A 138,935-nucleotide genomic window follows, 5' to 3' on the forward strand; every position below is an offset into this window, starting at 1 on the left:
ACCTGACTGCCCATGGAGACAGTGAATGAATTTCTTTACTTTGCTTGTGTGTGTGGCTTTTGCTTCACCTATTAAACTGTTTTTATCTCAACCCACAAGTTTTCTCACTTTTGCTCTTCTGATTCTATCACCAGTCTCATTGGTGGGTAGTGAGGGAGTGGCTGTGTGAGGCTTGGGTGCTGACTGGGGTTAAACCACGATGATGTGGGACCTTTTGTTCCAAAAGTCTCAACAGCAGACTAAATTTAGCCCTGGAGAAATCAATAAATGGTTGCCAACTTTAACACAAGAGTACAGCAAGGTCAATGTTAAATATTTCTGAACAATTTTACCCATGGTTTCAGGTTCTTCTCCTTTCCAGTTGGGAATGACATGATGAGAAACTTTCCACTGCTTTAAATATTAAGGAATCTCTGAGAATACTTAGAAACAATTAACTCAAAATGTTCTCTGTTTTGGGGTTTGGTATTTTCTTTTTAAGTACAGCATGTTCTTCTGCTGATTTTCCAGCCAATCTACATGCTGGTGTCCGGACGCTTGTTTCTGTGGTGCATTTGTACATCTATAGTGAAGAATGTCCAGTGACACACAGACACATGAGGCAGACCTCAGTGGAGTGTTAGGTTTTAGTTTCAAGATCCATGTACTACAGGCAGCTGAGGATGAGCTGTTTTTTTGTTGGGGCCTGGAGGAAGAAATAGGCCTTTCTGCACGAGGCCCTGAGCACCACGGGGGAACAAATGCTCTTTACATTATTAACTTGTGCACAACAGATGGGAATTATATGAAACCCCACTTAAATATTTCATCTCAACAACACAAGTGAAAATCAGTAGATTTTGGAGACTTGCTTTGTGTCAGGCTGCTCCACCTCCTGCTAAGCTTTTCCATACATTTCTCTGCTAACAGAACAGGGCAACAAGTGTATGAAAATGCAATTGGGACCTGCTGGTATTTTAATTGAAATGAGTATTTCAGGGGCTCAGAAGGAGGAGATGTGTTCTGTGTATAATAACAAGTTGTAGCTTGGTCGTTCAGCAAGATAAAGCCGTTCATTCCTGCTCCACAGAAGCCCAGAGTGGCACTGAAACAGCCGAGCAGGGAGGGGTTGCTGCCCCCAGGCAGGGCTGAAGGAGCCTCGGTGGCTCTGCCCTGGGGGGCAGCCCCAGCACCGCATCCCAACGGGAAATACACAAATGCTCACACAGCCCGGGCTAAAGGGAGCATCCTGCCATGCACCCGAGCAGGTGATGCTCCCCAGCTTCTGCAGCGTGCAGGATTCAGCTGAGAGCACAGATTTTCCAGGGTTCTTTTATATGGTGCTATTACCGTGGAAATAGTTTAAATTGTGTTTTATTCAGCAGCAGTCTGTATGGATGGTGCTTGGCTGTGAATTCACTGCCCTTTGTTCTTCGTCAGTCCACTTAAACAAAAAATAAACATGTTGCTGCAGAAATGAGCCCATGAACTCTCTGTGCCCATTCCTGGGTGAGTTCGTTCCCATCCAATAAACTCCTGTCAGAATGTGTGAACCAAGATCTGCCCTGTGCATGAGGGAATGAAGAGAACAGAAAATTGTAGGAGTTTCATTAATTAGGTCACAGCTCACAGAGAAAGCAGAAATGGATTCCTTAAGGTGAAAAGAACAGGCACTTAAGTGGCAATGACTATTCTGTAAAATCTAGTACTTTCGGCAAGGGACAGGCAGTAATCAGATCCACTCAAATATATAAATTCAGAGACTCACAGTGCCCAAGGCCAGCAGAGAGCATTGTGATGGTTTATTCTGACCTCCTCCATCATGGGGGTCATGGAGTATCCTTTATACAGATATATATGAGTGTTGCTGAGTGCCAATTGAGGGAGCTGGGCTTGATTCAAAAATCAGACTAGCTCAGATCAGGAGCAAGAACATAGAAATTGCACTGCTACAAAAAAACTCATAGGAAAAATCAGGCACAGGTGCACAGAGTTTTCAGGGAAGAGCACGTTTGAGTCAGCAGCAGCTGCAAAAAGCGAAGGGCTTAAAACACACCTGTGACATGAAGTAAGCAGAGGGAGGTAGTGCTGTTCCGTGGAGTATTATAAAAAACGGCTACATGTGCTTCATGTGTGTGCGTAAAAACCTCTACCACAGCAAGTGTAGCCAACAGCAATATCGTTAACAGTGTGAAGCGTGCCGGGCAGCGGGGCGGTCGGGCCGGGTCCGCCGGCACAGCTGCACCGACCCTGCCCTTGCAGCTGGATCCCACCCCCGGGGCCTTCATTTCCCCGAGCTCGGCAAGGCCGAACCTGCCCAGAGCCCGGGGGGAACGCTCAGCCCTCACCGCTCACTGCCCGACGCTTGGGCGCCTTTCAGCCATTCCGCTTCACTGCCGTGCCCGTGGTTCCATCCCCGCTCCCATCCTCGTTCCCGATCCCCATTCCCGGCGGTTCCATCCCCGCTCCCGTTCCCCGTAGTTCCCGTTCCCGTTGGTTCCCATTCCCGTTGGTTCCCATTGCCGTTCCCCATCCCCGTTACCCGTAGTTCCCGTTGGTTGCCCGTTCCCATCCCCGTTCCCGGCAGTTCCCGTTGGTCCCCGCTCCCATCCCCGTTCCTGTTCCCCGTAGTTCCCGTCCCCGTTCCCGGCAGTTCCCGGCGGTTCCTGTTCCCGTTGGTTCCCGCTCCCATCCCCGTTCCCGGCGGTTCCCGGCGGTTCCCGCTCCCATCCCCGTTCCCGGCGGTTCCCATTGGTTCCCCGTTCCCCATCCCCATCCCCGTTCCCGGCGGTTCCCGGCGGTTCCTGTTCCCGTTGGTTCCCGCTCCCATCCCCGTTCCCGGCGGTTCCCATTGGTTCCCCGTTCCCCATCCCCGTTCCCGGCGGTTCCCCATCCCCGTTCCCGGCAGTTCCCGGCGGTTCCTGTTCCCGTTGGTTCCCGCTCCCATCCCCGTTCCCGGCGGTTCCCATTGGTTCCCCGTTCCCCATCCCCGGCAGTTCCCGGCGGTTCCCGGCGCTGCCGGAAGCGCGGCCGGAAGCGCGCGGGGCCCGCCGGCGGCGGAGCGGGGCCGTGGGGCGGCACGGATGGCGCTGGCCATGCCCCTGCTGGAGCCGCCCTGGCCGCCCGGCCTGGCTCCGCTCAAGGTGCGTGCGGGGCCGGGCGGGGGTCCCGGGGCCGGGCCCCGGGCGGTGCCGCTCGGCCCGCGCTGCCGGGCCTGCCGCGGCCAGCCCCGCTCAGCCCGCTCTCCTTGCAGGCCGTGGATGACTTGCTGCGCTGCGGGATTTGCTTCGACTACTTCAGCATCGCCGTGATCATCCCGCAGTGCTCGCACAGCTGTGAGTGCCGGGCGGGGGCTGTGTGTCTGTCTGTGTGTCCGGGGTGTCTGCCGGGAGAGGCCGGGAGCTGGGATTGTTCCGCCCGGCAGAGAGAAGGCGCTGGAGCCTGCAGCAAACGTGGACAGAAACTGCAAGGGCCCGGAGTACCAGCACGAGGGGCAATGGCTTCCCACGGGCAGAGCACAGGGTTCGATTAGAGATCCAGAGGAAGCTTCCCTGGCAGGGTGGGAGGCCCTGGCACAGGTGCCCAGAGCAGCTGGGGCTGCCCCTGGATCCCCGGCAGTGCCCAAGGCCAGGATGGACATTGGAGCTTGGAGCAGCCTGGGACAGCGAGAGGGGTCCCTGCCATGGCAGGGGACGGCACTGGCTGGGCTTTGGGGTCCGTCCCTTCCCCCCCAAACCATTCTAGGGTTCTGTGGTTCTCTTTGCCATGGAAGCTGGGAGGAGCTTTGCAAGATGGAAGCAGCCAGAACCTTCCCTTGTGTAGTTCCTGCTGTAATACAAACATGTGGCATCTGGCATTCTGCATTTAAATATCTTTCTTATAATCTTGGGGGTGGTACAAATGCAAAGCTCTATGTGCAGAGTATTAAAAGCTCAAATTTTCCATGCTGCTCTGTCTGCCCTGGGAGATATCTGCTGGAACTTGGCCCCAAGTGCTTTGCTGAAGCCAGATTAGGAGGGAGGTACCTTGCCTTTTCTCACGTTAAAATAAATGTTTGTGATTGTTTGGTTCAGAAACTGTAGCACTTCCTTCCGTGAAGGGGGACATTGTAGTTCGGCAGTGAAGTTTCGCTTGGCAAAGCTGTCACCATTGAAGCCAGTGTGGGGAGCCACAAAACTGGAAATTCTCTTCACTTGCTGGTGGTGCAGCCTGCCTGGGGCACAGTGGCTCCAAGCAGCAATCATTGCACACGTGGGTGTCAGATGCTGCCAGCCTGGATCTGCCACTTCATTCTTTTCATACAGTTAAAGTTTGTTTCTTTATGGGTTTCTCACCCTATTTCACTTCTTACTATGTATGTAGTAATTTTTGAGCATTTAGATGGATTTGTGGTTTTAGGTGTTAATTGGTGCATTGGACCAGGTTGGATTTGGCTTGGAGCAACCTGGTCTAGTGGAAAGTGTCCCTGCCCGTGGCAGGGGGTGGGATGAAATGAGCTTTAAGGTCCCTCCCAACCCAAACCATTCTGGGATTAATTAATGCTTCTGCTGCTTTTCTGATGCAGTCCCAGAGGGTGTATGAAATACAGATCTCTTTCAGGAGCTGGTGCTGAGACTCTCATCCATGATGATCTGGGAATGTTTTCCTGGAGAATGATGAGACTTTTAAAATCCTGAAGTGGCCGTGAAAGCTCATGGAGAAGTTGACAAAGTGTAACAAACGCAGAAATTTACTCTGACAGTGTGGCATGTTTTACCACCCCATCTGCTGAGGCATCCTGCCATGCTGAGGTGGCATTAAGCTGTCTCTCAGCATTTCAGTGCTGTCTCCCCTCCTTTTTAGCCTCCTCTTTCAACAACAAATTGGTATTGTTTTGGGAAGGGGCAGAAGAGCCTGGGGAAAAGAGGGGATTGTGAGTTTGTGTGGAGGGATAGGATGTAAGAAAATAAAGATAGTGCAGAAAGCAATCTCACCCCTGAGGAGTTGCAGCTGTACTGGTCACCAAAGATTAGGAACAGGCCTGCCCTTAATAGGCCACAGCTGTGTCCAGTAAGGAGCTGAGGGCTACAAAAGAGGGGGTTAGGTGGTTGAGAAAGAGTTGGAGTTTATTGGTTGTGCTGTGAAGAGAGATGGAGTTTGTTGGTTGTACTGTGAAAAGATGCCCATGAGAAATCATGAGAAGGTATGGGGACTTTTGCAATAAGATGGCAACAAGTTTGTCTGGGGCTATGCAGGAAAATGGAAGTGATCAGCATTAGTCATGTCAAAAACCCAGCGTGGTGAGGGAGTGAGCAGTGCAACCACTGCTGGAGTGGTGGGGGCTGATGAAGGGTTTCTTGCACTGGGGAACAAAAGGAAACAAACATCAGCTTTAGGTGGAGGAGCTGATATTTGATGTTGAAACACGTTTGCATAAAATATGGATTGTTTTGTAACAATGATAATCTCAATTCCATGTAAAAATGGTGTGTTTTCAATATTTGTGTATTGTGGAGTAGCTTGCATGTATTGTACAAGGAAATACACGAGCAAGGATGTGGAACTGCATTTGGAATAATGTTCAAAATGATGTGTTTCCTTTTTCCAGATTGTTCCCTCTGTATCCGCAAGTCTTTGTCCTACAAAACCCAGTGTCCAACGTGCTGTGTGGTAAGCGTGGTTTTGGTTTGGTTTTTGCCCCTCGGTTTATTTTTTTTCTTTTGGCAAATCTCAGGAGCTTTTCCCTTTGGGCCACACCAAATAATCAATTCTGATTGCATGGGCAAAGCGTGGTGCTCTTGCACCTGGAATTCCCCTGTTCCAGAAGCACTCCTCTGTCAGTGCAGGCAGAAGTGGATGGAGCATCAGGCCTGGGCTTGGCTCAGGGCTGTGTGTACAATCTGCCACAAAACATTTAATGTTAATTTGTTAACACATGCCATCATTTAAACAAGCAGTGCTGAAACATAATCGCTTTATTTTCTGTGTGTGAGTGGCTCCATTTCATCTCAAATTAAAAAAAATAATAAAAGCTTTGTTTAAAAGAAGAGCAGAGAGAGTTGCAATGAGGTAAAAATCAGAAATTGTTTAAAAAGAATGAATTGAATGCACAAAGGCATCTCATAATTAATATTTTCATTCCATAATCAGAAGATTAACATTTCCCTTCATCAATTTTCATGCTTTGTTGCTTAAGGTTCTTACCACCTTCAGAAGATGGTTTGGTTTGGTTTTCAAAATCATTAGACCTGTGCTGCAGTAAACCATTGTTGGAGCCTGGGCAGACTGGGCTTTGTTTCTTTAGCTTTATGCTTTGTTTTTACCTGTTACCTTAATGTCCCAGACTTAAGTTCTCAGGCAGTTATTTTAATATGAGATATTTTTGAGGAAGAGGTGTTTACCCTTTAAGCACCTTAATCCCTGTAGCACTTTGGTGGGGGTAGTTGAGGCATGGAGCCAAGAAGCAAGTTATTGATCACTTGAACGTTTTGTGGGCACTTGGCTGCTTTCACTGCATTTGAATGTTTGTTTGTTTTGGTTTTTTTGTTTTTTTTTTCTTTTCTCTTTCTTTCTTTTATAGGCAGTCTCAGAATCTGACCTGAAAAACAACCGGATTTTAGATGATCTAGTGAAGAGCTTTAATTCTGCAAGGTATTGATGTAGTTTTATAGCTGCTCTCTCTGGTTTGGCAGCTGGCAAGGTGTGACTGTGTGTGACCAAGCTCAGAGCCCTGGAGGGGAGTGTGTGAGAACTGAGCAAAACAATTGTGGTGTCACAGAAGCATTGCCCAGGATGAATGTTCACACTTTGGGAAAATCCTGCAGTGTTCTGGCTGAAGGGTGCTGCACACTCAAGTGATGTGGAGGTTTTACAAGCTTGTTTTGGTTCTGCTTCTGGTTAGCTGCTCTGGAAGTTGCAGTCCCTGCCAATGTGTAGGAAGTCATCAGATATGTCAGGATTCTCTGGGGGAAATAATGATAGTAAAGATTTTCTTCAGGATCCTTCCTATGTGTGCAGAGGAGATTCTGAATAGAAGGATTTTGTCCAGTGGTTATGGTCACCTTGCAAGAGCATCTTTGGGTGAAGTCACTGGCTAGGAAAAATACAGCTGTTGAAAGACTGAAAATGTGAGTTTTCTTGGGTAAGGAAAGTAATGGAGTGCCGTGCTTTCAGCTTGATTTCTTAGCTACTTTTCTTGTTTTTAAGTCATTTTTAAGCTTCACATCCCTTTAAGAGACAGGAACAACAGAATAAATATGACTTGGTAAAATATCACAACATGTATCACAGATGATGATACATCAGTAGATACATGAAGCTCCTGTGTCTCTTTGCTTTTGATGAGAAGCTACTCAGTGATTTGCTGGGAATTCTGTGGGTGTTCCTGTCTCTGTACCAGACAAATGCCCTTTCATCTTTTTCTCTGAGATTAACTTGGAGCTGGAAGTCAATGAGACTCTTGGCTTCGTAAGTGACAAGAAGCATAGTTCAGTTGATGGCTTTGTTTCATGAGAGAATTTTTCTCTGATGAAGATCATAGAATGTAGATAGATCTAATCTTCTATATGACCACTCCTGGATTTAATTGATTTATTTGAGTAATTTAAATCTTACAGTTCCCCTGTTTCAGCTTGAATTCTGGTGCTTCCTAGTGATAAATGGATTACTATTTTTTTTGCTAACGTCTAATTTTGTGGGGAACAAGTAGTGCTGACTTGGATCCATTATGATATTGAATCTTAAATGTTAATTTTTTTTTGACTTGTTTAATGGATCAGTATAAATCTTACCAGTGAGAGTAGCTCAATAACCTTTCCTTTTGTGACTTGGAGTTCCAGTCCATTTCTCACATGAAGCTGGATCAGTGGGGCTGTGGAGCCCAGTCTGGGCTGGGTGGGGAAGGCTCCCTGCTGGCTGCTCTGATGGGACAGACCCCTGGGGCAGCAGGCAGTGGGCAGTGTGGTGTCCAGGGCTCGGTACCTGGCCTGGGGCTGTGGATGCCCTGAGCTGGGGGGACACTGCTTATCTGGAGAGTGTCCCAGGGCACGAGCCTCATGCAGTCAGAGCAGCACTGCTCTCTGTCCTGCTGCTGCTGGAACAGGACAGGTCTTCTGTCTCCCCCTCCTTCTCCATCTGCTTTGTCTCCCCTTGGCTGTCCCCAGAACCAAATCCACAGTCCAGGGGTTGAAGGAATCAGCATGTTTGAAAGATCAAGTATGTTCTAACTTGACTTTGAGCCTTGGGTAGTTTGATGTTTATGAAAATTAGGCCTTAAATCTTCTCAGCATTTCACAAAGTGCAAACCCATTTCTTAAGTCAGGCCTGGAGGGGAAGAAAATGGTAATGTTGGTGGCACTTAGCAGAGTGAAAGCTGTGCTCCAAGGTCAGTGTGAGCAGGGAATGGGAATCATTCCAGGCAGACTGAGCCTGATCCCGTTTGTGCTCTGCTCAGGATTAGGTGTGTGCCCCCTAGGTGGGGTGTTTGCAGGGAATGGGGATCATTCCAGGCAGACCAAGTGCTGATCCTGTTTTGCTCTGCTCAGCATTGGGTGTGTGCCCCCTAGATGGGGTCTTTGCAGGGAGTGGGGCTCATTCCAGGCAGACTGAGCCTGATCCCATTTGTGCTCTGCTCAGGATTGGGTGTGTGCATGCTGTGGGGGGTGTTTGCAGGGAATGGGGATCATTCCAGGCAGACCAAGTGCTGATCCTGTTTTGCTCTGCTCAGCATTGGGTGTGTGCATGCTGTGGGGGGTGTTTGCAGGGAATGGGGATCATTCCAGGCAGACTGAGCCTGATCCCGTTTTGCTCTGCTCAGCATTGGGTGTGTGCCCCCTAGATGGGGTCTTTGCAGGGAGTGGGGCTCATTCCAGGCAGACTGAGCCTGATCCCGTTTTGCTCTGCTCAGCATTGGGTGTGTGCGTGCTGTGGGGGGTGTTTGCAGGGAATGGGAATCATTCCAGGCAGACTGAGCCTGATCCCGTTTTGCTCTGCTCAGCATTGGGTGTGTGCGTGCTGTGGGGGGTGTGTGGGAATGCAGCTCCCTCCCTGTGCAGGGGTGGGCTCTCAGTGGCACTGGGGCTGTCCGTGGGTGTTCCTGTGAGTGCAGGGAGAGGAGCAGGCTGAGCAGGCTCCAGTGGCTGTGCAGTGCCCTGGTGAGGGCACACCCTGACCCCAGTGGGGCAGGAGCTTGGGGGCATTGCTGTGAGCACTGTTCTGTTCCCTCACCTGTCTGTGCTCTGGGGCAGAACTCATGGCTCTGGCCAGGCCAGGAGAGAAAGATGAGGAGCAGTATTTGCATGAGCTGACCTTAATGAAGACTTCTCTTATCAGTTGCAGTGAGGCCAGTACCTTTAAAAATAACAGGCGAAGTTTTGTGTGAAGTGTAAAGAATTGATATCATTGCCCTCTACTAAAGAGATTATTTTGAGAAAATTTGTCAGTTTCTGCATCACTTTGTTAAATAGAAAGTCCTTGCTGAAAAGAATCTCTGTTTTTCTTCATACGTAGGGAAGAAAAATGTCTTTACTGTCAAGTTTATCTTGTTTCCTAGTCAGGGGGACAGGTAGTGAGTCAGAGGAATAAACACATCGACTCTGGGTGCTGGAGAGAGCAGGTGCTGTCATTGCTGATACAGTGATTGAGCAGGAATGCAGGAGGAATTTCAAGGAGATACATTGCTTTTAGTGCAGTTGGGACTGTTCTGTGTGAGTTCTTGCTAGGAAAATTCACAGCTCCATCTCTTCCTTGGAATTTATTTATGAGGAAGCCTTAGATTCCCAACAGCTCTGCTTCATTGCTGCTTCAGCAAGAGAGAAGTAAACAGACTGTAAAATGGGAACCAGGAGCCTGATGAAGGACACTTAGTTTTTGTGGGTGTTACAGATCTGAAGGAAAAAAGTGGGAAGCTGTTTATGCTGTTGTTGAAGCAGGGGGAGGATGTTTAGAAACCATCCATCTTAGTTAAAGAGGTGATTTTTACCTCCCTGCCCTGACCCGTCTCAGCGACTGAGGGAGGATGGGGCTGGCAGGAGGGTTTGGGTAGTGGCTGTTCTGACACCTGCTTGATTCATCTCTCAGCCTTCAAAGGGAAGGACACTGCTCTGCTCATAAACTGAGCATTGTCAGCTGTGCTGCAGTTACTGCTTTGTGCCAGGAAGGTAAAATTCTGTCAGCTCAGAGCTCGTAGCAGTCTGTTAAGTTCTTAGAGTATCACAGATAATGCTGAGACTGTACACAATATGCAGAGGTTTTTGACCACGAGGTTTGCCATAGGATCAGCTCCCAGGTTTGCCATAGGATCAGCCAGGCTGGGGCTGGCAGAGGCTGGACCCTTCCATCACTGTGTGCTTTCTCTGGGCTTGCTGGATGATGGATGAGCTTCTAGTTGAGTCATGCTTGTCTGAATCTCTCCAATCGCCCCTGTCAGAGTTTCTGTGATTACTGAGAAGTTTGAGTGCTTCACTCTGGTGCTGAGGGAGGGAGGCAGGTGACAATGTTCTGTCCTAGAGCCCAGGGCTGTGCCAGGAGCGTCTGCTGTGCCCTGGCCCTTCTGTCCCTGGGGTGTGGGACTGTGAGATGTTGTCACCCAGCTGCTCATGAGCCCAAAAACCTCATTCTGGGAGAAGCCAGTGTGTTCCTCCTCTTTTGCCCTCAGTCCTGGGATTTTCACAGCCCCAAGAGAGCGTGTGTTGGCACACAGGTTTTCAGGTTCCTCCCACATGCAGTGTGCTAGCCGTGTGCTTTCTCCTGCGTGCTCCTAGGCAGCAGCTGCTGCAGTTGGTGTTGGAGGCTCCCCCGGCTCCATCCCCCCCGGCCCACAGCCACCTGAGTCCTGGTTCTCAGCCGGAGTCTGAGCAGGTGCCAGGCATTGACAGCTCCCTGAGCAAGGACAAAGTCTGCACCTCCACGAAGGCAGGCGGCCTGGCATGGACTGGTGAGAAGAGTCTCAAAACTGAGGAGCACCATGGCCTACACAGCACTTCTGCAGAGCTTGGTGGTAAAGACAGCAAAGTGATTGCACAAGAGATTCCTGGGTGCACCCAAAGTCATGAAAAGCCTTCTACATCTGTGCTCAAAGGAGACAAGAAAGGTGAGGTGCTTGATTTCTGGTTGTGTCCTGCTCTCTCCCCCACGTGGGGCTGGCTGCATGTGTTAGAGCACTCGTCCCATTTCTCCTGTGGTTCTGCTCTGTGCTGGCACATCCAGCTCCTTCCCCCTTAACTGGCCCGTGTGCCTTCACAGCCCTGCTCCAAGTGTGTTCTTCACAAAAAGCTTCAGCTGCTGCCAAGGAGTTAAATGGAATTCAGCGCTTATGGATTCCTTTGCTTTGAGTAACAACACGGAAAAACAATAGTTGTGCAACAGTCTTAGTAAAAATGAAGTAATTTCTCTTCTCCTTCCCCCTAATGACTAGACAGACACTGGCATTTATTCTGCTCTTGTATCCTTGAGCAGGTTATTTTATAATGTGTTTGTTATTTGAGGGGTGAACCTGAACTCAAAATGAGCATGGCAGCAGTTCTGTTAATATTTTTTTTGTTTCCACACTCTCTAAAAGAGTCATCTGCTTTTTTCTTTGTAATTCTAGAGAGTTAAGGTGAATTTACTTTGAAGCACAAAAAAGCTCATTTATACCAATCAACCACAATAAAGTGGCAGAATCCTCTTAGTTCTGATGTGCTGGCAGCCATCCTATTGACCTAGCTAAAAGCCTAAATTAAAACAAAACACTATGTAGGAGTACACCCCTGGTTCTTATTAGTTCAAATTTAGCTGCTGTTTTGTGTAATGATTTATTCATCTGGAACTCTGAAGTTCATATGTATTCATTAGCTGGATGGATCCTGCTGAAAGAGGTGCCACAGCCAGGAAGGGAGCCAGGGGAAACCAGTCATGGTTTTACATCAGACCTGCTTGTGTTGATAAGTTAAACTCACGTGAAGTTTTACTGTGTGTTTATTTTTGAGCAATTAAAACTTTCACTTGCTTCCCATTCTATGATCTTTTTGAATCTTTGAGTGTGCAGCACATGGAAATTATTTCCACAGATGCAAAGTAGTTGGTCAGACAGTATTTGTGAAACACCTGCAGTGAGAGGGTTTAGTGTTATTTGTCCCTGTTCTGAGAACTCAGGTGTAACTTCCAGCACCGTAACAGACAGCTCAGGGCTAGTGTGCTTTGTTACTGCCCCAACTGTTAGTTTTGTTTTAGAGGAAAACATTGGCTCTTTGCTGTTACATCCACATAGTAAATTCCTTCTCCCTTGCTTTCAGTGGAATGTCCTGTTTGTGAGGTTGCTATTCTGGAGCAATACATAAACAAACATCTGGACAGCTGCTTGACCAGAGGGGAGAAGAAGGACAGCCTGCGAAGGTAAGGAGCAGCTCTGAGAGCTCCAAACGTGTGTGGCTGCTTTGAGCATGGCTGGACTGAGAGCTGTGTGCTGCTGGGGTGTATTACTGGTGGTTTGTGTTTGGTTCTGGCTTCCCTGCTGTGTGGAGCACTCTGAAATCACTGTGGGCATTGTCCCCCCTTGGGAAAGAGTGTGCATTGCCAGCTCAGTCACTCTTTGGCTTTTAGTGGCAGGAAAACAGTGGCCAATGCTTTAAAAAGTTCATCACAGGGAGAGCTTGGTCTGTGTGTTGTTCTTGTCACCTTTCTGCTCCCTGGCATTAAAATTCCCCTCAGATAACACTGGTTCCCATTTTTCATTTGCTGAAGGAATTGCTTCCTTCCGTTCAGGTGTGCCAAGAGACATTTTCTTCAATAGCTGTCAAGTTAAAGAATAAAAATTGCACCTTTCTCTCCTCTCTGTGGGGCTGTTGAGGTTTCCTGAAGATCTTGATTTCCATAAGATTAATTCATTCCTTTGGCTTTGTGCCCCTGCCCCAGCATTGGTCATGGTCACCACATTCACATCAGAAGTGGAGTTTCAATTTGTTTTACTTACAGCAGAAATTTAGGCTGCTTTTATTTCTGACTGATCAGACTGAAGTTTAGGCTGTTGTTATTTCTGACTGATCAGACTGAAGGACTGGGAGGATTTGTACTTCAATGCTTGTTTTCCCAATTCCCCTGAAACTTGAATTAGAAAGTAATTTTATGTTAAAGCTCTTGTTTTGCCCAGTCATGCCTAGGGCACAATCTGTAAGCTAAAGGACTTTCAAGATAAAAAAATGGTAAATGAATATTGAAATCTGATGTTACATTTAATTTCCATTTGGAATGGTTGAGTGCTTTCTCTGTTCTTAATAAATGGACAAATAAGCCAGATCTGTCCTTGGTGTCACGCCCATGTCCCTAACAGGATTTAAAGTTCTGCTTATTTAATCTCTAGGCTGCTTGGGCCTTCAGCTGGTGTCAGAGCAGACCCTGCCCTGGGGCTGGCCCTGCTGGGCAGAGCCTGCTGGGTGCTGTTTGGTGCTGGAAGCAGCACATCCCCAGTGCTTCCCTGAGGAGTGTGAGCTCTGTTTGTTCTCAACCCAGGCTGTGTTGACAGCTGAGCAGTTCCAGAATGAGCTGCTCAGTCAGCCCCCAGAGCTCCACAGGGGTAATTCCAACATGTGAATGCGTTTCCAGGGAACACTGTGTTTCTCAAGCATGGGGAAACCCAACCAACATTAGGATTTAAACCTGTTGTGAGGTGTTTTCCTGTGGCTGGCTGCTGGAAAGCTGTCAGCACACTTTAGGTCATGCTGCTGGTGAGCTGGAATACACAACAAGCTTCTGTAGGACTTTCAAAAGATTTACTTTAATTATTCAGTGAAATTTTTTATATTTCCCAAAAGAATCTGAAAAAAGCTTCCCTGAAGAGTGTATTGTGGTAATCCATCTTCTGTTTACCAGCCATGCTACAGGGCTGGATGAGAGTAAATGAATTATTGACAGTTTCTGTGTAAAACTTTTTTTTTTAACCTTGAAATTTTCAATGTGCTAAGTTGAAAGTGCTGAATAGTTTTCAAATAAATCTATCATTTTCACAGTGGAAAGCTGTTAGCTGCTCTCTAATCCAGAGTAATGCAGCTGAGCTTTATTTTGCTGCAGAAAGAAAAATGTCTAATTAAATGCTGTTCCTCTGTGAATTACTGCAGTTGCAGAAGATGAGTAAGGCTGCAGATGGGTTTTGGCCCCTTTGTTTTTCCTGGTTTGAGAGTATCTCACCAGGAGGTGTAGGGCAGCCTGAGCTAATTTGACAGGAGGAAATGTTCTGCTAATTTTAGGTGACAAAAGTTGTGCTAGGACTTGAATTTTCTCTGGCAGTTTCCTGTAATTAAGATGTTTTCCCCAGCTGTGCCAGGAATGTTGGGTCCTGACAGAAAGCAGTGGAAAGCAGTAAGTTTTGGATTTAGATGTTATTCCTCTGGGAGCACTGTTACTTATCTTTAATGTCTCTGTATCACCAAACCACCCTTCTGTTAGCTGAGAGCTGCTGCCTTCGGGTACATGACTATTTTTCTCAAAGACATTTTTCCAGAAAGCTGAAAAATCTCCTAATTTGAGTTTTGGCTTGGTGTTTTAATACTTTTAATATTTCTCCAGCTGATTCAAGTAAGCCATGGCCAGCACTGGGGTGGAAAACCCAATGTGTATGTTCTTTCATGTGTATGTTATCCTGAGTGGATGAGGTACCCTTAAGTAATTGTAAGTAGTTTGATTTTCATAGGAGTATTAATTAAATAAAGTCTCTTGTTTTCCTTTGGCAGTTCTGACCACAAAAGGAAGCTGATGTCCAAAGTTGTTTATAACCTGCTGTCGGATCGGGATCTGAGGAAGAAGCTCAAGGAGCACGGTCTGTCCACCTCTGGGACCCGCCAGCAGCTCATCAAGAGGCACCAGGAGTTTGTGCACATGTACAATGCTCAGTGTGATTCCCTGAACCCCAAATCTGGTGAGTGAGAGGCTGCAGGGAGGCTGCTGCCATCCCAAACCAGCAGTCTGCATTTCCCCTTCTGCTGGCTCTCAGGGTAGGCATAACACTGGGAGAACTGGAGCTGGAAGGATTTGTGTTGGTAAGTCCAGATCAGTGCAGAATGCTGCTTTAACCTGCTGGGGGTGCTTGGGCTGAGCCCACACTCAGTGCTGCTGGTGGATGGAGTGGCACCCAGCCTGTGCCTCGCTCACCCAGAGGGCAGCAAGAGTGCTGGGGTGTGTGGTGTGCACTCCAGCTGCTCTCCCCAGTAATGCCAAACCCCTCCTGTGTCCAGAGCCTGTGGCCAGTAGTGCCAAACCCCTCCTGTGTTCAGAGCCTGTGGCCAGTAGTGCCAAACCCCTCCTGTGTCCAGAGCCTGTGCCCAGTAATGCCAAACCCCTCCTGTGTTCAGAGCCTGTGCCCAGTAATGCCAAACCCCTCCTGTGTTCAGAGCCTGTGCCCAGTAATGCCAAACCCCTCCTGTGTTCAGAGCCTGTGCCCAGTAATGCCAAACCCCTCCTGTGTTCAGAGCCTGTGCACAAAGGGTGAATTATTAAAGCCACACTTAAGATGCAGACGTGCATTTTGGGTGGTAGCAGAGAGCCTGAGGTCGCTGTGGAACACCAATAGCTGAGCTTCTGAGGAAGCACAGGTGCCAAATTCCTGGAGTGTGCTTAAACCAGTTTGGAACAGGTTTTATTCTTTCACAGCTTAATGAGCTTTTGTTCTGCCTGCTTCGCTGTCTGGTGAAGTGTTTGTTTTAATAACTGCCCACAGCTGCTTGGCAGTTCTGTGGAGATGATGAAATGCAGAAAGAGATTTGTAGAAGTAAATGTCAAAGTAAACTGTGCAGGATTCTGCATAGCTGTGGCTCTAGTTAAATGTTACAGTTATGTTGTTTATAGGCTTTGGATGTGTCTGACACTTGGTGAAGTTGGTTGTAATTCCTCTGTGCGCTGTCCCCTTGAGTCTGCACATGGTTCTGTTGCCCTGGAGGGTGGTTTGGGGGACAAAGTAAGATAAACAGTAGATGCAATTATTGTGTCTTCCATTGAAACATCCAATGTGAAATGGAAAATCTGAATGGCAGCCTGTGTGCCACAAGCACTGTTGTGTGCAGGAGGGAAGGTTGGTAGGATGTGGAAAGTCAGCACGTTTGCCTGGGATTGGAGCCTGAGCTTTCCCTCTTGGAGGGCTAATGCTGTTTGTGTTTTAAATGCAGGGTAGTTTCAGTCTGTGCTGTTACAGCTTTTTATTACCCAGCTCCTGTTTCAGTGATCCCTTTCTTGTATTTCCAAACAGTTGCAGAGGTTGTTAAAGAGCTGGAAAAGAATGAGAAGATTCGGGTTCAGCTAGAGTGTAATAAACCTGGTGAAAATGTAAGTGACTGCTCTTAGTTCTCACAGAGGGGTGGCCAGCAGAAACTGCAGAGAGGGCACTGGGAATGTCTGCCTATTGCTTTATTGTGGGAATTCCCAGCTTGCATATTGGAATTCACATTCAGCATCCTGTAGTGAACCTGATTTTCTCACACCACACATTTGTCGTGGGCAGTCCTGGGTGCACTGCTGAGCTTTATGCCCAAACCCTTTAAGTAGGAGCAATTTTTGACTGCAGTAAACATTCTTGAGTTAAGTTCTCCTTGGCCATGCTGGAAGATTTTGACCCTTCATGGCAGTGTGGGGAATATTTTGCTTCCTAGAATTCTCTAGGATTTAGCTAGCAAATTCCATGCTTCCGTATCTGCAAGGACGCCTGTTCTCTTCCCATGACATCTGATACTGTGGTGACTTTTGAAGCCTGTTTGCTGCACAGTGGTAGGAATATGTATAATTATATAATATGCTGAGTGTTACATGGGCTGGCTTGGTCCTGGTGACTCGGTGGAAGCAGGGCAGGACACTGTGGACATGTTCTGGAAATGTGGATTAATGTGATGAGGTACTGAAAGCTGGGGGGGAAAACAAACAGTTGCTTCTTGCAGTTAAGTCTGTAATTTCAAAGTCTGCAGCTTTAACATCTTCTTATTTATGTTAAAAACATTTGTGTGATTTCTGTAGAGCTTGACCTTCACAAAGGACCAGACAGAGGAAGAAATAGATGAGATCCACACTGAATATCGTAAGTAACATGCAAATTTCACCTCATTTTGCTTTTAAATCTACCGTTTTTTTCCTTTGAGCTGAAATGCACACACTGATTGCCTCCAAAGGCTTCTCTATTTATGCACTTTGTTCTTTCTTAGCGTGCTGCCGTGTTTGCCTGCCATGGAAGCAGCAGAGCAGGGTGTGGGATGTGCAGTTGTGTGGTCACTGCTCTGGAAGCCTTCCTGAGCCCACCAGGGCACTGGCCTTCCTGCTCCTGGTTTCATTTTCTTGGCCTGTTGTACACATTTAGAACAAAATATATTAAATACTGTCTTAATTTTTCAAAGACAGGTATTTGATTGAGTTTGGATTGCTAAGAGGGCATGACTACAAGACTAATCACTTGAAGATCTTGATAGTCTCGAGCAGGTTAACTGAAAATTGAGAAGTTAAAAAAAATAGGAAAAAGGGGAAGATAGAAAAGTATTTTAATGGGAAGATATGGTTTTAAAATTAATAAAAAATACTGACCAAAGAGGCAAATGGTAAGTGGTGTCAGGTAATTATTTCTCATAATAAGGAAGAAATCATAAGCATGAAAAAAGAACTGTATGTTAAAATTCAAAAACAGTTTGAGATTAAAGAATTCTTATCAAATGCCATTATTTCACCATAAAACAGATGGACTTTAAACTTTAAAAAGCTTTGTTGCACAATGCTTTTTTTTTCTTTTATTTTACAGCATTTGCACCCTAGACCCTAATTCCCAGCTGAATGAATGAATGAACTCTGGTGTAAATTCTGAATAAAAACCCTCAGATATATTTTTGTTCTGCTTTTCCATATGAAAAAACACACTGGGGCTGTGAACAGCCTTGGGGAAAGGCAGGACAAACTGTTTGGGAGAAAACACTTTTTTTCTGCTTCTTTGCATTTCCCCAGGCTCTAGGCAATTTGCACATTGCACTGTTGGCTTTTTTTTTTGCTGTTTATGAAATAGCAATTAATACTTTGGCTTGAGGAACCTGAGGATGGGAGCTCTGCCTGGCACTTAGAGCCACTGTCATTTCCTTCTGCCCCACAGGACTCAGGGACACCCTCAGCCCACTCTGCTTTTTTTGTGGTCTCTATTTAAAGAGTTAAAAGTCTACAGGAAAGGAAATACATCTGTGAAAAAAAAAATATTTGGTTGCCTTTTCTGCTATAAATCTTTTCATTTGCCATGTTCTTTGGAGGTCTGCTGCTTTGTCTCGTGTTTTAAATATTTGTTGTTCTGTCTGGGGCTGGTTTACGTTGCTGCAGTTTGGTGGGATGTGCTTGGGGTGTTGTTTCAGCACCACAGTGATTTACAGCGTAGCTGAGCAGTGCTTGTGTGCCAGGACATTTCTTTTCAGAAAGCTTTGTAGTTCTGCCATGAGCCAGCACAACAAAAGATAGTAATGCTGGAAAAACTGAAGTGCCAGAGGAATTCCGTAATGAGAGCGCAGCGACTCAGACACGACATCTGGGACAGAACTTGCTTTTTATTAACAGAATTTTTGGCCTTATGTGGTGTTTTCAGCTACTCAGGGAAAGGGAGTGTCTGTCAAATCTGTTTCCTTGTGTGGGGCAGAACTTGGTGTTTTATAGTGGAATACATCAAAGAATTTCTTCACTGGAAGGGTGGTCAGCCATTGGAATGGGCTCCTTGGGGAGGTGACGCAGTGCTTGGCAGTCCTTTCTGAGGAGAAATCCCTGCTGATGTCCAGCCTGGCCCTCCCCAGCCCAGCCTGAGGCTGTTCCCTCATCTCCTGGGGGCAGAGCCTGAGCCACACCTGGCTGTCCCTCCCTGCCTGGCCAGGCTGAGGTGACCCACAGCATCCTACTGAGGACACCGGGCGTTTTCCCAGCCTCTCAGTAAAGCATTTGCACTACCAAGCTTAAACAATTCCATTGCTTTGGCTGAGCACCAGAGGAGCGCTTAAAACGTGATTGAAAGTGCAGAGAGTATTTGGAGTGTTAACTTACTTAAAGGATCTGAATCCCAGCAGTGTAATGGGCATGACACAGAGCCTGAATCGTTCATCTGTGCTGTGCTCTGGGCTGTGGGCAGCTCTGTAACAGCACAGACACGGATTTGGATCCTTAATAGAATGTGGAATGTATCACAGTGCTGGGTTGGTTTTCCTCTGCTGTAACAAAAATGCTTTTAATTCAGTTTTTGGTGTCCATTTCTGTTCACATCCTTGCAGTGTTTGTGCCATACCTTAGCCCTGTGGGGGTGGTCACTGATGCTCTGTACCTTTCAGGAAACAAACACAGAAGTGAATTCAAGTTCTTGGTGGATCAAGTAAATAAACGGTGGAAGAAAATGGGTGAGAGGAAAGCAGAAAGTGCTCAAAACAAAGAGGAAGTTGCTGTCAAAGAGCTGCCAGCAGCTGCAGGTCAGTCACATTTCATATTGTCCCCTCTTGGACCACACTAAGAAGTGATGGATTCCCAAAGAAATGGTCTTTCATCTGTTGTTGTTCTCCTAGACCCTTTAAGGGGTAAAAAGCCCAACCAGCATAAAGATCAAACAGACCCTAGAGTGATTTACTGCTATTGATTTTAGTGTGGAACATAGGCGTGACCCATAATAGATACATTTGGTTTCTGTGTGTTGGGTGTGGGTGTGCTTTATCTGGGGCACATCCAGTGGGCTGAAAGGGGCTCTCAGGTTCTGGCTCAGGTTTGCTGCAGGTGCTGAGGGTGGCCCCATGACCGCTCTGGAATGAAGGTGAGGATGGGTGCTGCTTGCTGCCTTTCAGCCTTCCAGGATCATTACTGTGAGAGGGGGTTGGTAACTGGGAGCTGCAGAAGCATTTGTGGGAATTGGGTTGAGGATTTTTTTGTCCTGAGACTGAAGCAATAAAATCCTTGGGCTTGTTTTCGGCTGTTCATGCAGGGTGCTGCCCCTCTCTGACTTGCTGTGTTTTGTGTTTGTACCCTGGAGCACAGTGGGAGCTGGGAGGGATGGCTGCAGCTCCTCCCTGGCTGGGAGGAAGGGGCACCTGGTTCTGCATCCTCCCCAGCCCCAGGCATCACCGGGCTGTGCCCTGGCAGCGCTGCCTGCAGGAGCCTTTGGTCTCCTCTGCCTTGTGCTTCCTGGCTGCTTGGGCAGGGAGCATCTGGCTTTGAATGTGGGGTTTGGAGAGCATTCCTCAGCCTGATAGAACTTGCGGATTTCTAATGTGAGAGGCTGAGTTCTGGAGAGCCCCCTGGCCAGAGTGGGGTGTGCTGCTGTCGGAACTCTCAGGAAAACATGGCAGTGTTGCTTGCCCCAGCCCTCACAAATCCCTGTGCTCTTGAGCTGACTTCATCTGGGCCTCTCTCCAGTGCTATCTCTTCCAGCAGAGCTCTGCAGAATGAAATTAAGAGAACAGTATAATAGTATGAATTTTATCCTTATTGTCTCCTGCAGACCTTGGACCAGTGCATGATCCATTCTGTGTGAAGGGTAAAATCTCAAGGATTCCTTATAAATAAATAAAAGATTTTAAACTGTTCCTCTTCTATAGCAGAAGAAGAGTCAATGGGTTATTGGATAGTGGGGTCACAGCCTTGATTTCCAGCTCTGGAAGGGAGGATTGGGCTGCTGTGGATTCTGGGGTTTCTGTCTCCTGTGTGAGCTGTTCTGTGTGTGCTGCCCTGCAGGCTCTGAGAAGAACTGATGTAAAACCATGGAGTTTTTCCAAAAGAGTGATCAGGTAGAAAATAACTTGAATCAGATGTATCATTCTGCATCATGTTCAGAATGTGACAGGACCGCATTTGGTTCTGGCAAACCTGCACAATTTCCATTACACTTTGTTCTCGGAGCTTCCAATAATCCTTGGAATTTCAGTTTTATGCAAAACATCTGCACTTGGATGACTGTTTATAAACAACTGAAAAAGCAAAAAGGTGATTTTCAGGGGAGGGAAGAGATGCCTAAAGCCTGTTTGCTCTTGGTTCCTTGTAACAGCAATTGCCTTTGTATTAAACTGGGAATTACAGCATGGGAAAGGAAGAAGGCAGTAATGGCCTGATGGTAAGCTGGTAAAGCCAAGGCTGTGTCTGCATTCCTTACCCACTTGCTTTGTGTTCTCATGGAAGTGGTGGAATTGTACAGAATTGAGAGATCTTTGGTTTGATTGGGGTTTTGTTGGTTTGTTCATTTATACTCATTTCCTCCTCCATCTCTCCCATTGCCTCTCCTGTATTGGTTGATGTAATTTAACCTCACTCTGTTTGTGGTGACATTTTAATCATCTGTTCCTGATTTACGTCATCCTGCTTTTCATCTTTAAGTTTAAAATATGTTTCCCAGTCTTTATAACTTTTAAACATGGGGCTGTGCTTTGTCTAAGGGGAAGGTGCCATAAGGATTTGATATATATTGGTGCTAAATAATTTGATTCAATAAATATTAACTGTGCTGAGCTGCATTATTGCACAGGCCTTTGCTATTTTTACCCTGCTAATTTCAGAGAGTTGTGTTTCATTAGTTGGACAACCGACTCACTGGGATCTGCTGGTTGTTTTCAGCAGACAAAAATATGCCCCTGGTATTTAATTATGCCTGTTAGCAGGAGAGAAAGGGCAAGCTGAGCTGAATCCAAAGACTGTGAAGCCCCTCCACACTCTAATTAAAGTTCTTTTTGGCCATTTCTGTCCTAACCATTGCTGGAGGGGCAGAGAGGTCAGGGTGGCTTGAGCAGGAGCAGGGCTTGGGCCCTGGGGTGGAGCCAGAGATGTCTGTGACTGCCAGAATCAGTTATCACTGAGATGGGGCTGCAGAGGCTTCGTGTCCTGAGTGGTTTTTTAGTTCAGTAACTCACTTGCAAATGTTTGTGGGTATGGCATGAGGGCAGTCTGCCTTTTCATACCAGAATCTTTAACCTGTATCTGTTTTCTCTTTGGAGGTCTCTTTTCAGAGAACTGTTCATCTTTTCATTGAACAAAACACTTGACACAAAAACCAGAAGAAGTGTTTTCAATTTTTGTCTGTTGTGTTGTAGAAATTATTTTTCCTGTTGAAATGGAAATGTCAGTGCACTGGCCTTGTCTGAGCTGCATAAGGAAGTAAATCACAACTGAAAATAAGCCTGTGAACTTGGTCTGTAAAACTTAAAGCTCAAGCTGTCTGATGTAGGGGCTGAAAGGAATTGGTAGCACAAGCAGCCAACAGCACTCATGAAGTGCTTGCTAATTTCTGAAATAAATTCCATCTTCTGAAATGTGTAACACATCCTCACCCTTTATTTCTCTCCTTGTGTTTGAAACTCAGCAGTGAAACATTTCTGGTTCTCAGAGAGTTGTCGGTTGGTTTCTTTTTTTAAATATACACGAAAAGAAATTCAACCTTTGAAACTGTCAAAGTTTTGGAAAATCAGTACGTGGGAATGAGATGTTGGTATTTAAATGTTTATAGCTTAATTTTTTCTTGAAAATCTTATCTCTAGGCTGCAGAATCCTAAACAATAGTATTTTGCATTATCATTCATTCTCATCTCTGTCTTTCCACTTGGTAGAACCTGGAGAAGAGGATCCCACAGTTGGAAAAGCCCAAGCACTCCAGTCAGAAATTCCTGATGGCCAAAGAAGTGAATCTCCTGGCTTGAAGCAGTGGCAGAGATCAGCCTCTCCCGAGTTCTCCCTGTCATCTGGCTCAACATGCAGGTCAGTGAGGCAGCCCTGCTGCTGCTGTGTGCTGGGGAGAGCTGTGGCACTGCCAGGGAGCAGGGCAGGCACCCAGCTCACATGAGTGCTGCCTGGGCTCACAATTCCTGCTGCCCCTGTTCTGGGCTTCCCTAGCTTCAGCAATGGAGCTAAAGTACACGTGGAATCCACTTAATGCTTTGGAATGCCTTCATAAGGGACTGCTAGTGTAAATGTTCCTTTTGCTACAGAAGCAGGGAGTGGAATGTCTGGGGAACCAGGAGTGTGTTTGGTGAGTCCCTTCCACTGCTTTACCCTCCCATCTGCTGGAAGTTTTATTAGAAAGGTCCTAAAATTGATATGGCCTCAGTCTTTTAAATAGTATAGCTGTAAGGACCTGTGACCCCAGTTTCTGGAGGAAAGGTGAAAAAGTCATTGAAAACAAATACAGAATGATTGGGTTTTGCTATGTGTCTGAAAGCAAGAGAGCTAATCTTACCATCTTGTTGGTAACAGAATTGAGAGGAGAATGCAGGTCTGCATTGCCAGGAATAAAAGGGTTTCCTGGGTTTTTAGAAGTGGGAGATAATCAGAGAAAGTAGCTGAAGGTCACCAGCTGAGCTAGGAGTGACATTTCTTGATTTCCCACCCCTTAGACCCCTAGTACCTGCCTCTTCCTCCTTGTTCTGCAAATATTAAGAGTAAGGTAGTAATTGGCATCATTGTTGGTTATTAACTGAGCAATCTAATTGAAATACTTTAACAGAAACCGATTTTCCTAAAGTCAATTGGTTCACAAAGAGCTTTTAGAAGTCATCATGAGGGTTCCCTTCCACAGAGGGAAATGTTGAGCTCTGAGTGAAAGCCTAGGGAGACTTTGGAAGGGGAAGATCAGCTCGGGGGATGAGAGAGCATCAAACAGTAAATGTCTTTGTTTTACAGGATCAGACTTTGCTGCCTGTTTCCATTTACTTGCATGAGTGGGAGCATACAGTAAATATTTGGCAGTAAACAGCAATCTGCTGGTGGGCAAGCACCTGGGGAGGCAGGAAGGGTCCTGCCTTTGTTGTTGCCCTTTCAGAATATCTCTGCATTTGTTTGACTTCAGACCTGCCTTATAGCCCAGTAAAGCCCTTCCCTTCCTGTGGCCTTTCCCCTCTGTGCTCTCTGTGTCTTTCTGCCTGAGCTGGTACTATAACATTGATAAAGGTAACAAATCAGTTTATTTGCTGTTCAGTGTGTAAGAAGCCTTTAAGGTGAGCACTGGACCAGATTTCTCAGTTTCTCAGGATGTAAGTGATGATGGCAGTTTTCCCTTCCCTGTGACCAGGGAGCTGTTCTCCTGCCCGTGTCTGGGTCAGTCCCAGAGCTCACCTTGCCACAGCCCCTGGTGGAGTGCCTTGTTTCCAGGTGTGCTGCCTGGGGCAGGTGCCCCAGCTCCCAGTGGGGCTGCAGAGGGTGGGTGACCCCTGGTCTGACTCTGCCCAGGGCAGGGGCAGCTGGAGAGGCCCAGGGAGCCTTGGGGCATCACACCCTGCAGCCTCTCCTCCTTTGCATCCAGCTCCAGCACGAGGAGGTGAGAGCAGCAGCAGCAGTAATGCAGGGAAGGCTCAGCTGAGGTGACAGGTGCTGCCTGCTGGGGATGGAAGGTCCCTCCTGTCTGACCACAGTGTTCCTCATGTGCCTTCCTAAGGAGCTCTTTAGAGTGTTTTCCTGGGTTTTCTGGGAAATAAAGAGAGGCTGCAGGGAGTCTCCCCCTTTGCAAATGCTGAGGTAGAGGAGCACGTACTGAAAAGAGTCAAATGTGCTCTTTGTCTGGACCCTCTGTGCTCCTGGTGGCTGCTGTGAAGGGGCAGGAGGGCTGCTGGCAGTGCCCAGGTCCTGGTAAGGCCTGTGGGGTCCTGCTGTGCCCACGGAGCAGCTTTGGACTGTGCAGTTCCATCCAGGACTGCAGCTCTTCCTCCCAGCCTGCTGCTCCCCAGGGCTCCGTGTCCAAAGGGCCCTGCATTGTGGCAGCACTGCCAGGGGCTGGAAAACCATTGTAGTCATTCCAACTGCATGAAAGAAAGACATTTTATCACTGTCTTACCACGAGGCTGGGATTTTGTTAATTGTGGTGAAATAAATCCAGCAGCAATCAAACAAGAATGATTTAGATGTTGATGGTTTTAGTAGTATTGTGGTATTGTATCAAGTAATGGGTTTCTGAGGCTTGTGTTTTTCTGATAACGAGAGGGTATCCTTTGCCAAGAGTAAATGTTTTTCACATTGAAATGTCAGAACTGGAAATATATTTGGAATTCCAATCTGCATGCTATGCTCCTGTGAGGAGGGCACTTCTAAATGGAGGGCTGTTGTATTGATGAATTAAAACAAAATGAGGGTGTTGAGTAGCATATAGAATGTAACAGAATAATCAACAAGTTAGAGTTGAAATGTTTGTTCTGCAAAAAGATACTGCAAAGAAATCAGTGATTCTTCTGTTTTCTCCTTCATAAGGTTTGTCCCTTTTCAGTTTCATGTCAATACTTGGTAAGGGAATAGTTGGTCAAGATTAGAAATTCATCCATTGTACACTAATCACTGATGAACTGATATTATTCAAAGGTCTGTGCTAAAACTGAAGAAATGAGAATTTTACTCCTGCTGGAGAAAAGATCCAGGCCAGGTGTGGAGGTTGTAGCAGTGCCCCAGACGTGCTTGTGCTCTAGGGAGATTGATGATCCCACCAAGAGAGCAAACTGTGTGTTACAGATAAGCACCAAAACACAGCCGTGCCTTTGAAAGCGTAATTTTTCCAAGCTCTGAAGTCATGGTTGCACTGGGCTTCCACAGGACTGCAGTGCTCCATGTGAATAGTCCTGTGGAGCTCTTTGACTTCCTGGGACTGAAGCCAGATTTTACGCAACTGCTTAAACAATAGGAAAATTAGAAAATAAATTAGGAGGAACAATGATAAGCCAGTTAATGAGCTATTTAAAGGAAATATTCCATTAGAAGTGTTTTATATAATGGGGATAATATGCAGTTCTTTAAGCAAATTATTTTTTCTTAAAACTGTGTTCTACACAAGTGTCGGTTCTTGGTGACTGGAGTGAGACCTGAACAGCAGACAAAACCCAGCCCTGGCCGTGTCTGAGATGCTGAAACACAGTCAGAATTTTGAAATCTGGTGGGAAAATGCTGTGTCCACAGCCTGTATAAATCCCTGTGCTGTTGGAATACCCAGAGTGACTGCAGTGTCTGCCAGGAGGGGTTCATGCCCAAGGAAGGGGCCCATTTGCAATCAATAAATGGGGCTTTTTGGCAGTTAGTTTAGGAGCCATTGATCAGGATCCAAGCTCTGGGTTTAGCAGGTCACTTATCCTTGGATTTATGTGCTTTACATAGTATGGGCTTTAGTTCAGCAGAAGAGGTAGAAACAGAGTGCCCTGGATGGCAGCAACCCTCTGAAATGGGTGATAGGGGTTGGCAAAGCTGGCAGGATGGAGCGCTTGGAAATGCTGTGTGAGCTCTCCTGGGCAGCTGCCTCAGCCTGAGCCTGGAGGCAGCGCAGTCCTGCGCCCTGGCCATCGCTGTCAGATGAGAGAAGTGTATGAAAATGTGTTGATCAGTGCAATAATTGCCTTTTATAGATCTTCAGGACTTTTTAACTTAATAAATCTTGCACCGCTTTGGCTCAGCGATGATTTGTATCGCAGTGTTTGATCTGTGAGTTTTGGCCTCAAATACGGGTTCATTGTGAAAGGATGATGATACTTTTCTGCTATGCTGTTGATTCATACTTTTCTTCCCAAAACTTTGAGCTGTAACAAATGGCAGGAGCTGTGAGGCCTGGTGGCAAGTCCTGGGGTGGTTGTCAGATAGGGCCGGCTGGTGGCCTCGGATGTGTGTGGAGCAGGAGTTGTGGTAGGGAGTGCTCCTGGTGCTTCAGCCACCACATCCCACTGCTGCCAGACTCCTGGGGGAAGCAGTTCAGGAAGATGCAGCAGATCTTTCCCTTTGCTCAAGGAACAGCCTCAGAGGTATCTTCTCAGGCTGCAGAGTGGGCTGTGAAAAACTAAGGAAGCCTGGAAAGAGTCAAGGAAAACAGCAAGATGGTGGAACCTGTGCAGGGTTTGGTGCAGACAAGAGCCCTCTGTGGGGGCCTGGGCAAAGCCGAGGCTGGCAGAACTCTCCAGGCACAGGAGCATGGATCCATGGGCATGTGCTCTGAAGAGGAGGTTCTAGAAAGCCAGAGACAGGAGCACCAAGCCACAGGCACATGGTCTGAAGAGGAGGTTCTGGAAAGCCATGGAGGATGCTGTGTTGCACAGCTCATCTTGGACATGGCACGGTGCCTGGCTGCTCCAGCAGCGAGCTCATCCCGTTCCTTGCAGGGGGATGTGGTGCAGGCAGGATTGCAAGAGGGGAAAGCTGCTTGCCCTCACTCCTGGGCATTCACCTCCAAATAACTTTGGTAAAACGAGATGGGCTGGAGCTCATCTCTTGTGCCAGCATTGAGGGAAAATATGCCTGGAGCCTGGGCCAGAGCACATGGATGGATGGATGGGAGGATGCTGGCTGCTCACACGAGGCCGAGGAGGAACCTAATCTGCCTTAAAATAAACCAATTCAAAGGGCTGTTTGCTCCTCTCAGTTTTAGAGCAAGACATGTCATTCACACTTAGATCAGCTTTTTTCTCTCTATTTTTGGGTGGTGTGTTTATCTTAAATGAAAAAGGGGGGATGGTGAAAGTCAAACCCTACTGATGGTCAAGAAAGGAAGAGTTGACTCTTGGTTGGCTGGCTGTAGGGGATCAGGGGAACCAATCCTGCAGGAATATGGAGTGGGAGAATTGCCTGAGTCACTGGAGATGCATTTTTCCCAAAGTGGAGGCATGAATAAGTGCAGGATCACCCTGCCACAGGATGCTGGCTGTATCTTGAGCAGTTCAGGTGAAGAACTTAAATCGCTTTGGCTGTAAAAATTGACTCATCTGGAAATGATCTCTAAAATTGTGGCAGAGATTAGTGACCTTCACTTAAGAAAAGGACAGAAAACCTGTTGTGGGAGTTTGTCTTGAATTTGGAGTCTGAATGAAGTCTGAAGGGGTGTTTTGCTGTGCCTGGATGCAATGTAGATAGATACCTCTGAAGCATTCAAAAGGCAGAAAACATTGGAGAAATGAACAAAACAAAAATTCTAAATTCTGTGATCTCTTTAGCCTCTGTGGGCTAAAATTTATAGAAAAAAACCCTTCAGAATGAGGTGACTGTTTCTCTTATTTAATTCATAGTCTTCAGTTTAAGGGCTAAGAAGAGGGAGGAGTTTTCTTCAGGGAAAGAAAAAGTTAATTTAAAATACAAATTCAGTTGGTGGTCAAAGTGGCTTTTGTTTAGTTGACAGTGGTTTTTGATAATTGTTTTTCAGCTACGGCATATTTGAGGATTTTTTTTTAAATTTTCAAACACTTTTGTCCCCTGGCAGAAAGGGGGTGTAATTACCAGCAAGGTGTGTAATTACCTCAGCTCCAAAGCCAGCCTTGCTTGGGCTCAGTAACTGAGACTGATGTCTGGCAGAGTGGGATGCAGAGCGCTGAGTGGCTGCCATGGAGCAGGGGGATGCTGGAAGAGATCCTGAAGCAAAGGGCTGTTAGCTCCAGCTGGAAGTCCAGAGCCCTGCTTTGCACAGCTACTGCAGCCCCTCAGTCTCTCACTGCAATTAGGGCGTAGGAGTTAATTGGCTTCTCTGGGGAGCGATGGCTGTGGCGTCAAGGGCCCCTCATGGCTCCATGTGTAGGCCAAAGGTGGAACTCGCTCCAGGACGTTTTGTACTTGGGCTTAAAAAAGTTTGGTAGGCCTAGACCATGGATTCCACATGTGAATTCTGAACGCACATTACTGGTTTGAACGTTGGCCAGACTTCTTCAGTTTTATTGTTTTGCGGTGACAAACGCGGCGGGTGATAAATGCTGCAGTTTTCAAGGCAGGGAAGTACATCATGTTCAGGCCTCAAACCTGTTCTTTTTCTATTTTGGGGGACTAAAAGCACACAAATAGCCCTGTGTCCTCCCCAATTCTTTTTTAAAATGCAACTGGAACATCAGAGTGGGGTTTGGAAATATGATGATAACTCATTCCCTGGGCATCCACTTTGTGCACTGAAAATGAGCTTTTGATGGGCTTCTAATTCTGAGAGTAAAAACAAGGTTGACTTTCAAAATGTTTCCCATCCATTTTTGGTATCTTTTTCCTTTTTATCTGTATGACTGAATGTGCATGTGTTGGAGTTTACTCTAACTTGGTGTTGTTTGTCCAGCCAAATTCCTGATGGTTCTGTAGTTATCGCCACAGTAACAGCTGAGGACTCTCACTTCACAGGGGAGACAAAATTGCAAAGGGTGAAAAAATCCTGCTGTCTTACAGAAATTTTATGTCACACTGATTTATTTAGGAGAGACTTTAAAAAAAGCAGGTACACTTTCTCCCCCAAGACACCTTGCAGATCCTCTCCAGAGAAACTTTCTGGTGCCTGGCAATACAGAGGTGGTGTAGTTACCACCTAACAGAAATAAACATAGAACTGTCTCATGTGTTAAATAATGGTAATGAGACCCCAGGGATAACTAAAAATGAAGTGAGACAGAAGTTTCTGGACTGTGCTGTAGGTTGGTGTTACTTCCCATTGCTGTTGGTACTGGAGGGTTGGTCTCAGCCAGGGGTTCTGCTGCCGTTGCTGAGTGGAGCCCTGCATTGCTGTAGGTGTGGCTGAAATAATTTCCATCCATTTTGTTTTCCCCTTCAGCACCAATTCGGACATTCTGGCAGATGTGGAAGGGTCTGAGACGTGTTCAGCGTCCTCTGACAGGTGAGTAGAATATCCAAGAGCTGAAGTCCTTGGGATGGGTTTAGGTCTGTAGCTTGCAGTAGGTGGAATCCTGGAGAAGCAAATGCCTCAGGAAAGTCAGATTCTTGAAGAATCCCCACAGTTCTGGGAAGCACAGTTTGGTCAGTGTATGTGGATCCTTGAAAAATGATCCCTGAGTCCTCCAAGAATCCACAGATGCCCAACTGAATATCTTTATTCCAAGGGATATATAACTATATATTGTAATTAAAAAAAAGAAGATGAAACTATTTTGTTATGGAAAATTAAATTTGATCTTCTATTGCATTTGAAAATTCCATTGTTGACAGAGCCGTAGGTGAGGCTGACAAGTTGAACATGCTGGAATTGAGCATCTGTTTTGATTTACTTCTGTTTGAGATTAGAAGAGCACTTCTTCGTTGTTAAAATCTCAGTGTCTGCAAGTCTGAATCATGTTTCTGTTTCCCATATGAAAATCCACGTGAAGGGGCTGGGGAGAGCTGGGGAGGGCCCTGGGTCCGTGATGCCCCTCGGTGCTCTGGGAATGTGTGTTCAGTGCCAGCACCAAAGCCCAGCTGGATCTGGTGCTGGGGTTCACACAGATCTCCCTGGGCATGGCTGGGGCTCCCAGGGATGCAGGAGAGCCATTTCCATCGTGGTGCAGCTCTGAAACACAACTTGTTCCTGCTGTATCTTAGTGTGTATCTGGTGGCAGTCAGCAGATGGGGATTGAGCATCTCAGAGTTGTCCATTGTTATTTTCAGTTGTGAATTCCCAGTTTAAGACAAATGAATAGTCCCTGCAGGATGGATTCAGCCTAGCAGATGGTACAAAACAGAGTGCACTTAAAAGGAATGTTTAATTAGTAAAAGCTGTTGACAGATTAGTGGCATCTTTCATGTCAACACTATGTGGAATTTTAAGCTCCAAGGCTGAATGACGGAAATCAGCTGCTTCATTTACATACAGCTTGTTTAAGAATTTTTTCTTTAAAATTAACTGTGACTAAAAATAAAGCAGTTGTTGAGTTTTCTGTGGGAAATACTTTGTCCATAAATGAGGAGAGTGCCTGGCAAGGCTGCAGGCCCCAAGCCCTCCTTTGGGGGTAATGCTGACCAACCTCTCATCCTGCTTCCAGGTGGCTGTGCCCCAAACTGCCTTTTCTGATAGAGCATCCTTATGGTTTTGTCAGCGCCAGGGGCTGTCCTCAGTTATGGACACAGAATCTAGGGGGTTGCTGCTGTTCCTTGGGTTCCAAACTGGTCTCTGGGGACAGAAGGAGGGGCACTGTGATGACCCTGTTCCTGCGGGCTCTGGGGCTGTGGGGGGTGATTTGTGGTGCTGTCACCTTCCTCAAATGAGAAGGCAGAGAAATATTTCTCTCCCCATCCCTGGAAGTGTTCAAGGCCAGACTGGACAGGGCTTTGGAGCACCCTGGGATAGTGGAAGGTGTCCCTGCCCAGGGCAGGGTGGAATGAGCTGCTCTTTAAGGTCTCTTCCAACCCAAACCATGCCCTGATTCCCCATCACCTGGAGCACGTACGTGTGCAGCATCTGTGTACTGCTCCCAGTGCTTGTGCACAGCAGCAGCAGCGTGTGCTGTGTTGGGGCCCTGGCAGACCCTGTTTCCCTTGTGTTCTCTCCCCAGCAGCAGCTCCGTGGCCCTGACAGGGAACAAGAGGAAGCTGCGGCGGCCGCGCGTCCCCGAGCACAGTGGGGCCGTGCCCCAGGGCAAGAGGAAGAGGAGTTAGTGCTGCAGGCATGCCCAGCTCAGCCTGGGAAACACCTCCTGGCTTCTGCCATTCTCTGCGTGTCGGGTGCTGAGTAAAATGCTGCATTTCCACATCACTGCCATTCCAGCTGCCTTCATCACGGGGCTGCTGGGTTTGCCCGCAGCCCTGGGGGCCCTTGGTGGCTGAGGTTGGGCACGGAGTCCAGAGCCCTGCAGGAGCCTGGCCTGGCTCCTGTGCCCGAGTTCCCTCCCTCGCTGCTGCAGCACCTGGGCTTGTGCTGCCCCTGTTGTGCTTGCACCTGGGCCAGCCCCATGTGCCCTCCTGGGAGCACCTGCAGCAGGATGGTGCTTGCATGGGGGTGGGCAGGTCCTGGTGCCCCAGTACAGGCACAGCCAGGGGAGGGAGGGACCAAGGGAGGCAGGGAGATTCTGCCCTACACTCACAGGCTTTTTTATATATGTCTTTGTAAAATTACTCAGTATTATGTGTCATTATTTCAGTTTGAGGTCCTGAGACTGGGAAGAAGTCGGAAGGTTGTTGGACATGAAATATTTTAGCTTTCAAGCAAATAGTTACATTGAAAAGTGTGATCTTCCTTAGGAGGTGGTGGGATTTTGTAGTGCAAGAAAATGAAGGAAATACAAGAAACCTGAACACCAGGAAAGGCTTTGAAAAATAAAGCTTGTAAGCAAAATATGAAAATACTTCAGGTGCTTTTGCTGAGCCCTGAAGATTTGGTCAGTGGGAACTTGGCAAAGAAGGCACAAAGTCTGGGTAAGATTGAGGGTTATTGTGTCTTGACTTCAGAGTGAAGCTGGGATTCAGGAATAGTCCTCCTCAAGCCATGGTTCCCAGGAGTATTTGTGTTTGGAACAGGCTAAATCATGGCACATACAAATATCATAAGTGCATGAAGTGGAGTGATGCAGAGGCAAAACAGAAATCTGGTTGTGTTGATTTGGTTCATTTTTTACTAAGCCAAGCCTTTTGAAAGACAATTATTGATGTCTGCTTTAGGGCTGCCTTTTTCTCACAGCAGCTCACCTCAGGCATTGGAATTGGTTGCAGTTGGCCAGTGAATGGTAATAGTACTGTAAATGAGTATCATAAAGGGCTTTCTGCAGGCGTTTGCAGAGCAGCTGCTGCTGTGCTGGGGAGGGCCTAGTGTGGGGACACCGAGCCTGCTGTGGCTGCAGTACTGACATTCCCACTGCCACGGGAGCTGTGGCAATTCCAGGGGGCAGAGAAGGCAGAGAGCAGCTGACACATTAAATAGGGCACAAATCAGACTGGTTTGCTGACAGCCTGTGAGGATTAGGGTTTTTATATCACTTATTGTTGTCATCACCATTTAACGTCCAAACTGGTGACCTTTGCCTGAGCTGGAGCTTTTTCCCCTCCTTTTGATGGGGCTGATGTCAGAGGAGGGTGGTGCCACTCTGGAGTTGGCAAACGTGAGTGGGGTGTGTGGCTGTGAGAGATGGTGGTGGCTGAGGTGCAGGGAGAGGCTGCACCCTGGGCAGTGTGGATGCAGGTTTAGGAGAACACAAGGATTTGAGGGGCTGCCTCATTCCCCCCCCGATGGAGTGGGTGCCTGGGCAGGACCCAGTCTCTGTGCCACAGCCAGGGCCAGCTCCAGCCCCAGGCAGTGCCACGGTGCTGCCAGGCCCAGCCTTTGCCCGGAGTGGCTGCTGGTCCCCCGGGTGCCATAAATGATGCTTGCTGCACATCTCACCAACCCAAGAGTCACAGGAACTGCAGAACATAAGGGAAAAAACAGCAGGGAAGGAAACACAGTGTCCTCCCCACGCTGTGCTGTCCCCTGCTCCCCTGGGCAGCTCTGCTCCTCCGTCACTGAGTCAAGGGGCACCGGGAGCAGCTGGGGACAGCCGGGCTGGGGGCACAGGTCACAGCCGGAGGAGCCGAGCTGGCGCTGATGGGGGTGATGCTCAGGGTGATGGGGACAGGGTCCTGCTGGGGCTGAGCATGGCCCCATCGGGGGAAAACCCCACCCACCATTGTGTTCTTTGGGTGAGTAATCAGAGTTACTGCGGCCTCCTGATACCTTTCACTGAGGGTGAGTGGTGTTTGTCACATCCCTGCAGCCTTGGGCTGGGCAGGGGTGGGAGTCCAGGGCCCCCTGTCTCACCCTGTCCTGGGGCCCCTCCATCCCACCCTGCTGTGGGCCCATTCCTGGATCCAAGGCAGGTTCCCCATGACTGCGGCTCCCTGGAGAACTGGGAGTGGGGCAGGAGCTCCCAGGGGACTGATCCTGGCAGCCGGGGTGGGGCTGGGCTGGGCTGCCCCTGGAAGGCTTTGGGCAGGGAGTCCATGCAGCAGGAAATGAATTCAGTCACGGAGCAGTCCCTCAGGCCGGGGCAGAAGGGCGAAAGTGGAAACAAAATAATCAGAAAGCAAAGATGTCCTGTTCCTCCTGTCCCCCAGGCCGGCAGGAGCCGTGAGAAAGGCAGCGGTGCTGGGAGCGGGGCAGAAGCAGGAGCAGTCACCGTGCAGGACAGGCGCCTCCCTGCTGCCTCCCACCGCAGGCACCCTCTGGAACGAGCAGCTGGGGCTGACCCTGCAGCGTGGGGCAGGGGCAGCACCTGGCTTTGGTCGGCTCTGCAGATGCCAGGGGGGTTCTGTGGCATTGCTTTTGGCAGGCGGGGATGCCTCGTTCCCAGGCTGGGTGCCAGGCTCTGCCTGCTCAGAACAGGTCCTGCTCTGTTCCCAGACCTTCCTCAAGCACACTGAGTGAGCTGGGCACACAGCGAGAGCTGGGGTCACTGGCACAGCTGGCACACAGCTGGCACACAGGGAGCTGGCACACAGCTGGCACACAGCTGGCACACTCCTGGGCACACGGGGAGAGCTGGCACACATCTGGCACACAGCTGGCACCTGGGGAGCTGTCCCAGTGCCCGGGGCTGGAGAAGTTCCCTGCCAGCCAGGACCAGGCACTGCGAGCTCAGGACACGGGGGTGGCTGAGCACCCCAGGAGGGCCCTGTGGCCACTGGGGACAGGCAGGGTCAGGGGCTCTCGAGGCCACTTCTCCCAGGGTGCTGTGTTTGCTGGCAGGAGTTAAAAATAAAAAGCCTTTTGGTTGAAGGAGGGTCTGTTTTGATAGAAGAGCAGATATTCTGGAGTTGGAACACCTCACACAAGCAGAGGAATTGAAGATGAATCACAGCTACCTGCTGGGCAAACCCAACACCAGGGTCTGCTGCCCAGAGGAGAGAGTAATCATGGTTCTGTCCTACCTGGCACTGGAGGAGCCAGAGGGCCTGAATTCAAAATGATTTGGACAAATTGGTGAGTTGGCTCCAAAACAACCACCTGGAACTAAATAAAGAAGAGCATGAGTTACCAGCTTCAGGAAGAAGGTAAACATATTACTGCCAATGGGAAGTAATTAGTGAGGCTGAAAAGTTTATATAAATGTAGCTGGGCTTCAGTTTTGCAGTGAAAGCTCACTGCTCTGGTTAATTATTTGGCCCTACAGAGGCATTCCTGGAGCCTGGACTGGGGATTTCATTGCAGGTATTTGGTGGAATAGAGATGGGGCTGTGTGGAAGAATCCTCACCTATGTGGGCATTCCCAGACACATCTGCTTAGACACTCACACATATCCTGGGGATTGCAGTCTCCTTCCTATCACTTGGCTAAGATTGTTGTAGTGATGAGCAACAAACGTGAATCACTTTCTTTTATATACATATGCAAATAAATGTAGAATTTGCATATGAATATATTAAACCAGACTATATTCTGGTTTTGCTGATTCTTCTATTTTTACCTAACAAAATCTCAGATAGATCTTGCTATTTATATTTTGTTCAAAGTGCCTCACTTCAGTGGGCAGAAGCATCAGGGTGTGTGCAGGGGCTGCAGGCAGTGCTGTGATCCACACCTCTGGCTCTGGGAAGGTTTAGTTAACATCCCAGAGCCAGGAGTGGCACTGAGTGTGACACTGGGTGTGCAGGCCCTGTCTGTCAGTGCTGCAGGTGTGCATCCCAGTGCCACGGGTACAGCCCCACGGCTCTGGGTCCCCCTTTGCTTTTCATTCCTTCATGGTGAGTGGGAGTTCAGGGCACTGCAATGAGCACCTTGAAGTTACACACAAATGTAATAATCCCCCCAAAAGTAGTAAAATGATTGTGTTATCTCCCAACAGCTTGAACCTGAAGCCTCTTTGTTAAAAACCACATGGATACATATTTCAACTTTATTATCCCAACTTGTTACTGCCAGGGTCTGGGCAGGCTCCATTGGTTTTATGGGCTTTGAGGCCATAATGCGATGAAGCAAGGAACATTTTAGCACAAACAGCGTCCGTGGGAGCCCTGTGCAGGCCTGGCTGCTCAGGGAGGTGCCTGGGGAGAGCCTCTGTCCCCCTTTGCTGGGCTCGGGGTGCGATGGGCGGGTGGGAGTGGGGGAGTTCCACAGAAACCATCCTGCATCCACCCTGCGAGGCTGTGCCCAGCCTGGCTGGGACTGTCAGGATGGCAGGATCCATAGCCTGCTCTCCTCTAAATGGGTTTAGGCTGGTTGATTTGATCAGAGCCCTGCTGCTGTGTCCCAGGGCCCGCCTGGGGTGGAGGTGGCCCCTCAGTGTGCTCTGGGATGTGTCTGCAGAGCTCTGCGGGTTTCTCCTGGAGTGCCAGCAATCCTGGCCATGGAGATGTGTGCTGGCTCCATGCCGGGAGGCTCAGGCTCCTTTTCCAGGATGTGGCTCCCAAAGCTGGATGAGCCTGACTCGGGCTCCAGTGCTGCTGTGGGCTGCAGGCCATGGGAGCAGAGGCTGGTGGATTTCAGTGAGCTGGGGACCCAGAGGAAATGGTTTGAATCCCACAAACCTTTTAGGGACATGATGTGAAAGGTTCTCTAGCACTGAGTAAGTTCAGTGTAGTGCCACACTTCTTTTCTTTTCACACTGGGGAAGAGAAAAGAAGAAATTTTCTTGATATGCACATGAATTCGTGTAAATTCTCTTTCTGCTGTGAATGCTTTATAGAACTCGAGACTGCAGCATCCAAGTAGATCCTCCCTTCTCCATTTGTCTGCATACACAAGTCAGCTTCTCTGGCTCCTTCTCCCTTCCCAGTAATGTTCTGATGACTCAGTTTCCACAGCCCTCCCCAGCCACGGCACGAGTCTGACAGCCAGGTAGTGTGACAGGCCAGCAATTCTGGCACTGACCATGGCTGCAGGTTTTTTTCTGTTTTTTTTTTTTTTTTTTTTTTTAATTGATCAATCTGAGTACTAGGTTTTTGGCTGGGTTTTTTGGTCATTGTTGTTTTTCAGCTAACAGAAAGAAATAACATGGCCAGAGGACGGTGCAGGGGATGTGATGGATGACACAGCATTACCCAGCAGTGTGACTGTCACCTGCATCTGAGCACACAGGTCTGGACTGGCTTAGGTTCCCCCTGAGCAGTGAACCCAGTGACACAAGGAATTGGGTGTATGGGTTTGGGACCAAATAATTCTGTGCATTGCTGATATTTCCATGTTTTGTCTCCAAAGCTTTGTTTCCTTTGGTGCAGATTACAATATTGATTGTGTATTTTTCTGGAAATCAGCACACCAGCTGGTGAGCCATGGAGGAATTTGATATCAGACTTGAGAATTTACTCCTGTGCACATTTAAGAAAGACACAGAAAAGTTGTAATGTACTGTGCCCTCAGGATGTTCCCAAGCCTGATTTAACACCCAGCATTCATCAGCTCTGTGTGGAAGCACAGGTATGCCTTTTCCATGAAGATGAGTCCATGGCACTGCTCATTTCCATGCTTTTGGTAGATTTACCAGAGTTAGGCTTCCTGCAGGCTGAGTGCAAGAGATGAGGACTAGGAAAAAATGCTAGGATAAAGAGAAATTGCCATGCAAGAGCAGCCAGGGCCCATACCCTGGCTCTCCAGCCTGCTGTGGGCTGCAGCCATGCACGAGTTCATGGGCGGCTGCAGCTCCATCTGCAAAGCTGTGGCCTGGGCTTGACATTTTGCCAGCCCTCTACTGTCCTGGGGACCATAAAGTTGTGATTCCAGATAGCTATTGGAAAAACAGCTATTTCAGATCCAGCAGCAAACCAAAATGCAATTAAATTTAGCTTTATTTAGTGTTTGTGCTTTTGATTGTCCCGAAGCATGTATTTTAAAATAAAACTGTTTCCAGCTCCATGGCATCCCTGAACATTTAAAGCTGGAAGAAGTAGGGATGACTCAGAAAACCCTTTGATTCTCACAGGATTCTTTGCTTCAAACTCACATGTGTTTGGGTTTTAGTCGTGGAGCAGCTGCAGCTTTGCCTGAATAAGGCCTGAGCATCTCTGGCTGTTGGGGCCACGGCCCAGCCCTGATGGGCTCACCTGGGGAAGGGCCCAGGAGCTGGATGTTATCCTGATGCATCCCCAGATTTCAGGCCCTGGGTGTGCAGTCCCCGCTCTGCTGCTCCTGCACTCCAAGTCAAGGCCGTGTGTCAGAGCACGTGGCCCTGGGAGCAGTGTGGCACTGGCATGGGGACAAACAGGGGCAATCCTGGCACAGCTCTTCCCCAGCTGAGCACCTGGGCCTCCTGCTGCCATCAAATGCATTTCAGAGCTGCTCAGCACCCCTGGAGCTGCTCAGCTGCCTCGTGCAGGGGCTGCTCGAGGGACACTGGGCTCTTTCCAGCAGTTCAGGTCTGTTCTGAAGGGAGCTGGGTCTATGCAGCCGTGAGTGACACCTTGTCCAAGGCCAGAGAGGAGCAGTGGCTGCTCTGCTTCACCCAGGCACCCTCTCACGGGTGCTGAGCCACACCTGAGTCCCCAGGGAACTGAGCAGAAGCCAAGGGCAAACCTTTCCTTGCCTCTATTTTGGCCCAGCCACCTCCTCCGAGAGCTCTCCCAGAACCAGCAGAACAGTAAAAAAAGCAGCATTGCACATGGTGAGCAGCGATTCCCACAGCAGTTTTATTGCCTGAAGATGGAAGAACGTGAACCCTAGAGGGAAGAACATGCCAAAGTATGTAACATTTCTTCATCTTGCGTGGAGCTAAAACTTCCCAAAAACTCTTTAAAAATAGCTGCAGGGATGTTTGTTCAGGGCCTAAGGCTGGGCTGAGGAGGATTTGAGATGTGACTTGGAAGTGGGGAGCAAAGGGTGGTGATGCTGGGGGCCTTCAGGGCTACTGGACTGAGGGGAGGACTGGGAGGGTTCCATGCTCTTCTCAGCATCCCACCTGCACTTTCAGGTTCTGGATCCCTTGTAGGGAGCCTGAAAATGGGGACAGCCATTGAGCTGTGCTGATGAGCTGGTGACAAATGGTGTCACTCATAGTACTGCTCCTTCTTTTATAGAAATAATAAAGGAAAGGCAAGTTCTTGGTGGGTGTGTTAATTGCCAAGTGCCCAACTCCTGAGCCTACTCCCGGGACGAGGCCGGGCTGGCACCTACGGGGGGACCTTCCCTGGTGTCCTGTGACAGCAGCCCCGGCAGGGCAGGGCTGGGGGTGAGCCTGGTCCGTGCTCCCACCCACCCACCCTCCGCGACGTGCCCGGAGCCGCGACACCGGGGGCTTTGGGCTGCGCCCATCACCGCAGCACCGCTCCGGGGAACCGGGGCTGCCCTAGAAGGGCTGCGGGGAAGCAGGGCTGCCTGGGGGAACCGGGGCTGCCCGAAAGGGGCTGCGGGGAAGCGGGGCTGCCCGGGGGAACGGGGCTGCCGGGGGAGCGGGGGCTGCTCGAAAGGGGCTGCGGGGAACCGGGGCTGCCCGGGGGAACCGGGGCTGCCCGAAAGGGGCTGCGGGGAAGCGGCGCTGCCGGCCGGGTGCGCGAACGGCCGCGCTCCGCAGAGGGCGCGGGGAAGATGCTGAGGCGGGTCCGGGTGCGGGGCCAGAGGCCGCGGGCGGGCCCCGAGGGGCCGGGCCGGACCCGCCTCTGCCCGCGCCCCCGCCGCTCGCCCGGCCCCTGCGCCGGGGCTGTGGCGGGGCAGCCGCCGGCGGAGACGCCGAGTGACCGGCGAGGGGACAGGGAGGAGCCGCCAGCCGGGACAGGGGACAGGGAGGAGCCGCCAGCCGGGACAGGGGACAGGGACGGGCGGGCACAGGGAGCGGCACGGCGGGGAGGGGACGGCAGCGGACACGGAGCGGGGGCGCACGGAGAGCCGCGGAACACTGAGAACCGGGGAGACGCGGAGAGAGCGGCGGGGACAGCCAGCTACCGCACGGGAACGCATCGGAAGGAGCTCTGCCCACTCTCTGTCCTCACCCTGCCCCAGGCTCGATGCGGGCCGGCGCTGGCCATGGAGAAGCTGTACCTGGCGGGGAGCAGCACCTGGATCATCAACAGCTCCCTGGGGAACGGCAGCCTCCGGCTGGAGAACCTGAGCGCCAGCAGGAACAGCACCGCCGACCCGCTGAAGAGGAACGAGGACATGGCCAAGGTGGAGGTGACAGTGCTGTGCCTCATCCTGTTCCTCGCCCTGACCGGCAACCTCTGCGTGCTCCTGGCCATCCACACCACCCGCCACAAGCACTCCCGCATGTACTTCTTCATGAAGCACCTGAGCATCGCTGACCTGGTTGTGGCCATCTTCCAGGTGCTGCCCCAGCTCATCTGGGACATCACCTTCAGGTTCTACGGGCCAGACTTCCTCTGCCGCTTGATCAAGTACCTGCAGGTGGTAGGAATGTTTGCTTCCACCTACATGCTGCTGCTGATGTCCCTGGACCGCTGCTTGGCCATCTGTCAGCCTCTGAGGTCCCTGCACAGGAGGGCTGACCGGGTCTCTGTCCTCCTCACCTGGCTGCTGTGCCTGCTGGTCAGCATCCCTCAGATCCACATATTTTCTCTAAGGGATGTGGGAAACGGGGTTTATGACTGTTGGGCAGATTTCATCCAGCCCTGGGGACCGAAAGCCTATGTTACCTGGATCACCCTCATGGTCTATATCATCCCTGTGTTGATGCTGAGCATCTGCTATGGCTTAATCAGCTTCAAAATCTGGCAGAACGTGAAGCTGAAGACGTCTCACGGGCCCAGCGCGGGTCTGGGCTCGGGCTCCCGCGGCGGGATGGTGTTTGCCAGGGTCAGCAGCACCAGGCTCATCTCTAAAGCCAAGATCCGGACTGTCAAAATGACCTTTATCATCGTGCTGGCCTTCATCGTGTGTTGGACCCCCTTCTTCTTTGTGCAGATGTGGTCTGTGTGGGACACCAACGCCCCGCAGGAAGGTACAGCTCCCCTCCCTCGCCCTGCTGGCCCTGGGGGCTCTGCTCAGCCCCTGGGGACACCCGGGGGAACCGCTCCGGGCTGGGCTTGGGGGTGGCAGGGAGAGGGGACAAAGTCCTGAGCACAGAAACCCCGGCAGGCAGCAGTGGCTGAGCCGCAGCCTCCTGGGTCAAGGGCTGAAGGGCTGCCGTGGCTCTGGCAAACTCCGGGGCACTGCGGCTCGGGGCCGGCACTGCACAGGGTGGGTGGGCAGTGCAGGGGCTGTCCCTGCCTGGCCACTGTCCCCGCACGGTGCCGGTCCCTGGGGGCTGCTCTGGGGTCCCTGGAGATTCCCTGCCCACCCCGGGTGCTGGGACATGCTGCGGGCTGTGCGGGAGCTCAGGAGAAAGCTGCAGAGCCTGAATTCCTTTCCTTTGTTATATTGTTTCTTCCTCGCTGACTTTTTGCCTTCTGCTCTTGGCCCCTTCTCCCTCTCCTCCTGCTCCATCCACCCCGGCACTGTGCTGCTGTTATTTGATCTCTGACTGGAGCACGGTTCCCGTAGAAAAACCCTGATTTATGAGCGAAACCTTTTCCTAAAGATTGGGTGTCACGGATTTGCCATTTTTTATATTGGGCTGGCTGCTGTCGTCCCTGAAGTTGCAGATAGAACAGAAAGTGTCCCCCTGCCTGGTCTGACACGGCTGGAGCTGTGCAGGTCTGTGCTGTCCCCGCCAGACGGGAGAACCACCTGGGAGGCCTTAAGCAAAAACTCTTCACGACTTTGTGAGGTGGGAGACGGGGCAGGAAAGGGCCCTCAGGGCTGAGAGCGCCGCGGACAGACCGAGCCAGCTCACCAGGGGACCGAGGAGGAGCTGCTCCCTGGCGGCCCGGGCTGTGCGGCTGGCTCGGGCAGCCCGCGGGGCACGGCTGAGCCCAGCCCTGCCCGTGCCGAGCCCATCCCCGCCGCGCAGCCCAGTGCAAGCAGCCGTGTGCCCCCGGGCTGCCAGGGAGCCGTGCTTTGCCTCTCCTGCTTCTCTGTGCTCCGTTTATTCCAGGAGAAGTGGAATGTGGCTCATGCACCTCCCTGGGTGCTCCAGGGGTTTTCCACCTGATTCAGGCTGGTCAAAACTTCCAGTTCCTACACGGGCTCCGGGGTGAAGCAGCCCTCCTTGTGCTGTATTTTAATCCTGCGGCCTTGAGGGCTGCCCCTCCCTTCCCAGCACACAGCCCTCGGCAGCACCCAAATCTCTGCTGCTTTGCTGACCCTCGATGGACAGGATTTGTCCATCCCAATCCTTCTGGCTGCATGGGGAACCTTTCCCTGTTCACCCTGTGCCGTGGGCCTTGCAGCACTTTTCCCTTTTCCCTTTTCCTTTTCCCTTCCCCCTTTGCTTTCAGGAATGAGTGCTGTCCATCCCCTCTGGGCTGTGCCCCATTCCCCACTCCCACCTGGCTCTGCTCCTGCCTCTGGGCAGCCCGAGGCTGCGGCACCGGGTGGGAGCTCTGCCAGGGCTCTCGCTGGTGGCACGGGGAGGAAAAGCCTGGGGTGGATACAAGTGTTGGGAGACCCCAGCCCTTCCTTCCATGCTCTCCTGCTCCTTTTGGCTGCCCAGAGGCACGAGGGGGGCAGCGCAGTCAGATCTCTCTGCAGAGCACTGGGGCTTTGCCTGCAGCATTCCCACAGCCCTGCCTGACCTCGCACCCTTCCCGTGCTGGGGCTCGGGTGCTGGCCCAGGCAGCGTGGTGGGTGCAGGGGAGGGGTTCCCCGTGCTGGGAAGGGAATGGGGCTGTTCCTCCCCCCACAGCTGTGTGGGCAGAGGGGAAGGAGGGCAGGGGGTCCCTGGGTGTCAGCGGCAATGGGGGCACGACTGCACCCCGTGAGCTGCACTGGGGGCGACTGGCCAGGCAGCAGAGATCCCCCTTGGGTGGCCACACACCCCAGAGCCTCTGCAAGGTGAGTGGGAGCTGCACGCTATGATCCAGGTGCTGCTGTAAGCACTGGGGCCCCTCCATGGGAGGCTCCTGCTGCACACACATCACAGGGAACACCTGCGGGATCTGAGCTTGGGGACAGAGCTGGCTCAAGGCACCTGTGAGGGCAAGAGCAGGGCTGTGAAACACCTCGGCCGTCCTACCTCCCTCTCGGAGCCCCTTCCCCCTGGGACAGGTGCTGCAGCCAGTGCTGGGAGCTGGGGACCCCTTGTCCCATCCCTCCTGTGCTGGTGTTGGCAGCAGAGCCCCCCAGCCCTGCTGGGGCGCAGCCTGCATGTCTGCCCACCCTCCAGCAGGGCCTGGGGACAGGGGCCATCCCTGAGGGACACGTTCAGCACGCCTCGGGGGTCCCTGGTGCTCCGGCCAGGGAGGGGAGCGATCCACCCTCCAGACCTGCCCTGCAGTAAGCTCCCTGAAATTCAATTTACCTCCTGCAGAGAGGAAGAGCTGAGTCAGCCCTGGCTGGATGTTTTCAAGTGGGTAGAAACACTGGGATATATTTCAGGTCTTGTGCCTCTGCATGGAATTATTTTTTAGCATATACCTGAAATTAATCATTGTTGAAATATTAATGTTACTTGAAATTAATTGTTAATTATTTTTTAGAATATACTTGAAATTAAAAGTAGTTGGAGCAGACGTCACAAGAGCAGGCATTACGCATCCATTGGCTAAAGGTGAATTTGGAAGGTAGCATTTATAGCCACATTTCTTCACTGGTCTAAAAGCTGCCAGTGGTTTTTTGCAGAGGCACGAAGGGGCCAGAGCAGCCAAAGCCGCCGTGCTCATCCTCGCTGCTGGTGTGTCCTCTGGGAGCAGAGGGGCTGAGGAGATGAGCTGGGGCACAGGGAGCAGGACAGAGGCTCCATCTCCACCCACAGCCACCTCATGGAGGGCTCGTCCCTCCTTGTCCTGGTGCCGTGACAGATGCCAATGCCACCCGCCCCTTGTCACCAGACGGTGCTGATCCAGCCTCCAGGTGGGACAGCCGGTGCTTTGTGCTCTGGGCACAGACAGCAGCAGCCAGGGCTTGATATCGTGGCACTGCGCTGCCACCGGGGATGCCAGGCTCCCGGGCTTCATCCCTGATGTGGGAATGTCCTCCCCCCTGGCAGAGCACCGTGTGGGGAGCATTAATTCGGGGGAAAGAAAGACGGCTGCAGAGAGGTGCGGGGAGAGCACCGGGCCGAGGCTCGGCCAGGGCCGGGCTGGCCGTGGGGACAGCCCAGGAGCGAGGCTGTGCCACAGCCCGAGGGCTGGAGCCGAGAGCCCGTCCCAAAGCAGCCTCCGCTGTGCAGGAATGAGCCGCCGCCTCCACTTGCTCCCAGAGCTGCTCCTGGCCAGGGCAGCTGCCAGGGCCGCGGTGCCTTTCCCGCTTCGGGCGCCTCGAGGCGTGCGGGCCGTGCCGGCTCTGCCTCCTGAGCGGCGCCAGGGAACGCCGGAGCGAGCGGAGAAACGCAGCTCTGGTGGGGAAAAGCCGAACCCCGAGGCGCTGGAACTGAGACTCGTCCCCTCCTTCCCTCCCCTGCAGCAGCAGCAGCAGCAGCAGCAGCAGCAGCTCTCCTGTCAGTGCTGTCCCTGCGGGCTCTCCTGTCAGTGCTGTTCCTGCGGGTTCTCCTTTCCCTGCTGTTCCTGCGGGCTCTCCTTTCCCGGGATATTCCTGCGGGCTCTCCTTTCCCGGGATATTCCTGCGGACTCTCCTTTCCCTGCTGTTCCTGCGGGCTCTCCTTTCCCTGCTGTTCCTGCGGGCTCTCCTTTCCCGGGATATTCCTGCGGGCTCTCCTTTCCTGGGCTGTTCCTGCGGGCTCTCCTTTCCCTGCTGTTCCTGCGGGCTCTCCTTTCCTGGGCTGTTCCTGCGGGCTCTCCTTTCCCTGCTGTTCCTGCGGGCTCTCCTTTCCTGGGCTGTTCCTGTGGCCTCTCCTTTCCTGGGCTGTTCCTGTGGCCTCTCCTTTCCCTGCTGTTCCTGTGGCCTCTCCTTTCCCGGGTGTTCCTGCGGGCCCAGCCCTGCCGGGGAGGGGTCTCGGGGTGCCTGGGGCTCTGCCCGGGGCCGTGTTCCGTGCCCTGACACCTTGAGCCAGCTCTTGTGCCTCTGTCTCGCAGCCTCCCCCTTCATCATTGCCATGCTCCTGGCCAGCCTCAACAGCTGCTGCAACCCCTGGATCTACATGCTCTACACCGGGCACCTCTTCCATGACCTGATGCGCCGCTTCCTCTGCTGCTCCACGCGCTACCTGAAGTCGCGGCCGGCCTGCGAGCTGAGCAAGAGGAGCAACTCCTCCTCCTTCGTCCTCAGCTGCAGGGCCACGAGCCAGAGGAGCTTTGTGCAGCCGCCCACGACGTGAGGCCACGGCCAGCCGGGACCTTGTGCCTCTGCTGCGCTGCTCCGGTGCTTCCCTGGGGACAGCGGGCCCGGACAGGAGGGGTCTGTACACAGGTGTATATATGGCTGTAAGCATGTAAGAGGCGTTATTTAACTGAGACGGGAGCGGGCGAGGAATTCTGTGTCCAGCTTTCAGTGCTGCCTGGGATTAGACCTGACCTCAGTGTCTTGTGAGTGCCACCAGGAGGGACAAAGGACGCGGTGCAGCTGGGGCAGGTGCGATGGAAGGGGCTGCTGCGGCACAGGGAGATGGGTGGTGTCACCCCTGGTACGTGGCTGGGCACTGTCCCACTCCGCCTGCAGCAGGATCCTGCAGGATGGCAGCGCCTGGCACCACGGTCTCAGCATGGAGTGCTCGCTTCACTTGCAGCCTGTGGGGCAGAGGCAGCCCTGTCCCTGCAGCCCTGCAGCCCTGAACCATGCCAGCTCTGAACCATGCCAGCCCTGCAGCCCTGAACCATGCCAGCCCTGCAGCCCTGAACCATGCCAGCTCTGAACCATGCCAGCCCTGCAGCCCTGAACCATGCCAGCCCTGCAGCCCTGAACCATGCCAGACCTGCAGCTCTGAACCATGCCAGCCTGCACCATGCCAGCCCTGCAGCTCTGAACCATGCCAGCCCTGCAGCCCTGCACCAGGCCAGCCTGCACCATGCCAGCCCTGCAGCTCTGCAGCTCTGAATCATGCCTGCTTGCACCATGCCAGACCTGCAGCCCTGCACCATGCCGGCCCTGCTTCCCCTGCCTGGGGCACAGACAAGGGCAGTCACTCCTGAGGTCGGCAGGGACCAGCCTCGAAGGGACAGCGCTGTGGCCCGGGTGTCCCCAGCCCAGCTCTGCTCCCTGTGCCCAGTGAGTCTGGGCAGGAGCCTGGGGCACAGCTGGGGCTGGGATCCCCTGGCCGGGTGTGCCCAGCAGCTCCTGCTCGGGGCTGTGCGGGATCCCTGGCTCCGACAGGGACACTCCTGCCGTGTTCCCGAGCCAGGCTCGGCCCTGGCTCAGCGCAGGTCCAGCAAGCCTCCCCCCGCTCCGCGCCAATCGCTCGCCCCACAGCACAGGGCACGCTCGCGGCATGGATTTTTATTGTTAACAAATACTGTAAATAAAGTTTTCTGACCGCGTCTGGTGGAAGGCGGAGGGAGGCGCGGGGGAGCCGGGCCGAGGGGCTGAAGGGGATGGATGGGAAGCACCGAAAGGCCGGAGCCAGCGGTGCCCTGCCCCACAGCAGGACCTGCCCCAGCGGCACACAGCCGGCTGCGACACGGGGACACGGGCACTGCACGGGGACACGGCTGGGGCTCTCAAAGGGCGATGTAATCCGGCCTTTCGTGATGGGAATGAACACGAAAAATGCATTTAAATGTGTCCTTCATTTCTTCACTGTGGCCAGCAGGTCCATTTGCACCTTTCCTATCCTGACATTCATTTGATTATTTTTTTTTTGGTGGGAACTCCAAGTGAGCTCTCAGCACATTTGCTGACTGGCTGAAATCCTCAGGACACCATGGAGCATTTTCTTCCCACGTTCACCTTCCTTCTCCTTGAGAGCCTCACACTCCTGCACCAAACAAGGGAGGAGGGGTGTCCCTTTCTGGAGAGTCTGAGGTGCATCCCCCTGCCAGGGAGGAACAAGAGCCGTGGATGTTTCTGGGACGGAGGCACGGAGAAGGAAGGGAGCTTTGGGACTCACAGGAATTCCCTTCAGCCCCGGCTGCAATTTCTGGAGGTGTCTGGGGGTCAGGCAGGGCCATGCCCTGGGCCTGGAGGTGCTGCAGCCCCGAGGGGCCATGGCTGAGCTCCTGCACTGGCCCCAGGCTGCGACAGAGCGGGGGCAGCAAGAGCAGCTGGGGAGTGCCCCAGTGAATGCTCTGCCAAAAGCTTTCCAGGAGCAAAAAGTGGAAACAGAGGTGCTGACAGGTGAGCAGGTGTGCCCCAGATGCTGGGAGCCCAGGGAGCAATGTGGTGGGGACATCAGCATTTCAAGGTTTTTTGGGATCAGGCAGTGAACTACTAGAACAACAACAACAACAAGTAGTATAAGCCCATTATACAATTGATTTTAATTATTTTTATTCTCACAAAAAAATGAAGGTTTTTTTGAGACTTTCCTCCACCTCCCTAAAATTACCTCCTTGGGCCCTGATGTTGCTGGAGCTTGGGTACCACATTGCTATGGAATAACAGCAGTATACAATCCCAAGCCCTTGGAAGAGCTCCAGCAGAAACCCTGGTTCTTTCTTGTCCTTGGCGTGGCACTAGAGGAGCCTTTGGCTCCAAGTCTTTGTTGGAATCCAAGGGGAAGGCGCACATGGAGACAATTGAGAGCAGCCTCTGAACAAGGAGACCTCCTGGGCCCTGGTTCAGCAAAGCACTTAAGGCTGGAGCCAAAAGAGCATTCAAGGGCCTCAAAGTGAAAGTGCAGCTCCGTGGAAGAGGGACCAAGCAGTTAATTGGCAGTACAGGGGAGGAAACAGCTCTGAGCTGCACCTCTCGGCCCTGGCTCCTCTTTCCCTGCGTCCGGAGCAGCAGGGCCCCAGCAGAGGCTCCCTCCTCTGCTCTCCCTGTCCATTGGGGCAGAGGGACAGCCCTGGCCTGTGGGGTGCACACCCCGTGTGGCTGAGCTGACTGAAGGCGTCTCATGGAGATTGCCTGGGAAGCCAAGCCGGGCTTTGCTCAGAGCCCAGCTTGTCTCTGAGCTGGGGTTCCCCCAGGCGCTGTGTCCCCCCTGGCCACACTCAGGGCTGGCTCCCACCGTGCTGTCCTGCCCTGGACCCTGCCCACAGCACCTGACAATGCTCCACAACTAATTACATAATTGAGCCTCGGAGTGCCAGGGCGGGTTTGCAGCTGGCCCAGGATCAGCTCACGCTCTGGGAGCAGACACAACATGTCATGCATGGCCTGCTCTGGCTCTCACAGCTTGGCTGAAATGCAAGTAGGCATGAAAAGCGTTTGGTTTAGCTATTCTATCACTAAAAGCTTTGTGCAGCATTTAATGCAGAAGCTCCCACCACAGCAATTGTTTGCCACAAACAATAACTCCTGTGGGGGAGTTTCTGTCAGCACCAGCCCAGCCCCAAGGGATGCAGGGGCAGGCAGGCTTTGGGCAGTGGCCAGCAGCAGCTCTGCAGCCCCAGTGCTCACCCAGCACGTGGACAGACAGGGCTGTGCCCAGGGCTGTGCTCCAGGAGGGGCTGCTGTCCCTGTCCCTCCCAGGAACTCTGGGGGCCTGCAGGGCACAGGGGCCTCTGGGCTGTTCCCTGGGCCACCATGGGCTCCCTTCTCCTGAGGCTTCTGGCTTTGGGTAAGGAGCAGCCTGGCCTGCCTCTGTGAGCAGAGAGCATCCCTGAGAGCCAGCTCTGCTGCGGGGTCCTGCCACGGGCTCCTGTGCCACAGGGTCCCTGTGCGGATCCCCACTGGACAGGGGCATCCTTGTGTGGGTTCCTCACTGGGGTGTCCCTGTGCGGGTTCCTCACTGGGGTGTCCCTGTGTAGGTCCCTCCCTGGGCAGGGGTGTCCATGTCTGGGCTCCTCCCTGGACAGGGGTGTCCTGTGCCCGAGGGCAGGCAGCCTGCACAGAGAGGGCTGTGTGAGGGTGTTGGGGCAGCTGCCAGGACCTAAGTCTCCTTGCGGACGGCAACTCGGACGTTGCTGCAGATCTTGGCGAGTGCCTCAAAGAGCGGGTCACAGAAGGTGTGGATGCACAGCGAGTAGATCCGGCTGACACACTGGATCTCGATCAGGTAGCTCTTGATGCAGGGCACCACGGCCCAGATGTGGCAGAAGGAGATGAGGGCGAAGAGGAAGCCCCAGAGGACGGCCAGGGGGATGCCCAGCAGGGCGGAGAGCAGGCGGTAGCACCAGTACTTGCTGACGGTGAAGGTGGTGTAGCTGCTTTTCCAGACGCCGTCGAAGCTGTAGGTTCCCACGGGCTCAGCTATCACATCCTCAAAATCCACCTGGGGCAGAGCAGAGGACACAGGAGAGGTCTGGGGGTCAGCAAAGGCCCTGATGTGAGCACGAGGGGAGAGCAGATCCCAAATGGAGGGGCCGGGGGAGAGTGGGGGCAGTGCTGGGGCAGGGACAGCCCTGCAGGGCTGGGAGAGGGCTCAGGGCTCTGTGGGCAGCACTGGCGGCTCAGCCCACGGCTGAGGCCCCGGCAGGGGGGTCACAGTCCCTGTGCCATCTCCTGAGCTGGGGAGTCAGGTGAGGCCAGGCAGGAGCCCCTGGAACAGGAGCTGTGAGTGGGAGTGTTGGCCGCAGAGGCAGCCAGAGCCCGTTCCTGCCCTTTTTTAGCATTCAGGGATGGGGCTGCCCACTCGGCAGGAAGGTGTTTGTGCTAATAAAGACCCAGCACCCTCTGGATTTATGGATTATTTATTCATACCCATAGGAAGAGGTGTTCAGTGCTGTCTGTCCATGTTCCTCCTGGGGAAGGGAGCTGGGGCTCAGCCCTGCCCTTGCCATCTGTGCCGGCACTCGAGTGTCTCTGAGTGACACACGCTCCCCAAAACTCCACACAGAGATCCCCTTGGGGTGTAACTCACTTCCAGGGAATATATGAGCTGAGCTATTTGTCTTGAAAACCAGCCCAGCCTCCCCTCCAGCAGCTGACGTGTCTGTACGTTCGTGTTAAATAACAATATTCATTCTGCTTTTGGAAGCACTTGGATCACAAATCACTCTGTGTCATCTTTAATTTCCTGGAGTGAGCAGAGGGTGCTGACAGAAGTATTGACAATGAGGAGACAGCAGCCCTGAGAGCTGGCCCTGAGGTGCCATCAGCAGCCCCCAGGAAACCCAGGTGTGCTGGGGACTAGCCCAGGTTAATGCCCAGCTGCCTGACGAGCTCATCGGGGACCAATTGATGGAGGGAGCAGTGGAATATAAAAGCAGAGGCTCTGCCCCGTTGTTCCTTCTGCTGCCACCACACTGGGAGTGGGCCTGGAGGAGCAGTGGAGGCTCAGGCTGAGTCTGGATCCCGCTGGAGGTGCTCAGGGAGCAGCACGTGCAGGTACTGTCCCTTTATAGAACCATGGAGCCCTTTGGGCTGGGAAAGCCTCACCCAGGGAGCCGTGCCCTGCTCTGGTGCCGTGCTTGGAGGGGTTTGTGACAGGCTCTGTGGGCAGTGCCACTTCTGTGGCATGACCCCAAATTCTGCTGCCGCTCTGTGGTGCTGGGGATGTTTACCCAGGGCCAGGTGAGCCCTTCCTCCAGTGGGGCCCTGCAGCTGCTGCTGCCCGTGCCTCCAGAGCCCTCCTGCTGCCGTGCCCTGCGTGCTGGGATGTGCCTGGGACAGAGCAGGGTGAGCTGTGCCCCTGCCTGGGCTGCCTCTGCCCTCCCTCCCCAGCCCTCCCGGGCTATTTTAAGGTGGAGGAATGCTGAGCTCTGAATGCTGAGCTCTGAATGCTGAGCTCTGAATGCTGCAGCAGCAGCGTGGCCATGGGAGTGGGTGAGCCTGGATTGGGGAAAGGCAGGGAGGGGCTGGGGAAAGGGGCTGGTGGGGCCCTGTGACGGCTGGGACACTGCTGGCACTGTTACCCAGGCGTGGCTGGTGGTGCTCCCAGGCTGGGGAGCCCCAAAGCGCTGCCTGCCCTGGGGTGAGCGGCCCTGCTGGTCCCTGCTGCCGTGGCAGATGGGGCTGCCCTGGCCTGGCACCTCCCCATGCCCCGGGCAGGGCTGTGGGATGAACTGCAGGGAGTGGCACGGGCGATGCTGAGGTGTCAGGGGCAGGTGTGGCTGTCAGGGATGACAGACAGCAGGGATGGCTGTCACTGTCACAGCTCATCCCATTTGACCACACCATGGTTATAGCTGGAATGGTGTTTTCATGCCCAAACTGAGGTTTGTGTTTCAGCAGCGCTGTCAAGGTCACAGCCTGTAACAAAGCCTGTGTGAGCAGCTCTGTGCCCGCTGTCCCTTCTGCTGTGACAGTCACAAACACGGTTTTAACAAAACCCTTCCACCTCCTCCTGTTCTCCCTTGGCTGGAATGATCTTTGCTAACAGAGACAAATTTTGTTTGCAGTTCTAAGGGAGTCTAGAGGAAGCCCAGGAGTTAGAATGGGAATTCCTCTTGGTCAGAAACAGGGGGAGGGAGCTGGGGGTGCTGCACCTCTGGGCTGCCCTGGGGAGAGCAATCTTTTACAAACACCTCAAACAATAGGCACTGACACTGGTGCCTTCAAGGCCAGCAGCCTTTCCCCAAAATCCCCTTAAACTGGCAATATTTAATTTCTGTGTTATTTTTGGCTGCCAGCTCGCTGGTGCAAAGGAAGGATCTCCATAAATTGTCAAGCCACAATGAAACTGGAGAGCCCATTCAAGGAACGGGAAATGCGGCATTAACTGGAGCCAGGCATGCGCCCAGCCAGCAGGGCTGTGCCCTCCCCAGCCCTGGGGACAGCCCTGCCGGGGCCGCACGGGCAGGGGCCGAGCGCGGCCGAGCACACCCCGAGGTGTGACCCCAAACGCCGACTGCTGCTGCTGGGGCGCGGCGTGGCACGGCCCTACCTTCACCACGTCCTCGTTGATGTGCTTGGGGTCTCTGTTGACCAGGTCGATCTCCTTGGTGTGCTGGTCCTTGATGATGATCCTCTCCTCCAGCTCCCCGTGCTCCTCGGCCATGGCTGGGTGGGACTGGGCAGCGCTGGGGGACAGCGACAGGGACAGGGAGGCGCTGGCCCCGCCCGCAGCAGCTGCCCGTGCCCCTGGCACTGCTCCAGGCTAAAATTAATGTCCTGGCTCCCGAGGCCGCCCTGAAGTGTCCCTTAAAGGGGCTTTCCTGGGCCAGCCCCTGTGCTGCCACCTCAGGGGGATGGCATGTGTGTGGGCGGCTGGTGGCCTCTGAGCGGGGCAGGGGTGGGCGTGCAGCCCCTCAGCCCAGCTGTGCTGGTGGGATTTTACCCTTGTGTGGAGAAACAATGCCCAAATTGGGGCAAAAGTCCTCAAAAGCCTAAAAGAAAGAGTTGTTTGTGAGTCTGTAAATGAAGCAGCTCGGGGATTCAGGAATTGTGTCTGTAAATATCACCTGGAGAAAGCTCCTTGTCCTGGGCTGGCCAGAGCTCCTCAGGGGCTGTTCAGAGGCCAGGAGAAGGCTTGTGGTGCCAGCCTGGGTTCCTCAGCTTCCACCTTCCACCCACAGAAACTCGAGGAAATCCAAGACCAAACCACAGAACCATACTGGTTGGAATATCTCCTCCAGGGATACTTGGTTAATATTTATTTAACCTGGGCTGTACTTTGCTAATCCTCCTCAGTGTCTCCTGCCTTTCTGATCTGAGGATTTGTTTAAAAGTGGCGGTTTTGTGAAAAAAGCCCTTTACAAGAAGGGGTAGCAAGGGGCCTGGCAGCTCCTGGGGGAGGGTGGAGGTGCCCCTGCAGAGCCCCCGAGCGGGGCTGGCACTGCAGGGCAGCCATTTTCGGCCCCGGCCCGGTTCAGGTGTCCCCGGCCCGGTTCAGGTGTCCCCGGCCCCGTTCAGGTGTCCCGGCCCCGGTGTCAGAGCGCACCGCGCACCCGCAGGTAGTGCAGGTCTCCGTCCCGCAGGCGGCAGAGGCACGGGAAGGTTCCGTGGCACTGTAGCTGCTATAAATAAATGCATTTCCGAGCACTTCCAGGCTGTGGACACGGTGTGAAAGCAGAGGGGCACACACACGGGGCAAGGGACACCAGCTCAGCGCTGCTCTGCTCCGTCTGCTGCACAGATCTGCCCTCAGAGGGATACCGGGGAAGGTTTTTTCACTGAAATCCACACCTTTCGTTGTGACTACATTTGTTAAGGTGCTGGTGAAACGTTTCCTCGGCAGGAGCAGGCAGTGAGCGCTGCCCCCGGCCTGAGCAGCCTCCTGGGTGCTCTCAGGGCAGCGCTGCTCGTGGAGCAGACTGGCAGGACTGGGCAGGTTGTAGGACTCAGGCTGGGGTCCTGGAAGCCTGCTACAAGTCAGATAAATAACCTGCTGCTAGGACCCAGCAAGCAAAATAGATTTACTTCTCTTGAGCAGAGAAGCACAAAGCAGAAATAAAGCACACTGAGATCAAAGCTCCTGTGGAAATGAGCAGACCAGAACTGCAGTGAAGGAATGGTAAAGAAGGAGAAATTGGGAGCATGGCTTTCCTCCCTGCTAGCACCACTGAGGGCTCCAGCCTGGCTGGGTTTGTGCGAGAGCCCTGGGTGAAGGTCCTACCTTGGGCAGTGTCCTGGCCCTGCGAGGGGCACGGGGCTCTTGTGTTTGGGTGGTCCCTCAGCCCTCCAGGACTGGTGGCACAGAGGCTGCTGAGGGCAGGGATGTGTTGGCATTAGCCCTGCAGAGGCAGCAGAAATCATGGCCGGCAAATATGAGTTTGAGCAGAAGCTCTGTCATGTTTAATATCAATTAAAATTAAATTTCACAGAGGAAGTACAGAAGAAGGGTGATTTATCATTCAAGCTGTTGTCCTAGTTTGTTTCTATACAAGGAGTCTTGCCCTTTAAAACAGAGAGAAAGTCTATGAATATCAGATTCCTGCCCCTGTGATACACAACCATCCATCTCTGCATCCTGGTCTCGCTGTAAGAGCTGGAGAGGAGCTGGGGATCCTGGTGGGATGCTGGGGACCCATGGGCCAGGGTCTGGGCTGTCCTTGTGGAAATGCTTCTTTATTTGTTCTTTTTTTTGAGTTCTTTATTTCCTGTGAAGCCCCACATTGTAGATCAGCTGTGACAGCCCTTGAGGCTGCATCTCATCCCATGGTCCACGATCAACAGCTCTTCCTTTTGTCTTCATCTGACCTATGAGCTTCTTTTTGCTCTGGGCACCTTTCTCATGGGTCACAGAGATGCCACGGGTACACCAGCTGCCATCAGCACCCCTGGTATGGGCTGTTGGTGCCTCAGGTGAGCTGAGAGGAGATGGAGCCCCACAGAGGCACCCAAGGGCAGTTTGATGGCACCTGGGTGCCACAGGACCCATCTGCAGCTGCCTCTCCTGTTGTGCAGCCCCTCAGGCAGGGGCTGAGCCCATTTCCTCTCCCACAGGACTTTCTGGCTCTGGGCTAAGCTGGTTCCAAAGGCTGGACAAATGTCTGTCCTGCTGGGTGTGGGGATGGAGCTGTGCTGGTGCTGAGGAGCTGCCACCCCTCTGGCTGGTGGTGCTGGGGGTCTCTCCAGCAGTGGGGTCTGACCAGCCCCAGCCAAGGCAGGTGCTTCACAGCCCTGCCCTGGGTACTGCCAGGGCTGCTCTGGCTGAATCCAGCTCTGGGCAGCTCCTGGGGTGTTGCTGCTCCTCTGCTGAAGGCGCAGGACAGCTCTGGAGAGGCCTCTTGCAGCTTGTGTTTGTGTCACCTCCTAATCTCAGCTCTTCTCTCTCACTGGCACTCTGAATTCCTCTGCATTTTCATTTTAAAATAGCCTCACTTGGCTTTTCCTTATCAAGAGACAGTCTTGCCTTGATTTATCCCTTGACATAACCAGCGGGGTATTCTGAGATAATCAGAGTTAACCAGTTGTGCTGCTGGTTAGAGCAGGGCTCCCAGCCTGCCTCTGGCTGTGGATTATCCTGGTGGTGTTTGTTTTCTCCTGAGTCCAGAGAGGCAGCAGTCAAATGATGCTTTCCCTGTCCCAGGTGCCAGGGGCAGTGCCAGGAGCCCAGCCATGGCTCAGGGAAGGCTCCTACCCAGCTGCACTGGGTGTAGAGGGAAACCAGGTGGTTAAAAGTGTCTCAGTGAGGAGGGAATGAGCACAAACAGCGTTTTGTAGTGCAGGTTTAAGGTCAGGAGGGAAGGGAGCCTGTGTGCCCTGCGTGCCCTGCCCCATGGCTGAGATGCACAAAGGGGTTGGACATTCCTTGGCTGTGGCACAGCCAGGAGGCTCCAAATGCCTGCAAATACAATCCTTTCAAGCCCTGCAGCAGGATGAGTCTCCTGACAGCCCAGCACAGAACAGAGATCCTATTTCTAGCGCCGGGAGCTTTGCATGTGGAGCTTTCAGCTGCTCTTCCCCATCCTGCTCTCCCTGAGCTGCTGTGGCTCTCTTCTCTGTGGCACTGCCTGTCAAAGCTGAGTGCTGGGCTGGGCTCAGGCTCCAGTGAGGCTGCCGAGCACCTTCCCTTCCCAAAGAGCAGCTGTGGCCATGGCAGATGGCCAGGCTGTGTCTGTGGCACTGGTGGTGGGCTGGGGGTCCCTGAGGGCAGCACTGGCCCCAGCGTGCCAGCTGGGTTACTTTACCCAGAGGCAAAGCTGACAAGTTTGTGAGCACCTAGGATCCCAGCTTGGCACGCTGACAGCTGCTGGAAACCAGGGCTGCAGGCACCAAGTAAATACAGCAACAGTGCGAGAGCTGCCTGTGCCCTCCATCATAGGGGGTGTCCCGGAGCCCTGGGTGGGATGGGCGGCTGCAGGGGCTGCCCTGGGAGGGGAACGGAGCAGCTGCAGGGGCTGATCTGTGGGGAACGGAGCCCATCAGGGGCTGCCCTGGGAGGGGAACGGAGCCCAGCAGGGGCTGCTCTGGGAGGGGAACGGAGCCCATCAGGGGCTGCTCTGGGAGGGGAACGGAGCCCATCAGGGGCTGCTCTGGGAGGGGAATGGAGCCCATCAGGGGCTGCTCTGGGAGGGGAACGGAGCCCATCAGGGGCTGCCCTGGGGGTAACGGAGCCCAGCAGAGGCTGCTCTGGGAGGGGAATGGAGCCCATCAGGGGCTGCTCTGGGAGGGGAACGGAGCCCATCAGGGGCTGCCCTGGGGGTAACGGAGCCCATCAGGGGCTGCTCTGGGAGGGGAATGGAGCCCATCAGGGGCTGCTCTGGGAGGGGAACGGAGCCCATCAGGGGCTGCCCTGGGGGTAACGGAGCCCAGCAGAGGCTGCTCTGGGAGGGGAATGGAGCCCAGCAGGGGCTGCCCTGACTCACTGCAGTTCCCTGCTCCCTGCGGGAGGCTGTGCAGGGGGGCCGAGCCCAGCTGAGCCGAGCCCGGCTGAGCCAAGCCCAGGGCCATGCCTGGCTGAGCCGAGCCCGGCTGGGTTGCCCTGGCCTGGGGTGTGCCGCCTTCCCTGGGGATGCTGAGCAGAGGGGGATGCCTTGGCTCCAGCTGGGTTCTTCTCCCCTTTCTGCCTTGGCTCCCCCCGTCCAGAGGCCGTTCCCACTCCCAACAATGACCAATACCAAGAGGAAGCATTACCTCCACTTTTTTTTTTTTTTTCCCCCTTCTAGACTTTATTTATTGAAAGCAAACAAACCACGTGTCTTGGGCAAATATTATGACATTTCATTATTCACACTTGGTGTGATAAGTGAGCTGGTTTAGGGGCTGTGGTTGATGATTTATTTGGTTTGGATGTGGATATAAATCCAGGCTGTGGAGGAAGCACTGTAACTCTGCAGGAATGCGGATGCTCTCATGCCCATTGGAGCATGGCCAGTACCCAGGACCTAATTTGTGGTGTTTTAATGCAAACAGGGCACACAAACCCATTTGTAATGTTGTAGGAACCAGGTGATTTCAGCAGTGTCCAAGAAGATCTGAGTAGTGGATGGTGCCTACTGGCTTATTAGATGGAGAAGGGAAATTCAATTTAATATATGTATTTATTTAGTGTATAAAATTACTGATTGCTCTGTGCAGGATAAAAGGGAGAAATAGAATAAATACTGTTTATTTTGTCCCATTGCCTTTACCTTGCAGACAGGCTTTGGGGTTTCAGCTGGGACTTCCCATGTCCACACAATGAACATCCATGGCAGTGGCACAGGAGGCTGCCCCTGGGGCCTGGCTGGGGTGGTGGCAGTGACAATCCCAGTGTCTCTGGGGGCTGCCTGTGTGGGCACAGCCCTCTGGGCTGCTCTCCGTGCATGGGTGCCTCTCTGGGATCAGGGCAGGACATGGCTGTGCCCAGGCCTGGCACAACTCCTCCTCCTGTGCCTTCTGTCTGTGCCTCAGATGGAATTTGGCTCCCTGGGGTCTCTGGGGTGGGTAGAACTGCTCTGTATGGCAGGCTGTGTTCCAGGAGATAAAATGCTTTAGCTGCAAGGCAAATGCTCTGGCTGCTGAGGGCTGGGAAAACCAACAGGTTTTGGTCCCCTTTGAGCACAGCAGAGCCAGAGCTGGGGCTGGTCCTGCTGGGGTGAAGCTGCTCAGTGACCCCATGGGGCTGGGCCCTGCTGGGAGCCTGTTCCAGGTCTGTGCTGGGGCTTTCCAGGAGTTAACACTGAACTGTTTGTATTTTTATGGGTACTGCTCACTGGGACTATTTATGGCAGAATGAAGGGAATTAATATTCATAACTTGCCCTGACTGTGCTCTGTAAATCAACAGTGGCTGTCACAGTGGGCCCTCGCTCCAGCCACAGCGTGGCAGAGGCTCAGATGTGGCTGGACAGTCTTGGTGCACAAGCTAAAGCTTTTTGAAAGACCCCTGCCTCTGCCAAGCCCGTCTGGGTGGCTGCACCTGGTGGTGAGGGTGAGCTCACCCCGTGGGCAGGAACCGATGGGCAGGAGGGTTCTGGGCTCTCCAGAGCACACCTGGACCTGCCCCAGGACCTCCCAGCCCTGCAGAGGGGCTGTGCAGCCTGGGCTGGGGGCTGGGGAACGTGCTGGGATGGGCACTGTGCCAGGGGATGGCACTGCAGCATGGGGACGGGGGGCTGGAAATGCCACCAAGGCCCTGTCTGAACCGTGACAGGGCTGAGCCCTCTGAGGTGGCACTGCAGGATGGGGACAGAGGGGCTGGAAATGCCACCAAGGCCCTGCCTTCCCTGGCAGAGCTGAGCCCTCTGAGGTGGCACTGCACCATAGGGACAGAGGGGCTGGAAATGCCACCAAGGCCCTGCCCAGTTGTGACAGGGCTGAGCTCTCTGAGGTGGCACTGCAGCACAGGGACAGGGAGGGCTGGAAATGCCACCAAGGCCCTGCCTGAGCTGTAGCAGGGCTGGGCCCTCTGAGGTGGCACTGAAGGATGGGGACAGAGAGGGCTGGAAATGCCACCAAGGCCCTGCCTGCACTGTGACAGGGCTGAGCCCTCTGAGGTGGCACTGCAGGATGGGGACAGGGGGGCTGAAATGCCACCAAGGCCCTGCCCAGCCTGGCAGGCTGAGCTCTCTGAGGTGGCACTGCAGCACAGGGACAGGGAGGGCTGGAAATGCCACCAAGGCCCTGCCTGCCCTGGCAGGCTGAGCCCTCTGAGGCGCCAGGGCAGGGGCCAGGGGAGGCAGAGGCGTGGAAGAGCCCCCTGCACGCTGCTCGGGGTGGGTGTAAGCAGGAGCTGAGTGTGCAGCACAGCTGTGGCTTCCTGGGGATGGCCAAGACAAGAGGGGACAGCTGGATGTATCCCTTGCTCTGGGGCTGGAGAGCCCCATGGCCCCATCTGCACCCAGAGAGGGGGGACAGGCCCTGGGGGCTGCCAGAGGAACTGGCTGAGCCACCCTCAACTCAGGGGAAAGGATGGCCATAAAAGGAATAAGAAAATTAATTGTTAATGGTATAATAGATGGAGGAGAAAAATAGAAGAGGGTCAGCAAGATCCTAGCTATGTCAGAATCAAAAGGGATTATGTTTGTATGTGTAATCCCTCACTGGAACTGGATTCCATATGTGGAAGAAAAACAATGCTGCTTTTCTGCTTCCACACACTATTTCTGGTGCTCTCTAAAGCCATGGCCCGAGACTCGATGGTATTTCATGAAGAACCTGCTCAGCCTTCAGGGCAAGCAGTGCCAGAGTCCAGAAATATGGACTCTGCAAGAACCACGTGATTGAACAAATGTTATTCTTTCCCTTGTTTTTATTATGAGAAACAGCATTTGGCAAGCAAGCTCCATCACTTTGAAGGCTGACATCCTCCATCATTTGAGCCCTACCTCTTAGATATGGAGAGGGGAAGTTCCCATCCCTGAGGGGAAGCCAAGAGTGCTGGGGGCCCTGAGCACAGCCAGGGAGGAGGGGAGAGCCTGAGGGGCTGTGCCCAGCCCACCTGTCCCACGGAGATGTTGGTGTGGCCCTGCACTGGGTTCAGTGGCCCAGCCTGGCCCTGCAGGGCACACCTGAGGGGTGCAGGGGGTGCAGGGTCACATCCTCCCTGACCTGCCCCTCCCGAGGAGCTGCCAGCAGGAGGGAATGGTGAGTTCAACCAGCCCTGTCCCAGTGATGAGGAGTAGCCTGAAGCCCTACTGTGATTGCTGATTTGGAGCCCTTTCCTGGGAAAAAACAAAATGATTTGTCCTCAGGACATGGTGGTTATAAGCAAAGGGCAACGTTTTCCAACATTCTTTTCCCAGAGAAATATAAATACATGTGAATTTTTTGTGTGCTCGTGCCTGGTTTGACACGATCCTGGCTGCAAATGCCCTTTCCCCACTGAACCTGAGCAATCAAACAGCCCAGACTGACATTTTCCACTCGATTTTCCCCAATGCTGCTGTGTGAATGCTCTGAGGACGGAGGGCTTTGTTTGCACATCTGTCAGCAGCTCCAGCTTTGCTGTGGCTCCTGGGCAGCCTGACAGGGTCTGCTGAGAGTCCTTTGCTCCTTGGGTTTCCCTCGGGTGTTTCCACCCTGCCCTCCGTCTCTGTGACTAAAACAAGGCCCTTTGTGAGCTCCCTGCTGCTGGATGTGTCCAGCAGCCCAGAGCCAGCCTGGGCAGTGCCAGCTCCCTGCTGGGAGCCCACATCACACATCTGCAGCTGGCTCCAGTCTGCAGCTCCAGCCGCTGCAGCCAAGGCAGGTCCCACTGGCTCTGGGCTGCTTTGGATTCACCCTTTCACTGCCATGGCTTTGGAAGTCTCTTGTCATGGTTTGTGTCAGTTAAATGGCTGGGAAGTGAAAATGAGAGTGGCCCTCAGGTGCTCTGAGCCCCGTGCCTGCTGGAGCTGCTGCAGGAGCTCCTGGTTGGCTCTGCTGGGTTCTGCCTGCAGAAACTCACAGCAAAGGATCTACCCTGGGAATGCCAGGAGGTGAGGAGGGAAAGGGGCTCACCTGGGCTGGGCTGGGCCGTGCTTACAGCAGAATGGTGATGGAAAGCACAGAATGGTTTGGGTTGGAGGAGGCCTCAAGGATCACCCAGTTCAGCCCCTGCCATGGGCAGGGACCCCTTCCAGCAGAGACCCTTGTCCCAGACCCCACCAGCCGGGGGCTCCTCCAGGGATGGCCCATCCCAGCTCAGCTGGACCCGCCTCGGGTTTGCTCTGCAAGCCTGGGCTGCCACAATTGACTTCATTCCTTTAGGAAGAACGTTTTGGGGTGTGCAGAAGCCCATAGAGCTGGGGTCACTGCTCCTGGGGGGTGGCTGAGATGAGCAGGGGCTGGCACTGGGACTGAGCTTGGGCTGAAAAGAGCCCGGCTCGGGTCTGCAGCTGGGACAGCTCGTGGGGCTTGAGGTGAGGCTCAAAAGGAATCTGAGCTGCCAAAAGCAGAGCAGGGTGTTTGAAAACACAGCCCTCAGCTTTCCCAGTTGCTGTGGAACCACACTGAGTCCGTGTTCATCAACAGGCCAAGGCTCCTTTTATAGTAAAAGCAAATATTGGAAGGACTTGGGGCCAAATGGCACTTTTTGTCAGTCTGCATTGCTGGTGTGATTCCCAGAGCTCTGAGCCCTCAAATCCTGGCCCCAGGAGGCAGAAGGGATGGTGGCTGGCGCCTTTGGAGCCAGGCTGTGGCACCACCAAGCCCCAGGGTCTGGAGCAATCTCACCTTCCTTGTGGCTGTCCCATGGACACGGCACCTCTTCCTTTCAAATGTCCTCAATGAGCTTCATATCCCAAAGGGCTGATGCTGCTTGCAGGGTTATATCCCTCCTTAAACTAATGGCTGGGCATCTTCTGCTTGCTGTGGAACACAGAGGAGGAGGGAAGACAGATGTAAGCACTTCTGGCTTTACTTTATACAGCTTAAATGCAGCGGTGGCTGGAGCAGGAGTCTAGAAAATCTCTTTGTGCATGTGCAGAGTAAGGGCTGGGAGTTTAAACTTTATTCTGTGTAGAACTCTGTGAAATTACATTAAAAATAGTTTTGTATAGAACCTTTAAAGTAGGTGAAAGAAATGCTTCATAGAGGTGGCTGGAGAACAGATCTGCTCCTGGGAGCTTTGGGTAAAAAATGTACGTTGCAACCAATATGCCAGCCTTGAATATTTTATCAAAATGGAGTTTTTTAACTACACTTCTGATTTGGATCAACGGAGTATGGAAGACTGTAGGAGCTGGACGAGGATTTTGATGCTGCTAAAGCAGGCAGTGGAGGGAGATGCTGTCGGTGCTGTTCTGCTGTCTCACAGCACCATCTAGTGAGGGCTGCCCGAGGAAGAGCTTGTCTGTTCATCAGGAGGGGCTTTACCAGGCAAGGATTTGCCTCTGTTCAGCAGGAGGGGCTTTACCAGGCAAGGACTTTGTTCAACAGGAGGGGCCAGGCAAGGATTTGTCTCTGTTCAACAGGAGGGGCTTTACCAGGGGCTTTGGGAGAGGTGTCTGGGATGTGTGTGTGGGATCAGAAGTGTCCAGGGCAGGGCATCCCTGGGCTCCTCAGGGCTGCAGAGGCACTGCCAGGGGTGCCCTCCCCTCTCTCCTGCCCTGTCAGGTGCCCCTTGGCTCACCAGTGGCAGTTTGTCACTTTGGGGGTGTCTCCTGGGCTTTCTCCTCTGAGCCCCTCTCCCACACCTGGCTTTTGGCAATATCCTCAAATTCCAGCTGCAAATGCCAGAGCACACGTTTGTTTTAACCTCACTGGACTGTTATTTGCAGTTCTGTATTTCTGGGGAAAGTTTCTGCTCCGTGTGCCTGTTCTGCCAGAGTTATTTTTACTCATTAGAACAAGCAGTTATTGGTGCACTTTTATGTTTATTGCTTCTTTCCTTCATGGCTCAATGATAAGAAAAGATAACTCTGGCCCTGGCTTGAAGCTCTGCTGTTCTGCTTGGACTAATAATGGTATTTTAAAGGCTCCAGATAAAGGATTAGCACTTGCTTTTGGCAAAGAGCTGCTTTTACTGCTTGAAATAGTCTGGACTGTGCATTTTATATGGGCAAGTGCCATTAAAAATTATTTGTACCCACCCAAAGGAACAAACCCCAACTATTTGTACTCCTGGGATAAGTCATCAGAAGTGTAGTGCTAGGACAAGGAGTAATGTGCTCAGGCTGAAAGAGGGGAAATTTGGAGACATTGGAGAGAAACTCTTGCCAGTCTGTGGCTGCATGGTGAAGGCACCTCAGAGGAGTCAGGAGTGCAGCTGGGCTCTTGTGGGGTTTGGGCAGCCTGGTGCCCCTTTGGGTGGCAGGCACTGAGATGGAAAGATAACCCAGCCCTGTCACTGGGCAGGTTTAGTGCTGATGGCTGGGCAGTGTTGGACGTGCCTGAGGCTCTGTCATGTGAGGGGCTCTGAGGTGTTGGTAAGGGCGACTATCAGCCAGATTCACGCTGAAAGTGCTTCTCCCGTGTCTGTAAATATTGTTTTAGGGAGCTGTCCATCTGCAGCCAGCCCAGCGTTGGGTTTCCAAGCATCCAGAGAGGTCAGGCCGGGTTCTTTTCAGTGCTGTGTTTGGATGAGAAGGTGTTTGTCAGCTGTTCACAGGGGTGGGGGTCAGTGCCACCGGGGGTGACATCTGGCACAGGAAAGGGCTCGGCAGAGGGGCCAGGGAGAGGTGGCAGCACCTTGTCCCCTTGTCCTGCTGGGTGTGAGTGGCTCCTGCCTGCTCTGGGATGCTCCTCTGGGCAGCACGTTTGGAACAACGTGACCCAGGGAACCCCAGGGTCTCGTTTCAGCTGTTATATCACAAATCCTTTATTTTTATGGCACAGCTGAATGGATTTCAGGTTTCAGGAGCCATACTGGGCAGGTTCATCCTGTCCCAGGAGAGCTGCCCGAGCTCTCCCAGCCCTGGCAGCAGTGCCATGGGACTCCCTGGGTGCAGGACCGGGAGAAAGTGCCCATGTTGGAGCAGGGCAGGGCTGGTTCTGAGCAGGAGCAGCGTTGGCTTGGTCTGACAGCCCCAGCGCTGCCTGGCCACCTGTGCCAATCCCCAGTCCCTTGGGTTAGTGCTGCCAAGCACAACAAATTATCCTATTCCACAGAGTCCAGATTGTCCTTTGCTGCTGGTTTGGGGGGTTTTGATGGCTTTTTCCAGTGAAAGGGAAAAGATCGGGCACACTGCCATCGGTTTCCAGCAGGTCCTTTTGCACAGCTTTGTGCTCCTTTGTGCCACGCTATCCACACGCACTTAAGGTGTGAACACTCCCGAGCACTCACCCTTTCGAGCTCTTTAGTGTCATTCCCGGCAGTTTTAACTGTGCTTTTTACACATCTCAGAGCACAAAAATAGAGGAGAAGCACTTTCCGAAAGTGTCTCCAGCAAACCAGGAGCGGCAGCAGCAGCGAGCCCCTGGCAGTGCCATGTGGATGCCACGCTGACGAGTCTCTGCTGGTTTTGTGTGGTTGCACTTCTTGACCGAGCTATTCATGAGCTGTGTTTTTGAGTAATTGTTAAAAAGAGCCTTTTCCAGAACCAAACTCTCTCTCAGCAAGTGCCGGTGGTCGTGCAGCCGGTGTGTGGGGAAGGGGAGGAAAGGGCTGGCCCAGGGCTGTGACCTGAATGTGTCACACATTGCCGAGCCCAGGGACCCCAGAGCGTGTGGGACCTCAGCCCTTCCAGCTCAAACCAGATTCCCTTTGTCTGTGAACTAATTCTCAAACGGCCTGAGACGGTCTCCCCACCGCTGGGGGATGATGCTCCTGTTTGGTCTGGGCATGACTGAATCCATCTCACTGATTTACTTTTCACTGGAAGCTCCTGCTCCTTGCTCACCAGCCCTCGGGAACCTGTGCTTCTCCAGCTCAGAACAGCCTCTCCTGCACGAGGGATGTGACATTTCCAGTGGAGCCTGTGGGGTTTTATTTTCATAGGAAGAAATAATGGAGCGATTAATTTTGCTGCCCCTGCTCTCGGAAGCAAAGTGCAATAAATCAGCAGGTGGATGACACCCCGAGTCTCCCTGTGCTGTCAGACCGGGTGCTGTGGCCAGGCTGGCATTTTCTGGCTCCTCTCTGTGCTCTTTTCTTGCCTGGATGGAATTTTTTTAATCTGCTGCAGTATGAAGGTCACTTTCATAGGCTGAATAACATCAGGGAGTTTGGGCATCGGGAGGACTGATTGTTCCCAGTGGCTATTTTTAGAGTGATACCTGAGGAAACAAACAGCCCTTGTCCCACGAGCAGAATGAAAATCAGCTGGAAGCTTGAAGGAAAAGGCCATGGAGCCGGGGCCCTGCCCCTCACCTCCAGGGTCTCCTGGCTCACAGGTGTGTGCAGGGCTGAGCTCAGCAGCCTCCCCCTGCCTGCAGGCACAGGCTGGGGCTGGGAGAGCTCCCGGAGCCTTTCCGTGCCCGGTGCTCAGTGCAGTCCGACTGGGGCTCTGCCCTGTCCATCCCAGCACTGCTCCGGGTGCGGGGCCAGCGCTGATGTCCCCGGTCACCCTCAGCCCTCCCGGGCTTGTGGTGGCCGCTGCAGGGCCCTGCAGGGCTCTGCCACCCACACCGGGGGTCAGTGTTGCTCCACGGCAGCGCAGCAGGGACGGGACACCGGGCAGGGACAGCGAGCCCAGCCCTGGGCGGTGGTGGCCCCGGGCACCCGTGTGCTCCCTGCGGGCACCGCCCGCCGCTCCTCGGTCACCGCTGGGCTGGACGGGCCCTGGCCGGAGCCGGGATGGCCCCTGTGCCCCTGGCATGGCCAGGGGACGGTGAGCAATGGGCTGGGCAGGGGTGACTGCAGGGCACTGTCCTGCAGTGGCGCTGTCAGCTCGGGCACGGCCCTGTCCTGCAGTGGCCCTGTCCTGCAGTGGCTCTGTCCTGCTTGGGCAGGGCACTGTCCTGCAATGGCACTGGCAGCTCGGGCAGGGCCCTGTCCTGCCGTGGCCCTGTCCTGCCGTGGCCCTGTCCTGCTCGGGCAGGGCCCTGTCCTGCAGTGGCCCTGTCCTGCAGTGGCACTGGCAGCTCGGGCAGGGCCCTGTCCTGCTGTGGCCCTGTCCTGCAGTGGCGCTCTCCTGCTCGGGCAGGGCACTGTCCTGCAGTGGCACTGGCAGCTTGGGCAGGGCCCTGTCCTGCAGTGGCACTGGCAGCTCGGGCAGGGCCCTGTCCTGCAGTGGCCCTGTCCTGCTTGGGCAGGGCCCTGTCCTGCAGTGGCACTGGCAGCTCAGGCAGGGCCCTGTCCTGCAGTGGCCCTGTCCTGCAGTGGCACTGGCAGCTCGGGCAGGGCCCTGTCCTGCAGTGGCACTGGCAGCTCAGGCAGGGCCCTGTCCTGCAGTGGCGCTCTCCTGCTCGGGCAGGGCCCTGTCCTGCAGTGGCACTGGCAGCTCGGGCAGGGCCCTCTCCTGCAGTGGCACTGTCCTGCAGTGGCACTGGCAGCTCGGGCAGGGCCCTCTCCTGCAGTGGCCCTGTCCTGCAGTGGCCCTGTCCTGCAGTGGCGCTCTCCTGCTCGGGCAGGGCACTGCTGCAGCTGCACTCTGGTGGTGGCAGCAGCTGCCCAGCCGGGAGGTGCCAGGTGAGGAGGCCAGTGCCACAGGACACCTGTCAGTCCCATGGCACATACACCAGCCCTGTGGCACACATGCCAGTGCCATGACCCTCCCTCCTGCCTGCTGCACGTGTGTGCCCAGCTCCCAGCTCCCGTGCCCTGGGCTGCTGCTCCTGCAGACAGATGTTTTGGGAAGGGATTGGCTGTGACACCTGCCTGTGCCTCTCCCTGCTGGGGATGTCACCGAGCCCTCGGGCACCTGGGGAGCTGCCCCGAGCAAAGGGGTGAGCCCTGGCACCAGCCCCCCAGCTCCTTGGGGTGGCGATGGGCACCTCACCGCAGTTCTCATTTTCTGGCTTTTTCCTCCTTATGTGCCAGGTAAAATAGTCAGAGATCTCTTCTTCCTGTTGCTTTCTTCCTCTGTAATTTGATGGCAACTCTTCCCACAGCCTTATCCAGAAGCAGTGCCGGATAATCTTTCCGCTTTCAAAGGAAATTCCTTTTCCCACATTAGCAGAACATTTGTTTGTGTGACAGTTCCCATTTAGCTTTTGACAAGCTCGGTAGCTGGTCAATTTATTTTACCTTTTAAGTGAAATAATTAATAAAGGGAAAAAATTGCTTTATTTTCCCAGCCCTACAGAGACATTCGCCTTTGTGAAATAATTTTATTTATGACTCCTTTAATGGTTTTGCAGCACAATTTTATGGCTTTGGATTGTGTCCCATTAGGAGCAGGATTTTGCCACTGAATTTAGAGGCAGGAAGTGTGCATGTGCATAATGTGAGATATCCCAGATCCCCGGCAGCTCCTGCTGTGGAAGTCCCATTTGTGTCCCAGTCCCGGTACAGGAGGTGCCAGGGGCAGCCTGAGTGCTCCTGTTCCTCCAGCCTGGGTTCCTGCCTGTCTGCTCCTGTTCCTGTTCCTGCAGCCTGGGTTCCTGCCTGTCTGCTCCTGTTCCTGTTCCTCCAGCCTGGGTTCCTGCCTGTCTGCTCCTGTTCCTGTTTCTGCAGCCTGGGTTCCTGCCTATCTGCTCCTGTTCCTCCAGCTCCAGTTCCTGCCTGTCTGTTCCTGTTCCTCCAGCTCCAGTTCCTGCCTGTCTGTTCCTGTTCCTGCAGCCTGGGTTCCTGCCTGTCTGCTCCTGTTCCTGCAGCCTGGGTTCCTGCCTGTCTGCTCCTGTTCCTGGGTTCCTGCCTGTCTGTTCCTGTTCCTGCAGCCTGGGTTCCTGCCTGTCTGTTCCTGTTCCTCCAGCCTGGGTTCCTGCCTGTCTGCTCCTGTTCCTGGGTTCCTGCCTGTCTGCTCCTGTTCCTGGGTTCCTGCCTGTCTGCTCCTGTTCCTGTTCCTGCAGCCTGGGTTCCTGCCTATCTGCTCCTGTTCCTCCAGCCTGGGTTCCTGCCTGTCTGCTCCTGTTCCTGTTCCTCCAGCCTGGGTTCCTGCCTATCTGCTCCTGTTCCTGTTCCTGCAGCCTGGGTTCCTGCCTGTCTGTTCCTGTTCCTCCAGCCTGGGTTCCTGCCTGTCTGCTCCTGTTCCTGGGTTCCTGCCTGTCTGTTCCTGTTCCTGCAGCCTGGGTTCCTGCCTATCTGCTCCTGTTCCTGTTCCTCCAGCCTGGGTTCCTGCCTGTCTGCTCCTGTTCCTGGGTTCCTGCCTGTCTGCTCCTGTTCCTGTTCCTGCAGCCTGGGTTCCTGCCTGTCTGTTCCTGTTCCTGCAGCCTGGGTTCCTGCCTGTCTGTTCCTGTTCCTCCAGCCTGGGTTCCTGCCTGTCTGTTCCTGTTCCTCCAGCCTGGGTTCCTGCCTGTCTGCTCCTGTTCCTGTTCCTCCAGCCTGGGTTCCTGCCTATCTGCTCCTGTTCCTGTTCCTCCAGCCTGGGTTCCTGCCTATCTGCTCCTGTTCCTGTTCCTCCAGCCTGGGTTCCTGCCTATCTGCTCCTGTTCCTGTTCCTCCAGCCTGGGTTCCTGCCTATCTGCTCCTGTTCCTGTTCCTGCAGCCTGGGTTCCTGCCTGTCTGTTCCTGTTCCTCCAGCCTGGGTTCCTGCCTGTCTGTTCCTGTTCCTCCAGCCTGGGTTCCTGCCTGTCTGTTCCTGTTCCTGCAGCCTGGGTTCCTGCCTGTCTGTTCCTGTTCCTGCAGCCTGGGTTCCTGCCTGTCTGCTCCTGTTCCTGCAGCCTGGGTTCCTGCCTGTCTGCTCCTGTTCCTCCAGCTCGGGTTCCCTGCTCTCGGTACGAGCTCTGGGCAGCTGCAGGTGCCCGCAGGTCCCCTTGCCCTCATCTCCATCCCCCTGCTCTCTCCTGTTCCCGGCTGCTGCTCCGGGTCCCGCAGGGACTTGGGACAGGAGCAGAACTTTCCTTGGGATGGTGGGAATGAGGGCTGGGCCAGGATGGGCAGGGCTGGACAGAGCTGGGTTTAGCTGGGCATTGCTCCCCAGGCAGGGGTGCCCAGGCTGGGCTGGACGTGTTAGCATTCAAAAACACATAATCACATAAGCCATTATATGCGGTGCTTTTTATTCAAGGGCTCTGGGAATCGGGGTAGTTTCCACCCAAATCTGATTCTGACCATACATTCGAGGTGAACGTGTTTTATACTCTATCGGTCTATAACTTTCATGTTAATTATTAAACTTATATTGTTCTATTGTATACATAGATTTCAGTCAAGCATGGCTTCTCATGGTTCCCCCTTAAATTTCTAACATAGTTTCTCATGATTCTTCTTATGATTATACAATAATTATATTTAGTTACTAAATAATCATCATATCTAACAATGATATCATTTATCACACTGCTTACGCAGGTGCAGTGATCTGAGAAAACACAAAGCCCAACATTTTCAAGGTCTATCTTTCACATTTTCCAGGGCTCCACTATCAGAGGGACCCTCGGGGTGCAGCCGCAGCCCCGGGGCCGCTCCCCCGCCGGCTCCGCAGCGCTCGGAGCTTTCACGGCCAGCGCAGCCGGGAGAGTTATTACCGCCCTCTGCTTTATCCAAACAATGATCTTTAAGGCAGGAAAAAAAAGAGAAGAGACTGTTCTAAAACCGCTTTGTTTATGCGGCTCCATTAAGTTTGGAATAACAGAGATGGTATCGCGTAACCGAGGCAGTCACTCTAAAGCATGAATCCGCTGGGGCTAATGATGGCTTGAAGAGCCTCAATGAATCAGTGGCTAACTGCTGCTCACCCCGGCTGCCCTGGGGATGCTCCTGCATCCTCCAGAGCACGGGCATCCACCCCTTCAGCGGGCACTGCGCTCCTGCAGGGAGCGAGACTGTTCTCCACCAGATGTGCACGGACATTCCTTGACTAATCCCCCATTCAGAGTTACATTCGAGGCTGGCACGAGTCGCTTGTTTCCCCTGTAAATGCGTTGCAACCCTCTCGGCAGGGCCGGGGATGAGGATGAGCGGTGAACGTGCCACCGCTGCACTCACAGAGCGAGGGAATCGCCGCGGCTCCGCAGAGCTCCGGGGCACGCAGGGCTCCAGTCCCGTGTGAAATGCCGGGTTTGTGCAGCCAGAGGGGCAGCGCTGGCCTGGCCGGCCTTGTGTCACCGCACAGGGACAGGCAGCTCCAGCTGGGGTCCCCGGCTCGGGCACGGGTCCAGGTCAGTGCTTTTTGTTCCTGCTTTTCCTGGAAGGCTCAGGAGCTCGGCTGGGGAAAGCTGGGAGGGATTTACTGCCCTGGGCCAGGGATTTGCCTTTACTGCCCTGGGCCAGGGATTTGCCCTTACTGCCCTGGGCCAGGGATTTGCCTTTACTGCCCAGGGTCAGGGATTTGCCTTTACTGCCCTGGGCCAGGGATTGCCCCCCAGCAGGGGCTTGGAGGGGCAGCTTTGTTCCTCAGTGTGGTGGTGGGAGCTGAGTGGGCTCAGAGCAAGGGGGTGGTTCATGGTCAGGCAGGAGCTCGGGGTGGAGCTGCAGCAGCTGAGCCCCTGCCCAGTTCCATTCCCAGTGCCAGGCTGAGGTGGGGCGGTGCCCAGGATCCTTTTTCTGGGGTTTCAGTGACAGCTGCTGGGGCTGGATTTGCTCAGGCATTTCCATTTGGGAGCTGCAGGGCCGGAGATGACAGATGTAGAAGGGGTACCATAGAAGGGTAGAAGAGTCCTGTGGGGTTCAGCAAAATGCCATTTCTGTCCTGCTGGGTGCTTCCCAAGCACTTCCCATTGCCACAAAGCACCTTCAATGGCAATGTGTGAAGGCCTTCGGGTGCCAAAATACATCTCAGCCATCCCGAGGGACTGGGAAGGGTCCAGCCATGCCCACCACCCTGCTGGGGCACTGGGGTGCAGGGCCTGGGCTGGGCAGCTCTGCCAGAGGAGACCTGCAGCTCCCCTGGGGCCCCCAGGCACAGCCAGCCCTGCAGGGCATGGAGCAGAGAGGTTCCTGTGCCTTTGGAGAGGGAACACAGCACCTCTGCTGCTGCCCCCAGGCACAGCCAGCCCTGCAGGTGAGGGAGCAGAGAGGTTCCTGTGCCTTTGGAGAGGGAACACAGCACCTCTGCTGCTGCCCCCAGGCACAGCCAGCCCTGCAGGTGAGGGAGCAGAGAGGTTCCTGTGCCTTTGGAGAGGGAACACAGCACCTCTGCTGCTGCCCCCAGGCACAGCCAGCCCTGCAGGGCATGGAGCAGAGAGGTTCCTGTGCCTTTGGAGAGGGGACACAGCACCTCTGCTGCTGCCAGGCACAGCCAGCCCTGCAGGTGAGGGAGCAGAGAGGTTCCTGTGCCTTTGGAGAGGGGACACAGCACCTCTGCTGCTGCCAGGCACAGCCAGCCCTGCAGGTGAGGGAGCAGAGAGGTTCCTGTGCCTTTGGAGAGGGAACACAGCACCTCTGCTGCTGCCCCCAGGCACAGCCAGCCCTGCAGGGCATGGAACAGAGCGGTTCCTGTGCCTTTGGAGAGGGAACACAGCACCTCTGCTGCTGCCCCCAGGCACAGCCAGCCCTGCAGGTGAGGGAGCAGAGAGGTTCCTCTGCCTTTGGAGAGGGAACACAGCACCTCTGCTGCCCCCAGGCACAGCCAGCCCTGCAGGTGAGGGAGCAGAACGGTTCCTGTGCCTTTGGAGAGGGAACACAGCACCTCTGCTGCCCCCAGGCACAGCCAGCCCTGCAGGTGAGGGAGCAGAACGGTTCCTGTGCCCTGGGACAGGGAGCACAGCACCTCTGCTGCTGCCAGGCACAGCCAGCCCTGCAGGGCATGGAGCAGAGAGGTTCCTCTGCCTTTAGAGAGGGAACACAGCACCTCTGCTGCCCCCAGGCACAGCCAGCCCTGCAGGTGAGGGAGCAGAGCGGTTCCTCTGCCTTTAGAGAGGGAACACAGCACCTCTCCTTCTGCCAGGAGTCAGCAGCAGGGTCTGGATCCCCGTGGGGATCTCATTTTGGGACTGTTTGTGTATGAGTTATCTGTTACAGGGTTATTAAGAAACTAATGGGGGAGTGCACATAAATTAGGCAGGATTGGCTAGTGTCCTTGGAAATTAGGGAGCATTTGAACATGGCATTGGGAACTCAGGCACTGGGAAAGAGCCTGGAGGCAGTTCCAGAGGGCTTGAAAACGCTTTTGCATTGAGGAGGAGCAGGTGCTGGGGGAGGGTGCCAGAGGATCCTGGTGGGGCACAGAGTCAGCAGAGCAGTTTTTAACCCAAGCTGCCAGCTGGGAGCTGCAGCCTCTCCCGTGGGTGCTGCTTTTGCCTGGGCTGGGGTTAGTTTTCCTCCCAGAGGCGTGCTGGGGTTTGGATTGGGATAGAGTGCCATGGCAGCATGGAGCCTGTTTGGGGCACTTCTACAGGGTCTGGAGGGGAAGGGCATCTTTGGGACTTGCATTTATTCTGAGCATTGCCCAGGTCTTGCTGCAAGAGGGTAAACACAGTTAGATGTTGAGAACAGTCTCAGATTAAATTTTTTATTTAGACTTTGGATCCTTGGCAAATGAAAAAGGAATTCTAATTATCAAAGAAATGTCAATTACCAAATGAAATACCAGCAGAATAGTATTTTAGAAATGTATTGGAAGATTAAGGTGACTGGGGTTATTATTGTCCCTTTTGCATTTTCAGAGCCCAGGCAGACATTATTTATTAGCACTATTTTTACCATAGTAGTTAATTTTGGATAAACATTAGGATTCTACTCCATCTGATCCTCAGTGGAGTGTTGCAATCCCTGTTGCTGCTGCTGTTATAAATGTGATTGCAGATGCAAGAGCTCAGCTAGAACATACTGTCTTCACACACAGGAAAGAGAAGGTTTCACAGGAAAAATGCCAGTGAACCAAAGACCAAAATAAGCTCTAAGATGGTTTGATTTTCCGTGTGGTCTGTCAAAACCAGTTCTTTGGCCAATTCCTGGTTTCCCCTTAATTGCAGGCTCTGCCATCCGTGCCCTCGTTGGTGCTGAGGGCAGCCTGAGCACTGAGGAGCCTCTGCAGCCCCAAGGGGATCCTGAGCTGCTCCATCCCTGAGGGGATCCTGAGCTGCCCCTGCTCTCCCTGCCCCTCCTGGCTCCCTGGGCTCCTGCCAGTCCCAATCCCAGTCCCCATCGCCCTGTGTCACCTCCCTGTTGTACCCAGAGCCCTGTGTCACCCCCCTGTTGTACCCAGAGCCCTGTGTCACCTCCCTGATGTACCCAGAGCCCTGTGTCACCTCCCTGGTGCCCCATCGCCCTGTGTCACCTCCCTGTTGTACCCAGAGCCCTGTGTCACCCCCCTGTTGTACCCAGAGCCCTGTGTCACCTCCCTGGTGCCCCATCGCCCTGTGTCACCTCCCTGATGTACCCATAGCCCTGTGTCACCTCCCTGTTGTACCCAGAGCCCTGTGTCACCTCCCTGGTGCCCCCAGAGCCCTGTGTCACCTCCCTGGTGTACCCAGAGCCTGTGTCACCTCCCTGGTGCTCCCATAGCCCTGTGTCACCTCCCTGATGTACCCAGAGCCCTGTGTCACCTCCCTGGTGCCCCCATCGCCCTGTGTCACCTCCCTGGTGCCCCCATCGCCCTGTGTCACCTCCCTGGTGCCCCCAGAGCCCTGTGTCACCTCCCTGGTGCCACCCCTGGGGCGGGAGCCCGGCCATTCCTGGCAGGTTTTAATAGAACCAACTATATTTAGCTGAAAAATAAATACATTCTTGGCTTGCAGAGCCCGTGTGGTGGCTGATGAATGGGCAGGAGCTGGTTCACAGGGCGCTGTCCATGGCTGGGGCTGTGCAGGGGGCTGGGTGCAGAGCCCCGGGCAGGGCTGGCAGTGGCAGCTGCTCTCTGTCAGTGCCATTGGTGTGCATGGCACTGAGCAGAGCAGCCTGGGCTGTCACACCTGAGCCTGGGTGGCTGTGAGGGCACAGGGACCCTGCCTGGCTCCCTGGGGCAGCACCTGAGCGTGGCCATTCCCTGACAAGGGAAGCTGGGCCCTCGGCAATTCCCTGAGTTCTCCTGGTGCCTGGGAGTCCCCAGAGCTGCTCCTGGGCACAGCCACCCTCGAGCCCGTGCAGCTGGGGCACAGCTGTGGCTTTGGTGAAATTGGTGTCATTCCAGTCCTCCAGAGTCTGAGCAGCCCCTGCTGAGGCCCCAGCTGTGCCTGAAGGAGCAAATTCTGCTGGGGGAGCCCAAATCTTCCCCCAGCGCCTCCCTGGGCCTGGCTCTGGGGGGGTTTATAAACCAGGCTCAATCTTCTGATGCTCAATTCAATTTCATCCCATGAATATGAAAACCTGGCAGTGCCCGGGCTGCCCCCTCAGCCTCCTGCTCGATGTCAGGGCAGGGCAGCACCACAGGGGGAGGTGGGCACACTCCCAGTGGGTTTGGCTGGGCCCCCCTGTGCGGCTCCTCCTTCCCAGGACACCCCAAACACCCCAGGACACCCCAAACAGCTCCTCCACGCCAGCAGGGATGGAGCCTTGCCCTGGGCCCAGCAGCTCCTGCCCCAGCCCTGGAGCTTCCCCTTGTGCAGCAGGGTCCAGCTCCCTCCTTTGGGCTCAAGCCCCTTTAAAATCACATTTCTTCTAGTGCCCAGAACAGGTTTGTGGCTCTGTGCTGGAAAGCCAAAGTCATGCTGAAGGGGCTCCCCCCAGCCAGTCTCTTCCCAGTTCTCATGGGCTGTGTCCCTCTGCAGCACCGGGGTCCCTCCCACGCTGCCCTCTGGCCCTTGTGGGCTTTGGGGAGGAAGGAGCTGTGCCTCGGGCTGCTTTCCCTCATCCATCCTCCAGCTCCTGGAGGGATTGCTCCAGCCCTGGGACTCGCAGCCTCTGGGCTCTCAGCATGGAAATACCATCCCTGTGCTCAGTGCCTGCTGGCCATCAGTGCAGCTCCCATTTTAGGACATATTTTCCCCAAATTGCTGCCTTATTTGGCCTTTCCCCCCGTGGTTCTGGTGACATCACCCAGCAGGCAGTCGGTCCTGGGGCCACCACCCTGAGGGACCCCGTGAGGAGTCGTGGGGAGGCTGGGCTGGGGTCCCCCCCCAGGGGACAGCAGGGCTGGGGCTGGCAGGGGGCTCTGGCCCTTCCCCACGGAGGTGCCAGCTGCTCTGGGGGGCACGGGGCAGGGGACAGCACCTGCCTGCTGCAGGGACAGCACCTGCCACTGCACCCTGACACAGCACCCTGACACAGCACCCTGCCTGCTGCAGGGACAGCACCCTGCCACAGCACCCTGACACAGGACCCTGCCACAGCACCCTGCCACAGCACCCTGTCTGCTGCAGGGACAGCACCCTGCCACTGCACCCTGCCACAGCACCCTGCCACAGCACCCTGCCTGCTGCCAGAGACAGCACCTGCCACAGCACCCTGCCACAGCACCCTGCCACAGCACCCTGCCACAGCACCCTGCCTGCTGCAGGGACAGCACCCTGCCATGGCACCCTGCATGCTGCCAGGCACAGCACCTGCCACAGCACCCTGCCTGCTGCCAGAGACAGCACCCTGCCACGGCACCCTGCCATGGCACCCTGCCTGCTGCAGGGACAGCACCCTGCCACTGCACCCTGCCACAGCACCCTGCCTGCTGCCAGGCACTGGGGGGTTTGGGGGTCACCCACCGAGCCTGGCCCTTGTGTCTGTCCCTCCTGTCCTTCATGTCTGTCCCTGGTGTCTGTCCCTGGTGTCTGTCCCTGGTGTCTGTCCCTCCTGTCTGTCCCCACAGGGTGTCCCAGCTTGCAGGCAGCTCTGTGCTAAGGGGACCCAGCTCCTGAGGAACGTGTGACAGTGACACCCTGTGTGTCCTGGCTGGCAGTCATGGGAACAGGAGCTCTCCCTCCCACTGGAACTGCCCCAGAGCCCTGCCCCAGAGCCCTGTCTGCCCCAGAATCCTGCCCTGAGCCCTGCCCTGCCCAGAGCCCTGAGCCCTGCCCTGAGCCCTGCCCTGGCACCAGCAGAGCTCTTCCCCTGCCCACGCTCCCATCCCAGGAGAAATGGAAAACCAGCCCCTGGCCCAATAAACCCCTTGATTTCCCTGCTCTGGAACCCCCACCTTGCCATGTCAGAAATTCCCAGCCCAAACCATCTCCTTCTGGCTGGAACCCTGCTATAAAAAACTCCTGGCCAAGAGCCAATTAGAAATAAAAAGACTTATTTTGAAAAATCAGATGAAGGGGATATTTCTGGGTTGGGGATATTTCCTGACTGCATAAATGCAAACAAAACAAAACTGGCATATTAATGGTTCTTCAGAGATAACCCAATTTATTTTGCTACATTTAAGAATGAATCTGAGTCATTCTTTTATCAGAAGTGGTGTTGCCAGCTTGTGGTGGTATTTCAGGGGACAGAATGGCTGAGCAATGCTGAGTTTTGGATGTCCATTGGCTGGACCAGGACAGGGCCTTCATTTTCCAGGCTAAACTGCTCCGAGAACCAATTCATAATGAGAACCAGTTCAGAACGTTATATGTTATTTTTAATTTTCCATACTGTTTATGTGGAAAACCGTAACAAAAATCTCTGTCTGAGGCAGGATTCACGAAGCAGCAGCAGGAATTGTGCTCAGCCCTTTGGTAACCCCATGGGGGCTGCAGTTCCCTTGATGGCTTGCATCTATTTTTGACATGGAACCACTCAGATGGTGAAGACATCAGCTGGCCACGCTCGTCCTGCACTACAGAAAACGGGAAATGGCTCCTCCCTGTGGCAAGGGAAGGAGAAAAGGGACTCACGCCCCACAGGGGACTGCAGGGGTGCATGTGGCTGCATGGCATCCCCAAGGGCAATGGGCAGCACTGGCTCCATGGTCCCAGAAGGACAATCCCTAAAGGGCAATGGGCAGCACTGGCTCCATGGTCCCAGAAGGACAATCCCCAAAGGGCAATGGGCAGCACTGGCTCCATGGTCCCAGAAGGACAATCCCCAATGGGCAATGGGCAGCACTGGCTCCATGGTCCCAGAAGGACAATCCCCAAGGGCAATGGGCAGCACTGGCTCCATGGTCCCAGAAGGCTGAACAAACACTTTATTATTCTATACTGGTTAATAAACCCACTGCCCTCACAGTCAGTCTGATACAGGTGGATCCAATTGGCCCTTGAATCCAAACCCATCACCAGTGGCCAATGAGGAAACCACCCTTTGGTAAGCAAATATCCATAACACATGGCACATGTGCACAACAGCAGGGGCAGCAAGTGGAGCTAGGAATTGTTTATCATCCTTTTCTCTGAGCCTCCCACAGCCTGCCCCAGCACCGTGCCTGGGAAAGTTCTGTTTCCTCCCTGTGGCCAGAGAGCTGCTGCCAAAGGCACAGGAGTTGTTTAGGCACTAAGAACGTATGAAATAAATTTCATTTTAGCATTAAGGAGGAAAATCTAGGGAGGCCCTGAGACAAATCTGAGCCCATGTGAGAGTTGCAGTTAATTGAAGTGTCTCAGATGTGGTTTTTTTACACCATTTGGAATTTGTTTTCCCAGAACTGGGATCTCTTTTGGAGAGCTGTGACTGGGGCTCACACACATCACTTTGAATTTGGTACTTCAAAATTAGCTGGGGTTCCACACCCAGCTGCACTGAATGCCAGGAAATGTGGATTACTGTCAGCCTTGCATTTCCACAGGGCTTGTCCGTGTGGTCTCCTCCTTCCAGCTCCTTCCAGTGGAGCAAACACGGGATGCTGGGGAGCCCCAGGGCTCAGAGCATTCCTCTGCACCCCCTGGAAAGGCTCAGAGATGGACACTGGACACTGGCTCTGCACAGGGGCCCAACCAGCTGAACGAGACACAGGCCAGTGGGTAAAGGTCTCTTTTCTGAACCAAGGCCGTTCATGCTTTGCCAGGGCCTTCCCTTGAGATGCCTGAATAGATTCCCTGGGCCTGACAGGGCCTGCAGAGCAGCCCTGTGAGTGACAGGGACTCTGCTCAGCTCCTTCCTCTGGGGTGTGCAGCTCTGAATTCACTCGGGCACAAAGGGTCATTTCTCAAATCCAAGGAAAACTTGTTGCAGCAATTTTTCTTTTCTGGTGACTTTACAGGGACTGAACATATTCTGGAAATCTCCAGATCTCCAAGTGGCCTTTAATTAACTAATCTTGATAAACTGACTGTGCCTAATGCTGGGGGATTTCCCAAAGTCCCTGGGCTTTGGGAGGGACCTTCCTGCAGTGGGAAGAGCACAGGGCTGTGACAGCAGCTCTGGTGGCAGGGGAGAGGAGGATCCTGGAGCCACAGCATGGCTCTGGCTGGAAAGGACCCTGAAGCTCATCTTGGTGTGGGGTTGCAGCCCCTTTTGGAGGGGAAAAGAGCCCAAGAGGTGTCTCTGTGCTTCCTGCAGCCCCTGCACACAGCCTGGGCCACAAACTGGCACCGAGCCTGTTGTTCCTCTGCCTGGAATGCCCCAGCCCTTCCTGCAGCTGCAGGGGCTGCTGTGGGACAGACACTGCCCTGGGCTCGGGGTCCTTCCTATGGGGCTGTTCCAGGCCTTGTGGTGCCAAAGCCCAGCTCCTGGTGAGAGCTGACAGCGAGGGGAAGGGACCCACAATGAGGAGACAGGACCCAGACCTGGGGGACAGCGTGGGCCCTGCCCTGTGACCCAAGGGGACAGGGCTGGGGGCACTGGGGCTCTGGTGCTCTGAGAAACGCCCCCCTTACACCCAGACTGGCAGCCAGGCTCCTCTCTTTGGGCACACAAGGGAGCCCAGCCTGAGTTCCCACAGCTGGGTGGGAACAGCTGGGTGGGAACAGCTGGATGGGAACAGCTGGATGGGAACAGCTGGGTGGGAACAGCCTTCCTTCCCCCCTGCCAGCCAGGCTACCTGAGGACCAGCAGAGCCCCAGGAATATTCAGAGCACAGCTCAACCCCAGGCTTCTTCTCTATTTTTGAGAGAGAAAACACCAGTATTTGCAGAGCCACCCTCCTAATACTTTGCCTGAACAGCCTGATGGTTTTTCTCCTCAGCCCTCACTGGCCCAGTGCTGTGGGCAGTGCTCAGGTACTCCTGGTGCAGATATTCAGATATTCCAGTGTGTTTTGCCTGAATCCCCAGGGCTGGTGTCAGCCCCGAGCCGTGGGAGGGGAGCCAGGCAGTGCCTCCAGGCTGGGGCACAGCCAGGGCTCTGCTGTGCAGCTGTATTTTAACACAGAGCCGAGCAGTGCTGGGTGTATTTTAACACTGTCCAAATATTAACTCTGCCCAGAGGATGTGGAGGTGTTTCCTTGACATGGGAGCATCCGGAGCAGGAGCTGCCAGACACAGGATCTGCCTACAGCTCCTTGGGGCAGCCCTGGCTCTGAGAGAGAGAACAGGCAGGGGGGCAGAGAACAGGCAGGAGCAGGGGAAAGGCAGCAAAGGCAAGGCAGCAGAGCCCCTGGGACGAGGGAATTCACAGGACAGGCTCCTGCTGCCACCCCATGGCCATCAGGGCCACAGTGGCCAGGCACTGCCCCAGGGCACTGCCCCAGGGCCCTGTGAGCTGGCCCTGCACCAATCCTGCTCTGGAGCCACAGTAAACTCAGCTCCCATTGTTCCTGGTTTGCTCCAGGTGGTGTTAGCATTTTTGGTAACATTTTCTGAAATCAGGCAACAATCTACAAAACCCTCACTGTGGAAGGGGTGATTTTTTGGTGATTTGGCTGAAGAAAGTGTGTTGAAAAGTAAACTCGAGCTCAAATTAGATTTATATAAACATAACCTCACTTTTTACAGAAGAACACCCAGGCACAGGGGCTTTCTTTAGCTCTGCCCTGAAGTAGCAGCTGCTGCAGGTCTCAGGAAGTTTCCACTGAAATGCACCCTCACTTCATTAATAGTTGCTTTTCCACCTCTGCATTTTTCTCTCTGGGCTTTTAAGCAAGTTTTATTGTAGTGTTTATACAGCCAACTCACTCTGCCCTTGGTTTATGTTTTTCTCGCCTGCAGCCACTGAATTTTGAGGTTTATTAGTTACAGGTATCTGAAATCACATTTTTTTAGAATTGACTGCCTAATAAAACCCCTTAAAACTTTCTGTTTAAGGCAATTGTCCTCCACCCCAGGATCAGGTTCTTACTGAGTTATACCCAGGATCAACAACTTCTTTCTGGCTGTTTGTTCCACCAAGGCAGGTAACAGGGATCCCATCCCTTCCAATAAATCAGGTCTGCATCATTCATTGGAGAGGTACCCAGGCAAAGAGCTGCCTTTGGGCACAAGCTGTGCAGAGAAGGCTGATTGTTTCCTGGCCTGGAATGAGCAAAGCAGAGCCTGAGCAGCGCCAGGGCAAGGCCCAGCCTGGGCTCTGCTCTCCCCAAAGCTGGGCTCTGCAGGTGAACAGAGCCCCTGCAGCTTCCCTCTCACTCAAGGAATTTCTGCCCAGCTCCAGAAGCACAGGGCTGCAGAGCTGGCTCAGGCTGTGCCCCACAGATCCCTGCTCCTGGCCCCTGGCCCCATCCTGCCACATGGCTCCAGTGCCAGGAATGAATAAATAAATAACTGGAGCTCAGTGTCCAGCTGTTTTCCATGGGCCAGAGGAACTTGTTAAATCCTCCAGACCTGCCTCCCTTCTGGCTGCCTGGAGAGACCCTGTGGGGCAGGGTGGGAGTGAGCCTTGCTGGGAGATGCCAGCCAGCTTCCTCTGGTGGCCCTGGGTGGCAGCTCTGGGACACAGATCACTGCCCTGCTGTCACTGCCACTGGGGTCACAGCAGCTGAGGAACTGAAGTTCGGGTTTAATAGTTTGTTTTGGCCTGAATATTACAAATATTCCAGGGATCCAGCAGTGGCTGGAGGGCTCTCCCCTCTCTCTCGGGGCTGTGTACTGGCTGCAGGCACCTCTCACCCCTCAGTGGCTCCCCCTCAGCAGGGAAAGCTGCCTGTGCCCAGGTGGTGCCCAGGGACAGGGCAAGGAACCTCCTGCCTGAGGCCAGCCCTCCTTGGCCAGGTGGGGCTGACCTGGGGGATTGGGGATGTGGGGGTGTCATGGGGGATCAGGGGGATGTGGGGATGCAATGGGGGATCAGGGGGATGTGGGGATGCAATGGGGGATCAGGGGGATGTGGGGATGCAATGGGGGATCAGGGGGATGTGGGGATGTCATGGGGGATCAGGGGGATGTGGGGATGCAATGGGGGATCAGGGGGATGTGGGGATGCAATGGGGGATCAGGGGGATGTGGGGATGTCATGGGGGATCAGGGGGATGTGGGGATGCAATGGGGGATCAGGGGGATGTGGGGATGTCATGGAGGATCAGGGGGATGTGGGAATGACCTGGGGGATTGGGGGGATGTGGGAATGCAATGGGGGATCAGGGGGATGTGGGGATGCAATGGGGGATCAGGGGGATGTGGGGATGCAATGGGGGATCAGGGGGATGTGGGGATGACCCTGGGGTTAGGGGGATGTGGGAATGCAATGGGGGATCAGGGGGATGTGGGGATGACCCTGGTGCCAGGGGGATGTGAGGATGTCATGGGGGATCAGGGGGATGTCCTGGGGCTGACCCTGGGGTCAGGGGGATGTCCTGGGGATGACCCTGGTGCCAGGGGGATGTGGGGCTGACCCTGGGCTCAGGGGGATGTCCTGGGGCTGACCCTGGGCTCAGGGGGATGTCCTGGGGCTGACCCTGGGCTCAGGGGGATGTCCTGGGGCTGACCCTGGGCTCAGGGGGATGTCCTGGGGCTGACCCTGGTACTGGGGGTGTGGGGAGCAGGGTGACCCACGTGCAGCCGCTGCCCTCAGCGCTTCTGCCCTGCTTCCATCTCCCATCACAGACAGACGGGCCCCTTCTCTGCCTAGAACATCTCTTCAAAAAAGGGGGACCACAAATGAGACAGCACTGCAAATATTTGCAGATTCAGAGCAGTTAAGCTCTGAAAAACTTGAGCTTGCAAAACATTTGCTGAAATGTGGCTTCTGCCCAGGCAGTGGTTATTCCTCTGTAGGGAGGCTCTGCCCTCCCTCTCTCCCACCCCTGCTCCTGGCTGGGTCAGCACTGGGGGAGCAGGTGAAGGATTTTTGTATCCAAAATACTTTATTTAAAGCTTCAGGAACATTCAAATGTATTGTCAGTGGTATTTAGAACAACTACACAGAATACTTGAGTTTAAATTGGAGCTGGAAGCTCACACAGGAGGCACAAATTCCCTGTGCTGACTGCTCTGGCCATCCCAGGACAGGAAGGCTCTGTCCTTTGCAGTCCCCAAGTTAAAATGCTGTCCTTGCTGGGGGAGGATCAGCCCATGCCCACCCTGAATTTCAGCTCCAGTACCAGCACTAAAGGCTCCCATATGTTCCGAGCTGTTTGATGCATTAATTTCACGCTTTTGCTCCCGACACTGGAGAGGCACAGGATTTTGTTAAGCTGTTTAATTGCAGTAAATTTCTTTAGCAGACAGTATTTTACGAGCTGCAGAAATACCTGCAAGGCTTGAGCAGGTGCCAGCAGTCCCAAAGCCTGAAGGCAGTGTGTACTGGAGCAGGGACTTCACAAATTACAATTTCTACATCACAAAACCATAACTCAGAACATGCTGCACTGGGCTGCCACCACGCCTTGTCCACAGTCTCTCTGCAGCTCTCATGGAGCCCCTTTAGGTCTGGAAGGGGTCTACAAGGTCTCCATGGAGCCTTTCATGTGCCTAAAGTGAACGTGGCCCCCTCCTGCCAGGGACACCCAGGGCAGGGAGGGTGCTGGGGATGACCCAGCCCAGGGCTCCCCCAAAAGGGGACAAGAGGAGAGGCCAGGCCAGGGCTCCCCCAGAGCCCTGCTCTGCCCGTGCCTCTGCTCTGACCTCTGCCCAAGCTCCCAGCTGCATTCCTCTGCAGCCTGGCACCACCTCTTCTCCATGCCACCCCCTGAGGCTGGCTGGCTTTTAACCCTGCCTGGGCTGAGGGGATCCCCTTTTCCCCCAGAGCTCCCCAGGCAGGGGACAGGGGAGGGTTACCCCCAAACCAGGGTCCTGCTGAAAATGCCAGCTCTGAAATGCTCATGTGTCCATGTGGGTCCCCAAACGCAGCAGGAGTGCCACCCACGGGGGCTGGCAGAGAGCTCAGCCCTCTGTGCACCTCAGCCCCTGGCCCTGTAGGACCCCAGCGTCCCCAGTGGGACCCCAGTGTCCCCAGTGGGACCCCAGCGTCCCCAGGGTTCCCCATGCAGGAAGGGACAGCTGCCTGGCTCTTGGAAGGGTCACTGAAGTCTTGCAGGGAAAAAGTGGCACTGCAGCATCTCAGGGACACACACACACACACTCTGCCCCCCAGACAGCTGATAAAGCTGTTTGCCACAAAATTCTTTACATTCCAGTCCCAGGGTGGCAGCTCCAGGGGCTGAGTCAGCCACTGACCAGGCAGAGCCTGCCCTGCCCTCTCACCAGGGTGAGCCCCTTGCCCTCCATGCCCACTCCTTGGTGTTTTTGTTGCACAGGACAAAGCCCCAGCTGCGTGTGGCTGCAATTTTACACCATTGCTTTCAGCAAGCTGATCACATTCCTCAAACCCACTGCCTTGACACAGTGGCAGCAGCCTGTTAGCCTAATTCCAGTAAGGATTTAAAAACCACAAACACCCCTTGTTTTTGACCACAACTGTAGGTTTAGTATGCCAGAAGTTACTGTTGAGATGTGTTATTTCCAAAGGACTATTGCAAGATCTTAGTCATAAGAAGGTGGGACAGACTTGACAAAAGCCAGCAGAGCCCAGCCCCTCCTTTGCTTTCCTCTCCAGCTCCTCCTGGCAGGTACACGTGGGCACAAGGGCTCCCTGGCAGATCCCAGAGGGCCCCAAGGAAACACCTCCTCTCGCTGTGCTGCATGCCAGGGCACATGGAGTTGCTCGCAAGTGAATAGTCAGACTCTGAAATTTGGTAACCTTCCCCTCGTGCTGTGTTTCCAAATGCCCCCAGTCCTGGTGGGAGCCCTGCTGGCCCTGCTCAGGCCCTGCTCTGGCTGCAGGTGCTGCACAGCAGGCTGGTGTTGGCCAGGGTGAAGGGTTTGCCCGTCAGCAGCGTCTCACACTCCAGGCAGGCAAAGTGCTTGTGGTGCCAGGCCAGCCCTTCCACCTGCTGGTAGTCGTCCGAGAAGATGATCTACAGGACAGACAGACAGACAGACAGACAACTGCTCATTTCCACCACCCCACCAAGCTGGAGCGTGGCAGGAGCAGGGAGAACCACCCCACACCTCCCACCAAGCCAATCAGCCAGGGAGCTCAGGAATGGGTACACAGAATAATCACAGGATGGTCTGGGCTGGAGGGGACCTGTAAAGGTCACCTTGTCCCACCCCCCTGCCCAGGGAAGGTGTCCCTGTCCCGGGCACAGGGGGTCCCAGAGGCTCAGGTCACTCTGTACCCAGGCACAGGGGATCCCAGGGGCTCAGGTCACTCCCCCCTGGCACAGGGGGTCCCAGGAGCCCTGGTCACTCTGTACACTGGCACAGGGGATCCCAGGGGCTCAGGTCACTCTGTCCCCTGGCACAGGGGGTCCCAGTTGCTCAGGTCACTCTGTCCCCTGGCACAGGGGTCCCAGGGGCCCTGGTCACTCTCCCCTGGCACAGGGGTCCCAGTTGCTCAGGTCACTCTGTCCCCTGGCACAGGGGGTCCCAGAGGCTCAGGTCACTCTGTCCCCTGGCACAGGGGTCCCAGGGGCCCTGGTCACTCTCCCCTGGCACAGGGGTCCCAGTTGCTCAGGTCACTCCCCCCCTGGCACACGGGTCCCTCCCGGTCCGTACCTCGTCGCAGCCGGCGCAGCGGGGCCGGAGGCTCTCGCAGTAGTGGCGCCCACACCAGGCGGCCCCACTCTTCCAGAAGTAGATGAGGTCGACGAGGGGCTCGGTGCAGCGGCAGCACACGAAGCAGCCGGGGTGCCACTGGCGGGAGTAGCCGGCGCGCTCGGCGTACACCACGGGGCAGTCCCCGGGCAGCGGCTGCTGGCACGACTCGCAGCGCTGCACGGAGGGTGCTGGTCAGCATGGGCATGGCGACACCCACCCTGCTGGCCAGCTCATTCTGAGGGGCACTGGGACCCTCCCAAACCAAAACCTCCACCAAAACACAAAGGTTCTCCAAGAAGAAGTTAAGAATTCCTATAGTGCAGCACATCAGAGATGTAAATTTGAAAAGAGATCAGGAATTTTGGTCTTTTCTCATTGTTTTCTGTCTGTGCCTAACTCAGCTGTCACTCTACAGATTTCAGCAAGTGTCTTCTATTTCTAACAGGCCAAAGAGCCAAAATTAGATGTGATTAATCTCAAGATTAATGGCATCCATGCACACAACACACCAGACCAAGTAGGTCTGCTCTTTATCTGTGCCTGCAGAGCAATCCTGTGATTAGTGAAGAGCCAGCCTTAAAGCTCCACTCAGAGGCTGGCAGGGCGCTGTTCCAACTGCCACTGAAGCTGCGAGCAGCCTGTGTGTCACACGGGCTGTGGCTGCCCTGCTGTGCCCCATCAGAGCCTTGGCACAGCAGTGTCCCCTCCAGGTGGCACAGGGGCAGGGACTGGCAATGGCCCTGGGATCAGATGACAACTTACAAACACCCCGATTGAAGCCAACAGTTCCTAACAGGTACAATGGGAGAACCACAGAATGGTTTGGGTTGGGTTCTCCCTTGTGGGTCACTGACCTTCCTGCACCCATCACTCACACCCAGGGCACTGCACCCATCACTCACACCGAGGGCTCTGCACCCATCACACCCAGGGCACTGCACCCATCACACCAAGGGCACTGCACCCATCAATAACACCGAGGGCACTGCACCCATCAGTCACACCGAGGGCTCTGCACCCATCACACCGAGGGCTCTGCACCCATCAGTCACACCGAGGGCTCTGCACCCATCACACCGAGGGCTCTGCACCCATCAGTCACACCGAGGGCTCTGCACCCATCACACCGAGGGCACTGCACCCATCACACCGAGGGCACTGCACCCATCACACTGAGGGCACTGCACCCATCACACCGAGGGCTCTGCACCCATCACACCGAGGGCTCTGCACCCATCACACCGAGGGCTCTGCACCCACCAGACCCAGGGCACTGCACCCATCAATCACACCGAGGGCTCTGCACCCACCAGACCGAGGGCACTGCACCCATCACACCGAGGGCTCTGCACCCACCAGACCCAGGCCTTTTCCCGACACCTCCCTGAGACACCAGAGCTGGGGTCAGCCCCAGAGCCAGACCCTGCAGCTGCCTCTGCCCTGCCAGCCCCAAGAGGCCACAGCCCCAGCCGCCCAGCCCTGCTTATCTTGCAGGATCTAAAGCAAGAACAAACACTGCAGCTTCCAACCCTGAGCTCAAGTTTCTTGCCAGCAAGAACTGTTAAAAAAACAACTTATTTTGCTGTTTCTCTCCATGGAAGTTGTTCACAGGGAAAATCTATTCACGGGGCTTTTCCCAAGCATTGTGTAACCTCCATATCCTGCTACTTACACGCTACAAAGAGGTGATCCTTCAAACTTGAGGTGGGATTACAGCTTGGTGCTCCTACATCTCCATCATGCAGGCAGAGGAGTGAACACTTCACTAGCTGAGTTACCAGAGGTGTTGGCCAAAACCATGTCCTGTTCCTTTAGGCTTTCCCATCCTGCTCATGCCCAGCTCGTGCTCTGCAGTGCCAGCTCCCAGGGAAGGAGCTCCCAGACACCACAGGCACTCTGAGCACTCCCTGCATTGCTGGCCTCAAGCTTTTGGGAACAATGATTAATTTGGATCAATTGCCTCAGGATTTGGTTTGATTCCAGGGCAGGAATCAAGCCTTGTAACACCAGAGGAGTGCCCAGCTCTGGGGGTCAGGACTCTGTGCTCTGTGAAGAACACCCATCCCGTGGGACAGACGTGCAGCAGGGATGTGGAGGCAGATGAGGGCAGTGGCCAGCAGGGCCAGTGTCCCCAGTCCTCCCTGGGTCTGCCCTGCCCTGGGCTGCACAGCCTGGCTGTCCCAGAGGATCTGCCACTGCTCTGAAAGCTGCTCCATTTTTCAGCTGGTGCCTTGAGAGAAATGATGCTTCAAACTAAGGAGAATAACATCACAGTTATGTATTTATTTATTTGAAAGGACAAACTTGCAGTTTAAGTAAACCTTCATTGCTGGGATGACTTATTGATATGTTTAAAGGAAACCTTCCTTTTTTGGCTATTTTTTATCTTAAAATTCAGTGTTTTGTTGCAATAGTGAAAGTCTTTACTGTGCCCCTGGATTCAAAGTCAGCAGTACGTTAAGAGACCATGGCAGAGGGGAGACATTACCCAATATGGACTGAAAATGAAAACTGCTCTTTCATGTACAACCTCAGTGCAGGAATGGCAGGAAAGAATCTCCTCTTAAAAACACTTGGACACCATTTGCTTTTCCAGCTTTAAATCCTCTGCTGCAAGTCACCCTCACAAGGACCAGGACAAGGTATTTCCACTCTCCATATTTTATGATAAGCATCTGTTCAGCAGCACTCCAGACAGTGCTGGGGGAATATAAATCTAAAAGGGTGTTGAGGAATCTCAGCCATTTCTCTGTGGAAATGTATTTGTATGCCCAGGGACCCAGGGCAGCTGTTTCCATTTCCCCAGAGTGATTACAGTCCTGGGAACACTATCTGCATGTTCACAGCTCTGTGCTAACTGGCCAGAGCCTTCACCTCCTGTCATCTGAGGTCTTTCTGGGTAAGAAGCCTCCTTGGAAATACTGACTTGCATCACAGAATGGTGAAGGTTGGAAAAGACCTCCAAGATCATCAAGTTCAGCTTTCAACTGAAACACTGCCCATATCATCCAGGAACATGTCATGGCCAACCTTTCAGAGCTGCCAAGAACCCAGAGCTCAAACCAGTTCCCACAGCAAGAATTCCCTGACTTTGGTGGCCCAGCAAGGCCTTTGCTGCCGAGAAAGGAGATGAAGAAGAGGAGAACGCCGCTCATCAGCCCTGCCAGATGGACCCTTGTGCTCAGCAGGGCTGGCTGGGGCAGAGGAGCCCCCCAGGCCCTCACAGTGCTGCTCCAAAGCTTTGTGATGTGACCGAGCCTGCAGCAGGCATGGAGAATGCCCTGGGAGCAGGATGGGGACAAGGCACAGATCACCCTGCCTGCTGTAGTTGAGACCAAACCTATTCCCAGTGGCTCCCTGAGCCTAGAGCAGCCCCAGTGCTCCCATCCCGTCCCATCCCATCCCATCCCATCCCATCCCATCCCATCCCATCCCATCCCATCCCATCCCATCCCATCCCATCCCATCCCATCCCATCCCATCCCATCCCATTATCCCTCCCCTCACTCACGTAGTGCCCGGCCGTGCTCTCCAGGGCCCCGTTGGGTGACTCGGGGGCTGTGCTGGGGTCGATGCTCTTCTCCTGGGCCTTCTCCTGGGCCTTCTCCTGGGCCTTCTCCTCCTCCTTCCGGCCGCCGCCCTGGCCTGGCAGCGCCACCTCCCCGACGCCCAGGGCCTCGGCCTTGTACCTCGTCACGAAGTCGTGCATGAGCTGCTGCTCGCCCTCGGCGAGGCCGCGGCACTGCGCGGGGTCCTGGTCGTGCAGCGGCAGCTGCCGCGCCAAACGCCGCCGCCGCTGCCAGGCGCCCTCCGTGCCCGCCACGGGCTGCAGCTCCTTGGGGACCAGCTCCATGTACTGCATGGCCTGCAGGGGACACACACACAGCACTGCATGGCCTGCAGGGGACACACACACAGCACTGCATGGCCTGCAGCGGACACACAGCACTGCATGGCCTGCAGGGGACACACAGCACTGCATGGCCTGCAGGGGACACACACACAGCACTGCATGGCCTGCAGGGGACACAGAGCACTGCATGGCCTGCAGGGGACACACACACAGCACTGCATGGCCTGCAGCGGACACACAGCACTGCATGGCCTGCACAGGACACACAGGCCATGCACTGCAGGGGACACACAGCACTGCATGGCCTGCAGGGGACACACACACAGCACTGCATGGCCTGCACAGGACACACAGGCCATGCACTGCAGGGGACACACAGCACTGCATGGCCTGCAGGGGACACACACACAGCACTGCATGGCCTGCAGGGGACACAGAGCACTGCATGGCCTGCAGGGGACACACAGACAGCACTGCATGGCCTGCAGGGGACACACACACAGCACTGCATGGCCTGCAGGGGACACACACACAGCACTGCATGGCCTGCAGCGGACACACAGCACTGCATGGCCTGCACAGGACACACAGGCCATGCACTGCAGGGGACACACAGCACTGCATGGCCTGCAGGGGACACACACACAGCACTGCATGGGACACACAGCACTGCATGGCCTGCAGGGGACACACAGGCCATGCACTGCATGGGACACACAGCACTGCATGGCCTGCAGGGGACACACACACAGCACTGCATGGCCTGCAGGGGACACACAGCACTGCATGGCCTGCAGGGGACACAGGGGCATGTGCTGCAGGGGACACACAGCACTGCATGTACTGCACAGGACACAGAGGCCATGCACTGCAGGGGACACACAGCACTGCATGTACTGCACAGGACACACAGGCCATGCACTGCAGGGGACACACAGTACTGCATGTACTGCACAGGACACACACGAGCTGCTGCAGCAGGAGGCACAGCCTGCCAGGGACATGCTCTGCTTGTGCTGTGGAGCAGCAGCAGACAATGCACCCAAACCCTCCCTTCTCCCTCTGAAGGGTTTGCACCCACTGTGCAGAAATAAAAGGCTGGACTGGCTTAGATGCCCGGGGTAGCAGGCTGCTATAAATCCTTTCATCCTCAGAAAACAGACTGGGTGTTTTTATGGTGTTTTAAATTACTTTTTGTTTGTTTGTTTGTTTAAATACAAACCCCAGTTTGCCCAGGAAAGCAAAGCAGCACAGACAGAACTTGCTTTGCACAAAAATCCCAGCATACCCTCCCTTGCTGGCATTACCATGACACTTTTCCATGAAATTTGATAACACGGCTGCTGAAAAGACCAAAAACCCATAAACGTCAAAACCCATGAGCAGCTCTCTGTTGCCTTGTGCTGGGACAGGGAGAGCTGCAGGGAGTGAGTTCCAGGCCACTCTGAGCACCCCAGAGCCCACAGGGCTGTGTGCAGAGCAGCTCACAGTGAAAGACCATCCTTTATCAATTAATGAAATCATCATAACACAGGAAAAATGCAGCTGGCAGTTGAGTCTGTGTCACTGAGCAGTTCCACCTGACTGCTGGTTTCACAGCAGAGGGAAGGTGTTTCATTATTAATACCCTGTGACACAGAAAGGAAATGCCCAGAAAGTGCCCAAAATGAAGGCTCTGATTTAAGTGGCCAGGACCTCAGCAGCTGAGTAAAGCCCTTCAGTGTGAGGCTGGGTCAGAGCCCGTGGGCCACGGGGGCTGCACAGTTAACTGCTCCTGGCCCGAGCAGGGGAAGGGAGTTTCCCACTCCGGCATTGTCCTATTGTAGTGTGGAGAGTGACAGGGCAGCCACTTGGCTCCCTGCCCTTCCCTGCCACACCAGCAGCCAGCTGCGTTAGATTTGCTTCTTACTTGAGAACTCTAGCTTAAAAAACTTAGCAAAGAGATTTAACTGTTTGTGGCACACAGGCTGGTTCAGGCTGGGCTTTTCCACACAGAAATGCTTGCCCAGCACTGAACTCTTCGGCACGTCAGGAAAAACTTCCAGGTGCCTTCCACGTTGCCTCCTCTGAGGCAGAGAGCAGTGCTGCAGGGCGGAATTCCTGACAGGAAATGTGGAACGGCAGCACGTAATGATTCCATGGAAGCAGGGCTTCTTCCCCACCCCTGGGGTGCAAGTTCAGATCACTGCACACTGGGATATCAGACATCAGCACTCGTCCATCGTGCCCCTGGGCAAAGGGGGGTTGGTGTCCAGTTTCCTGGGAAGGTTGTTGCCCTGTGGGAGAAGGTGGTGTTTGGGAAGAGCTGTTTGGAGAGCTGTGGGATGCTGGGCAGTGACCTGGTGCACAAATGGCTTTCACAGATATGAGGAAACCGAAGAGGAATGAGGAGAAAGAGACAGGGATTCCCTGACTGCTCCTCACAGGCACTGCCCCACAAGTGGACAGGAAACAACTGAAGTGATGCTGTGAGAGCAGGACCAGGCCAGCAGAGCTGCAGCAGAGCAGCAGCGTGGGGAGAAACCTCAGTCCACTGATGTGCCCAGACTAATGAACATTTACACCAGAGCAAGGGGCCAGCACAGGCACCTGGAGCCTCCTGGTCTGCTCCACCTCCAGGATCTCCATTCCCAACACAAAGTGTTTGTGCTGAGAGTGAGGAAAGCAAAGCCTCAAGGCTTTTTTAAAGGCTTACTTAAAGCCTGCCCAGGGGCAGGTTTCAGTATCTGCCCAGACAGGCAGTGGGATTTCACTTCCTGATCAAGGGAATGCTTGAAGTTATAATTGCAGATGTCAATAAAAATGTGTCCAGAGAAAAGACTGGGGGGAAAAAAAATCCAAAAAATCCAACCTGACACCAAAAACTGCCATGAAGAACAAGAAGTTGCTACATCTGCTGCTATCACTTATTGTTATGGCCAATGCTTCGCTGTGCTGCCTGAGTGCAGGTAATTTGGAGGAAGAGCATTTTAGTTTTCACTGCTCACCACTGGATCTTGGGGCTATTTTATGATCTGTTCTTTCCACTGTCTCCAAGGACCTAAGTATCTGCTTCATGACTTCTGCAGGCACGGCTTAACAAGAATGCTCTGAACTTCCTCCTATTATTGACCGTCCACTTCAGCAAAACAAGGTTAAAGCCATCCCAAGTGGCCAGCCTGCCTTCAGGAGGAAAGCCCTGGAGCCAGGCAGTTGTGCACTAACAGCTTTTTGGCCCAAGTCCCTTTGAAACCATCCTGAGAGTGGCTGACATCCAACACTTCTCCCCAGCGTTTGTCAAGATGATCTGCAAGCCAGAATTTATCAAGGTTGTCTCCAAAGCTCCTGCCTGTTGTTTACTTGAACCAAGATATATTCCAGCCTGTCCAGGCACTATAAAGAGATCAAAAACTTTCATAAAGTTTTTGAACCTCCCCCATCAGGAGGACGGGACTGGGCTGGGGGCTTGGGAAGGGAAGGGAAGGGAAGGGAAGGGAAGGGAAGGGAAGGGAAAGGCTCGATGAAGCATCCCCAGCTCAGCCCCAACCCAGCCTGTCCAAGGCCCTCAGGACAACTGGCTTTAAACCAAATTAACCAGTCTGGCTCTGCGGGCTGCCACTACACTTTAACACCTGTATCCCAAATTCTTCTTTAAAAAGGTCTCTGGTTGCATTTTCAGCAGCTTTTTTTTTGTTGATTGGCATCAATAGCTTGCAGCTATTTGTTTCATTTGAGAAGCAGAAGCTCTTCACTGCTCACTCCTGACAGTGGCACCCAGAAGGTTTTACACCACAGCACAGTGAAAAGCCAGCTAAAGGCTTTCCCACAAGAAATGCTCTGCTGGCTCACACCTCCCCATGCTGAAAACCACTTCCACCCCTTCCCACACAGCTGGTCCAGATGGAAACCAGGCATGGCAGGGAGGTGGAGCTGGGCTGGGGGCTCGGTTTTGGATCCAGCCCTCGGAAGGGGACCACGCTCCCTATCTCACCTTTTTACCCTGAGCTCTCTTGAAAATGTTGTATTTATTTGGACCATATTATGCTTAAACTGTAAGGAAGAAATCCCCAGCTCCAGAGCTGAGATGAGAGTGGTTCTGCTGGCAGCAGAGAGGAGCTGCAGGCAGGAGCTCCCAGGCACCCAGCTCAGCTCTCACCAGGCTCACAGCCGGGCACAGGGAGCCCTCCCACTCCTGCTCCTGGGCACAGGAAGCTCCTCAAGGCTGCTGGAACAGGGGTGGGCTGCTGTTCTTCCTCAGAGGGACTGTGAGGGACCCCGGGAATGGGCCTCTGAGCCCACTCTCCAGGCAAGGACTCCTCCAGCAGCACAGGGATGCTCTCTGAGAGCAGGAGAGGAGGAGCCCTGGGGCACAACCACCCAGCTGCCTGCCAGCCCCATTCCTGCTCCTCTGCTTGCCCAGCCCAGACAGCCCCTGGAGTTGTTCTTACATCCAGGCTGGGGCTTTGGAGCAGGCATGGGCTGCCCAGGGCAGCAGGACAGCAGGGATGGTATCTCTCCCCAGCCATGCTTTTACTGCAGATGGGCTTTACCAAAAGACTAAGAGCTTTCTAGTTGTAAAACCCATTAAGACTTCTCCTAGAAAGGTAAACAAAGCCATAAACCCCAAAGGCATTCCATCCCGCTCTCCTACCCACTCTGCTTATGGACAGTGTTCCAAACTCGAGGCTCTGTACCCCTCTGAGCCCACCACGGGTTCCTGTTTCTCCCTGACAAGCCCATTCCACAGCAGAGCTCCGTCCCCAGCCCCCGGCTGCCCTTACCAGCTTCTGGGTGAGCCCGGGGGGAGCCCACTCGTAGGTGATGGTGTCGAAGGTGGGGTCCTTGCCCGAGATGTTGGGGTTGGTGACGATCATGCGGTTCCTCTTGTAGACGCGGGCGCCGTCGCCGCCCTTGAGGCGCGCGGTGAGCGAGGCGTGCCGGGAGCCCGAGAGCAGCCGCCCGATCTTGCGGTCATCGTCCAGCTCCGAGCTCGGCCCGTGCTCCTCCTGGCTGCACTTGCACGACTTGCAGATCTTCCTGGGAAATCCCAAGAGAGCATCCAGGGGATGAGCCGGGCAGGGGCTGCCAGCCTTGCCCCAGGGGCACACACAGCCTGGGCTCATGGCACGGACAAAAGGCTCAGGGTGGAATGGGCTGGGGTGGGTTTGGTTGAGTTGGGTTGGGAGGACCCAAAATCCCACCCAGTGCCAGCCCTGCCATGGCAGGGACACCTCCCACTGTCCCAGGCTGCTCCCAGCCCTGGTGTCCAACCTGGCCTTGGGCACTGCCAGGGATCCAGGGGCAGCCCCAGCTGTGCCAGGGCCTGCCCACCCTGCCAGGGAACAATTCCTAATTCCCAATAACCCATCCAGCCCTGCCCTCTGGCAGTGGGAAGCCATTTCCTGTATCCTGGCACTGCAAAATCTGCTGCCTCCCACCCATGAGCTGCTGCTTCCCCTGAACTCTGGAAACCCCTTCAAGCATCACGAGATTGGAGATAATTATCCTCACCAGATTCCAGCAGAGCAGCACCAGCCTTGCCTATCGTGAATCTTTACATGCCATTAAAAAAGTGACTGCTGGAAGGAACTGATGCTTAATTGACTGTAATTTGAACGATAATAGGTATAAATCACACAGACAAGTGTCTAAGGACACTCTGGTGGCCAGCACTGCCATCAAACACTAATAGCAAAAGGGGCAAAGTAACTCTGACACAACCCCGAGGATTTCAGCAGGATCTTGGAGTAAGAATGAGTCCTACCAGCCTTTAATGGAGTCAATAAAAAAAAAATAATTGTGCTTCCACCAAATGAGTGCTTTAAAGTTTGGATTTCACACAGCTGAGGTATCACAAATGGAGCTGAAGGCATCCAAGGCATTCCAGCTGCAGCAGCACAGCTGGACTGCAGCCTCCCTGCCCTTCCACCATGGGCCCAGCGCCCTGGGGAGCTCCCCAGGAGCACAGAGGAGCCCAGTGTTTGTGAGGCAGCTCAGAGGGCACTAATTCTCTTTCAATTAGTGACATCTGGATGTCTGCATTCCATTTCACAGCCCCTTTGTTGTCCTGCTGGGGCAGGGAGCAGCCCCTGCCCTGAGCTGGGCACTGTCCTGGTGTGCTGCTGCTATCAGGGGCTATTTACCCGAATTTGTGGTTTTAAGAGGAAAAACTGGGAATGAAGCATCAGTAACGAGGTGCAGTGTCAGCAGCAGGCCCATTGCAGGCAGGATCAGGCAGGACCAACGTTACCTCCAGGAGTGTGGCTCGAAGCCCGTGCACAGCCCTCGGCAGCGCAGGCAGGGCGCGCCTCTTCCCACCTGCGGCTGGCTCCCCGACATCTGCAAAACAGCAGCACACAGCTGGAGCAGCACAGCTGGAGCAGTGCACAGCTGGAGCAGCACAGCTGGAGCAGCACACAGCTGGAGCAGCACAGCTGGCAGGGCTCTGTCCCCAGGGAGAGAGGGGACACTGCCCTGCAGACAGCGATCCCTTCCACCATCCCTTGTGTCCCATGAAACCTCAGATCCCCCAACACCACCTGACCACATCCATGCAACCCTGCTAAGTTTATCTAAGGATGCTGGGTGAAGGTTTTCCCTTCAAAGTGAGGGAAGGTGGAGGGGCTGGCACATCAAACCCAGGGAACATGCCCATACCCCAGGCAGCCACCTTCACCTCTCCACAGAGACCTCAGGTCTCATTTTGATCCAGTTCACAGAGTTCATGTACTGCACATGGACCTGTGCAAGGCAGAAGGTCAGGCAGGAGACATGGAGGTGCACTGCCATAACCTGATGCTGAACTTGCTTTACTGCACCTTGGACCTCCTTGGTGTGTCTCCAAGTGTATTTTGGGAATGTGGTAGGTTTCCATGCCCCTGGCACTGGACTTTAGGGGGGGTTTCCATAGTGAGCAGGAAATACACTGGGAAATGCTCTGGGGAGCAGAGGGGGTGCTGGAGTGACACGGGGGGCTGTGGCTGTGCTGCACTTTTTGCTGCTCACTGAAAACAGACAAAAGTCACCCATCCTTGGGTGTTCACTGCTGCAGAGACATCCTAACAACCTCCCAACAGGACAAAGATGAGCAAAAACCCACGCCAGGAGCCCGGAACATTGGAAAACAAACCTATTTCCTGCCTGTCCCGTGGATTTATCAAACATGGCTTCTTGAGCGTGAGGAACACAGCAGGGTACAGCAGGAGACAAAAACAAAGTGCTGCAGGAGGCAGCAGGGCAAGGTGACACCAGCAGACGCTGAATTTATCTCAGCCTGGATGTTTACACAGGAGCTGTCAGGCTCCTGCCTGAAAGACATGCTTGTTCCCTGGAAAAATGAGCTGAGGGGAAACAGGGACAGCGCCAAGCCCAGCAGGAGCAGCGGCAGCACCAGGGGAGGGTCAGCCCAGCTCAGCAGCTCCGAGCCCCTGCAGTCAGGGATCAGAGCCCACAGCCTCCCCCAGCACAGCCCAGCACCTCCAGGGCTGGGCAGGTTCTGACCACTGTGGCCACCACAGATTGCACTTCCCATCAGGGCTGTGGCATACACAGGTCTCACAATGCCAGCCTTTCTGGGGCCATTGATCGGGTTTTGTGAAAGGTCTTTAATCTCTCTGGAGGCAGGAGCTTGTTCTAGGAGCTGACTCCTCAGTTGTGCACACACACTGAGAGCCTGAGAACATCTGCCCTGCGAGAGACCCACAGGGATCCTCCTCCAGCTGGCCCAGCAGAGGCTCAGGGCTCAGCTCTGGCAGAGCAGGGCTGAGGCTGTGGAGGTGCCCAGCGCTGGTACCTGCCCATGGCTGCAGTCCCTGCCCTGCCTCAGTCCTGCAGTGCAAGATCATGCACTATTTAAATCACCCTTTGGCACCTCACAACAGGCTGGCCTTGCCAGACCAAGAGCAGCGAAAGGACTGAGGCAAAAGAGCAGATGCTGCTCCCCAGCAGGGACCCACGGGGCCCTTGGGCTGACCCAGGCTGTGCTCAGCAGCTCCAGGCTCTGAATTCTGCTCAGAGACAAACCCACTGGCAATGCTGCAGCTCTTCTTCCTCCTGTGCCAGCTGCCCAGGACAGACAGACACTGAGGATTCCCACAGACCACTCCCAGCCCTGTGCCAGGTACCATGAGCTGCTGGGGTTTAGCTGGCTCTGATCTTAGTGAGTCAAACAGGAGCTGAGCATCAGCAAGGGACTGCAAGTGGTGGTTTATCTAAAAGACAAACATCTGGATTAAATAAACTCCTTTGGAAAAGGCTCTTTCACTTAAGGGGAAAGGCACAGGGACAAGTGTGGTCAGCAGCACAGGCAGCTCCCCGGATGAGCTGGCACTGGGAGCCCAGGGCAGTGCCAGGGCAGGAAGTCACAGCCCCAAGGGTGCCCAGCAAGCTCAGACCCTCGGGCCAGCAGCTCTGGAGGCTCTGAAAGGCCAGGCAGGCTCTGTCTGGAGGACAGTGCTGCTCCTCACTCCTCCAGAAGCACAGGGAGAGCTGAGCCACTCTCACTCCCGTCCCTGTGCAGGGCCAGACACAACAGGCACCAGTGTCCAGTCCCTGCACGTCCTGCCCAGGCACTGAGCTGCTCCTCTCGCTCTGCTGCAGCTCCTCACATCGGCATAAAAGGAGATTTCTTTGCAAAAATTATGCAAGACACTGCAAAAACCCAAAGCCGGTGAGATAATGTGAAACAAATGCTCTGACTAGCCCAGGCTCCACCTATGCCCAAGCCCATCCGAGAAGTGCAGCTGAACTTTGGCATCACCTTCTAACACAAAGGGTTTGGAGACATTTGTAATGCTTTAAAAAAGCACCAAAACCCCAAAACCAGGCCTATGTCAACAAACTGGTTGAAGGAAAGCAAATCCTGCTCCCCAGGACTAGATAGACGCTCCTTGCAAGATTTCTGTTTTGGCTTTCTGTGCCTCACAGCATTCTTGCTGCTAGAAGACAGAAAGCAAGTCAGGGCAGAGGAAATTCTTGGGTAGTGAAATGATAGGAAATCGAGGCTGTTCTACCCACAAAAACATCAGTGAGCAGTGTCAGGAGCACACCAGTAATGCCACGGGTTGCTGTTACTCCAGCCAAAGGCACAGCCATGGGTTGCTGAGCAGCTGGAAAATGGAGAGCCTGGAGTGACAAGTGACAAGGAAAGAACCCAAACACGGCTCCAGCTTGCTCCAGAGCTTGAGGAGTCCTCTGGAAAGGAGCACTGAGCTCCCCTGGCAGGTCTGGTGGGATGCACTCCTGGCCAGGAGCTCTGAGCAGGTCAGGCTCCAGCTGCACAGCCTGCTCTGTTTGCTGCTCAGCTGAGACCCCACAGGGCTCTTGCTCTGTCACCTTCTGGCCAGCCCAGCACACCTCGGCCAAGGACCCTTTGCCAAAGGCTCTGCGGAAACCAGTTTGACAGCAAACCCCTGGGTTTGCTGCCAGGGACTGTCCCCAGGGGCAGCAGGACCTGTAGAACTCGGGCCTGAAATCCCATTCAGAGTTTCAGGAAGCTTGGCCAGTGTGGAGGTTAGTCCAGGAGCATGGAGGACCCAGCAGGGGACAGGCAGGACTCGGCTCTCTCTGCTTGCTGTGCTCGGTGTGACACCAGGGCAGATCCACAGCAGGTGAAGGGTGTCCCGTGGCAGTCACCGCTCCTGGCACTGCTGCCTGAGTCACCCACGGCTCTCCAGCCCCAGAAGGGCTTTGGGGACACAGTGCCACAGCCACAGGCCCGGGAGGGGCTGGCAAAGGGGGCCCTGCTGCTTCCACAGAGGCTTCTGGGTCCCAAAAGCATTTATTGCACAACACCCTATTTGGAGACCGAAATGGTGCTGCAGACACGTAACCACCTCAAGTATGTTTTCCCCTCCTTTTTAGGGAGGGAAGAGGAAAAGCTGGTTTCCAAAAAGTTACTCCAAGTTCACAACAGCCCTTCAGAGCCGAGGTCCTCGTTTCACCTCTCGCCACAGCCAGTGCTCCTCAGTGGCCACCACAGGCTCCATCCAAACCCTCCTGCAGCATCAGACACCCTGCCCTCGGTCCCAGCCGTGGCACGAGAGAGCTCCAGGGAGGCTGAGAGACCTCCAGAACCCTTTGGGGAGGTTCCTCCAGCTGCAGAGAGTTTGGAAGATTTACAGCCAAGTCTGAGCTAGACCCATGAACAAAGGAATGGGGAAAAGCCACACAATATTCACATGGGTGGGACCAGTCTGCTCAGCACAATTGCTGAGGGATAGGGATGGATAGCAGATCATTTGTTGTCATGATTTGACTATAATAGAGCTAGGCTTGCATAATAACAGTGGGCTAGCTCAAACTTCCTTATGGATTTGGGCCTGGCTCAAACTTCCTTAAGGACTTGGGGCCAGCTCAAACCTCCTGACGGATTTCCAGTAACTGGAGGATGCAAGGGTTTACATCCAAGGGGAATGCTGCATGCTCCAGTTCACATGCTGGCCATTTGGCTGAACTCTTCCTTTCTGCTGGTGAGCAGCAAACAGAAGGGTTTGGGTTGCAAGGGGCCTTAGAGCTCAACATCCTCCTTGACTGCACCCAACGTCTGGGGAGGTCCAGCTCAGGAACCAGCTCCCAGTCCTGGCACAGAACAGCCCAAAACATCCCCTGGACCTCCTGCAGGGGCAGCTCAGGTGGGACACTTGGGGCTCTTCTGGATTTCAGGAGAGGCTCCTTGACAGCAAGGGGAATAGGTCTGACAAGGCAAGCAGCTGCCCTCAGAAGGGCATTAACCAATGAACACATTCACCACTGCAGTTCTGAGAACAGCAAAGGGATGTTTTGATTTATTTTCTTCTCATTTTCATAGAAAACATCCATTGTAATCATGACCTGCAAGCAATTTGTTTCCCTGCCAGATTCCAAGCAAGCGTTATCCCAATTACCACACTCACAGGAAAAAAATTCCCTGACAAAAGGCTGTCTTTCATCCCAAATTCTCTCTATTGGATTTATTTCAGGCATCAATGAATGGGTTGATATCATCTGCAATACTGGAAGCACTTATTGTATTAAACTTTGCAGAGTAAGAAGTTTGCTGCCTTTTATTTTAGCAACATAAAGAGCAGGTAAAGGCTCTGATAATGAAGGAAACTATTTCAATGGAGCTGCCAGATCCCAACCCACAGGATGACAGAGCTCCAACAACCAGGGCCTCTGCAAATAGCTCCCTCTTCCAAGAGCACATAGCTGGCAGCATTCCTTTCTTCACTAACAATGTGTGAATTAATGATAAGAGAAGGGTAAATGCTGAAAAATCAGATTTTTTCACAAAGTCAGACAGTGCTTCAGACACTTGGACTTAATTATAAACCCAAACCAAGATGTGAGGAAGTGTCTGGAATGGGAAGAGCTCCCCAGAGCTAATGAACAGCCCCTGTGCTGAGTTCCAGAGCACTCAGGTAAGGGTCTCAGGGTGATCTCCAGTTACCTGCCCAGGACCAGCTGGGGCCTCCCCATCTGCCACACGAGGAGAAGGTTCTGGATGCCACTGGGAATGGGGAGCCCCCAGGACACTGACAGGAGCTGCTCCCACCAAATCTCCATTAACAGCTGATTTAGGACTGAATATCCTCTCAGCAGTAGGAGAGGGATCTTTGGTGGAGCAAACAGGAGGAAGATGAAGGGGGCACGAGGGCAGGGCCATGCCTGGGCCCCCACCCCTGTCCCTCACCCTTCCTGCACTGCAGCCTCTCTGTGGCAGCCCCGAGCTTCACAATCTCAGCACAGGCTGGAAAACAAAGCGAGGAGGTTTGGAGCAGCAAGTTTGCAGGTGCTCAGAAGGAGCACACCAACAGGTCCAAGTGAATCTTGAGGCTGCTGATGGCCTGAAGCCAAGGCAGGAGCTGTGCCACCCCAAACACTGGCAACCATCAGGATGCTCTGGAGAGAATTCACCTTCCCGTGCCCACCTGATGTAACCAAGCCACGGGGTGGGTGTTGGGAGCAGGTGAGATGGTACAAGAGGGAGGAATCAGCCTGGAAACTCCAGCTCTCCAAAAGCTGCCAATAGCTGCCTGGAAATAGTCCCCTTTCTCTGAGCCCCATCTCTAAATGGAACAGGAGCTCCAAGATGGGACATCTGAGCACTGCCTTTCCTGGATGGCTGAAATACAGTATTTCCTCCTTTAAAAAAAGGAGAAAAACCCCAGCCTAAGCAAATACTCCAGACACTGCCTCTCTGCAGGACCAGAGGGAGTTTGTAATTTGTAAATTGCATTTCATTGGACTCTGCTTAGCTCTGAGTCCAAGTCCCAAAATAAGGTCTTCAACCCCTGTGCTGGTTTATGATTCCATGTCTATAAATACTTACCCAGAGCAGGTTTCTCCATTAGGATCCACATCTGCTTCCTCCCCTGGGCTGCAGCACAAGGACACTGCTCTGGGAGCAGGGGTCAGTGCCCTGAGGACAAAGCAGCCTCCAGGGAGGCACAGCCACCTCCCCAAGTGTGACCTGTCCCCAGCCCTGGCAGCAAGCTCCTCATGCCCCGGGGGTGGCTCTGCAGAGACAGTGCCGGCTCCAGAGGGAAACTGAGCTTCTGCAGACCAGACCTGATGAGCATGAGAACTCTGCAAGGGCCAGACCAGTCCTGGGGTGGAACTGTTCAAGGTCTGGGGCTCCAGCCCCACACTTGGAGCCGAGATGAAGCTGGTGATGAAGATGAAGCTGGTTTCTGCAGCCCTGACAGGGTTTATACCATGGAGCAGCAGCACCTTTGGGGGGCTCAAGCACAACCTCCCCAGCCCCTCACCCAGGATCCTCATCCTCACCCACCCAAAGTGCTCACAGAGCTCTGGGACACCACAGAGGCTTCTCAGATGTGTCCCACAGAAGTCTGGGCAGAACTGCTGTTATCAGGGAGCTGAGCATCCTTCCCACAGAGCCAGGCCCACCAGCTGTGGGGACAGCTCGGGGCTCAGCCCTGCACACCCTGACCAAGGCACCCACCTTATGGAACCATGAGTGACAAAGCTGTGTTTCCAGCTGGGATGAGAAGTTTTGAAAAGCTCCCAGGTTTTGGACTTGACCAATGCAAGCTGCAGTCCCAAGCAGCACTCCCACCCACATCTGCACACAGCTGCAGAGGGCTCTTCAAGCATCCAGTGTTTGCTGGTGAAGAGGGAGCTCTGCCTCTCCCTGAGGCACCAGGACCCCCAGACCACACCCTGGAGCCCATTCAGCCCTGCACCAGCAGCCCTCCTCTGTGTCCTGTAGGACGCCTCAGATGTTTGCCAGTCTCATGTGAAGAACCGAAGGAAGAAAAAGTTAAAGAACCAAAATTTGTGTGAACTGAGTAAACTTTACCTTGGCTTAGACGGGTGCTCTTAGCTTGGTGGGTTATTTTGCTCTGACAAGAAGGGACAGAGTTTAGTGAGAACAGCACACAAGCCCAGGGGCTGCCTGGCCAGCTGGGCCCGCTCCAGCCTCGCGCCGTGCCAGCCATCGCCTTCTCCCTGCTCTGAGCTCTAACTCCACTCAGAATTCAATCTAAACAAGCCCTGTGCCAAACAGAACGCTGTCCCACTCATGCTGCTTTAATTTCCTCAGAAAGAATCCCAGAATACTCTAGGCAAGACATCAACAATAATTAAACCCAACAGTGATTGAAAATCAAATTTTCGGGGCCTCGCGACAAGCTCTAATGAGTTCCAGACTTGCCTTCCCGACTTGCTCAGACTGGCTGTGTGACACTGCCAAGCTAAATTAAAATTTGACAGTATTCCACACCATGCCCAGAAAAAGTGCCCGCCTTAGGATTCAGGAAATGAAGCAGCCGTCTGCTGCAGAGACACCCATTTACGCTGCGACGGCGATTATTCAGACACCGATACAGCGTCTGCATTGTTCTCCTGCCTTGTTTTCATTATGTCATTTCATAGCCCTTCTGCAGTACAAACCAGCTGGCATGTCTGATTTCAGTGTTCAGGTGAGGGGGGACAGGCAGCAGAGCTGTGCAGAGCCTGGGCATCCCCTGCCCCAGCAGAACTGCGCCTTCACTGCACTCTGTGCCACTGCCTCAGATTGAAGTGACAGTAGAGGTGACATCTTGTCCTTTACAGCCCTTCCCCAATGGGAGCTGAGCATCCAGCCGCACATTTTGGGAAGTCTCTGATGCTTTCTGCAATCAGAAGCCTTTTTGGGGTGCACTGTGAGCCCTCCCTGCCGCATCCCCTGCAGGTGATGCTTGAGAAGCTCCTGGGAGATGGCTCCGGGGCAGAAACAGCTTCACCAGGGCTTGTCCCACAGCAGGGATTTACTCAGCCCTCTCTGCTGTCCAAACCCAGCCCTGCTCCTGGAGCCCCCCCGAGGGACCCCCAGCCTGGGGCTGCTGGCAGAGCTCAGCCCCACTCAGAGCCCCCTGCTCAAGACAAGGCAGGGATTGAGCTGCTGGCAGGGCCAGCCTGACCACAGCCCAGCAGCAGCCCCGAGAAAAAGGCTCCATGTTCACTCCTGTGGGATCCATCCCCACTCAGTGCCTGGCAGGAGCATCCCAAAGGCTCCAGCTGGCACCCAAAGGTGCCCTCCCCACGGCAGCCAAGACCCGTGCACATGGCTGAGGCGCCAGCAGCAGCAGGGACCTCTGGCAGAGGACATTGCTCTGAGTCTGGGATGACACACCAGGAGGCCCCTCCAGCAGGTCCCACCAAACCCTGACCACTCCTGCTGGGACAGGGCCACACCGGGGGTGCCACCCCTGCCAGCCAGCACTGATTGTCCCCAGCAGGGTCAGCACGCAGGGAAGGAGGAATCCTGAGTGCCCCAGCCCCACCTCCAAGCATCGTGTGTGTCAGGAGAGCAGGGCAGGGGGATGCTGAGGAGCCCAGCCCAGCATCTGTGGGTCACCCGGCCAGCAGCTCCTGCTGCCAAACACCAGCGTCTGCCTGGCTACCCTGCCAGAACAGCCAGCTCACAGAAACACCGGGCAAAGTTCACAGTGACACCGGGTAAAGTTCACAGTGACACCGGGCAAAGTTCTCCACGGGATCAGCAGTGGCTCAGCTCAAACCCATCGGGACAGGAGGTACCACAGCTCGGCAACAGCCAGGCTGACCCGCCCAGCCCGACGGTCAGCGTGGGCCCCCAGGGCCAGCGCTGCCAGAAAACGCCATGGCAGAAGGCAGTAACCCCCAGAGGGCAGGGTCTGGCGTGCCCCAGCAGGGTCCCAGCGAGACGGGATCACACCAGGCCGACAGGGGCTGCTGAACTCATCCCCGAGCCACGCGGGACAAAGGTGCAGGGAGGAAGGTCACGGGAGCAGCTGCTGCCATTCCACACGCTCTGATCCGGCAGCCAGAATCCCCTCCAGAGCCCAGGGCCATGGCAGCAGGAAGGGCCGGCATCTCCTGGAGCCAACACTCTCCAGAGGGTCTAGAAGGGGACAAGGGACTCCCTCCCTCCCTCCCTCCGGCAGAGCGCAGCTCAGCACAGCTGTGCCGCACACGGGTTCATTCACACAACAACAGCTGCCTTGCCAGCAGACGCCTCGCTGGAGCGATTTTGGCACGGAACGAGCACCGGGCAGGGCGCTCTGGGCGCTCCCGAAGGGCAGGGAGGAGGGCAGAGCGGTGGGCTCAGTGCCCCGGCTCGCACTGCCCGGAGCCGGAGATGCGGGATACCGGGAATAACCCCGGGCTCCCTCCGCCGAGCGCTGCCCGCGGCGCTCCCGCTGTGCCCGGGCACCTCCGGGTGCGGGGATCGATACCGCTGTGCCCGGGACAGGGACCGGGACCGCTCCCGGTGTGCCCCGGGCTGTCCCGGCACGGGGATCGGGACCGCTCCCGGTGTGCCCCGGGCTGTCCCGGCACGGGGATCGGGACCGCTCCCGGTGTGCCCCGGGCTGTCCCGGCACGGGGATCGGGATGGTTCCCGCTGTACCGGGGCTGTCCCGGCACGGGGATGAGGATCACTCCCGCTGTCCCGTACCGGGGATCGGGATCATTCCCGCTGTCCTCCGATACCGCTGTCCCCCGGGCTGTCCCGTCCCGGGGATCGGGATCATTCCCGCTGTTCCCGGGCTGTCCCGTCCCGGGGATCGGGATCATTCCCGCTGTTCCCGGGCTGTCCCGTCCCGGGGACCGGGATCATTCCCGCTGTTCCCGGGCTGTCCCGTCCCGGGGACCGGGATCATTCCCGCTGTTCCCGGGCTGTCCCGTCCCGGGGACCGGGATCATTCCCGCTGTTCCCGGGCTGTCCCGTCCCGGGGATCATTCCCGCTGTCCCCCGGTCTGTCCCGCTGTCTCCCCCGGTTCCCCTCACTCACCTCCGGCCGCTCCCACGCCGCCGCCGCCGCTCGCGCTGCCCGAGCACCGCCTTTCATTGGCGGGCGCGGCGGCCGCGCGCCGATCTCAGCCAATCCCGACCCGTCCCGAAACTTTCCTGGCCAATGGCGAACGGGGGAGCGCGGGGGGGGCGTGGCCGCGGCGGGGACAGCGGGACGGGGACAAGGGGACAGGGACAGGGACAGGGACCGGGACGGGGACGGGGACCGGAACGGGGACAAGGGGACGGGGATGGGGAAAAGGGGACGGGGATGGGGAAAAGGGGACGGGGATGGGGAAAAGGGGACGGGGACAGGGACGGGGACAAGGGACGGGGATGGGGAAAAGGATGGGGACAAGGATGGGGATGGGACAGGGATGGGGACAGGGACGGGGATGGGGATGGGAATGGGAATAGGGAGAGGGATGGGGACAGGGACAGGGACAGGGACGGGACAGGAATGGGGACAGGGATGGGGAAAATGGCCTCAGAGAAGGCACGGGAAGATGCGACATTGCAGAGGAATTGTTCCCTGGCAGGGTGGGCAGCCCTGGCACAGGTGCCCAGAGCAGCTGTGGCTACCCCTGGATCCCTGGCAGTGCCCAAGGCCAAGCTGGACAGGCTTGGAATAACCTGGGATTGTGGAAGGTGTCCCTGCCCACGCCAGGGAGGGTGGAACTGAGTAAAGGTTATCCTATTCAATAATGAAACCATTCTGGGATTCTGTGCTCAGACACCACAGTCCCTGGGGCGTAAAAAAGAGGGCAAGAAAGAATGGAATGGGTAAAAGTTCCTGCCCCAAAGCAGCAGTGCCAGAAAGGGCTGCGGGCAGGGATGGGGCTGATGGTTTGGGGTGCCCAAGCACTGTGCAGCCCCTGGCTCTCCAGGCAAGCTGCCTGTTGTGGCTGGCCTGGCACTGTCCCTCTGTCCTCAGTCCCTCTGTCCCTCTGCTCCACCACGCTCCCATCCCAGGCACAGCTAACACCGAGCACAGGGAAATGGATTTCCGAATCAGACAGGAATGTGCTGGGGCAGTTTATCACAGCAGACAGACACGGAATGTTTTTAGCAGAAGAAACTGTCCAAAACCACATTTCTCTTGTTATTTCAATGCATGTTGGGCACTGAATGACAATCTATTGCCTTTTGTATTTTGGTTTTTTTTTTTTACATGGATTGGTGAGGTCTTTACTGCTTTAGCAAACATTCCAGCCTGCTCCAACAAACATTCCTGCCTGCCCCTGCTGAGGCCAAGAGGTCCAGCACAAAGCCCCTTTGTGCAGGTGAGGGAGGGAGGGCTCCACATGCTCCTGCTCCCTCCCCTGGCTCCCCAGTTCCCACTGATCCCAGCCATTCTCCCTTTTCCCTTGTGCCTGAGTCCAGGAAAACCCTGAAATAACAGAAACCAGGGTCCAGCTGCCTGCTATGATCTGTGATCCAGGCGTGCAACCCCAGCTCAGAGCTGGCTCCTTAAAGCTGCAATCTAAACAAAAATCCTGCTCTCCTTGATTTAATTTCTCCCTTGTTGGTACATTTTTTCCTGAAGTTTCTCACAGCCTTCCTGCAGAGAAGGGGAACAGGGAACCCGACCTCCCAGGGTCCTATGGAGCTGGAGATGCTTTTCCAGCAGAAAGGCCAAAGGCCCTGGGGGCTGGCAGCCCCTCTGGACAGGCGGAATGTGCCCCTGAGTGAATGTCTGAACATTTGCAGAAGAGATATTGGAACATCCACAAAAAATCTGGGTTAAAAAGCAATGGCAGAATAGAAGTTCTGGAGGGATAAAGTCCCTCCAGGGAGGGCGTTTGAACCTGACCTTCCAGAGGCATCTGGGAGCGAGCACAGAGAACAAACAGCACAGGGATATTGTTTTTCAAGCTTCTGAAGGGCTTGGCAGCCCTGGAAAGGTTTGACATGGCAATGGGGTGACATTATCTGCCTTTCCCAGGGCACACACGCACGGGGGACATAGGAAAGAACTCACCCAGGGACTGCAGGGCGCCAGAGGCACGGGTGACAGGAGCAGTGGCACTGCCATGCTGCCAGCAGCACAGGGACACTGTGGAGGGCCCATGGGGTGACAGGGCAGCACCCAGCAGGGGCAGTGGCACTGCCATGCTGCCAGCAGCACAGGGACACTGTGGAGGGCCCCACAGTCTGCCAGGCTCACAGGGAGCCCAGCTCATGCCTTGGACAGGCATGGAGGGAACATTTTTCTGTGTGTGTGGGGGGAATCCACCTAGCAGGGGATGTTAGAGGTGACAGGGACAGCTTGGGGTGGGGATTTATGGGTTGGTTTTGTTTTTAACAGCAGTTGCAGAGCTCCAGGTGCTGAGCAGGACTGGGCACTCCCTCTGCAGCCAAGGCTTTCCAGCAGCACTAAGCCAACACTGGAATACAAATTAAACCCTTCTAGAGGCTTCCTTTAACAATAAAAATACATCTGGAGCAGCTGTAATTGATGCTAGTACAAATAAACAAGGGCAAGTGATAGTGAGACAGGGCAGAGTGTGATAGTGAGACAGGGCAGGTGAGAAGGCACCCAGGGGCAGGTGGCTCCCCAGGTTCAGAAGCTGCTGGTGCTGGGAGCTCTCTGGGATGGGGAGCACAGCCAAGCTGCACAGGCCCTGTTTCAGTTCCCAGGTTCCTGGAGGTTCAGACTGTCGATACACAGCAATAAACAGCTGTGGATGCTGTCCCTGGGGATGAACTGAGCTGCAGTGTCCTGGCAGGCCTGGAGCAGAGCGGGCAGCAGGGAGAGGGGCAGGTGACATCCAGGAGAGGTGAGATCCAGGAGAGGTGACATCCAGAGAGGTGAAATCCAGGGAGAGGTGAGATCCAGAGAGAGGTGAGATCCAGGAGAGGTTGGGGTGAGCTCCAGGAAAGGTGGAGGTGCACTCCAAGAGGTGGAGGTGTGCTGCAGGTGGAGCTGGGGGTGCTCTCCAGGAGCTGGAGGGGCTCTCCCGGAGCTGGAGGGGCTCTCCAGGAGCTGGGGGTGCTCTCCAGGAGCTGGAGGGGCTCTCCCGGAGCTGGAGCGGCTCTCCAGGAGCTGGAGCGGCTCTCCCGGAGCTGGGGGTGCTCTCCAGGAGCTGGGGGTGCTCTCCCGGAGCTGGAGCGGCTCTCCAGGAGCTGGAGGGGCTCTCCAGGAGCTGGGGGTGCTCTCCCGGAGCTGGGGGTGCTCTCCCGGAGCTGGGGGTGCTCTCCAGGAGCTGAAGGGGCTCTCCAGGAGCTGGAGCTGCTCTCCCGGAGCTGGGGGTGCTCTCCCGGAGCTGGGGGTGCTCTCCCGGAGCTGGAGCGGGTCTCCAGGAGCTGAAGGGGCTCTCCAGGAGCTGGGGGTGCTCTCCAGGAGCTAAAGGGGCTCTCCCGGAGCTGGAGCGGCTCTCCAGGAGCTGGAGGGGCTCTCCCGGAGCTGGGGGTGCTCTCCCGGAGCTGGGGGTGCTCTCCCGGAGCTGGGGGTGCTCTCCAGGAGCTGAAGGGGCTCTCCAGGAGCTGGAGCTGCTCTCCCGGAGCTGGGGGTGCTCTCCCGGAGCTGGGGGTGCTCTCCCGGAGCTGGAGCGGGTCTCCAGGAGCTGAAGGGGCTCTCCAGGAGCTGGGGGTGCTCTCCCGGAGCTGGGGGTGCTCTCCAGGAGCTGGAGGGGCTCTCCCGGAGCTGGGGGTGCGCCCCAGGCCGCCCCCAGAGCAGCCAGACCGGGCCGTGCCGGGCCGGGCCGGCCGCCAGCAGGGGATCACGGCTGTAACGAGGCTGGGCTAAACTTAGCTCCGTGCTAGGAAGAGACAGAATCATGCTGTGACTCAACACAGCTGATTCCTGCGGGAGCCATCCCCGGCACTCGCCGCCAGACGGGCAGGGCTGCTCACTGAGGGAACGGGGATCTCAGCGTCCCGCCGATGCCCGGGCGGCTTCTAGGGACACAGAGCTGTCCCGGCGGCACTAAGGTGTCACCGGGCCCTCCCCAGGTGCCCCTGGGCTCTGGGCACAGCAGCCTGGCTCTGGCAGTCCCGTTTCTGCTGGCATCCGCAGGGGTGATGGCCAGGCTGCTCCTGATGGGCTGCTGGGTGAAGGCAGAGTGCCCTGTGCCCCTGAGATCTGCTGGGCTCCTCTGGGCTCCTCTGGGCTCCTGTGAGCCCCTCTGGGCTCCTCTGAGCTCCTCTGAGCTCCCCTGGGCTCCCCTGGGCTCCCCTGGGCTCCTCCGGGCTCCTCTGAGCTCCCCTGGGCTCCTCTGGGCTCCCCTGGGCTCCCCTGGGCTCCCCTGGGCTCCCCTGGGCTCCTCTGCTGGGCCCACAGGCTCGGGATCTCCTCGAGGCCCCCGAGGACAGGGCAGAAAGGAGCTGAGCTCCCCTGGGAGCAGCTCTGTGCTGCTCACAGCTGCCCATGCCCTGGAGGCTCTGGTCACCCTGGCACCTGCGCTGCCCTGGCTGGCACAGGGGGAGGCTGTGGGGCAGCAGGCATGCACACAGCAGGCAGGTGAGCCTGAGGGAGAGACACAAAGAGATTGTTAAGGACTTTTTGTGATTTCCTCAGGAATCCCCCGAGCAGGGAGGGCCAGAGCTCTGCCTGGAATTGAGGCTGGCCTGCTTTGCTGAGGAGAAACAAAAGGCATCTGTGGAGAAGGGGCTGGAGCTGGCAGCTCCCCAGGAGGCTGAAGCTCCGAGCTGAGGAGCCCAGGGAGCCCTGATGCTTGCTGGGCATATCCATACCAGGAGTGCCCATTTCCAAGGGCTGCTTGAGCGGCTCCTTGATTGATTCACGTGAAAATCTGGCCACAGACAGCGGACATGACCAGGACTGGTGAATATCAACAGAAATTGATTGATTCACGTGAAAATCTGGCCACAGACAGCAGACGTGGCCAGGACTGGTGAATATTTCCGCTGCTGTGGGTGGGTGAGGAGGCAGCCAGCACACCCTGAGTGCCAGCAGGGACCACCCCAGCAGCACCCCTGGGACGGGGCTGCCCCTCTGAGAGCATTTGTGAGCTGCAGGAAGAGGGGCTGGAGCTGTGGTGAAAGGAATTGATGCAAACTCTGCCGTGTTTTCCAGGAGGGAATCTGTGGTATTACATTCTTGGCTAATTTTCAATTTTTCTCCTTTGTACAAACATAAAGGGATAAATGAAGTAGAAAATACAGCTCTGCAGCTGCTTTCAGTTAAGTGTTTCCCCCTTCCGTGAACGTAGTAGTAAAGCTACAGATTTGGTTGAAATATTTTGGAAGAAATTTTCATCTCCTGGATCCCCAGTTGGAGCAGAGCAATCAAAGGGAAATGACAGGAAAATAAATGGAAGAAACTAATCAAAAAGGCAGACAAAGGCCAGTTAAATCCAGGAAGCTCCTTTTCTATTAAATATTGAATAGGATAACCTAAATTTTTGTATGGGCTGCCTTTGCCTGTGGCTGATTTACAGAGATACGGGGTTGAAGTAGGAAGGAAAGAAAACACTGCATCAACTCTAAGAAATATTTTGTGGTGACACACACACACACACACACACACAGAGTTATTTCACTGGTCGTGATCAAATGAGTCATCCCGTTTGTAGTCAGAAATAGATTCAGTGATGTAGATTAAAAAATAAACCAGCAATACGTGTGGTTTTGAGCACAGCTGTTGTGGGAGGGCTTTCCTAATTTGGCCATATTCGTGCAGGGTCTTTCTTCCAAAGTTTACGCAGTTGGTTTCATCATCAAAAGATGATTTGTAGTGAGTAAAGGGCTTGAAATCACAGAGCAGTCAGAGGCTGGGACCCTGTGAGCCTGTCTACAGAGTGAGCAATGACATACAGTGTTCATGCAGAAAACGGATTTCCTTTGTGCCCTTTAATTTTGAGTCAAGGGCTCCCTGTGCTTCACCTGGGCTGAGCTGCTCAGGGGGAGCTGTGGCCTGGCACAGCCAGCTCCTGTGCTGAGGCACCTGGGGCTGCTGGGGTGGCCACCCTGGGCTGCCCGAATCCACCTGGGGCTGCTGGGGGCCGTGGAACCATGCCCAGGCTGCTGGGGGCTGTGGGACCATCCTCAGGCTGCTGTGGGGCTGTGGAACCATGCCCAGGCTGCTGTGGGGCCATGGAACCATCCCCAGGCTGCTGTGGGGCCATGGAACCATCCCCAGGCTGCTGTGGGGCTGTGGAACCATGCCCAGGCTGCTGTGGAACCATGCCCAGGCTGCTGTGGGGCCACCCTGCTCTGAGATGGGCAGAGCTCTGTGCTGGCACTGGCCTCGCCCAGTGTGAGCAGGTTCCAGGGCTGCCATCTCCATCACAGGGCTGGCATCCTCTGTCCTGCTGGCCTCACTGCCAGGAGGGCAAATCTGGGAAGGGAGGAGACTGAATCTGGAGGATTCCTGGCCAAACCTCCTCAGAAAGCTGTGGGTGCTCACAAAGAACAGAACAGATGTGCCAGGGTGAGGGGTGCTTCAGCCCCTGGGCTGTAAAGGTCAGCAGCTGCTGCTGGAGGGCACGGGCCAGTCACAGGCCTGGAAGGGTGCTGGGGATGATGAGGGTGCTGGGGATGATGAGGGTGCTGGGGATGATGAAGGTGATGGGGGTGATGAAGTGGAGTGGGATTGAGGTGCTGGAATGCTGGGGGCAGAGAGGATGAGCAGGGTGGGGTAGGAGGATGGAGGTGCTGGGGGCAGAGAGGATGAGGAGGGTGGGGTAGGAGGATGGAGGTGCTGGGGCAGAGGGGATGAGGAGGGTGGGGTAGGAGGATGGAGGTGCTGGGGCAGAGAGGATGAGGAGGGTGGCAGGGCAGACCAGGACGAGCTGTGGCAGACATGAGCACGGGACCCAGCCCTGCTGGAGCAGCAGGGTTTGTGCTGGGGCTGCCAATCCTTCAGCTACAAATGACAGAGACCTCCTGCCCCAGCACCCTCAGGCCTTCTTGGGCATTGAGGGTACAGGTCCATAAAGCCATGGCCAAGCGTCTGTGACACCTCTGTGTGTGTCTGTGCCAGGGCCTTGGAGCTGTCTTTGAAGACTGAAATGTTTTGACATTAGGAACTTTACTACCAGGGAGAAATCTTAGAAATGCAAGAATGCAAAAGTAACAAAAGTAATTTTTCAGATCATTGCAGTTAAAAAATAGAACCATTAGCAAAGGAGGACTAACCTTATCTGATGCTCCTCTTCAGAATCTGGCATGGAGTTTTATGGATTGAGCTGTTTTTCATTTTGACACTAAGAGCCCTCTTTTAACTTTCCAAAAGGCACATCTGAAAACAGCTCAGGAATCTCAAAGAGAAAAAGAGTTGAAAACAAAGATTCCTCCTCTGCAAAGTCTCTTCTTCACTGAAAGTTGGCCACAAAGGTCTGTCTGCCAGCTGCAAACCCTCTTTTGGAAGAACTTAAGAGTGGCCTTTTGCAGACACAGCAGTCCTGTCTGCCCCCACCACGGCTATGGGATGGACCAGGATGGACCAGGATGGACCAGGATGGGGGAATTCTCCCCATAGCCTTCATGAGGAGAGCAGAGATGTTCATGGTGGGACTGTTGCCCACTTTCTGGTCATTCTGCTGCTGCTGGCAGTGTGTAACAAAGGTGCCTCACCTGGGGATTGCCACCAGGGCCATGGGAACAATCTGCTGCTGCTTGGGAACGGGTTCAGGGACTCCTTTGAAAAGGCTGCCAGATCAGCCCCATTATTCACTGCAGAAGGACCCATTGTGGTTTGATAGGAGGTGTCCTGTTTCCTTAAATTAATGATACCCTGCAGGGCTGCACCATATATTTAAATTGCCATTTACTGTAGCAATAAATATTAATCATCCTCTAAGAGAAGAAATGGGCCATTGTCAGAAGGAAGTAAAGGAACATTTCATGTTACCCCAGGCTGTCTTGTTTCTGCAGAGACACAAGAAAAATTGTGTTTATCATCTGGTATTTCAACAGAAAAACACTGTAGGGCCCCTCTAAATCCATCCAGCTTAACTGGCTGCTTGCAAGTTCAAAAAACAACGATGGATTTAAAAGAAAGCATTTATTTCCCTATAGTTTAGCTACAGTTTATCAAATGTTCTTGCAGGCTGAAGGAGCACGTGGGGATGAAGGGCCTGGCTGTGCCAGCAGCGACAGTGGCAGCTCCCAGGGTTGCTCCATCACCTGCACCACCCAGGCATCTCACCCTGAGCTGGGCCCAAAGCTGCCCCTGCTGCATCCTCAGCAGCTGAGGGCCATTACCTGGACCTGCCCTGCATTTCTGCCCATCCCTCCATTAGTTTGTGTTAATCCTGTTTATTACCTGGTTGTCTCCTTAGCAGCAGGTGCCAGCCTGTTCATCTCCCCAGGCTCCACCCAGAAGCTGTCACTGGTTATGTCAGGGCTGGAACTCTCCCTGTCTGGGCAGATTCTCCCTCCTTGGGCTCGGTGCTGCCCGAGGGGCTCTGCTCTGGTCTGCCCTGGGATGGAGGAGTCATGGCCCCTCTGCCCAGAGGCCTGGGCAGCTGCAAATGGCACTGGGCAGCTGAAATGGGCACTTCCCAACAAGGGCCCTCATTTTTGGTGAATTGAGTGGCCCTGGGGGTGCCCAAGGGCCAGGGTCAGGCTCTGCTCCCCTGCTCTCACATGGCAGCCCCTGATGGCCCAGGGATGCTCTTGGTTCCCTGCAGCCAGGCTGTCCCAGGGATTTTGGGGTGATCCCCTCCCTGAGCTCACACTGGATGGGTGGTGCTCACCGGGGCCAGTGCCACATCCTGGGGAACAGAACTGCTCCTTAAACTTGTAAAGTACTGGGGAAAACTGGAGAGGGAGGGAGGCAGGAAAAAGGAAAGGAAGGAAGGAAGGAAGGAAGGAAGGAAGGAAGGAAGGAAGGAAGGAAGGAAGGAAGGAAGGAAAAGAAAGAAAGAAAGAAAGAAAGAAAGAAAGAAAGAAAGAAAGAAAGAAAGAAAGAAAGAAAGAAAGAAAGAAAAGAAAGAAAATAAAAGAAAGAAAAGAGAGAGGCTGGCACTGGCTGGCTGTGCCCACGGCGTGTGTGTCCATCTATCACAGCCTGACACACTCACACATTCACAACATGGGTTTGGAATGTGGCTCCTGGCCCCAGCTGGAGCAGATTTACAGCTCTGAGCTCCATAGCAGCGTGTGGAGGTAAATCTGGGCAAAGGAATTTCCTTGTACCTGTCATTGTAAAGATTTCACACAGCACTGCTCCAGCAGAATTATTTATCTCTACAATCACGGCAACAAGGGAGGAAACAGCGTTATGTAAGGGCTGTGGATGGGTTTGCATGTGAGAGCAGGATAATGGACGTGGCACAGCACACATGGATCCATTTCCCACTTCCCCAGAGGGCTACAAGAGCTCCTGAGCCCAGGAGACATGGCTGGGAGCACGGTGAGGGAATGCCCAAAGGAAGGGTGTTCATCAGCCCAGGACACGGGGAAGTGGAGTCTGCCATTGCTAGGGAGCAAATGCCATTTATTTTTTAGAGGTGATAAAGTAGGAAAAGAAGTGGCTTTGCCAACCTTACCAGCTTGACCATCATTCTAATTCCTTTAGAGAATGAATCTTCTGCCTTTCAATGAGTTCTGGTCTTTTGGGTTGAATTAGGGAACCAGTAAATGGTGATTAAATTAAGGGTAGTCCTAAGTTACTAAATGAGAGAAGATGGGACCAGGGAACCCACAGAAGCAGCCCACACACGTTCTGTGAGGAATATTCTTACCTGCCAGGGCAGCAGCATCCTCAGGGCGCCCAGGCAGCCCTGGCAGTGTGAGAGCTTTGCCCGAGCCCTGGGGGCTGGACGGGGTCACTGGCCCCCCTCACGTCTGTAATGGCTGCAGGAGGAGGAGTGAGGAGCTGGGCAGCCGAGGGACAGGAAAAAGGCAAGCAAACACACTCCAGTGTGAGCCAGAGCTACCCAGGGAATTTCTAACTCATTTCTGGCCCCAGTTAGGGTTTTGTGTGTCTCTGTCCTCCAGGCAGCCAATGAAAGCAGCCCGTGCATGGAAACTGCTCCTCACCACCCAGAGACACCCTCGGAGCTGCTGGTGCCACTTAGCCCCAAACCCTGGGCACACCAAGCCCTCCAGAGGAGCTGCTCAGGCACTGAGCACTTGCCATGAACATCTTTAACCATTCAGAAAGGCTGTGAGAGCCCATCCAACTCGTGGGGGTGATGGATTCCCACAGGAATGGTCTGTGCTGGGAAGCAGTGTCCACCACACTGAGCTCATCCGTGAGTGCTCCTGCTGGGAATCCCAGCCCAGCCCCATCCTGACCCCAAAGGCAAAACTCCTTTTTTAAGGTTCCCCACAGCCCGTACAGACCATATTTGCAAAGCAGTGTCTGCATAACTCATTGCTGTGGAAAGAGTCATCAGGATGATGTATTGAAACCCAGCCATCTCCATTATGGTATGCCATGTATGTTTTTAGAAGCTATTTTTAAAATTAATAGTACTCTGTAATGCTGATAAAGTAGAAAGCATTTATAATTTGTTGCACTCCCAACCTCTTTCTAAGCCCACATTAGTTCACTTTCCACTCGACTGGAGGACAATTTTTTAAAGATATGATGGTTTGGAATTTGTTAATAGTGTATTAAGAGAAAAAACCCTTTGTTATTTAATGAGTACATGGCTCTGAAGTGTTCTATAAAAGCTGTTGTGCTTCCTTTCCACCCTGATTTACGTCTCAATGTTTCATGGCAGCATTCCCAGCCTCCTGCCACAGGAACACTCCTCCTTATCTCCCAGGCTTCGTGCTCTGGGTCAAGGCTGGGTGAGGTTTGGAGCCAGGGACAGGGACAGGAGCTCTGGCTGCCCCATGCCCCAGGAGCACACACACATGGAGGGGATGCCAAGGCTGGATGAGGTTTGGTGCCAGGGACAGGGACAGGAGCTCTGGATGCTCCATGCCCCAGAGGAGCACACACACATGGAGGGGATGCCAAGGCTGGATGAGGTTTGGTGCCAGGGACAGGGACAGGAGCTCTGGCTGCCCCATGCCCCAGGAGCACACACACATGGAGGGGATGCCAAGGGGGATGTTCAGCCCTGTGAGGAGGCTTCAGGAAGCAGCCCTTTGCAGGACACTGAACTCATCCATGCAAATGGAGACCCATGCCCAGATTCTTTCCACCATTGGGTTCAAAAGCCCTGCACTTGCAAGCAAGTGAGGTTCTGGTGGTGTCCTTTGGAACAGGCGTCTCCTTCTCTCCAGGAGCAGCAGCTCCAGGCAATTTCCCCCTTTCTGCTGTGCCCCAGCTGCTGCAGCACAGCCTGGGCAGGGAAGAGCTGCCAGGGGAGGGGAGGCTGGGCTGGTGGCAAAGCTCATCCCCAGGGAGGTGACACAGGAGCCACCAAACCCTGCCTGGGCTCTCCTGCTGCCAGAACCACACTGGTGCACTTGGACAGGGACGGGGGCATAAACTGAGTCTATCAGAATTATTAATGGTGTTTTTCTAACCTTTTTAACAAGGAGATGCTCACTTCCAACAGCACTGCCAGCGTTGGCATCCTTGAATTTTTTTCTTTCCAAAGTGGTTTAATTGAGCTAGGTATAAATAGCATATCAGTAAACAAGACCTTTTGGCTCTGTGAATCATGTCTAAAATATTTGAAGCCCTCCACAGCCTCTCTAATGGTGAAGAATGTGCTCATTAGGCTGGTCCAGATGCATTCTGCAAGGCAGAGAGAGGCTCAGTGTGCAGCAGATAAATCACAGCAGTGCTCATGCTCCTGTTCACTGAGCTCTGGCACCCCCTCCGAGGACCTGGGCACCGGTGGCTCTTGGGCCTTCCCAGATTTCCACAGTTTCACCCCAAAATAGTTTTGACACAAGAACTGCAGTTTATTTCATTCCATTGACTTCACCCCCTGCCTCAGAGAATGCCAGAATGACTCTAAAAAACCCATAAACAATCCTGCACTGGAAACAAAATGGACACTGGGAAAAAGAGCAACTTTTGTTCTGAGTTTACTTTCCTGGGAATTTCTCAGCTAAGCATTTACATGACAAACATCTCCAGTTAATCTGGCTTGGGTGATGTAAGGGAATGGTCCCATCCTGCCCAGGAATGCATTTTATTTTCCTTCAGTAATCTCCATGGTATTAATTACGTCTGGTTCAGGGTATGTGGAAGTGTTTGTAGCATCAGAAACTTTATTTTTAAAGCCACACTAGGCCTACAAACATGTGTACACGTGGGTTCACACCTACCCCCACCCAAATAACTGCTACAATTATAGAAGGGCTGGAAAGCTGGAGCCCAAAAGCAGAGAGCAAATGCCTCTGAGGTGAAGGGCGTAGAGGGTTGTTTTGACCTGAATAGCAAAACTGAAATGCCCAGGTCTAAAAATATCCAAGAATACACTTAGGTCCCAGATTCTTCAAATTTCCTTAAAATGCAAATATGGGGATTGGAACTTTTCTTATCTCGCCCGACGCCTCTCGGAAATGGAATTTGTTGCATTTATAGCCTGCTTTTATCTGAGAGGCTCACAGTCCTCTGCTGATCTCAATTAGAACTTGGATGTGGAGCTGTGCAAGGTTTGGAACTCTCGATCGAGGTGAGGAGAAGAACTCCATTAAGAACAAAAGAGAAAAGAAGAAGCCTCCAGGGCTGGCAGCAGCGGAGGAGCAGAGCCAGGTCCCTGCCCAGCCACTGTGGGCAGCTCCTCTTGCCCAGAGCAGCAGCAGCAGCAGCAGCAGGAGGATTCCAGCCCTCCTGGGGGCTGTGGGGAGGGAACCAAGCCCTGTGCTCACTGTGGGCTCTGGTGATGCTCCTCAGCTTCCCTGGCTGCTGTTGCAGGTCCCCTGGGAGTCACACACAGAACAGCAACAGCAAATGCATTTTATAGAGCTTCCCTCTCCATCTCAGAGCAATTGTTACATCTGATGCTTTATCACTGTTACATCTGATGTTTTATCACTTCTGCTGGGGATTTAATAGAATAAAACTGAACTCATGCATGCCACGGGATTATTAATAGAGTAAAAGTGGACTCATGCTGCCCTTCAGGGTCAGGCATCTGGGGGTGACTGTGCCCTGGACATCTCCATCCTTGTGCATCTCCCCATGGTGGGGAGGTGTGGGCACACTGGCTGGGAGGGGTGGGCGAGGTCTGCAGGGCCAGGGCTGGGCACCCTGGACCTCAGCCCAGCTCAGTGAGAGAGCAAGTCTCAGGCCATGGATATTTCCTGTTATTTTCCAGCCATCGGTGTCTGTTCCATCCCAAATCCATGCCAGGAGTCCTTGCTGTGCTCAGGCAATGCACCCCGAGTTCTCAGGGTGTGAATGTGCTGAGCTCACCCTGGCACTGCTCATCCCCCTTTCCTCCTGTCAGCAATTAGAGCCAAAAAACATCTCAGGCATAATGAATGGATTTATTATGGTTATCTTAGTGCTAAGTAAACTCAGAGATAAGAAACACAAGATGGTCCATCATCTTAAACTGCTCATTGAATTATTATCTTAAGTGTTTTATAGGCTGAGGAGAGGAGCAGCAGCTCCCAAAATTGAATCCCTTGAGAACACCCTGGCCTAGTGGAAGGTGGCTCTGCCCAGGGCAGGGGATTGGAACTGGGTGGTCTTTTAGGTCCTTTCCAACCCAAACCATCCCAGGATTCCTTGAAAGAAAGATGAATGGTTGGGCTCAATGATTTTAGAGGGCTTTGCCCACCCAAGTGATTCAGTGAAAGAAAGCCAAGCACAGGCTGCACTCAGAAGCACATGAAAAGGTCACAGGTGAGCTAAGGCTTGCTTGTTCATAAATCCCAGGTTATATTTGCTGAGATTCTCTTTTAGGGAAAGCAGAAAGATTGAAAAAACCTCTCTTGACCAGGTAATATCCCCCTGGGGTCTCATTGCTGGTGACAATGTCCCCAGTGTGCCCAAGCCCAGGCTCAGGGCGATGCTGAGCTCTGCAGCAGGGCTGGTGGCCCCAGTTAAGGGCACAAAGGTGAATTCCTGTGTATTACAGCAGTTCAGAGGTGTGGAACAGGGCAGGCATTAGTTTGTAACTGTGGTGATCTTTGAGTGCTCGGAATTGGGCAGGATTAAGTGCACATCTTCATGTGCCACTTCTGAAATACACAAAATGTTCTTTAGTCTCTTGCCCGTTTCCAGGCACTGCAGCTCCCCATGCTGGGAAAGCTCACATATTCCAATGAATCACACTCCTTTTCTTGTCTAATCACCAGATCCCTGACCTGGCACAGCAGTAACAATTCACTTAAACTATTTGTAATGGTGAGCAGTGTCTGTAAATCAGCCTCTCTCTGCTGACTCCACTGCAGCCGCGTGGATTTACTCCAGCTCTGGATCTGCTGCGTTCATTTTTTAAACTGAACCTTTTCCTTTATTGATGTGACATCTGTGAAGGTCACAGATGTGTCTGTGTGATGCCATATGAAAGGAGACAGTACAAGGAGATGCTGTTCATCAAAATCCTGGACAGTTCATTCCTGTTGATGCAGAGAAATTCCCAGAACTGCTCCACGTCTCTCTCCCAGTACTGCTCCATCACTGGAGCCATCAGGCATAAATCTGAGTCCAGCCATGGTGTGGGGCTCATTCATCCCTGGGTAATTCTGCTGAAATGGTCAGGAAATGCAGCTCGGGTCCAAACTGTGCTCCTGCCTTCTGGGATTTGGTCTTGGGGCCGTTGGGAGCCTCTCACTGGGTTTGGTTTCGTACTTCAGCAGTGCTGGGGCTCTGTAAACCCGGAGAAAACAGAGCTGGGGCAATCGTTCTGAATATGGAAATTGCATCTTCCTGAGCTCTGGGTCCCCCCCAGTGCTGCTCTGAGGGCCCGGGGCTGGGGATGTGGGCTCTGCCTGAGAGGGCACCCCCGGCACGGTGCCCAGCCCCACAGTGAACCAGGACCGTGCCCAGACCCGTGCCCAGCCCCACAGTGAACCAGGACCGTGCCCAGCCCTGTGCCCAGCCCTACAGTGAAACAGGACCGTGCCCAGCCCTGTGCCCAGCCCTACAGTGAACCAGGACCGTGCCCAGACCCGTGCCCAGCCCTACAGTGAACCAGGACCGTGCCCAGCCCCGTGCCCAGCCCTACAGCACCCCCAGCACCCCCAGCACCCCCAGCATCCCCAGCACCCCCAGCATCCCCATCCCCGTGCCCAGCCCTACAGTGAACCAGGACCGTGCCCAGACCCGTGCCCAGCCCTACAGCACCCCCAGCACCCCCATCCCCGTGCCCAGCCCCGTGCTCGGCCCCGTGCCCAGCCCGGCCCCCGCAGCCCCCATCGGGCTCCTGCTTTAGGGCAGGCGGCACTCGCCACCTACGGAGGCAGGCGGGAAATGCAGCTGCAGCCCGGATCCCGTCCAGGGAAGTGACATTTCCTGTCCAGGCACAGAACCCCAGAGGAGCAGCCCCGCAGCATCACCGAGTCCCAGCTGTGCCCATGCCCACCTTGTCCCCAGCCCAGAGCTCTCAGTGCCACCTCCAGGTGACACCTGCAGGGATGGGCACTGCAACCCTCCCTGGGCAGTGCCAATTCCTGAGCCCCCTTTCCATGGGGAAATTCCTGCTGCTGTCCCCCTGCCCCTCCCCAGCCCAGCCTGAGCTGTTCCCTCTGCTCCTGTCCCTGTTCCCTGGGATGATCCCAAATCCCCCCGGCTGTGCCCTCCTGGCAGGAGCTGTGCAGAGCCACAAGGGCCCCCTGAGCCTCCTCTGCTCCAGGCTCAGCCCCTGCCCAGCTCCCTGTAGGTGTTTCACACCTGTTTTAAGCTTTCCTGTGCTCCTGCACCTCCCGTGGCCAATCTCAGTTCTGTGCTGGCAGCCCAGCCCCGAGGATGGCAGCCATCCCTCCTCCCACAGAAACCTCCCCATTGCTGGCTCTCTGTAACCTGATGTGGCCTTTTTCTCCATCTAGCTCTGTCCATTTCTTACCATCTTGAAAAGGAAACCAGCATGAGATATTGGGCAGGAATTGTTCCCTGGCAGGGTGGGCAGGCCCTGGCACAGGTGCCCAGAGCAGCTGGGGCTGCTTCTGCATCCCTGGCAGTGCCCAAGGCCAGGCTGGACACTGGGGCTTGGAGCACCTGGGGCAGTGGGAGGTGTCCCTGCCATGGCAGGGGTGGCACTGGGTGGCATTTCACCATTCTCTGGTTCTGTGATCACTGGAAATGCCAGGTGGGGCTGTGAAAGCTGGGAGTTTATTCCTGTGCAGAGCCCAGCCCCAGCCCCAGCACAGCAACACCTCCACCACCACTCCAGCAAACCCGTGAGAAATTTATTCAATACATCCTGCCTCATTTTCTTGTCACAAATGGCCAGTATTCACTATTCAGTTAATCACAAAGTAATTTTGGCAGACAATTCTTGATCTGAAGTTCATTTGTAGTTCATCTTCAGAATTAATTTCTTTTTGTTGGACACATGAATGGCATATTACTGGTAATGCTTCTAATGAGGCTTCCAGCACGAGCACTCACATCTGCAATCTGAAATAGGGTTTATGAAAATATTCCCCACTAGGTTAAAATTGATTTACAAAAGAATGTCCAAGTAAACTGCTAAATATTCATGAGCACTGGGCACCAAACACCCCTGAACAAGTGTGGAAACAACTGAAGATGTTGGGGCTCCGTGTCTGGCTCTCTGTGAGAGTTTCCCTGTGTGTCTCTGGTGCTGTTGCTGTGTCCAGCACCAGGCCCCAGCTCGGGGCAGCTCCAGCTCAGCCTGCAGGATCCCCTTGGGCAAATGCAGCTCAGACGCAGCCAGGGGAGGCTCCTCCTCCCTCTGTTCCCCAAGAACATTCTGGGCTACACGTTATCTCTTAGCAGACTCACGGTTAAATGCTTTTAAACTTTATCTCTGATTTCTCATTAAAACTTGCCTGCATTGATGTTTTCAGCTGTTCTGTCAGAGACGTTGCCCTCTCTGTGTTAAACACAGAGTTAATGAGCAGCTTCTGTATTGAACCTTCTTCACTTTTTTTGGTTCAAAATCAGAATCAATAATCCCTGATCAAGAGCGTGGAGTTATTAAAAAAACCCTTGTCTCTGGAATTAGAAGTTAATTTTGGATTTTGCAGCAGAACATAAAATATCTGGGAAGGAAAAGCTTCTCAGCAGAGTGGCCCATGCAGAGCACAGCTGAAGCTGTCCAGAGGAGGGAAATCTGCTCCTGCAAGAGCTCCCTGGGCTGGGAAGGGAAGGGCTGGGCAGGAGCAGGTGCAGCAGCCCCGGGCAGTGCCTGCTCCCTCTCCTCTGGTGGCGCTGCCAGTGACACAGGGAGCACCAGGCTCTGCTCTTCTTGCACCACTCAACACCTGGAAATATCAAATGGGCTTCACAAATGCCTTCCCAGTCGCTGAACAAATCTCAAGCTTGAAACATTGAAGGGAGGGAGGGAGGGAGGGAGGGAGGGAAGGAAGGAAGGAAGGAAGGAAGGAAGGAAGGAAGGAAGGAAGGAAGGAAGGAAGGAAGGAAGGAAGGAAGGAAGGAAGGAAGGAAGGAAGGGTGATACACTGAAATTTTACCTATGTTTCTTTAAACAGCAAGCACACTTACTCCTGTTATTATTTGCCACATGGAAAAGTAACAAAATGTGGCTTCAGCCATTCTGGGATTTGTGGCTTTTTTGCCCTTTCACTGCAAATTAATAATCTGAATGGTAACATCTCTGTGTCTCTTCATTCAGGGCACATGAATCCTGCAGCCTGCAGCATCCCATTCCTAGAGAAGAGTCCAAGGGTGAAAGCAGGGACAGAGCCAAGCAGGGCTGTCCCCAGAGCTGTGACTGCCTCAGACACCGATGTCCAGCCAGGAGCAAAGGGGGTGGATTGCTCAGATTTGTAACTACAAATCCACAGCGGGGATAAAGAGCCAGACAGACTCGTGGGGAGATGGCATCTGTGTTTGGAACACCTGAGCAGAGTTAATCTGATCTTTTATTAAACTTTATTGAATTTATCCATTAATAATTTACCCTGGACAAGAGGCATTCTCTCCCTGAGCAGTTCTGAGCACTGTGAGGCTCATCAGGGGGCAGGAGGGAGCTGAGAGGCTGCTCCTGCTGGTGCTGCTTGGCTCGGGCTCTGTCCTCGCACCACGGGCAGGATTTGGGGTTTGGGGTTTGGGGTTTGGGGTTTGGGAATGGCTGTCACAGAGCAGGAGGTCCCTGAGGATGCTCTCTGCCTCCCCCAGGCTCTGGAACGCCCTGGGCCAAGGCCCAGCACAGCTGAATCAGGATTTTGGCTTTGAATTCATTTTTGCTCTCCCTGTCAGACTGCAGCCCCTCACAGCCAGGACTTGTTTATGTCACATTTGTATTTATTTATTCTCACTACATGTTAAATGCTAATAATGGGGACCTTGAGGACAGACTCTGTTGGTTCTTATTTGCTGCTCACATTTCAAGGCCTCCTCTTAGGCATTATCTAAATTAATTCTTTATTCTTCATCCAGCTGTGATCACGGATGTTTCATGGAGGAAACCCTGGAGCAATGACCTGAGTCCTTTTTAAATCAATGAGAGAACTCCCAGAGAATTAAACCTAAACTAATCTCTACATAAACTCCCTCCACAGTCTTAACCACAATTAGGGGTTGATTTACAGCCTGAGGGCTGAGGTGTTTCACCTCCTTGTGTGGCTGCTCATGACACGGCCCTGCTCCTTGCACAGACACAAAATGCAGGATTTAAAACATTGAAATACCTTAAAATCTTTGTACAATTAGAGTTTTGCTTTTTGTTGGTTTTTTGTGTACTCACCACTTACCTCCTCTTATAGTACATGAACACTTCTAGCACACAGATACTCAGAATTTTTAACTAAATTGCCTGAGTGTAAACATCTGTATTGCTCCACTGGGACATGCAGACTTCACACAGACCTTGAGCACTGAAGCACCGTTTTCCAGGCAGCTCCTAGGAAGGGTGTGCAAGAAAGTCTTGTCTCAGCCTACATTTGAGATGAGAATTTCCCTTTTATTTTGTGCGGCAGAAGAAACTGAAGGTATCACTGAAGGAAACTGAGAGAATCAATCAATTGCTGTGCAGACCCACCTCCAGAGAAGCCTTGAGTTCCACCAAAAAGAAAAACCACGAAACTAATCCCCAGAATCAGGGAGACACTGGAGCTCAGTGAGGCTTGGCTCCAGGTGGGTGCTGCAGGAGCAGGGCCCTGTGTGGGGTGGGACAGGCGCCCACGAGGAACCCTCAGTTTTGCATTTTTGGGTTTTTTTGTTTTGTAGAGAGCAGCCCCGGGCAGGGCAGGGAGTGCTGTGTTAACCAGAGATCCCACACTGAGCAGGGAATGCTGTGTTAACAGAGATCCCAGGCAGGGCAGGGAATGCTGTGTTAACCAAAGATCCCACACTGAGCAGGGAATGCTGTGTTAACAGAGATCCCAGGGAGGGCAGGGAATGCTGTGTTAACAGAGATCCCAGGCTGAGCAGGGAATGCTGTGTTAACCAGAGATCCCACACTGAGCAGGGAATGCTGTGTTAACAGAGATCCCACACTGAGCAGGGAATGCTGTGTTAACAGAGATCCCACACTGAGCAGGGAATGCTGTGTTAACAGAGATCCCACACTGAGCAGGGAATGCTGTGTTAACCAGAGATCCCAGGCAGGGCAGGGAATGCTGTGTTAACAGAGATCCCACACTGAGCAGGGAATGCTGTGTTAACCAGAGATCCCACACTGAGCAGGGAATGCTGTGTTAACAGAGATCCCAGGCAGGGCAGGGAATGCTGTGTTAGCCAGAGATCCCAGGCTGAGCAGGGAATGCTGTGTTAACAGAGATCCCAGGCTGAGCAGGGAATGCTGTGTTAACAGAGATCCCAGGCTGAGCAGGGAATGCTGTGTTAACAGAGATCCCAGGCTGAGCAGGGAATGCTGTGTTAGCCAGAGATCCCAGGCTGAGCTGGGAATGCCCGTGGGTGCCCTGTGCATTATTTCTCTCTCTCTCTGCCTCCTGCAGCTGCTGGGCCGAATTTCCCCAATGCTCCCCGTGCTACCATCGTGCCTCCTTTGCAATGAGGAGCATTTTTGCCATGCTAACATTGAGGGAGTCCTGCGGAGCCCAAATCCCTCCGGTGTCTCCATCTCCTCTTTGCCTGCAGCGCAGGGCTGGAATTCCCGGTGTTCGGGACCCGGCTCGGTGCAGGGCTGGAATTCCCGCTGTTCCCGAGCCCGTCCCGGTGTTCAGGGCTGGAATTCCCGCTGTTCCCGAGCCGGTCCCGGTGTTCAGGGCTGGAATTCCCGATGTTCCCGAGCCCGTCCCGGTGTTCAGGGCTGGAATTCCCGATGTTCCCGAGCCCGTCCCGGGCCCGGCCGGGTCCCCGCACGTCAGGACAGCGGCGGTGCCGTGTCCCCATCGCTGTCCCCATCGCTGTCCCCGCCTGTCCCCATCGCTGTCCCCGCCTGTCCCGGCGCACCGAGCCCCGCAGACCCCACCGGGTGGCACTGTGACAAAACCTGTGACAAAACCTGTGACAAAACCTGTGACAAAACCTGTGACAAAACCTTCGCTCCGACCGCTCCCGGCGCCACCGACCGCCCGCCCCGGCAGCAACGCCGATTTCAGGGCAGCAACGCCGATTTCAGGGCAGCAACGCCGATTTCAAAGCAGAAACGCCGATTTCAAAGCAGAAATGCTGATTTCGGGGCAGAAACGCCGATTTCAGGGCAGAAATGCCGATTTCAAAGCAGAAATGCTGATTTCGGGGCAGAAATGCCGATTTCAGGGCAGAAACGCCGATTTCAAAGCAGAAATGCTGATTTCAGGGCAGAAACGCCGATTTCAGGGCAGAAATGCCGATTTCAAGGCATCTTCAGAGTTCGGCAAATAGGTTGGATCTGGGGGAAAACTCCCGGTCTGTAATGGTCCGAGGTTGCTGTAAAGGGTGTTTTGGAAGATGTGCCTGTTGCTGCACTCTGCAGAGTGCCTCTCGTGCTCACCGACATGCATTCTGAACCCCGAGAAGCTGCAGGGCAGTGGTGAAACCCAGGGTGGACAGAGCATTTCTGGACAAAGCCTCCTCAGTCGTGGAGGGGCCAGGGCACGGCCTTGGCTGAAGGGCGGCGCTGCCAGGCACAGGCTGAGCTGCACAAACCATCCCTGCCCGCGGCTCAGAGCCTGCCCGGCTGCTCCGACACACAGAGCCCCCTCTCAGCCCGGTCATTGCTCCGCATTTCCCAGCACTGAAAGCAAACCCATTTGTTTTTAAATGTAAATCCTCTGTTGAAAGCCATGATGCTAACGGGAGACATCAGAAGTCCCCCTGGCAGCAGCAGGGTAATGAATGTCAGGGCTTGCTCAGTATCTCTCTCTCTCAGCATCCCAGGGGACTTTGCAGATAATGCCCTGCAGAGGCTTTTGGAGCCAAAACAAAACAACAGCTGGTCCAGAGCACTTTACCAATCCCATTCCAGATCTGTTCTCCCCTAAAGCCACTGGGCTGATTTGCCCCCCAGAGCTGAACCAAGCCCTTTGTTTACTTTTGGTCCTTTGAAAAGGAAAGAGAAATGAATTATGGTCGTTTTTCTCAGCACCTCTTGTGCAGACCAAATTCAGACCTGCCCAGAGATGTGCCTGGCACACAGGGAATGAGGCTGGGCTTGACACACACATAGCCTGATCACAAACACTGTCCTGGGTTATGGTCACAAACACTGTCCCAGGTTCTGATCACAAACACTGATCCAGGCTCTGATCACAAACACTGTCCCAGGTTCTGATCACAAACACTGATCCAGGCTCTGATCACAAACACTGTCCCAGGTTATGGTCACAAACACTGATCCAGGGTTCTGATCACAAACAGTTCCAGGTTCTGATCACAAACAGTCCCAGGTTCTGATCACAAACACTGATCCAGGTTATGGTCACAAACACTGTCCCAGGTTCTGATCACAAACACTGTCCCAGGCTCTGATCACAAACACTGTCCCGGGTTATGGTCACAAACACTGATCCAGGTTATGGTCACAAACACTGTCCTGGGTTATGGTCACAAACACTGTCCTGGGTTATGATCACAAACAGTCCCAGGCTCTGGTCACAAACACTGTCCCAGGTTCTGATCACAAACACTGATCCAGGCTCTGATCACAAACACTGTTCCAGGGTTCTGATCACAAACAGTCCCAGGGTTATGGTCACAAACTCTGTCCCATGGTTCTGTGGCACACCTGGAGATTCCAGGTAAGTGTTACAAGGCTACATAGCCTTGACAAGGCCTCACCATCTGAGTAAACTCAATAGGTTTGGTAACCTGATGAGTGGCAGCAGAGGACAGCCCCCAGCCCTGCTCAGCCTCTGTTCACACAGCCCCAGGAACAGAAATGTTGATATAAATTGGTTTGTCCCTGTGGTGTGAGGTGCTCACAGCTCAGGTATTTGACAACTCTTGGATGCTTCCTTGGAAGCTGCAAGCTGAACCTCCCAGCTCTTTTGGGTAACACAAAGGCAGAAGAACACAAAGTTGTGCCAGAAGCACAGAACTCTCTCAAGCCTTTGAGGGGAGCTTGCAGAGTGCTCTGTGCTGCCAGTCACAGGTGCATGAAAGGAGATGCAGGATGAGAGGCACAGAGTTGTCTAGGAAGGGATGGCAGGGGGAGGAAAGGGAGCTTGATGCTGAGAAGCAGGACAGAATAGGAATTATGTAAGCAAAACAGGCAGAAAATGAAAATAATGAAGAAAAGGCTGGCAAAGTTTCCTAGAACTGCCAAGTTTCTGTTTCTGCCTATGTTACTGCTGGTGCTTCACAGAAGGCGCAGTTAAGGTGGGTGCAGATCCCTCCATCCTGCCTGAACAATCCACAGCTTTGAAGAACAGCCCCAAGGCCAGCACACCTGGCTGAGAGTGTCCCTGGTGCCCAGGTCCCGTGCCTCCCAAGGCAGTTCCCACCGTGTGGATGGACAGCAGAGCAGCTGGGGCTGGCAGCGCTGCCCTGCACTGACACCGTCCCCATCAGCTGCACAATTGCCCAGGCAGCCCTGCTGGGTCCCTGCAGGCAGCAAACCCAATGAATTTGGCTTTCCTGGCCCTTTTCCCTCCCTGGCTGCTTTTAATGTGCCCGAGGCCATGCAGGGAATGTGCTGAGGGCAGGAGCTGCTTCAATCGAGGTGCCTGTGCTGCTGCTGCTGCCTTTGAGCCAAAATGAAAGTCATCTTCCCCGTGTCCTTTTGCATCTCACAGCCTGTGAATCCCCAGCACTGCTCTGGGGAGCAGCACATCCTCCTCCTCTGTGTTGTCAGGGCTCAGACGCCTCGTTCTGCTGCAGGGGTTTTGCCAGGGGCCTCTCCTGGGAGGCATTTCCACTCTTGTTCCTGCAAACCACAGCAGCAACAGCTGGAGAATCAAAGCCTGAACTCAGAGGGAGCACCACAGCAGCAGCAGAACATGACTTAGCCCAGTTCCTATTGGGATCACCTAAAGGATTAAACTCTGCTCAGTTCTGCTGAAATCCTGGTGGTTATCAGGATGTGGTGACATTTGGTCTCAGGCTGGATCCAGTGCTCCAGGGCAGGGCAAGGATCTGCAGGCAAACAGGGATGGGGCATAGCTCAGGGAGGGCCCAGGGCCAGGGAACTGCTTCCCAAAGACTCCCTTACTTCCCAAGTATTAACTGTGCTTTCAAATTTGAGGGAAAGAGACCCTGGAGATATATTTGGGGTTGTTTTGTAATTTTTAATCCTTTTTCTCTCTTAAACTTGCCCTTAATCACCTTCTATGAGGGTCTTAAAATAGCACCCATTTCCTGAGCTGGTTCAACTGTGAGGAATAAGGAAGAGAAACATCATGGAAGGCTCAAAGAAAATGTCCATGTGATAGTGTTGTACAGCTTCTAATTACAGCACTGTGTGGCTGCACACTGGGCTGTGCTCTGAAGTGTTCTGCCAGCAGACCTGTGCCAGCTGAGCAGGGCTGAGCTGGGCTGAGCTGGGCTGGTTTAAAGGAATTTATTCAGGCAAGTTACTTGTGTGAAAGCACACTTTGGGGGATAGTTACTCACAAGGCTTTGGAAGGACTCTGAAGGCTGCAGCCACTTGAATCCTGTTGAAATTCAGTAGCTGTTGGTTCCTTCTGTGTTTGCATTCAAATAAAACTTCACGTTTTATCTCCCTTTCTGTTTAAAATGTACCAGCTGTGCTTGACCTTGTGGGTGATGAGCTCTCCTGGGCCAGTGTGAATCTGCAGCTCCCCCACGGCTGCCCTGGGATCTGCTGCTGTTTGCTGGACTCTGGCAGCTCTGCACTGGGAGTGTTGGAATCTCTTTCCCCAGAGAGCCCCCCAGGGACGCCTTTTGCTGGGGGTTTGTGTTCCCCGTGCCTCTGGTGCTGCTGGCAGAGCTGGAGCAGCTGTGCACTGAGATTTCACTGTGCAGGAGCCGCTCTGCTCGGCCCATTCCTGCTCCAAAGTGTCCCCAGGCTGTGCCTGTCACTGCCCTGCAGTGCAGCTTTCATGGCTGAGCAGGGCAAGGACAGGGGATTTTCTCCTGGCAGCAGCCACAGCTCTCAGTGCTCAGGTGGGGTTTGGCTCCTTGCAAACTACAGCAGGTTCTGCCAAGGTGGAAATCCCAAACACTCCCAGCCTGCTCCCCTCACGCCTTCCCAAATACTCTCGTTGTTCTGCCTCTGTCCAGCACTCCAGCTCTCCCGTGCCTCTCCCATGTTTGACTGAGGATCATAAAGACCTCAGAATGTGCCTGGAGCCACGTGCTGGGGCAGGGAGAGCAGGGGCAGGGCAGGGAGAGCCGGCGAGGCTGGGCTGGAGCCGTCCTTGGGCTGTGGTCAGTGCTGGGAGCAGCAGGGCAATGGTGCTGCGGGCACCCACTGTGAGCTGTGACTGGACCCAAAGCTGCACAGGGAGGGACAGCTGAGCATGGGGAGGCTTTGCTGATGACAGGAGATTCGGATGGCCAGGGATCCATGCAGCAGTGCTCGGGTATCAGTCACTGGCTGCTCTGACCCCAGCCCTGTTCCACCCCAGTCACCCCTGAGCCCTGCTCTCCCTGCCCAGCCTGTGCCCCACACAGGCTGACTGCTGGTGCCACAGCCCAATTAATGATAGAGATTCAGTCACACAGCTCCCCTCTCCTGGAGCATTCGCTGTTCCTGTGGTAGGGACCCCGTGAGCCCAGACTGTGGCCCTGGGCATGCACACACAGCCAGGGAGAACAGGCTGGGAGCTTCTTGTGGAGAGAGGAGCCCAGCAGTGCAGTGATGGCCTTTATGCATCATGCATGCAGACATTTCATGCAGCCATTATCCCTTCCCCAGAAGATTTTCTGTTTGCTCCAACCACAACATTTAATTTTTAAAATATAAGCTTCTTTCACCTTAATTTAAAAGATCAAGTCCCTGCTCTGTTGCAATTACAGGAGCCATTACAGGGACTCTGCTGGGAGAAGCAGATCTGTCTGTCTGTCTGTCTGGAACCTGGAATCTGCCATGACAATGCAATGATGTCCATGCAGCAAACCTGGTGGGCATTGTGAAGGGAATTTCCTTCCTCCTCTTCAAAGGTGAAGAACATGACTGGTTCCTTTATCTACTGCAGGTTTCCTGACTCAAGAAAAAAATATTGAGATTTTTTTACTTTTCTTTTTTTTTTTTCTCTGTGAAAAGGCTTCACTATGTAATAGAAATGATCTCATGACTAGAAAGAGCAGCTCAGCTCAGGGCTGTGCTCCTTTGCTCCTGTACCTTTGGAGCCAGCAGGGCAGGGTTCCTGTCCCCAGGACCCTGCTCCCATCACAGCAGCGTGGGGACAGACCCAGACACAAAGGGACATCCCCACACTGTCCTCAGCCCCCAAAAACTACAAACACTGAGGAAATCCTAAAGGACAAACCCTGCTCTCTATAGAAGCACATCCCAGATGTTTGAACTTAGGAAGTGCTGCTAGAAATTCCAAACAAAATGCCTGCTTGTAATTAACACCTCAGCATTTGTACACAAGCTGGAGGGAGCAGGAGGAGTAAGAGCTGCCAAGTCCAGGTTCTCCTGTCACCTGCACTGCTCTGTCCATGTCCCTTTATGGAATGCTTGGATGGTCCAGAGCACTCTCAGTAGCAACAGTTGATTTGTTTCATTCTTGTGTGTCAGAGAAATGAATGAATACATCTCACACTTCACAGCCATCCAGCCCTCCTGTTCTGGGGCATTTTAATTCTCATGGTGTGCAGATGTGTGGTTAGGAAACAACAGGACTGTTCTCCTCCCAGTGGGGGATTTTCCAATGAGACTTGGGTGTGAAAGCAAAAGAAATGTTAATTATTACATGATTTTTAATTTCAATGATCTCAATAAATCATCCAGCTATTTCAGTGCCCATTTCTACTCCCCTCTGTGTGAGCCCACTCCCAGCTCTGCCCCAGCACTGATTGTGCTCCAATCCAGGAGCAAATGCTTCCTCCCCAGCAGGAGGCACAACTGCTGCTCTTCTTTCTACAGATATTGCCACGACTCCTGCGCTAATCGGGAGCTCCTAATCTTCAGATTTCTCAGTGCTGTAACGAATCTTGGCTTTGATAACCTTTTGGCTTTGGAAAACACAGCTTCAGATTGCTCTGTGCAATCCATTAGCAAGGTGGACTTCTTGCAGCATTGTTCTCTTTCTTTACTTTTCAGGCTCACAAGAAAAATGGCTTTTTTATTATATTTTAAAGGCATGTCCCCAGTTTCAGACAGGTCTGTCACCCCCCACAGCACCGGGTCCGGGTTACCCCAGGGCCCTGTTTGCCCTCCCTGCTGCACCCGTGCTGCTCCTGCAGGCACTCCTGGATTGTCCTCAGCTGGAGCTGCTCAGTGCCATTGTCCTCAGCTGTGCTGGCAGCCAGGCTGGCACAAAACCCGGCCTGGGGCTACCCCTGCCCTCCTGGAGGGTCCTGAGCTCGGGGGTACCTGCATCAGCCCCTGCCCCGCATCCCTGCCCTGGGGGCTCAGCCTGAGCCAGGTGGGAGCTTGGGGACCTCGTGGTGGGGTTGGGGTTTGGGGTGGGTGCTGGGGAACCCAAACCCCCCTGGTGTGCTGGGGGCTGTGCAGGGCTCTGTACCCAGACCAGGAGGTGCCAAGGATGGGTTTGGGGAGCTCTGTACCCAGCCCAGGGTGGTGATGGCCAAGGATGGGTTTGGGGGCTCTGTACCAGCACAGGAAGTGCCAAGGATGGGTTTGGGGGCTCTGTACCAGCCCAGGGTGGTGATGGCCAAGGATGGGTTTGGGGGCTCTGTACCAGCCCAGGGTGGTGATGCCCAAGGATGGGTTTGGGGAGCTCTGTACCAGCACAGGAAGTGCCAAGGATGGGTTTGGGGGGCTCTGTACCCAGCCCAGGAGGTGCCAAGGATGGGTTTGGGGGGCTCTGTACCCACCACAGGGTGGTGATGGCCAGGGATGGGTTTGGGGGCTCTGTACCAGCCCAGGGTGGTAATGACCAGGGATGGGTTTGCGGGCTCTGCACCAGCCCAGGGTGTTGGTACCCAAGGATGGGTTTGGGGGGCTCTGTACCCAGCCCAGGGTGGTGATGGCCAAGGATGGGTTTGGGGAGCTCTGTACCAGCACAGGGTGGCTGTGGTGGTGCCCTGGCACAGAGCCTATCCCAGTTCCACCCTGGCTGATGCACCCCTTCCAAACAGGGTCAGTGTGCAGAGCCATGGATTCACAGCTGCAGGGGCCAGGGCACTCAGAGAACTCCTGAATTCACTTCCCTGGGAGGCTTTTGGGAGGTAAGAGCAACTTGGGCTTTCTTGTAACGCCCAGAGGGACAAGGGAGGTGAATCTTTCTACAGGCTAAATTCTGTAAAAGGAATCAGTAATTTGGAGGTTTAATCTCTGCTCCCACCTAGAGAGGAGAGGGCAAAGGCGAGTTGCTGTGTGATGTGAATGAGCACCTTGGCAAGCAGCAATCTTTTTCCTGCTGTTATCCTGGCCTGTGGAAGAGCCTCAGAAAAAGATCAAGAATTGGGAAAGAGTCATAGATATCAGAGTTCTCATTCCCAGTGCTTGAAAGGCCCCAGGGAGAAGTAATTGGAAACTGCTTAAGATCATATTGTTATAAGGCAGCCACATTTTCTTTAAAATTGTAGTGCAATAATCTTCTTTACTGATGGCAAGAAATGTGGTGAATTTAAAAAACCTGATAAAGAGCGGGTGGGCAGGGCTGTGTTTGCAGTTGGTGCAGTGTGAATGTCCCAGAGAATTGCTGCAGCATTCCTGGGAAAACCCCAGCCCTGCCTCTTTGTGTCCCTGGCTCCAGGTGCCAGACACCTGCGTTTTTCATGGGGTTCCCTACAAGGGCTTTGAATCATTCCTTGCTCTTGCATTGCCATGGCACCGTGCTGAGTTAACCTCTCCTCCTGTGTCAGGATGGGTGCTTGGTGCCACAGGGCTCCTCATGGAAGGACACAGAAAAAATGTAATTTATTTATTTATTTATTTTTTGGCATGTTATTCGATCTCAGACTCCCAGGAGGTTTAAAGGAAGGAAAGGGGATAATGACACACCAGGAGGTGTGTGCTGAGCACAGAGAGGTCGTGATTTACACCATGTTCCATGGGAGAGGGAGGGCTCGAGCTGCTCCTGCCGTGCAGACTGCGATGTAGCTGTGAGCTTGAGAGGCTCTGGGTGGTGTTCCTGTGTTCCTCACAGGTATTTTGTCTTCTGATGTGAATTCCTAAAGCGCTGAAGCAGATGAATTCATTATCAGTTTTGATATATGATGAGGTGCTCACCCATGGTTTTTAAACACCTGTGTCACGTGGCTTGGCAAACAACACAATTTGTGAATGTTTGCACGAGCAGCAAGTGAATGTCAGAGCAGATATTGTTCACTTCCCACAGCTCTGTCTTTGGTCTGCTCACTGTTTCATTACACTCCTAGGTCATTAGTGAAGTGACACCCGAGGGGGAAGAGAGAAATCAAATGACAGTGTAGGTGATGGCTGACATTAGCCAAATGTCAGCCTTTCTGATGGAGGCATCAAAATTAATCTGAAAATGTTATACCATTTTAGTCATTTTCCTAAGAGATTGCAAATACGAGAGGCAGGCTGATGACATTTTGATTATAGTTTCAAATTGCAAAGACCTTGCAGAACACACCTTCTTCTCTCCTCTCATGTAATTAAAGCCTGCTGTCACCTTGGTCTTTATTATATTTTTCCATGTCCTGGCAGGTCTCTGGAGCTGTGTGTGCTATTGATCCTTGTTGTTTGAGCAAATTCAACATGTCAATATTGCTCAGAGGAGCAAATGGCTCTGGTGTTTTGTATTTAAGGGTAAATATGAGAGAAGCACACGGCAGAAGCAGCATAGAGAGAATATCAGTACCAGGTGCACAAAAAGGTGCAAGAAAGCGAACTCAAGCCACGGCTCAGGAAAGCTTCAGGCCCTGGGGTGGCTGCATGCAGGTGATGCCAAAGGGGTCCCTGGGGCTCTCCCAGGACAGGAATGGTGTTGGTAGGGCCACGGTGGGACAGAAGCTGCCCTGTCCCCTGGAGCTGGGCTCTGGGCAGCTCCTCCCTCCCACCATCCCTGAGCTGGGTTTTCTTTGCTGTAAATGCTTGGCAGGGCATGCAAGCCAAGTGTGTGCAATGTAGGAGTATTTTTAAAAGAGATTGATTATTGGCTGCAAATCTGATTTTTGGCTGTAAATTCTGCTGCAGGGGGAACCCGGGGAGAATGTCCCACAAGGGTTTTCTGGACTGCCCTAACCTAAAGATTTGCACAGGCTTTCCTGTCAATAGGTTTTATTTGCTGGTGCTTCTCCTGACAAATGCCTTCTGAAAAGCAAGTGGTCTTTAATTCAGCTGTGCTCAAATTTGCATTCCCTTAATGCAAAGCAGATGCTCTGATATCACCAGTGGCAAGGAGATAAGCTCAGTCCAGAGTTTTCTCAAGGAAATTAAAATGTTATGGAAGACAAATGCCCAGACAGGAAAAATCCCACAACAGCCCTAAAGCAATCAGGGAAAAAATTATGTGGATATTTGGACTTTACATTTTAATGAGACTCTTTGGAAACATTAAATCCATTTGCTTTTCCTTTTCTAGGCTTACAGAAGGGACAAGACAATGACTGTAAAAAGAAAATTTGGCATTAATATCAGTGAAGAAAAGGGTTATGTTCAGTATTAAATTCCTTCGCAGATACCTTCAGCATATAGTGAATAAGTAGAAATAGATTTAAGAAACACTGTAAAATTAAACTTTATAAGATTACTTTTTTATGGAATATGCAGTAGCTGCCACATAGAATAAATGTATGTTTTTCATTATATTTTTATTATGCATTTAAAGCACATTAAGGAGCAAACAACCATCAAAGAAAAAGAAACTTATTAGATTTAGCAAGTAATCATATCAGTTTTATGTATGGTTATATTTTGTGGAAGAAGGGAGAGATGCATGTCAGGTGTCCTTTCAGGCTATTCAGTGAGCCATTTTTCTTTGGGAGAACAATATTAATGGCTGTTTGGCTCTGTTCCTGCTGGATTGCGTGAGCATTTTGTCTTCTTTATTACAGTTCCTTATAAGAGTGCCATTACAGCTGGAGCAACCAGTAGAGCATCTGGAGAAATGGATTGCTTTGATTTTGGTCTCTAAATGGGCCTTGGTTTGTGTGCGCTCCTAATTTGTTTAAACATTTAGGGGAAGGTTTGTGGCTGTGAGTGGTGTTGAGTTGTTGCAGGCTGTCCTCCAGAGCTGAGACTGCTGTGGTGGGAGGAATCTGCTGCTAAACCTTGTCCTGGGTGTTTGCTGATCCAAGGCTGGCTTTATCCTTTGGTTTCTCTTTGGTGGATGATGCCCCTCGTCATCCTTTCTGCTCATCCTCAGCTCTTGGTCCCTCCCAGACCAGGACCTGCTCTCTCCTGGCTGTCCCCAGCTGGCTCTGGCCCAGCTCAGCAGGACCCCCCTGCCCTGCCAGGGGTCTCTGGGCTTTGGGAGCTCTGTGGGTTCTCCAGGCTGTGCTTGTGAACAGCCCGGCTCCCCCAGCCTGTCCTGGGCAGGGAAGGGCTCCAGGAGCTGCACAGCATCCTGAGAGAGCTCCCTATGGGCACCATGGGCAGGAGGGGCTGCACAGCATCCTGAGAGAGCTCCCTATGGGCACCATGGGCAGGAGGGGCTCCAAACCCTAAGGGGCTGCACAGCATCCTGAGAGAGCTCCCTATGGGCACCATGGGCAGGAGGAGCTGCACAGCATCCTGAGAGAGCTCCCTATAGGCACCATGGGCAGGAGGAGCTGCACAGCATCCTGAGAGAGCTCCCTATAGGCACCATGGGCAGGAGGAGCTGCACAGCATCCTGAGAGAGCTCCCTATAGGCACCATGGGCAGGAGGGGCTGCACAGCATCCTGAGAGTTCCCTGCAGGCACCATGGGCAGGAGGGGCTCCAAACCCTAAGGGACTGCACAGCATCCTGAGAGTTCCCTATGGGCACCATGGGCAGGAGGGGCTCCAAACCCTAAGGGACTGCACAGCATCCTGAGAGTTCCCTGCAGGCACCATGGGCAGGAGGGGCTCCAAACCCTAAGGGACTGCACAGCATCCTGAGAGTTCCCTGCAGGACCCTGGGCCAGGTGTGCTGGGCAGGGAGCAGCTCCAGAGCCTCAGCAGTGTCACAGCATCCTGAGCTCTCTGCAGGGACCCTGGTCCATCCTGTCCTGGGCAGGGAGGAGCTCCAGACCCTCTGGAGCTGCACAGCATGCTGAGTTCATTCCCTGCAGTTCCCTGGTCCAGGTTCTTGGGCAGGGAGGAGCTCCAGGGCCCCCAGGTGTGCCAGCTCCTGAGCTGGGCTGCCCCACCTGAGTGCTCCTGCTGGGGGCACAGCAGGGTGGGCACGCTGGGGGCAGCAGGGTGAGCAGGGTGGGCACAGCAGGGTGAGCAGGGTGGGCACTCTGGGCACAGAGGGTGTTCTGCCAGGTGTGCCCAGGGCTGTGCTGCTCCCTCAGCCTCCCTGGGCTGGCTGGGCACTGGCTGGGGGAGCTGGGATCCATGCTGGCAGGATCTCTGGCTCAGCTGAAACTCCCTTGGCTGGCCCTGGTGATGGCACTGCAGTGGAGTTAATGTGGGTAATGAATGGGCACTTGAGCAGAGCTGCTGAAAGCCAAAAGGGCAACGCTTGTGTTCATGCTGAATCACTACAGTAAATTTAGCAATGAGACTTGACATTCTCTGCCTAATAAGAGCAATTTTTATGCTCAAATTGTGACTCTCTTTATATAAAAGGAAAATAACATTAAGCAGTACTGTATAGCTTTAGCAGTGTCACAGTTTCTATAAATGTCAAAGTACTTATTCATTTAGTTGACAAATGTCACTTCAGAAGCAAATTATTTTTCTCAGTGGCAACATGATTTATGTATGCAACACAGTCCATTTTTTGAAAAAGTGGGTTTCTTTTCAAGAGCTATTAATTACAGATTATTTTCAATAATTATTTTGAGGATCTCATATTTTCATAACACTTATTAGAGCAGCATCTCTGAAATTTTTTTTTTTTTTTGTGGAAGAACCTTATACAGAACTTTTCACTTGTATGTTAAATGTAGGTTTATTAATCCCTAGATGATTGCAGGGAAATTGAGTATTCAGCAAGAGTGATCTGGGGGGCCCTGGAGGAGGTGAAGCTCTGGTGCTCCAGGCAGGGATGCAGCTGAAAGTTGCATTTTAAGCTGTGAGGAGGAGGAGGAGGAGTTTGGCACCAGCAGGGGAAGGATGTGGGACCAGGGCTGGCTGCTGCAGTTTTGCTCAGAGCTCTGTGCTGGGCACCCCTGGGAAAGCCAGGCCAGGTTTTTATTGGTCTGGTGCAAAGATCCTTGTGCCTCCCAAAGTGTCTCTGAGCTGGACTCCAAGGCTGCACAGCTTTTATGGCCCCTGCTCAGCATTCCATGCGCTGGGAGCCCAAATTCCTCACCAGGAAAGCATCTGCAGCACTGGAGCTGCGAGTTGTGAACACCTCCCAAACCTGAGGGGTGGCCTCAAAAGAAAGAAGGAAAAAGAGTAAAAAATGTTAATGGGCACAGAAGTTCTCCCTAAAGCACCAGTAAGGGGTTTTAGCTTTTGTATTTGCTTGGAAAAATGTCATCCAAATGCTGCTGCCCCAGCAGGGTAAGGAATGGGTGCTTGCCACAGCTGCAGCCACTCTCAGAATTTCTGAGTCTCATTTTGCTGAAGATTCAGCTGAGTTTTTCCTGACACAGGTGAGCCTGCTTTGAGGCAGGGACATTTCATATGGTTTTGGACTGATGAAAAATTGCAAGTGTTTTTTCCTGGCTTTGCTGTGGTTCATGTAGGATAACAAATAATAAATAAATAATTGTAAAAAAGTGTTTTATTTCCAAGTCAATGTGATCTCCCATAGACACTGTTTTTATTTAAGCATAATTTCACCTTAAATACATCCATTCTTTGGAGGTCTCAGCCTCAACAGAGGCAGAAAATGTGATCCAGGTTTATATAAATAATAGCTGGGGTTTATTTTCTGTCCCAGAGGGGGGATAGTACAGGTGTGTGCCTTTGTAGAAATAGTAAAAGATTTAGCAAGGAATGGCTTTAAAATTTAATCTGTGCAGTCTGCTGCCTGAAAAATCAACTTTCTGCTGCTGTGGAGAGGCTCCTGTCCCTGCCAGGGAGGAGCTGCTGCTGTGTGGGACATTGTGTGCTGGAGCTGTGGCAGTGCCTGGCAGCCTGGGCTGTGCCTGCCCAGTGTCTGCAGGTTTTCCCTTCTCTTTGCCTTGGCATTCCGGACATCATTTTCCCATCCTGAGCGTCTGTATTTTTAAATATAATTTTCTTGAATAATTTGAATTAATGTTCAGGCAATTACCAGGCTCTTCATGTACTTAGGGTACATATGTAATTGCATCATTTGGACAGTTAATTGCCCTGTTTAATGATGTTACATCAATTTCCTTATTAAGCATAATGAATCAAATGCAACTGCCGTGCACATGGGGTTTTGAAGGAGCAGTTTCTCACATGGTGGCTTTCACAGCAGGGGAAAGCCTGACAGGAGTGCCTGAGCTGGACTGCAAGGTGCTTTCCACTGCCTTTGATCAGAGATGCAAACTGAGCTTTGAAGGAGAAAACTCTTCCATTGCAGGATTTTGGGGCTCAGCATCAGTTTTGAAGCTTTAGCTCTGGGAGAAGACCGGACAAAATGAGCTGTACAGGAAAGGGGATGGCAGCCCCTGCAGGGAGGCTCCTGCTGCAGCCCCTGCTCCTGTCCTGGCAGCTGCTGCTGTGGGACAAGGCTGAGCCCCAGACTGGCCTTTGGGGTGTGGTGAATCCACACTGGGACAGCCCTGGGGCTGCCTGGGTTCGGGGCTGGCAGAGGCTGTGCTGCCTTTGGGGCACGGCTCCGGTCCCCAGGCTGTGCTGGGAATATTGCAGGAGTTCAATCACTCCCAACGTGTGGCAAAGGAGGAGAAACACAGGAGCTGAAACCCTGGGGAGGGAGCTGGGACCCTGAGGGGGCAGTGATCAGCAATGCTGGAAACAAGGGGAGCTGAGAGGGGGAGGCTGCAGAGGGCAGGCACAGAAACCAAAAGGAAAGGAAAGTTTTGTATTATTCCCTTAAGTTTATTAGCAGTAACATTTCCAAAAGGTTAAGCTGGATTGTTAAAATGAAGACTAACGGTGTTTGTGGTGCATTTGAGAAGTGACCTGCCCTGATGAAGAATTCACAGCCCATTTTCCTTGGTCTGCAGTTTTTACACTGATGATGCATTGTTGCAACACTAATGCCAAAATATTCCACAATTCTGTCATACCTGCTGAGAACTTCCCTTTTTGGGGGATCCTAGTGCTGGTTGTTTCCCCAAATCCTGCCCAGAAGGAATTTTTGCTCAGCTGAGGCAGTTTGGGGTGCACATAGGAGTGGCCTGGTGTGACACCTGCATGGTGGCGCTTTGGGGTGGAAAAACTGGAAATTATTCATCTAAAGGTTGAATCTACAGACCCCCCCAAGCACCTGGGTTCCTATGCACAGAATATTGAAGGATTTTGGTGCTGTTTTATGGTGTCTAATAAGGGAAACACAGCAGAAGGGAAAGGGAACATTTTGTGTTGCTTTTAGAAGCCGAAATATGAATGAATTTTCTTCTAGCCTAGGATCAGTGTGCAGAGTAGCTACCGGAGGCTTCCATGCAATATTATAGGCACAAACAGATTTGACAGGGTTTTCTTTTCCCTGTGGAATTTCTAGTAAATAGAGATAAATTATCTCATCTGTTTTCTGTTTATTAGCTGGGACTGTATCAAATGAAGTGCCTCCAGTATTGCTGTGAGATGGAGGAATAATCCCTGCCCTCTATTTGATCATTTCTCTGCCAGCATGAGCTCGTGGCACTGGGACTGGAGGAATTTGCTGGCCCTGTGTGGCCACGTGTGAGTGCATGTGCAGAGGGGCTGCTCACAGGAATGGCCTGGAAATCCCTGCCAGGAGCTCTGTGCTCCTCCTGCTGCTGTTATTCCTCCTCCTGGTGCTCCTGGTCTCTCACCTACAGCTTGGACACCACCTCACTGTTTGTGACCACACAAATTTGCCACAACACAATCATTTATGGCCAGCTGAATGT

At 53.7% G+C, this 138,935-nt stretch overlaps 4 protein-coding genes across 6 annotated transcripts; 2 read left to right on the top strand and 2 right to left on the bottom strand.

Moving 5' to 3' along the window:
* The first annotated feature begins 2,904 nt into the window (after positions 1-2,904).
* RAD18 (RAD18 E3 ubiquitin protein ligase) lies at positions 2,905-38,556 on the top strand. Of its 3 annotated transcripts, none has more exons than XM_071439276.1 (13): positions 2,905-3,122; positions 3,233-3,314; positions 5,567-5,628; positions 6,539-6,609; positions 10,719-11,047; positions 12,231-12,330; positions 14,661-14,845; positions 16,169-16,245; positions 16,927-16,987; positions 19,242-19,376; positions 22,488-22,635; positions 29,402-29,464; positions 31,113-38,556. In XM_071439276.1, the coding sequence occupies exons 1-13, from the start codon at positions 3,063-3,065 to the stop codon at positions 31,213-31,215; spliced, it is 1,476 nt and encodes a 491-aa protein (XP_071295377.1). In that variant the 5' UTR covers positions 2,905-3,062; the 3' UTR covers positions 31,216-38,556. The 3 variants fall into 3 exon arrangements, with proteins under 3 accessions (XP_071295377.1, XP_071295378.1, XP_071295379.1); XM_071439277.1 differs by having other exon boundaries at positions 31,116-38,556; XM_071439278.1 differs by lacking the exons at positions 29,402-29,464; positions 31,113-38,556 and adding an exon at positions 20,939-21,004 and having other exon boundaries at positions 22,488-22,625.
* Positions 38,557-39,040: 484 nt separating this feature from the next.
* Positions 39,041-46,117, top strand: OXTR (oxytocin receptor). Its single transcript, XM_071439279.1, has 2 exons — positions 39,041-40,407; positions 44,480-46,117. Exons 1-2 carry the CDS (start codon positions 39,042-39,044, stop codon positions 44,719-44,721), a joined length of 1,608 nt encoding a protein of 535 aa, XP_071295380.1. The 5' UTR covers position 39,041; the 3' UTR covers positions 44,722-46,117.
* Positions 46,118-48,372: 2,255 nt separating this feature from the next.
* Positions 48,373-51,381, bottom strand: CAV3 (caveolin 3). Its single transcript, XM_071439204.1, has 2 exons — positions 51,268-51,381; positions 48,373-48,714 (listed from the first exon to the last, which is right to left on the bottom strand). Exons 1-2 carry the CDS (start codon positions 51,379-51,381, stop codon positions 48,373-48,375), a joined length of 456 nt encoding a protein of 151 aa, XP_071295305.1.
* A 29,286-nt stretch (positions 51,382-80,667) lies between these two features.
* Positions 80,668-103,458, bottom strand: LMCD1 (LIM and cysteine rich domains 1). Its single transcript, XM_071439280.1, has 6 exons — positions 103,448-103,458; positions 93,439-93,527; positions 91,970-92,225; positions 86,868-87,221; positions 83,315-83,530; positions 80,668-82,671 (listed from the first exon to the last, which is right to left on the bottom strand). Exons 2-6 carry the CDS (start codon positions 93,525-93,527, stop codon positions 82,516-82,518), a joined length of 1,071 nt encoding a protein of 356 aa, XP_071295381.1. The 5' UTR covers positions 103,448-103,458; the 3' UTR covers positions 80,668-82,515.
* Positions 103,459-138,935: the final 35,477 nt, after the last annotated feature.

This window comes from Agelaius tricolor, unplaced genomic scaffold, assembly GCF_023055355.1.
Source record: "Agelaius tricolor isolate 1412-34295 unplaced genomic scaffold, bAgeTri1.0.p SCAF_14, whole genome shotgun sequence".
In the NCBI taxonomy this organism is placed as follows: domain Eukaryota; kingdom Metazoa; phylum Chordata; class Aves; order Passeriformes; family Icteridae; genus Agelaius; species Agelaius tricolor.

What these genes read in the sequence shown, in the direction of transcription:
- RAD18 (XM_071439276.1), top strand. Translation starts at nt 3,063, where the DNA reads ATGGCGCTGGCCATGCCCCTGCTGGAGCCGCCCTGGCCGCCCGGCCTG. An exon ending in AAGAGCTTTAATTCTGCAAG is followed by an intron (nt 6,610 to 10,718) that starts GTATTGATGTAG and finishes GCGTGCTCCTAG; the next exon opens with GCAGCAGCTGCTGCAGTTGG. An exon ending in AAGAAGGACAGCCTGCGAAG is followed by an intron (nt 12,331 to 14,660) that starts GTAAGGAGCAGC and finishes TTCCTTTGGCAG; the next exon opens with TTCTGACCACAAAAGGAAGC.
- LMCD1 (XM_071439280.1), bottom strand. Translation starts at nt 93,527, where the DNA reads ATGTCGGGGAGCCAGCCGCAGGTGGGAAGAGGCGCGCCCTGCCTGCGC. An exon ending in TTCGAGCCACACTCCTGGAG is followed by an intron (nt 92,226 to 93,438) that starts GTAACGTTGGTC and finishes GGGATTTCCCAG; the next exon opens with GAAGATCTGCAAGTCGTGCA. An exon ending in CCGGGCTCACCCAGAAGCTG is followed by an intron (nt 87,222 to 91,969) that starts GTAAGGGCAGCC and finishes TGTCCCCTGCAG; the next exon opens with GCCATGCAGTACATGGAGCT.
- CAV3 (XM_071439204.1), bottom strand. Translation starts at nt 51,381, where the DNA reads ATGGCCGAGGAGCACGGGGAGCTGGAGGAGAGGATCATCATCAAGGAC. An exon ending in TCAACGAGGACGTGGTGAAG is followed by an intron (nt 48,715 to 51,267) that starts GTAGGGCCGTGC and finishes GCTCTGCCCCAG; the next exon opens with GTGGATTTTGAGGATGTGAT.
- OXTR (XM_071439279.1), top strand. Translation starts at nt 39,042, where the DNA reads ATGCTGAGGCGGGTCCGGGTGCGGGGCCAGAGGCCGCGGGCGGGCCCC. An exon ending in CACCAACGCCCCGCAGGAAG is followed by an intron (nt 40,408 to 44,479) that starts GTACAGCTCCCC and finishes TCTGTCTCGCAG; the next exon opens with CCTCCCCCTTCATCATTGCC.